The 144179-nt window shown below is 42.8% G+C and overlaps 2 protein-coding genes across 3 annotated transcripts in view; one reads left to right on the forward strand and one right to left on the reverse strand.

The window, feature by feature from the left end:
* Positions 1–14893, forward strand: part of AMN (amnion associated transmembrane protein) — a gene marked incomplete at both ends in the record, with an annotated part of 16843 nt that extends 1950 nt beyond the window's left edge. Inside the window, 11 exons of the mRNA XM_079537638.1 lie at positions 145–263; positions 372–416; positions 8113–8200; positions 9798–10033; positions 10512–10649; positions 10731–10833; positions 11491–11573; positions 11967–12153; positions 12935–13109; positions 14591–14693; positions 14783–14893. Coding sequence (XP_079393764.1) covers positions 145–263; positions 372–416; positions 8113–8200; positions 9798–10033; positions 10512–10649; positions 10731–10833; positions 11491–11573; positions 11967–12153; positions 12935–13109; positions 14591–14693; positions 14783–14893 — 1388 coding nt within the window. The remainder of the gene's footprint in view (positions 1–144; positions 264–371; positions 417–8112; positions 8201–9797; positions 10034–10511; positions 10650–10730; positions 10834–11490; positions 11574–11966; positions 12154–12934; positions 13110–14590; positions 14694–14782) is intronic.
* Positions 14894–20363: 5470 nt separating this feature from the next.
* CDC42BPB (CDC42 binding protein kinase beta) lies at positions 20364–105962 on the reverse strand (the record flags this gene model as incomplete). Of its 2 annotated transcripts, XM_079537267.1 has the most annotated exons (38): positions 20364–20495; positions 22551–22621; positions 22707–22815; positions 22947–22985; positions 23914–24031; positions 24125–24245; positions 24399–24483; positions 24594–24691; positions 27358–27954; positions 30487–30549; positions 30936–31152; positions 34081–34162; positions 35707–35846; positions 36392–36528; positions 39076–39181; positions 39551–39640; positions 40063–40152; positions 42769–42848; positions 42936–43030; positions 43551–43699; positions 45284–45389; positions 46358–46482; positions 47033–47138; positions 47314–47558; positions 47940–48050; positions 49730–49972; positions 51632–51765; positions 53764–53883; positions 53982–54148; positions 55118–55197; positions 56462–56710; positions 58307–58507; positions 59397–59490; positions 62922–63070; positions 67111–67206; positions 70642–70725; positions 81188–81279; positions 105785–105962. In XM_079537267.1, 38 exons carry the CDS (start codon positions 105960–105962, stop codon positions 20364–20366), a joined length of 5199 nt encoding a protein of 1732 aa, XP_079393393.1. The 2 variants fall into 2 exon arrangements, with proteins under 2 accessions (XP_079393393.1, XP_079393394.1); XM_079537268.1 differs by lacking the exon at positions 22947–22985 and having other exon boundaries at positions 39551–39625.
* Positions 105963–144179: the final 38217 nt, after the last annotated feature.

Here is a 144179-nt window from a genome sequence, read left to right on the forward strand (position 1 = left end):
GAGGTGGTGCTATGGTGCAACACAGGTCTGAATATTGCAAGTGTGGCTGCAAACCCCATCACTGGCTGTGATGTCCTTTGAGGTCTGGTCCATGCTGGGACATTACTCAGTACTGGCTCATGTTTGCTTCCCTGCTCCTCCTAGCTGCCACCATGGCTGCCTACAAGAAGTGGATTCCCGACACCAATTTTGAAACGGCGTCCAACTGGGATAAAGAGCGAGTCCCGTGTGCCAGAGACACGATTCACTTTGAGAAGGACAAGGTATCGGAGTGATATTTTTATTCTTTCTGATGACATCAGGCATGCAGAAGGCCCGTTACCTGCCCATGGAAAGCACGCTGAGGCTTTTTATTTTTGCTCTCCTTGCAGGTGGTCTCAGTGTTTGTCAGGTCTACCCACGCGCTGACGGACATGGTAAGCAGTGCACAGCTGGGCGTTGGTGTGGGGGAGGCTGTGGTGTGCAGCCCCTGTGAGTTCACAGTCCTCATGTGCCGTGATCCTGTCTGACCACAAAGGAGTCAGAAAATCGTTAAGGTTGGAAAAGACTTGTAAGCTCACCTATTCCAGCAGCCTGCGTACACCAGTACTGCCAAGTGAGCCCTGTCCCTAAGTGCTAGCCCTACCTCCCCTTGAACACCTCCAGCAGCAGTGAGAGCAGTCCGTGCTGGTTGGCACTGCACAGAAATCAGCCAGGAGCAAAATGATCAGTTTCAAGATTCTGTTTTCATTTTGGCAAGTAGGGAGGAAATGCCCCCTCCCCCTCCCCAAAACACTTTCTCTTGAAAGAAATTAACTTTTCCTCTGGGATGGAAGGAAAGAGCCCTGCCACACAGCTCTCTGCAGCAGCTTGCTCATGGCACAGCTGGTGTGGAGCAAGCACTAGCCCTGGGCTGAGGCTAAGTGAAGCTGGCAGAAAAGCATTTTGAAATGAAAACAAACCATTGTGGGAAATCCCAAAACGTTGCTCAAGAAAATTCCTTTCAAATGCCATTGTTTTTCTGATTTTTCTTGTGAGTTATTAACCCGGAGGCGGTGAGACAGGCACAGGGCTGTGCTGTAATGCATGTGGTGGTGGAGGCCTTGGCTGCACCATGCCAACACCCAGCAGTGTCTCATCCAGCAGGATGGGACCGCAGCAGAGTTTTCTTCTCTCAGTTTTAGACTCAGCAGAAAATCAGGTTTTGCTCTTTTATCGGCCATTAAATACAAATGAGCCCTTGAAATTTATGTGGTGTAATTTGTTCGGGCTGTCTTCCCCACTAATGGTTTTGATGCTTTAATAACGCCCTGCACCGCATTTAATCCCGCTACAAATATTTGGAGGAGTTACTTTATTTGTACGGCATTTAAAATATGAATTTTGGAAGGAAAGAATGTACTTGGGAAACGCGTGCGAATGTAATGTAATAAATGATGTGGAATTTACCCAGAGAAGAAAAGAGCAAAATATCACTCCAGTAGATTTTATTTTACTTACAGATGAATGTATAATATTTCTAAAGTACTTTCATCAGAGGACTGCAAAGTGCATAATTGCAAAGCAGCATTATTCACTACATCATTAGCCTTTCAAAAACAAGCTAAAGAGCCAAAATTAGAAAGCCCCAAGGCTGGCCATGTGCTGGGAGCAGAGGCAGAGCGGCATCACACCAAGGGTGGTACCTGTGGGTGCAGGGCTGGAGGCCTCGGCTGGGTGCTCAGGGCAGGTTTCCTGGCAATGATGGGTCAGTTCAGGGCAGCTGAATGACACCAAACTCCTCCCTGTCACCGGTCAGGCTGCCATTCTGTGCAGCTCATTCAGCAGCGCTTCTTTGCAAGCACTGCTGCTGAGCATCTGAACTGCAAGTGGTGGGGGAGTCACTGTCCCTGAAGGTGATTCCAGAATTCCAGAACTGTGGAGATGTGGCACTGAGGGACGTGGTCAGTAAGCATGGTGGGATGGGTTGGGGTCGGATTGGGTGACGTTAGAGATCTTTTCCAACCTTCATGATTTTCTGATTCTAAGATTACCCAGCTTGCAGCTCTCTGCTCTTTGGAGCATCATCATTGGCAAGGAGCTGTCCCATCAATTTTCCAGGCGTTGTTATGAATTTTTTTAATTTCACCTCCACCACCTCTCTCTCTCCCATGTGCTGCCGTACTCTGTGGTCACCAGGTGATAAGGAGACTGCCAAGATGAAGGATTTTACAAAATTGAAATCAAGCACCTGAGCTGTTCTGCCACTTGTGGAGATGGCATGAAATTGGGCAGTGGGGTCGTTAGGAAGCAAATAGGTTTGGAGGCTTTTTGCAGCAAGGCAGAGCTGCACCTGTTCATATGCTGGCCTTGCCGCGCTGGAGAATTAATCACTTAAATCAGCAGGAATACATTAAGCTTTGGAGTCGCCATGGAGATGCTATACAGCCTTTGGCCAAAAAAAAATAGGAGCTTGATGTTTGCTGTGGTATCACAGGAGGAAATTCATGGCTGGGGAAGGGGCTTGGCTTTCATTGACTTTCATGAGGACGGGGCCAAATATGCAGGGGATGCAGGGATCTGGTGCATGGTGGGCAGAGGAGTGGTAGGACGGCTCCTGTACTTTGCCGTGCACCCCACGTCCACTGTTGCCTTTTGCACAGCTGCTCAGTGGAGATGAGCCCCACAAGAACTGCAGCCTCCAGTCCTGGTGATGCCCTGCATCGCTCCCTGGGAACAGCTGTAAGGATCAGGGGCTGCAGGATCACAAAGCCCACTTCCCTCAGCTTTAGGGGAAGGCTCTTTGTTGTCCCATTTGACGCTTGTCCCTAATTCAACTACATGCTAAATCCAAATCCAGCTTAAATGTAAGTGACTTTGAAGCATAACCATCACTATTAGGCTGGATTTTCCATGGTCTTTAGCTGCCTAAAATTGCAGATAAATATTTAGTAGCTTCCAGAGAAGCCTGAAGGTAAATCCACCAAAAGAAAAAAGAAAAAGAGGTGCTCAGTGCAGTGATGCTTAACGGGCCAGCATGTCACTGGAAGCCCATGACCCAGCAAGGAACCCAGCAGCCCGTGCGCCGCTGGTGGCCGCAGGGCAGCTCTGTGTCGTGCATTGGGTTTTGCTGTCCAGCCCAGCTGCACCACATGGTGTGTCTCACACGAGTCCTGGCTCAGTGCTGGCCAGCGGTTGCCCTTGGGAGCAGGGCTGATGTCGCTTTCTATTTCTGGGGTGCAGGAGTTGGGTTTAGCCAACCATGTGGGCAGAGCAGCCTCATTTAGTGCACACGGTCCAGGGGTCAGGGCACAGTGTGAGCATCGCCTTCTGCTTGCTGCTTCTCTCCAGCTCGGGGGAAGAACACCTATGTGCTGGGCATCTCTGTGCTTTCAGCCTCCAGCACTCATTCCAGAGCCTCCGAAGTGCAGCTGCCCCAACCCTGTCCCTGCTGCCCAGACAGGAATAGGAATGTATGGGGCACCGGGGTCAGACCAGGACCTCAGTTTCCAGCATTATATTTTTAGCTGCCTAATTGTGAGAGCAGAATGTACTCGGCTTTGCTGCAGGATGCTCCCGCTTGGTTCCTGGCAGAGATTGATCTTGAAATGCCAATTGCTCTCTGGGGGCGCTGGCTCTAATGAATCGCAATGGTTTGTGCTCATCCCAGGCACCGCGCTGCCCTCCCCCTGCTTCCGAAATCGCAGGAATGCAGGTTCAGGAGCCCCAGAGAAGGAAATGTTTTCCCTTTTCCCGAAGGGAAATTCCGAAGAAACGAAGGTAAAAAATGTCATGGTAGTGCGTGTGTGGCAGCACATCGTTACAAGCCCGAACCCTGCAGGCTGTTCTCCAGCAATGCTGCCGCTGAAAGTCTGCCTGAGGACGAGGTGCGATGGAGCAGCCTTTTGCAGCCGTCCGTGCCTATAACTGCCTGAGAGCATTTGTTGCTAGCAGTAGGAGGAGCCTACAGAGCCTGAGGTGAGCAGAGCGTTGTGCTTTGGGGGGCTGGGTGCCACAGCACCACCGGGGGCTGGTGGCCAGGTGGGTTCTGGTGGCCAGGATGCTGGAGCAGCTCTGGCTCTGTGTTGCACCTCCAGCCGCTCTCCTGCACTCTCTGCCCTTGACCAAGGAGAGGAGTTGAGAAAAATGAGCGGAACTAATCCAGAGTAGATGTGTCAATAGCCCTAAGCCTCTGTTTGCAGTCTGCAGCCGTAGCTCAAGTGCCTCGTCCTGATGCACACTCCCACAGGTGCCAATGCTACATGTACCCAGTTGCTGTGGGCGCTGTGTCTTTGCACTCATTTATCAGGCAATGCGATGAAGATGCTCCCAATGTCCCCTCATCCCTCTGCCCAGCCCAGCCACATGTGTGCAGGCAGTGGGCACAGGGACTGCTTCACCAAAAAACAAGGGACTGAGTGATGAGCAGACGCAGCAGGGGAACCTGATCCTGCATTAATGAGAGCACGGCTGCACCGCTGCCACATGGCCCTGCCTTGCAGGGGGCAGGCGGGGACATGTGCAAGGACAGCAGCCAAGCCCTCATTAGCTTGCAGGGGTTGATGCCACAGTGATGATGCCCTGCTGGCACGCTGCTCTTCCGTGCCCTGCCTGCTGCTGGGGGTGAACATAGATGAGTGAGCTACTTGCTTCTAGCCAAGCAGTGATGCTGCAATGCTCCAGGCCCAGGAGTGAGGCAATAGTAAGAGAACAGCAGGATGAGGCTGGGCCCAGCAACATTGGTCTGGGAAAGAAGCTGAGGATGCAAGTGTGAGCTTCATCCAAGAAGGAGAGCAGGCAAAAAGAGCCTCTAAGGAATTAAAGCTGCCCTGCCTGCCTTCTGCCTGTCCACCTGCTATCTGCAGGCTGCAGATGCCCAGCAAAGCAGGAATTTAAGAGGTGATGCAGAAATCCACTTTCTCTAGTGCTGATGCCTTTGGTGGATGATGGCACACATCCTGTGTGAGGTGGCATAGTTCATTACTGGAGCGGAGCTGGGGTGTGCCAGAGGGTGGTTAAAAGCCACATGCTCAGGTCTTTGCTGTTTGATGAGAAGAAATACAGGTAGTTCTGCAGAGAAGAAAAGCAGAGGTAGCTTTTGCCTCATCTTCCTCTCCCTCTCTTTTGCATTTCAGCAGTTTCATTTTGCTTCTCAGCAGTTTCATTTTCACTTACAGGTTAAGGTAACAGGACAGCAGCACGATGCTGGGATTGCACGTGTTGGCTGAGAACGGGGGGGGGGGGGGGAGGGGGAGGGGGAGGCTTTCCTGTCTTTTTTTTTTTTTTTTGCTGGCTTGGATGAGAAAAATAATGACTGTATTTCAGTTGTCATTACATTTGGTAATGAAGACCAAGGAGATAAGTCATCTACCAGTGTCAGGGATGGGAAATGATTAGCAAGACTGTGAGCCTGCTGTATTAATGGCAGTGGAGTAGAGGTTGGCAGGAGCCAAGGAAAGCAGACGAAACTGCCAGCTTTTGGCTCTGTTCCTTTGGTACATGTCACTGCTCAGTTCAAGATGTACTTGGAAAGGGGCCCAGCCTATATGTAATTCCTATACAAAACTCCCAAATGCAGAAAGCTGCTGCCCAACCAGAGACTCTGTTTGTGCTCTGCAGTGATCCCAGTTGCTTAACCCTTTGCTCTTTTGAGGAGAGAGAATGTGCAAACCTTTCACAAACTAAGATGCTTTGGACAGCAGTGTGTGCACCTCAGGGGATCTTGCCCAGCTCATTTCAAACCATTGAGTGGCTCCCCACTGACTTCCATTAAGGCCACTGGTGGAGGGAAAATGGCATCAGCTGTTGGTGCTAGGGCCAGCCTCAGAAACTCCTGCTGCAAAGCAGAAGTGTGGAGTTCTCTCTTGATTTTTGTTCTCCTGCAGATGAGGCAACTCCACTGCCCATCTCACAGTGCACTGTTCAGGTGAGTCAGGCTGGGACACCACAGTCGTGTCCTCATGGGACATATGGGCAGCTCTTCCTGGGCTGGAAAACTCCCTGTAGCCCAGGGCTGTGGCCTTTGAGGTGGAGGAGTCAGTCACTACATCTTCTCCAGAGAGGTCCCACCTCCTCCCTGCTCTCTCCACATCCAAGCCAAGAGCCAGAGTAGGCTCTTACCATGCTGTCTTTCTTTGCTCTGGGCATAATGTATGCACAGAACGTTCTTGCATTGCTCCTGGGAGCAGCGAGAGTGATGCAGCTCACAAATATTTGTACGTACTTGTCTAAGTATGGCCTTTGAAGTTTTTTCCTCCTCCTTGTTGAATTGTAAAGCTCCAAAGGAATAGCTTCCTGGACAGGAAAGCTCATCGCATCCTGCATGGCCCCTTGGGGGTGTTTGAGATGCTCCAACACATAGCTGTAGCCAAAGCTCCTACTCTGCTGGGGTAGAGTAAGACCATTAGTAGAGGTAACTCTACTGGGGAAAGCAATGTCCATCAGGCAGGGCTCACCCACCTGGAGATGGTGGTGAAAGACTGGCACTGCTCCAGCCATCAGTGGCTCAGGGAGAAGAGTCCTTCCCCAGCGTGTACCACCACCTACTCCTGTGTGGGCTCAGAGGAAAACTAACCAGGGCAGGGTACATTGACTGGTAAAGGAAGCTCCTAGCATAGAGCTTGGCCAGCTACAAGCAGGCTGAGTCCTGATCCTCAAAATGTCAGTGGATGTGACGTTTTTGTTGTCAGACAAAGGGTAACGTTTATTTTCCTAGCAGGTCTTTCAGCCTCTCTCAGTGCTTCAGTGCTGGAAAAATTACCCAAGAGTAATAGAGGTTTGGAGAACATGATGGCATGGTTTCCAGTGAGGCACTGCTCATGCTATGGGCTCATCCATAGGCAAACATATCTTTCTGGCTGGTGGGGAGATGACATACCTTGGGGGTAGAAGATAGCCATACCTTAATAATCTACCTCTTCACTCCTTCCTCTTTTGCTTCCAGAGCAGAGCAACGTATGATATTGGTGAATCTGATATCACCACCAAGGTGGTCGTGTGTGGGACCAAGCACCCTTAGGCAAAACCACCTCCGGAACAGAGCTATTACAGCCACATGCAGCACTCAGTCATAAGTCTCGCTTTTTCTAACCTACATGCATATTTAAAGACCAATTATGTCAATGTAACCTCAGAATCCTATCTAACACGTTTCTATGTGAGCACAGGCCACAGTGTGTGGGCACAGCTCAGCCTGGAGGGCTGCCAGCTGCGGGCAGGGAGGTGGTGGAGTCACCATCCCTGGAGGTGCTCAAGTACTGCAGAGATGTAGCACTGAGGGACACGGTCAGTGGGCATGGTGGGGGTGGGTTAGGGTTGGGCTGGGTGGTCTTAGAAGTCTTTTCTAGCCTTAATGATTCCATGATGGTGGTACACTGCTGGAATGAGTGAGAGGAAAGCAGAGCCTTGAGCATCACTCACTCCTTGACGCATGAAAATATTGGGGGAAAACCCAATCTTTTTCTTTGGCAGTCTCTAAGCGGAAAATGAGCTGGGCTGAATAAGCTGTGTGCTATGAGTGAGTCCCTGACTCAGTCACCTGCTGCAGCCTGGCTTGGAGCAGCTGTGCCAGCTGGGTGGCTACAGATCCAGCCCTGGGGCGGTGTTTGTCCTGCACACCTCCCTCACACCAGGTGAGCATGGTGCAACCAAGCTGGCTGTGTTGTCTGAGCAATGGCAAGAGAGCCATTGTAAGCCCCCATCCCTTAGTCAGTCCTCTGCCCAGCCAGAACCACTAGAAACTATTACTCCCCAACAGCAGAGACATGTCTAAGCATAAAGGAATTAGGTTTTGCGTGGCATCCAAATGTACGAAGCTGTTTCAGAGTTGTTAGGAGCATGTGTAAGCAGGAGGAAGAGGGAACTGTGGAAAGAGCTTAAGTTGCTTTTTCCTGCTCGTTTCCCTGAACGCTTCGTGGTTTTCTGTGTTGCTATAAAATAAAGTGCAACCCTGCAGCATCCCCATCTGTAGAACATGGAGACAATACCTTTCCATTACACAGGGCACAGGGAGGGTGACTCCTAATGACTGTAAAGTGCCTTGGAGATGGTGAGTGCAATTGGCAATCTAATAATTAGCACTGTTATTTGATGACAAGCCTGGGTGGCTGGCAGCGGGGCCGCACAGTAACACTCTGCATCCCTCTCTCCCTTTAGTACCTTCCCCTGAATGGAGAATTTCTGCTGGCATCTGGCTCTGGGTTCGCAGCTTTCGATGGCAGCTGGGACCCGGGATGTGGCTCAGGTATGGTGTGCTGGGCTGACAGCCACCGTTAACTCATAAATCTGCCACCAGCACTGCTACAAAGGCCTTTGCTGTCCCACCTCGGTGCGGGGTGACTCACCCCTCTTCAATCCCTGTCTTCTCTTTGATGGCTTCCCTCACATCGCATCTTTCTTCCTCTGCTAGATCACCTGTCTTTTAAAAAAGTAATTATAGCCAGGGAGGCTTTGAAGTTGTAGCAGAGAGGTAAATATTGTTTGTATTTTACCCTGCCTGTTAAGCATGCAGCCACATCAAAGCCCTCATTTGCTTTGCCATGGTATTGCTAAAGAAAATCGGTTACAGATTACACAGCTGGGCCCCCGAGTGCTGAACCATGATGTTTTGGAGCTGCCCTTCAGCCCCACAGGTGTCTGCACACTGATGTTTGGGCGCTGGCACATCCCTCAGCCTCCTGTCAGTTTCACACTGAGATTCCCAATGAGCCAGGCAGCAGCTTTTTGTCAGTGCTGCTTATTTACCTGAAAGCTGTTTGCCGGGGAGATGTATCAGAATCATAGAATGGTGTGGGTTGGAAAGAACCTTAAACCTCACCCAGCCCCATCCCTGCCATGAGCTGGCTGCCCCCACCAGCTCAGGCTGCCCAACCCACCCAGCCTTGGGCATCTCCAGGGATGGGGCACCATCAGCTCTCTGGGCTGCAGTGCCAGGGCCTCACCATCTTCAGTGTGAAAATTTTCTTCCTTATCTAAACCCACCCCTTTTCCATTCGAAGTCATTACTTCTTGTCTAATCACTACAGTACCTGATACCTGGTGCTTGGTACCACTCCAGATTTCCTGTAGACCCCTTTAGGAACGGGAAAGCCACAGTGAAGTCTCCTTGGAGCCTCCAGCATGGACAAGTCCAGCTCTCTCAACCTGCCTCTAGAGGAGAGGTGCTCCAGCCTTCTGTTTGTGCTCACAACCTCTTCTGGACCCACTCCAGCAGCTCCATGCCCATCTTGTGCTGAGGACCCCAGGACTGGGTGCAGGACTCCAGATAGGGCTTCATGAAGGCAGAGCAGATGGGGACAATCCTTTCCCTTGCCCTACTGTTACCACCCTCTCGATGCAGCCTAGGATACCATTGCTTTCTGGGCTGCAAGCACACAAGGCTTTGACCTGGCCATGTGATGCTCTCATGGGACAACAGGCATTTCTGGGCAGCTTTCCCAAATGAATTCCTGAAAGCACAATTTTAGAATGAATGCAGGTAATCTCATGTGCTGTGTGATTTGGGAAGCTGTGGGGAAAGGAAAGCAAAAGCAGGGCACAGTGTGACCACCAGGGAAATGGCCGGTGGTAGGATGGCACTCCGGTTTGGGGGTTATCTGCTCATAATAGGGCTGAGCATGTTTCTGCTGGTCTGCAAATCAGTTATCGTAACTGATTTTACCCAGTTTAACTGTAGTTTAGGTTTTGTGGCTGTTTTCCTCCCTAACTGTAAGGTTAACCTTTAAAGAAGAGGAATAAAGAGCTCCTGGGGTCTGGGGCTGGAGTTTTGCACCAGCTTTACCCAAGCAGTGGCTGCAGGCTGGAGCCAGCTCCTGCTTCACCTCTCCTTTTGCTCCTCTCAGGTGCAGTGCTGAGCTTTGCCAATGCTGAGCAGCACTCGTGGTTCAACCCCGAGCTGTGGCAGGATGTGTCCTACAGAGTAGACCTGGAACCAGCAGGCAGCATCTTCCTCCTGGACGAGGAACGTGTCCCATGCCAGTATGACCACGTCATCTTCCAGCCTGAAACCTCCTTCAGTGTAAACCTTGACTCATCGCGGCAAGAGATCCCCGTTCAGAGCATCTCACTCATGGGCCAGGTATGGGGAGCTGGTGGGAAACCATTTTGGCACCTCCTTCTGGGTTTGGGGTTATTTCCCTACTGGCATCCTCTGTGCCACCAAGGGGCTGCCTTCCTGCCCCAGCCTGAGCATGCCCTGTGGGCTCACAGTTGTCTCCCAGCTTTGCTTCCGTATCAGTGTATAATTGATCAGAGGGATAATTATAGAACCTCTGTCAGCCTGCTGTGCTGCAGCCCAGGCAGATGACAATCCCCATCCCTCTCAGTCGGGAGAGCCGAAGATCACAGCCTCTGCAGTGGAAACAGGCGCTGCCTTCAGAAGCGGGAGATGTGGAAGACATCTCATCAGTAATCTGTTATTTCCTCTGCCGCATTGCCCAGGCTCTGCCATTTTGGGGCCAGGCGTGAGGGGACCTGATAAAACTTGATAGTCTGAGTCCTCTGGCCTGGATGCGGAGCTGGAGTCGCACGGCAGCCTCTCGCTCTTTTCTCTGCAGGAGCTGAGCAGCACTGAGGCGTGGGCTGAGTACCTGAGGAGCCCCTCTGCCGCTCTGCAGTTCCACGGCAATGCCACCCTGCAGGTGACGGGCACCCACTGTCCCCACAGCTCCGGCTGTGCCTGTGGGAACTCCCAGGTGAGGCACTTTGGGGGCAATGTCTTCCCACCTAAAGAAAGTGGGGAAAGGAGGGACTGACCCTGCCGTGCTCTTCTTTAGGATGGAGACCGCATCTGTGCATCACTGCTCAGGGCGGAGCAGTGCCCGGCACTGGTGTGCCACAGCCCTCTGCGGCCCCTCGGCCACTGCTGTGGGGTCTGTGGTGAGTGGGGCCCACTGAATTCGTGTCGTTTCTTTGAAAATAAACACATGCAGTGAGAGCAACGGGCGCTTATCCATTCATCTACCTGGCAGGTTGTTAAGGGGGATTTTTTTGTACCGAGTTACTTGGAATGTAGTACCAAATTCATTAAAAATGCACCATATGTTCCTCTGATGTGCTCTCAAAAGCAGAGCTTTTAAAAGCCATTAGGAGAATTTCATGTTTCAGCAAGTGTTTGCCGGTGCTTTTTCCAAGGAAAATGTTTGAATCACCGAATGCAGCGCAGTGACACAGGGAACACGTGTCCCCTCCTCTGTGCCTCACAGCCAAAGCCACGGCAGCGCTGCTGAGCTGCAGCCTTGAGATGTAGCTCAATGCAGAGCTTCCTGTGGAAATATGGGGGAGGGGGCTTCCTGCTGGAATATCATGGGAAACAAAAGCCCAAACCCACTGACAGAAGGGAAGCGAGAGAGGTGAGGTTTCTTCAGGCCCCATTGCCTGGAGAAAGCCCTTCTAGAGCCCAGTGTGACCCAGCAATATGGAGATACTGGGGGTTCTCAGGTGCCTTTTGGGGCAACCAGAGTCATGCTACCATCACAGTGCTCTGCTCTTTCTGGGCTCTGACTGTCTGTCTGTCTGCCTGCTTTTGAACTGCAGGAGCTATTGTCACACTGGATTTTAAGCCCGAATTTGACCTGCAGCAATACCGGGACAGAGTGGTGCAAGCTTGGCTCAGCCTGGTACGTCCCAGGGATGCAGGGTGCTCCCCAGCTCCCCACCATCTGGAGCCTTCACCTACCAGCTTTGGCTTCTCGGATGTGCTGTATTGCCCTGGGGGCTGCTGCAGCCTCCCTTGTTCCCCACAACATCCACTCTGCTCAATTTTGGTGAAAACTAGCTGCTGGCTGCTGGGCCCAAGGGGGGCTTGCTGGAAACAAGCATGGGGGGTTGGGTTCTCAGCTCTGAGTTGTCTGGAGGAGGAACACAGCAGCAGAAATGGCAGCTCTGTGGTGGGGCTGCCGTGAAGATTTATAGGTGACCCTCACAGAACATCCATCATAGCTGTCTATAGAGAGGACTCATTTCTACCTACTGCTCTCACGGGCTGTGTGTGTCTGTTGTGTTCTGGAAAGCCCAAGTATGCCGGTGTTCAGATGGCCATCTCCAAGGTGCACAGGGCTCAGACCTTCCTAGGACTCCTCCCGCGGGGCTCCATACCTGTCATCCAGATTGTGCTGGTCGATGGCGAGGCCGGGGTGCAGACAGGCACTGCTGCGGAGCAGCTGGCTGCAGACATCATGGGTGACATCGCACAGCATGGTAATGGCCTTCAGTTGCATCAAAGGAAACTCAGGTTGGATACTAGGAAAAACTTTGCAGCAAGACTGGCAATGCAGTGGCACAGCTGCCCAGGGAGGGGGGGGAGTCAGTGTCCCTGGAGGTGTTCAAGAACCATGGAAATGTGGCACTGAGGGATGTGGTCAGTGGGCACGGTGGGGTGGCTTAGGTGATCTTCGAGGTCTTTTTCAACCTTAATGATTCTCTGATTCTGCAAACTCTGCCATTCTTGGTGTCATGGCTCTGGGACCACCCAGTCCCCCCTCGCCCCCTCCCACAACCCCATCCCTGTTGTGCCACCAGTGTGGTGCTGGGAACTGTGGGCTGTAATAGTGGCACAGCTGGAGCTCCTGATTGCCTGCAAATGGCACATGCTGCGAAGAGCTTTGGTGCTCTGCCTGAGGTCCCTGTCCCTTCTGTCTGGTCTCAGATGGAACACAGACAGCTCTGTGCCTTCTTAACACACACATGCTCTGCTTTTCTAATGACTTCATTAGTGAGCTTTGCTTAGCCCAGAATTTCATAGTTTTAATTGTAGTGGTGTGAGTGGAACAGCACTGCAGGAGCAGGGGTATCAGGGTTGGCAGGGACCCCTGTGACAGCCCAGCCCTCTTGTTGCTCAGTGTCTGGCCCAAGTGAGTTCTGAATCTCTTCAAGGATGTGGACTCCACATCTCTGCATCACACGGTGGTGCATCACAGCGTGGTGTTCATGTAGCCTTATACGCTCCAGCTCTCACCTCATTCCTTCCCGCCCCCCATAGGTGAAGCTTTGGGCATTTCAGCTGGCAGTGTGGAGGTGGCCACTGGCAGCACTCTCGGCGGGCAGGTGGCAATCCATGCCTCCAGGCAGATCGCATCGGGGACTGTCCTGGGGCTGCTCTTCGCTCTGCTGGTGCTTGGAGGGCTCCTCTACCTCCACAGGAAGGGAAAGCTGAGGTATGGACCGGGCTTTTGCAGCAGCATATGGCTTATGTTGGATATTAGGAAAAATGTCTTCTCAGAGGGAGTGGCGGTGCATTGGCACAGGCTGCCCAGAGAGGTAGGGGAATCACCGTCCCTGGAGGTGTTCAGGAATTGTGGAGATGTGGCACTGAGGGGAGTGGTTTAATTGCCATTTTGGTGATGGGTTGATCGTTGGACTTGGTGATCTTAGGGGTCTTTTCTGACCTTAATGATTCTATGATTCTACATTGGTAACCCAGACCACAACTGTGCCATGCTCTGCTAGCTCCCACCGAGGGTCCAGCAAGGGTGGGTGGGAGGCCTGGAGTGGAGGGACATCCTCAGGAGATTACTTGGCACTGCATTGCGCTGCTGGGCATAGCATGCCATGGCTGCCCATGGAGATCTCCCATTCCTTGCAGCCTTCAGCCGGCAGCCTGATGGGAACAGAGAGCTGCAGCTGCCAGCTTCTAAATAGCAACGCATCAAAGCCATGCAAAGCAGTTCTGTAGACGTGAAAGGGGACTGCAGCTCAGGATGCAGCTCTTCCCCAGTGCGTTCATCCCAACTCTCTGAGTGTGGGCAGGAGGAGCTGACCCTGAGCATTTTGTAGCACCGAGGGTGTTGCTGTCACTATGGGAGAGGTGTGCTGGTACCTGCTGGGGGGCACAGGGCCTCTGCCGGCTGTGAGCAGGGATGCTTCCCCTGCCACTTGGCACGTGCTGGTGTAACACTTCCCAGCAATAAACCAGTGCCTCCATTTAATATCTAAAAAAACCCTCCCAGCCCTGTAATTGCTGCCTGATGATTTATACTACACTGACACTTTGTTGGATGCCTGCCTCTGAAACCCGCTCTGTCAGCAGTGGGAAAGGAGGCTGTGCAGCTCCCAGAGATGGACTGAGCCCGTGTCCCCAGCCGCCCTGCCCCTGCCATGTGTCCCAGGCAGCTCCAGCCTGTGGGACATTTGCTGGTCAGATTTTGGGGAGGGAGTTCCTGGGTGTGCCTCCCCCGGCAGGCAGTGCTCGGTGGGATGTTGTGAGTGGGGACCCACCGCTCAGCCCCCCCTTGGCTGCTGCTTGGGATGGGGAGCCTTAGGGTAAGAGAAACTCATAAAGCAAAGACGGTGATTAAGATGATAAAATGATAACTTGATAAAGGTAATGATAGAAAGTAATTAGTGTTTGTTGAGATTGCAGTGGGAGCAGGTGGCAATTCATTTCAGCTCAGGAAAGGAGCGCGATGGCTCAGAGGCAGAGCACAGCAGGGCTGACCAGCGCTCCCTGCAGGATGCAGCCCCGGAGCTGCGCTCACTGCTTTCTGCTCAACGTGCAAACGTCCCATTGCAAAAGCGTGAACCTTTTGTCCCCGTGCTTCCTACAGGCCTGCTAAAGTGGTGGCATTTCGGTGGGGGGCTGTATGGAGGGCAGTGGCAGGGCTGGGGTTTGAAGGGGTGATGCCACGTCTGTCCCCAGGCTGCAGGCACTGCATCTCCCCCGACTCTGGGACACAGCAAAGGACCTGAAGAGCCCCCAGCCAGAAAGTGGGAAAGGCTTTGACAACCCCATGTTCGACGTGGTGAGTAGCCCCGCTGGGGGCATGGGGGTGCCTCAGTGGGGGTTTTCTTCCCTTCCCTACCCAGTGCTTCTCTCTCCTCGCTGCTGCAGGAACTGCCAGGCGCTAGCAGTGTGGAGAAGACGCTGCAGGAGATGGCTCCCGAGGCCCGCCAGGTGTTCTATCTCAACCCCATGTATGACCCCAGCGAGACCGAGACTTGATGGCACAGCCACAGCCTTCCCAGGGACACCGTTATGTGACACCTGGTGAGGTCCAGGCCAGGGGCAAGCCGTGCCTGCCTGAATAAAAGTGTTGGTGAAGGATATCATAAACCTTCTTCCACAGGGCTCAGCCACAGCCTCCTGGTGCCCCTTCTGTTTCCATAATGTGAGTTTTGGTGGTGCTGCTCTCTGTAAAGCAGCAGTGAGGTGTGGGTCTGGCCCTGGCATTGTGGCAATGGCCAAGGGAGGGAGGGGACAGGCACTCTGCTAGCATGGGTTGGGGCAATACTGGCACAGGATGGACCTTGGTGCCACACGCCTTCAGTTGCCCACAGTGTCAGGCACCAACTCTTTACACATCAAGTCTAATGGGTGAGCCTGAAGGTACGGAAATATATGCAAATTTATGCAGATTTACACTCTGCTGAGTTTTCAGTAGGGCTCATTGGCATTTCCATAAGGAAGCAGCTATTTTAAGTGTATTGTGTTTTGTTCAAGTCTCTGAAAGACACAATCCTTCTCACAGGGCTCCAGAGGCATCATGAGGTGTACCAGAGCCCTGCTGTGGGTGCAGGCACCGGAGCAACACTGCAGCCAGCTCCGAGTGGCCTGTGGGCTGCAGGGCACAGGGCCGTCCCTGCTGCTCTGCACTCAGCACAGCCCCTAAACGCCTCTGCGCTTGGCTCTGCTGCTTGCCGGGCCCCATTCTTAAAATGCATTAGCAGCTCGAGGTCACTTACAACAGAGGCTTTAATTAAAGCCCAGATCAATTTTTGTCAGTGTGCTCGCTGGGCACGCTCTGTACTTTTCCTTCAGGAGCCGTTTGCTCGCTCATGCAGAGCGTTGCAGGGAGGAGGGCTCTGCACACAACGGAGCAACAGCATTGTGGGGAGCGGGGGACAACACACTGCCCTCCAGCAGGGTAACAGCGGGGCTTTGGGATGCACAGTCTCTGCTGAGATCTCGTGTAAACGAGGGGTTTTCATGCACAGCCATCATGACAGTCTGAGCCATGGCTCGGGCTGCCAGGGGTTTTGCTGTGCTCTCAGTGCTGAGGGTCGGGGTCCCAATGAGACAGGCTAATGCAGAGTGCATTAGTGCTAACGGCTGCGGCTCGGCAGTCTCTGCTTCCCAGGCCTTTAGCAGCAGAGGGGTTAATGGGCACCACCTGGCCGGGCTGTGCCCACACTCGGGGTGGTGTGGGGCACCCAGCAGCCGTGCAGCTCCAGCTTCAGGCATGTGGCAGTGCTCAAAACGTCACCGAGCCGACAAACAGCCCGGGCCCGTTGTGCTTTTTGTAGCAGCCGAGGGACGCGATGCGGGGCTGCTGGAGGGAAGGAGCAGGCGAAGCTGCTGCGGGGCAGCGGCCCTCACCTCTCATCAGCATTCAGAGCTCAGCGCCCACCGCGCTGCTCTTCCTCCTGGGAATACAGAGCAGCACTGCGTAAGAAGCTGGAAGCGGGCGGTGCTGCAAGAATCTGGGGGCTTTATCTATGCTAAAACGACCAATAAATCCGCATTCCCTGTGCAGTCAGGTGACAAAAAAAGTGCTGCATCTTATTGGGGAGCAGGAAAGATATTTACTGCAAGGCCGGGGAACGGCCGATTCCTGAGTTCGTGTTCCTCCTGCGGTTGGCTGCAGCACTGCAGCTGCTCATAGCGGAGCACGTCCCGCGGCGCTGCGCTGTCCTCGGCTCACCCCGCTGCCGCGGGCAGGCTGAGCTCCGCCAGGCCCCGCAGCGCCGGTACAGCTGAGGGCCCCTCGGCTCTCCGTCCCTTGGGAAAGCGCTGCTCCTGCATGGCAGCCATCTGCCCGGCCCGTCCGTGCCTTTCGGTGAAGGCGACGAGGAGCACGAGGCTGCTGGAGAGCGGAATTCAAGCCGGGGACTGTTTGTAAGAGTGTGAGCAGATGGAAGACCACAAAACCTGCTGGCCATGCTACGGATGGTCAGACCTGAGCAGGTGAATTCTTTCTGATGCCTTGTTGCTACTGAAGCTGCTTTGCACAGAGCAACCTGGAACGTGAGGTGCTCCAATAGCCCAGCAGCCACGGCTACAGCTCTTCTTTCCTAGTCTCAGCTTAGCCCTGGCACATGGTCTGGGGTCACAAGGTGACACTTGGCTCTCCTGGGGGCGCAGTTCCGTTCCCACATCCCTGTCTTCCCTTCAAGGCTCCCATTTCTCAGTGCCATATGCTACCAGTGCCAGCTCTTAACATGCTTATGCAAAGGATGCCCAAGCTAGCCTTGTGAAAAGCAATTATTATGCTGGCCGTTTAGCAGTCCCACACTGAAGTCCCTGTGATTGCACTGGTGGACAAGGTCAGGCTGGACGGGCTCTGAGCACCTGATGGAGCTGTGGGTGTCTGTTCAGTTCAGGGGGCTGGACTGGGTGGCCTCTAAGAGTCCCTTCCAACTCAAACGGTTCTACAAAGCAAGAATTTACTAACATACAACAGCAGACTGCACCCACTGAAGAAGCTGCTTGCTCTCAGCACAGCTGTGCTGCAGACAGAGGTGTTGGCAGCTTTGTTTAGCTCTGAGCAGCTAGAAGGTATTCCAAAATATGCAGCCTTTTGTGTCAAAGTTCTATGCTAGAAGTGACCAGAATTTCCTGATGAAGTTCCTGAGTAGCACGTCCATCAGTGCCTCCATCAGGGACTGAGGTAATGCCTGTGAAAGTGTCAGAGACCAAATTATCCTCACTCTGTGCTTAACTGGATTCCTTACTTGTGATATTAGACCGGCAGCCTCCAGGGAGAAGAAAGCGCAGTCAGAAGAACATTCTGCTTCCAGTCTTGAATTTTCACATATTTCCACATTTCTGAAAGTTCTCCTGAGGGCTCAGAACTCTTAAGGTAACCAGAATTAGGAGCTGTAAGGGGAGAGATCTGAAAAGTGCGGTGGTGGGGACACAGAGAGGGATTCTGCTCAGCCAGATTTGAAGGGAAGGAAAAAATAAATAATGCATTCATACTGAGCAATTCATTTACTTTTCTAGAAACGTCCTCCTGCTTAAATTATAACCGAGCCCTGGCACTGCTGAGTGCTCTGATTTAATACCCCCATAATTAAAGACCTTGTTGTCATCTGAAGTCCTCAGTGTGAGGAGAAAAATCAACTCGAGAGCGGGAGAAACATTTTGTAAAAGTCAAAGGCTGATTAGCATGAATGCTTGTCGGAAGGCTTCCGGCACACAGACCTCGATCCTCCTGTCACCCTCAGTGCTGTGTGCGGGGCACCATCCACACATCTCTCCTTGAAATGTTTGCAGTGTTTCTTCAGCACTTTTTCTGTTTTGAAAACACGTGAAGTGTTTCTTATTTTGCCTCACTCAAGATGTCCAAACAGATCCTGCAGCCTCCTCATAAGCACAGAAGAGTTTGGGTTGGAAGGGATCTCAAAGAGCATCCAGTTCCCTCAGTGCAGGGAAACGACCCAGCGGCTCAGGCTGTCCGGGGCCCCATCACCCTGCCCTTGAGCACCTCCAGGGACGAGGCACCCACAGCTCTCTGGGCAGCAGTGCCAGCGTGATGCCTTGGCCATAAGGATGCGAATCATTTGAGATGAATTAACTGTGCCCCTGCTTTGATGAAGGAGCTAAATATTTGAGTACAATCTGAGGGCACATTTCAGCGCTGTAATTCACCAAAAGGCCTCGCACTGCTCCAGTGCATCCATCTCTACGTGCAGAAACATGCACCGCTCTTGTAGTGTTCAGGTATGGAGCTTCAAGGTACTTTTCAGTTTACATAAAGCTTCCATGGACAAAGTGAAGTTACCACAAGACGACAGCACGTGTCAGTGGTGGACTGTTTCCAGATGTCAAGACAGACGACTATAAACTTTAAAACCTCCCTCTTCTGCTTTATTGACAGGTAAATTGTTCAAAAATGTTCTCACAATTCAATAATTACAAAGACTTAGACTTACATTAAAAAAGTAAAAACCAGAAAACCCCCAAAGCAGTAGTGTCCAGCTCTAACTGAGCCCCTTTATCAATAATCTGAGAAAAAGAGCAAGTACTGTCCAACACTTAACGTAACAGGATTAAATGTTGACTAGAACACTCAGTTTTAACTAAAGATAAGTGCACGTCCTATACAGTGTTTCAGAAAAGAACATTAGCCATTGGTATATCATTAGCCCATTTAAACCAAATTTTAAATAAGTGACATCCAACTGTCATAAAATTGGCACAGAAGGCACACTAGTGTGACAATGACAAACTGGATATGCCAGCCACTGAATTAATTACAAGCTTTTAATGAAACATGGTCACAAATCTTTTGATTACTAAATGTATAATACATGGAAGCATGAGATTAAATATACACGCAAAACATCACCACTGCACGTGGGCCATAGCAAAATATACAGGAGTGTGTTGTGCATTTTTCTACATGATCAATACTTGATTAATAATCATGGGGTTTTCATGCAGATGAGGATACATTTAATGAGAAAAGCAGCACCCCCAGTTACACATCCTTCACATTCCACTTTGGTAACCAATAAACCAGAATGACGTTTTAGTGTGAGAGTCCCTTAGCTCCAGCAGCCTGCAAGGGCAATGCGCCCACAGGAAGGCCTGCCAGCTAAGCATGTAGTGTGTCCTTACACCAAAAAGCCCAGGAGAAATGACTTCTCAGAAGGAGATAGGCAGGAACTACGAGTAAAATTCTCTTCACAGCAGTAATTACCAATATTTTAAAAGCCCTGACTAATGACTGGGATCGATGAGGACTAACAAGCGGGGTGTGGGTAGAAGATAACTGGTAGCAGTCCTATGTACAAGACTAAAAAGTTGGTAGAAAGATAGAAAGACTGTTACGCAGCTAGTATGTAATGGCTACATGAATTAAAAGGCCACAAGACTATAACCAACTTTTATTTGACATCCTGGAGATACTACTGATGTTGGGAACAACCGACAGCTTCCTCGCATTCTCCTTAAGATCTAGGAAACAAACCATTATGGGAAAAAGGGAGAAGTGTATTTTTTCTGAGGACGTAACTAGACTGCTTGCATTTCCTATCCAGAGGTCCAAATCGTGTCTAAAAGAATTTCCTGCTAATGAGATATTACATCATTCTATAGAAAAATAATATTCCTGATATTGTAGCAACATTATCAGTATCTCTCTATTTCTTTTTCAGTGTAAGAATAACAATATTTACTGGTGGCCTTAAATGCTCCTATGCAATAAAACTGTGTCACAGCTGTGCAGAAAGGAATCGACCGTAACCGAGCAGTGAACAATTCTGCATAAAAAGCTCAATTGCTATTTAGTAAAGAATTTTCTTCATTTCAATAGTTTGTATCTACAATCTGGATATATAATTACTCTTGTACAACACTAGAGATTCGGTGTCAGTCTTGGCACTAGCATCCGAGACAGCTTTGTCCTGCTCCTGAGTGCTCTGAGGAGCAGCAGGTAACTGAAGCCAGGCGGGTGTGAGCAGTAGTGTTACGCGTCGCAGGTCGACTGGTCCAGTCCATCTAATGTGAGCTGATTCCTATGAGGAGAGTTGGGGCTCGGGGGACCACTGGGATTGGAGCTGTTGGATGGAGTAGAGTGTTTGGTAGAGTCCGAATCAGGCTGTTAACGAGAAACATTAAAAAATTACACTTATTTAAGATCAATTTCTTGCACTCGAAAGCTGTCAAGGCACTCAAAGGAGAGCAGCACGTAGCATATATTAGATTCATTGCATAGCTAAACACTATGCAAATCCTTTTATCATCTTTAACAGGCCTTAGTGCAGCTCTTCTGATATAACCTGAAATATGGCAAAGTGTGTGGAAATTGCTATACCCCAGGTTCCTCTACTTCAGCCAATGCAAAGCCTCCTTGATAGAACACATCTATCTGTTCACTGTTACTCTGCATTCACCAGCCTGAGCTTTTAAAGCCATTTTTATAGCCAAGGAGTAGGTTTATCTGTCCATATAAACATGTACACAATTACAGTGAAATCACCTTCAATTTGGTGAGAAGGAAGGAAACGAGCACACAAACTGTTTACAAAACAGTGCCAGCAAGAAAGACAAGCATGTGCAGTGCCTGACAGAAGAGTGGAGGTTGCCAAGTACCAGGCAGGACGGAGGTCTAGAAACAGAACGCACTTACTGGAGCTGCCCTACGCCAATATCTAACAGAGACAGCCTATCCAATTATTTCCCCAGCGTTAGACTGGTTGTTGGATATCTGCCTTCACAGGCTGGTCTCACTTCAACAGGATGGCTGGCAAGTTTCCCACTATTTTGGTGAGCTACAACTGTGAGCATTGCACAAATTCACAGCTTACAAAATAGCGCACAGAAAACATTGGTACTATGGCAGCTGGTTACTTTCAAGAAAGGGAAAATACATGTTTCGTAAATGGATTGAAAGGTAACATCCTACCAGGGTGCTGTTCATCAGGCTTTGCATGGCTCAAACAACGCAAGACCCTTTGTAACAAAATGAACCGGATCACGCAGCGATAAAGCCACATGAGGAAAAGAAGTATATAAGTAGAAGGTGCTATCAGATGCTTCTTTTCCAAGTTACAACTACTGTATATTAAATTTAACATGTCCCAAGAAACTGCAAGGTCTATCAAAAAAAGAACACGTTATAAAAACCTACCACTACTCCTGCCTACAGACAGCAAGTAGAGCAAGAAGCATAATCAAATTTGAGAAGGATGCTACAGAACAACAGGCAACTGAGATGCTCTATCACCAGCACCTTTCAAAAATCAAGATAGTTTTAGAAATGCCTACAGTTAGAGAGTCCCACGTTACATGCTTCTTTTAATGGTGATAAGCATTCTCTCAGTGAGGTGACACAGGAAGTCTGAGCACGGCTGTGATCAGAACTCGAGACAAACACTGACTTGGCATCCTTCAGAGGTCTGGCTTCTGGAAAAAAGCAAGGTAGCCACCTCTCTGAATTCAGGATGTTAAATAGGGCTGCTAAAAATCGGGAGACTAAAAAGCATTAAAAATGAAAACAAATGCCTTCATCTAAGAGTTTGTCTCCCAGCAAAACTTCCTAATGCTTTTCTCACACAGGTGGCATTTCAACAAAGCTTGCAAGAAGTGACACCCATAGCAAATCAAGGGGTGACAAATAAATCTATCATATAATCTCCTTGAATTCAGGGACACCACTCTTCTGCAGACACTTTCAGACTAGTGACTAGTGGCACATAATTTTACATTTGCTAAAAACAGCTTTACACATTTTAAAATTTTATTCCTTTTCAAGTTACAAGACAAAAAGTTTTCCTTAAGGCAGCACAGAAAACTATTTAACTAAATAGCACTTCTTTGCTCTTCTATGCTAATAGCCCAGAGAACATTTCTTGGAGCTTTGAGGACATTTCATCAATTAGACAAAATTGCCTCATCTACAAAGCTTAATCCAGGACACAATATGTCTTAAAATATCACTATAAAAAGATTCTCAGGCTTGCTTCAGCACTGGTGTATGCAACATACAATCAGATTGTGTTAGTGCTAGAGAAAACATCTGCAGAAAGAAAATATATCCACAAAGAATGCAGTCTTTATGAAGTATTTTCCAAGATAGTTAATGTACTGGAAGAAGAAAACAGTCTACAGCGACAGGATGTTGTCAGTCTCCATTTAGCAACAGCATCTTTACCTCTTTGTCAAACTCCTGGTCAGGATCAGACATACTTCGGGAAGGCATGGCTCCCCCCACATCACTGCCACCTGAGATGGAAAAACAGCAGCTTTACATCTCTTGTTGAAGCCACAAACAACACCTTAGAACTGAAAAGCTTTCTCCCAGCCTTACTTGATGAGGGCCATGAAATATAGGTTTTGCTTCTCTGCTGCTGTTGCTGCCGTGAGAGGTTAGCTGTAGATGGACATGGTTTTTCATCCTGTGCAGCAGGTAAGACGCTCTGCAGTTGAAATGAAACACTTTGTTAGCCAGCAACAGAAGCTATCCGAGTAGAGGTTGTTACTCGTGAAAATTCTGCCGTGCTTTTGAAGCTAGTACAACTCGGTGTTGGTAGAAAAACTCTGAACTTACTTGACCACATCCACATATTTTCAGTAACAGACACAAACCCTGAGAAAGACAGAGAAAGAACTAAGCCCCATTGCAGCCTTTGGAACCTGTCAGCCAGCAAACCCTCTATGAAGGGGCAGTGACTGTGCCAATAGCTCTGCTTCCTTCCTCCTCCTGCTGAAAGGATGAATGCATTATCCTTACAGAAGCTAGCAAAGGACGAGAAAAATCCTGACCAGCAGCTATAAAATGGAAGGGACACAGCCTCAGAAGTGTACCTCTGCACCTTGCTCTTGGAGATTTAGCTATTACATAGCTCGCACTGCTGTATATGTTAAATGCAAACCAAAAAAGTAATGCTGCAGACTCACAGTGCTTTAGTTATCTTCCAAAGCATTCATTCCCCCCCGCCCTTTTTTTTTTCCTCTGCAGTTGTCCAAATGGCACAAGCACACCATTTGTATTTCTGACAGCACACAGCTACTCCTACCCTTGCTAAGGAAGCAGAGAAGGAACAGGAAGAGGAAGAAAGCAGAGGGGAGCCTTGCAGTGAGGAATGGTCACTCGGGAAAAGGATTTCAGTGGACACAGAGCTTGTGAAAGACATGCTCCAAGCCTGCAGGAGGTGGGATCAGATCAGAATGTCGAGAGGACGAGGGGGAAGGAAATTCATTCTGTTATTTTAAGGTGACAAACAAGAAAAAGAAAGGAGGAGAGACTGATTATTTACATAACTACTAACAAGCTCCCAGCAATGATATCTACTTCTTTCAGTGTCTCCTTCTTAAGCCAGCAAATAGTATTTCCGTGCAGAGGATTTAGAGCCACTGCACATAAATAAGGAAGGTTCACCTTTCTCAAAATGTCTAGAAGAAAAATTTGGTACTTAGATAGTATTTGAATCCTACACAGTAAATTCTCATGTTTTCTTTTTCCTGAGCAATTGCACGTGCACATACATCTCCCTCCCTTCCAAATGTATTTTTACCAGCGGGAGGTCCATGAGAACCTGCATTCCATCTCCTGGTCCCATGTGAGCCACGTGGTTGAAATTTGTTGGGTTAGAAATCATCTTTGACCTTAGCTCTGGATCTCTGAGCATTTCCCTGAAGAAAGCAGAGTGATTTTTACTATCAGCATTCCCAATCTTTGCACGTCATCATGTAGAACCAGTTACAAAAAAAGAACTTAATTCTCACCGTCTCTGCTGTATTCGCTCTTCCTCGGGAACCTTAAATACAAATCTTCTTTTGCTCCTCGTTCGAAGCATTTGCTTTTTGCTATTGTCAGATGTTTCTGGTACACTGAGGACAGCTCCAACTGTAATATCACAATGCAAATTTGTATACTTAAGAGTCATGCTGACCCGGAATTATCCAACACAAGTTTCATCTCATGCAAAGGTAACATCACTTAAAATTATTCAGGCAGCTTGGTATCATTTTCCCATTTCTCCCCTTGCTCAATACTCACCTGCAAACTTGTTCTTGAAATATATTAGTCTTGGTGGCTCACAGTTAAGGAGGTTCAGCGTGCCATCCATGTTTAATGGTCTGATCTGTTTTCAAGAGGGAGGCAGAAATCAACTGAAGCTTAGCATACACTGGGAAGGAACACCTCCCTTGGAATTAACCCAATTAAGTTCTACATTCAAAGAAAAGTACTTACCCTTCGCAGGCCAATAGTCTGGACCCATTCCATAGTGTTAACATCAAATACATCAACACCATATTCACTGTACACTGTTACGTATGAAGAATTGCAACCTGCATAGATGTAAGAACAAAGAGAAGACCCTCATGTGGCTTCAGAGGTCCGTACCTGATGTATATTTAAGCAAATTTTAGCAGTAACAAGTTCTCTACCTTACTCTACATGTAAGCTACATTTTAAAACATCAACCTTTTTCCCAGGCCCACTTTCAAACAGACATTTTTTTGCCATAACAGACTTGCTAATGACAGCTGCCAGCATCACAGAAAGATTTACCTCTGACCCTGCCAGTACTTTTAAGCTTTCAATGATGATTTCATGAAATTGCAAAATGCCATCTGAAGTTTGCAGATGCACACTAATTTGGCACTTGGTAGGAATCAAGCGACGCGCTTGAAGCTCGCTTTTCTACAGATGCAGATTACTTCATTTCGGAAGCAACAAACTACCCACACATCTGCTGCGTGCAGGGGAAAAGAGGGTCACCATCTGTGAGGTGGGTCACGAAGTCACGATGCAGTTCTATTCTGAATTTCCTTCCTTTCTTGCTAACAATTATCTAGCTTTAGATATTCACGTATGGGTTGCTTTCATCGGGTTAACACCAAAATGTCACAATGGTTAAGACTCACAATCCATTTCGTCTTTTAAACCTTTTTTAAAACATAAAGGGCACCTGCAGACAAGCTTATTTTAGGTCTAACAAAAACTAGAGATCGCTACAGCTTCATATCAACATGCTCCTACTCACATAAAGTCTGTGTCCTGATGTAAAGAACAAGTTACTAGAAATTTATCGCATTTAGTAGAGAAAAGATAGTCTGGGAGCTGCTTCAATGAGCAAAAGGAAAATAACCCAACAGGACACTCTTTACAAGAACTGAAACAGTGTTTTGGTGCTGTTTTTTGTGCTCATTCACAGAAATCCTTGGACAGCTACCATATATACGTATCCCAGAAGGAACTTACTGGTCAGCTGTTGATTTTATGGGGTTGGCTTGGATGTACAAATAAAGGGAGAGCACAGAACACCAGTCAGGAACACTGAGCTCCTGCGTGGCACAGCTTGCAGCCCAGGCAGAGCTCACCAGGTCCAGAGACCTGGCCCCACCTGCACTGGCCTTGCCCACAATGTGGCTCCCAGTGCGGAGCAGGCTCTGAGCACACTGCAGCTAACAGCCCCACGCTGCCTAAGCCCCTTCAGTTCACATCCAACACTCAACTGGCTGCCCAAAAGAATGGAGCAGACTGTGCTTGCACTGACCTTGGAGTCTCCTATAACCCATATTATCCACCAAATCCTAAAACTTCCTGTGCTACAGCAAAAGCTACCACAGGGAAAGAGCTGTTTTCACTTTGATGGTCTCCTGATAAGACAATTCATTAGGAATAAAAAAACAGCCACCATCACATCAGGTCTGGGAAGGAAGACAAGGCTGATGGAAAAGGAAGTAATCCAGTTTCCTTTGTCTACTATTCTAAAAAAATAAAACAAACTGCACGTATTAGAGAGCTATAAAATAGTTTACAGTAAGACCAGCTTCTAATAATAACAGACAGAACAATTAACTAGCACGTCTAGTCAGCTGAAATACAGAGAACTGTAAAGCTGATAAAGGAAAAGGAAACATTAGCTTTGGCTAATGGTGCTTTAAAGTAAATTTGCAACAACATTGTTTCCTTGTACCTTTTCCTCGGACTTCTGTACAGAACTAGGTCAGAGGAAAGCAAGCAAACAATCTCAGTTTGAGACAATTAAAGTTAAACAAACTGCCATTAGGGTCTTGCCTGATCAAACCAATGAGCACCGACCTGCTCTGTGTACTATTTAAACAAAAAGATATTTCTTGCCTTCAATCATCTGAAACACTTTAATTGCTATTTGAGCTCCAAATAGAAATCTGAGTTTTATCACGAACTGCCTCTGACTACTGAAAAATGTTCCATGTGTGCTTCTCTCCTAACCAGCTGATAAACCAGAGCTCCTGAAAAGGACAGAGCAGATGAAAAGATATCCTTTACCTGTTTCTATTCTTTTTGGAAATTCTTTCCTTCAAAATACAACAAAAAGGAGAAAACTGCAACCAGCTGCCACAAGCAATATTTCTACTTATTTTGTTACCCTTATGAACCTTCAGAGTAGCAGTTACATTTAGTCTCCAACTTCCTACTGTGCTCTGAACACAGGACACAGAAGATAATCCAAAGACAACCAAATTTTCAGGTTCTCTAGAGGAGCTGAGACCTATGCAGAATTTCCTGCATTGAGGACTACTCCAGAATTCTCGTACTGCCCTGCATCCAGGATTACTCTGTACAAGACATTTTCACCATCCCTGAATGGGTTTAGAAACCATTCGGATGTGGTGCTCAGGGACATGATTTAGCACAGGGTTGCTAGAGTCTGGGTAGTATGGTTAGGTTGTCTTTGGACTTGATCTTTAAGGTCTTTTCCAACCTGAGCAATTCTATGATTCTATGATTTCACTGTCAGTTATTCTGCGTCCCAGAACAAAACAAAGCATTTTTCTTGCAGCTTCCAGGATCTCAGCCCATGAGATCGCCAAGTCCAAAACTACTGTCAGGATATGCATCCTGTTAACAAAACTTAAACTGTTGGCACTGAAAGACAAACCGAAGCAAAATAGAATACATGCTGATTATTTTTAGACAAGTAAAGCAGCAACAGGGATATGGCAACAGAAAAACATATACATACTACAGGCAACAGGAGTTGCAGGCCACATTAGTTCCTGCATGCGTGACCTTCGACCTTGCGAATCGACGTATACTCCCATATGGCTGAAGCAAAGCAGGTATTCCTCATTACTGAGCTCCACAGCACAAAGGGCATCAAAAGACTGCTGTGAGAGGAACATAAGTGAGGGGTCATTAGGATTTACCAGGTTTATAGATTGTCCATCTCCCTGGATGGTCAACAGAGAGAACCCAGACTGGTAGCCAACACAGAGCTTGTCCTTGAACACTGTCATCCACTGAACAGTTCCTGGAGCCTGAATTTCACTGAATTTTTTGTGGAAAGGTTTAGTTCTATGAATTTCATAGCAAAAAACCTGCCGTTTAACAGCTACAAACAAACAAGTCGCAGAACTCTTCTTTAGCGTTCCTGTTGTAATCAATTGGCAGCCTTTAGTTTCTGCAAGCTTAATGTCAAAGCTTCCTTCTGATCCGTCCAGAGAGGCCCAGGGGAAAAGGTGAACGTGATGGTTCCGGCCACAGATGAGGATGATGATTTTCTCTTTGGGAGCAAGCTCGATCTGGTACACCTTCTTACAGTCAGCAGCACGGACGATCACTGCAAAGGAAACAAGAGCTGCCTAAGTCAAACAATAAACCTGCAAGGCCTGGAAACAAAGCAGAGCTATATACTGATGTCCAAAAATAGATCTAAACACAGACGCGTACAGATAACAAACAACACTTATTATATGTTAGATGCTCTGTTATTAATTCTCAGAACAGTGAAACAAAGCATTCCTGTAACTCTTTTTATTGAGATAAAGCTTCATGACATTGCAGGATAAGGTTGCTTAACCTTTAGGGTAAATTCAGAAAAAAAAACCCAAAAACTAATATCCGTACTACCTACTCACTGTCACACCATGTACCTTCTGAAACTGGCCCCACACTCAGGAAAAACATCAGTATTTTGAGTATACTAGTGGAGTAACACTGAATTAGCAGAACAGAAAGAGAAGAAATGTAAAGTATTTAATGCTAGGAACTGAAGATACAGAATGCTGTTAGTGTTGGCAAATGCCATATGCAAATACAAGAGCCGTACAGCCAGTGGACGTTAAATACCTATAGGGAAAGGCAAAAAATGTTGTGCACACTGGGTGAAGGGGAAGCAGGAATTAGCTTAAACTGGAGCAGGAAAGGTTTAATACACACATTAGGAAAAGCTATTTCACACTACAGACTATTTAGGTTATCTATAGAAACTGGGGAGACTTCACTGTTTGAAGATCTCAATATTGAGCTAGCAGCATCTGACAGGCTTGGGCACAACTTGTTCTGGCAAGGATCTTTCATATAAGCAGCTGCCAGTTCATTAACACTGACAATTACAATTGCCTTAAAATGACAGAGATTATTATGTATGAAAATATCATTACACACAGGAACTGGCCACAGAAAACTTATGGAAAACATATTTTAACTTAAAACCAAAACTGATGATTTGTTTTCACGCTTATACGTGGCACTGTGATGTGGTTATTGCTTCTGTAAGAAATGACCTTTAAATGAAACACATTGTGCGCAAGAAGCTACCCTGGAATCTCTGGAATTACTTGCATCTTAAGTTATGTTTATATCTAAGTACTTACAGAATGGTGACCACTGGAATTTTACTCAAAGGAATGGCATTCATTACTGTGAAAAAGAATTTCAAATATCTGATGTCTTTACATACAAAGTAGTTTCTCCTAGAATTGGGCAATGGCCTATTCTAAACAAGAGGAAGCAGTAACGGTTTGCTTTTTGCCTCAAAAACAATCCTACCAGACAGCCAAAGATGTTAAATTCCTATGCCACAAAAGTAAGGATTTAGAATATCATCTGAATTTAGAGTGCTTCATCAGTTACAAACAAACACGTTTTTCACATGGTACGTTTGGCTGCTTTCGAAATCAAAGGGAAATAAATGACTAATGTTTCCAATGGCAATTTGGAACAGGATATATAGCTGTAGATTCTTTTGCTTTTAAATTCGCACTGCTCATTAGAAATATAAATTTTATTAATTCAGTTTGACTCCAATAATTTATTTTATACTGCAGTAAGACATCATGGAGTATCAGATTTCAAGAAACTGCACTGCAAAATTAAACAGACGTGTTTTACTGGTTTAGCCCCTAACTGTCCTTGTTCTCATCTGCTAGTAAGCCTTTTGGCCTCTACGCTTTCTCTACCATACCAAGACATGTCTGCCTCACTTGTCTGCGTTTGTGACCAGGATATAAGCCTAGAGGGGAAAATGCTTCCTTTACTTCTTATCTGTGATGACAGATAATTCAGTGTTAGAGAGGTATGTCTGCTGACCAGTGACTAAGCAGCATTCACTTTACTGAGATACCAGAAAGCTGTTCTGGATGAACTTCTGGAATGGACATGGCAAGTCATGGGAAAGAACAGCTGAAGCAGTCTCACTTTTCTCAAAGCAGAGGGTAGAGTGTATCAAAAAGGGGAAGGAAAAGAGCAGGTTTGGAAGGAAGCATTAGGTCATGGGCGTAAAGAAATAATGGAAAGGCAGGCAAGTCATTTACCTTGGCCACCATCAGTCACATAATATGAGTGGCTGTCAAATTTCTACCAGCTGTAAGAAACAGAAAACTGTACACAATGGCTTTATCGGGCAAAGTCTTCTAAACACTTTTTTGTTGCTGCCTGATTTCTAATTAGAGCCAGTTTCAGTCCTCTGATAGTGCATGTTACACAAGTTTCCATGCCAAATTTCTCTCACTTAGTTCAAATTCTATTTAATAAGTGCCTGATAACTCACTGTGCATCAACTGCTGCTGTGTGTGCTCTGACTACTGAAGCGTTTGGCTGTCTACTGTGGGAACAAAGTTAAGGTGAGAATGTGTCAGAGTATGCCCAGTAAACTGTCCCTTTAATTTCAGCCAGTCAACTGAATATAATGATAATGAACAAATTAGTGTTTATATCTCACATTCATTTTTCATTCTCGTCAATTAAATGAATGCTTTTGATACTTACTGTACTTGAAGGGCTGTTGTATAACCTATATTAAAACAGCACTGAAAGTTATGGAGCTCACTGTTCTGTACATAATTACTGCATTCATTATGGCCTAACTTACCATCACGGGTCACTTCTATCACATACAGCCCTTCTTCTGAACCAATTGCTATTCTATCTCGATCTAAACCAGGAAGGGGAAAAAAAAAAAAGGCTATTAGTATATCTATATTTTATCATATCTTTAAAAGAGACTGTTTTCTTTGAACAGCTGGAAACATTTCTGGACAAAGATTTTCAACAGTAAATCAATTTTGCTTTAGTTTACGTAGCTTGTCAAAGGCATGCTGTACAATGTATATATGCTGTATTGCTCAAACAGTCTGCTCAGCAATCACTATTTACCCCAAGAGGATGGAGAAATCTGAATAACCAGTGTAAGATTAGCACTCTTCCCCATGCCTTCCTATTGAGATATTCATCTGAGGAATTCAAAGCATCAGCATTCTTATTACAGAAGCCCACCTAAAAGCTTCAGCAACTCTCACACACTTATAAAAACAAACATACCTACGATAGCAGCAGCTAAACTCGCTTTAATAAGAGGCAGTGTACTGTCATAGGCTTCTTGTGGAATATGCACGACTTGGTTTTTCAGTCTGTTTTTGTGCAGGATAGACTGCAACCCTTCTAGAATTCCAACCCACTTTCTCTTCTCATTCTCATTTTCGGTCAGGATCAGTAGAGAACAAGACTTCGAAGGCAAACCTAAGAGAGAAGCTGTCACCTTTTAAGAGACAGAGAAAATAAAATTAGTAACAGTAATAAGAATCCTTTTTGACAATATTTTATTGTTATCCATAAATGAGCTGATTACTTTGTCAATACTACTCTGACTTAGGAAGTGGCCACTTTGTCAGTATTAAATGCTTCCCAGAACTGTGAACATAAAATGCCACAACATACCTAAGTGGTAAGCAATGCAGCACATGCCTAATATGGCCACAGCACTTCGACAAAAATGCACAAGCTTCAGCGGTTTTGTTTAAAAACACTCAGTCTTGCTTAATCATTCTGAATCCTAAAATATGGGCAAGGAATCCTACATTCCTTTCCCACATGAATCAGTGCATGCAAGCAAAGGCTCCTTCCTGCTCTGAAATGGAATTTTAGATACATGCAATAATTTGTCCCAGTCTCCCCCATCGATTTCTAATAACTTACTGATAATGAAACACGCGCTTTCAGTATCAGAGGCATTTTAAACCCAATGGCATTGCTATTATTGCTGTTCTAGATTCTGATTTTGCTAATTTTTAAAATACTTGTCTGGAGAGAAGTGCAAATTGTATCTGCATTAAAGGCCTGAAAGAAAACAATCTTCTGTAAATGAAACACTGAACAAAAATGAAAAAAGCTTCAATTAACTTTCAGGGAAATCATCCTATAGGTCTCTGAGCAGAACACGTTCTGAATAACAGAACCATCCGGGAACTTTCCAGGAACTCAGTCACGGAATCATAGAACTGCAAGGTTGGAAACAACCTGCAAGATCATCTAGTTCAACCATCCTTCCGCTACCATTGCTACCACAAGCACTAAACCATATCTCACAGCTCCTCAACCAGACGCCTCTTGAACACTGCCAGGGACAGCAACTCCACCACCTCCCTGGGCAGCCATTGCAGTGCCTGACCACTCTGTAAGAGAAAAAGTTCTTCCTCATGTCTAACGTCTCAGTGTTAGTTTTGCACCCCTTACAAAGAGACTGTGGGAACTGAGAGATCATGAGAACTGTGTCTTCTGTCATAGACAGCACAACAGTCAGTATCAGCCTTTACAGCAGGCTGGCAGAATAACAACAGTTAGACAGAAAAAAAAGCAGCAAAAGGTTGAGAAAAAAAAAGAGATGGTTGGAGTTTGAGCATTTCTTTCTCAATTTCATGGGGAATCAGAGGTGGAAATATTTTGGAGTTTAGCATCATCTCGGCGTTGCTTTCTGGTAATAGAAATCCAAAAGAAATAAAAATCTCCTTCTGGTATATCATAATATCATCACGTGTTGTGTGAAATAACACACAAAAGAAAGATGTCATATTCTATACAAATGATATAAAGTAACCACCTTAACTGTTTTGTATAGGCAATTCTATAACATTATGTCAGTAACGTGCAGATTTAGGAGATAATGTTCAGGGTGAATCAAACGAAGCTACAAAAACTGCTGCTCTTGCAGGAGAGCATGTTTGCAGTGAGGGTGATGAGGCACTGGAAAAGGTTACCTAGTGTTGTTTTTTTTTGATGCCCCATCCCTGGAGACTTCCAAGGCAAGGCTGGATCAGGCCCTGGGCAGCTTGATCTAGCTATGCATGTCCTTGTTCATTGCAGGGGAGTTGGACTAGACAGTCTTTAAAGGTCCCTTCCAAATTTAAGGATTCTGATTCTATATCACTGGCTTCCAGTTATAGGGACTCCCTTTTGAAGAACTAAGAAAAAAAAAGGTGGACCAGCATCTTCTCTGGTCCCTGTCAAAAGGATATCTAAAGAGCCCCACATACCAGAGTTTTAGTTAATTCATCAAATTTCTTAAATGTAGGGGATAAGCTGATTAAACACAAGGCATTCTGTCATCCACACAAGTATTTCAATACTGGGACTACTTGACAAAAGCAGAAAGTCAAGCAAGCTAAACTGTGTAGATGCCTTTTTCTTAAATGAAGCAACCAAACCTCCTCAGTGTGGAAGACAGAAGGCAGATGTGAATAAATAAAATACAATTTAGTAAGAGGAAAAAGAAGGTAGTAGTGAACTAAAGGACGAAAATCTAAGGTAGAAACTATTTCAACAACAACAACAAAAAAAGCAGAAAAGCAAAATGAATGTAGAACTGAAGTAGCCAAGATGTTATCTAAATAAAACTCTACAGCACCAAGTCACTGGCACTGCACATGACTCGCAGCTCTTTGGCTTCCATATTCCACTGATTTGATCCAAATGACTGAGGTTCAGAGGACGCTGAAAACAGTGAGAGTTTCTGTATTGAAATGCAAAGAATTACAGATGTTGGCTATTAACATACACTTCCCTACATTTTAAAATTCCACATAATTCACAGAAAATCTAGGAAGGTTTTCTCTTATTTAAAACTAAACACAGCATTCAGGTAGAACGGCAGAGATGAATTCATAACTAAGCTAATTACTTCATCTTGTTTTCACAATTCCTACTATAGTGATGTTTGAAATTGAGGAAATAAGTTTCTAATGTACTTTTTTACTTAAGACAACATACGGTAAATCAAAATCACCAAGTAAAATCCAGCTTCAGTCTAATTTGTTACAGCATCAATTCTCAAAGCTAGAGCGCTCTAAAACCAAGAGAAAAACAGGATCCAGTAATGCCAATGGAAGAGGATACAAAAATACACTTAAGGAATTGAGTTCAAAGTAAAAAGAAGAAAAAAAAAAAGGCAACTTTATATGCAAGGAAGCACCAAAAGGAAGAGAACTTCATTCTTTTTAATTCAGTAGGAGGAATATCATATTGGTTTTATACACGTTTCAACACATTTCTACACTTTTTATACTTTTGCATTCAGGGAAAACAGAATTTGCATAGCTTAATAAACATTAAACGTGGATGAAATACTTCACTATGAAAACAGAATACCAGTGTTCAATTTGTATTATCTTTAACAGTAAGTTGATAGCCATACCCTGAATATACAAGGGATGTCTTTACGAGTTGCGTGTATTACATCTGGCGCTAGGACAGAGCTCACAGAAAAATCTTCATCTCTAGCAAAAAAAGAGAACAAGAGAATTACATACATGCACACACAACCATACTGAGCAAAATCTAACTGATATCACACTGATTTCAATAGGCTGCAATCTCTTAACACTGCACAGAGGTCACAACTGGGATCACTTGTTTGTTACGCTATGACTCCCCTTTACCTAAACAACTCACAAGCTTTAATTATGGTTCTACAGCGTTCGTACGTGTAACTAAGTACACCTGAAGTTAAGTGGGCTGGCTTTGTGTAGTTTTGCTTTTACCAGCCACGCCTATTCTACAATTAGCAGCAAGAATATTGCTCTTCCAGCCCAGCAGACACATTAGAAATGAATAATTCATACCTCAATGTGTAGCATGAGAGGGGCCTTTGGAAAAAAAGAAAAATCACATAAAAAGCTCTTGGCAACATAATTATAGTTTGTGGGATTCAAATAAGGGTTTTCAAAACAGCTAGATTTTATTCTCTATTACAGTAAAATAAACAGACATTGGAACAACTTTTGCATTTCAGGACGCTCCACCCCAGAGGGCTTGTCCACACAAGCCTTTTTAAACTGCATTTTGACCAAGTTGATCATCATAATTGCCAATTTTAGTGCAAAGATGACACTAATGCCACTAAACTCGCCTGTGCTAGAATTCACAGCTGTGCTAGTTAGCTTCTGTTAAAACATCTAAGAGTCTTTAGAAGACAGATTCAAAGAGGCAGCTACAATAAACAGATAAGGCATACTACAGTCAATATAATATCTGGCAAAGTTGCTTCAAGCAATGTACTGATGAGAATGCTGCTATTTTCAACAGATCTGCACTTCTGCTGCCAGCATGTCAGAGAACTGACACTGATGATACTCAGAGAATAAATGTGAGAGCAGAGCAGCAGTACTGATGTAATCCCACGGTACTACTGTCTGGGAAAACATATAAATCAACATGCTTGGGAATGCAAACTTAATATTCAACACTGTGTTGTAACATTATAAGTTATTATAGTTGATATTTCTGTAAATTCAAATTTTAAAACTTTTTTGTTACTCTGATGAATGCAAGTCTCAGAACTTTTGCATACAGTGTTCAGTGTCACAAATGGCTCACCATGAAAAAATGACTCCTGTGAGAAGGCAGTCAGAGGCATCAGCATGGTCAATTAGCTGGTGCTTATCTGAAGGCTGCTTCAGTCTTCCTAACTTTCCTGAAATCACTGACTGTGTGACAATCTGACTCACTGTTCAGGTGGGCACGCAGCAGAAGAACCCATCCACCAAGAACACTTGTTTTCCATTTGGGCACATGGAATTCTAGGAAGAACCATGCTAATACTCTGATACTTGTGCCTTCTCAGAAGTCACTCAAGTGACTCACTGTTTTTGAGCCACTTCTTTCAGTCTAAACTTAGCTGGCATCTATACTCAGAAAATAAAGTCTTCTTCAAAGCAGACTTTTTATGATCCAGAAGTTTCTTGCATATTTAAGTACTCTTGTTAGTGGGGAAAAAAAAACAAAAAACAGAGGATTTCTCCTCTATCATAGTGACACAAACCTGAGATCCAGGACTTGACTTGCAACAACTCCAGGCTGGGTGGATTTTCCTTCAGGCACATCATATAAGAAAAGTTTACAGTCACAGACAACTGCATAGGCTCTCTGCCACCCTTTCTTGACTCCTGTGGGCTTTGGAACCTGTGTAGAAGTAACTAATTGTTTATTAAATGTAAGCACATGCAGCAGACACAGAAAGCAGGGACATTTAGATAAACTATAATCAATGGATTACAACATAATTTACACGCTCTTTAAAATGGAGTGAAAATCCAGTAATTGAGCAAACATTTATCCTTCCTTAAGCTCTTATATTCTCTGTTACAGCATAATAAGTATATTAAGTAGCTTTAGGATAAACAGTGTGGCCTGTGTAATACGCAAATGCCAAACTGGTCAGGCAGTTTACTTTCTATATGTTTGCAGCAACTATGACAGAAATTCTTCTTTAATGGGATGCATTCGATTGTTTTTCCTTTTTTTTTTCTCTCTTAGCACCTATTAAAATTTTAGCTACTAACCTTCAGCTCTTGCAGAAAAAACAACCTTTCTTCTACATCTAAAGCAACTAATGTTAAATAAGTTATACAGATGTCACCTAAAGTCTTACTGGCTTTAGCACAATTTAGCTGCACAGTAAGTAAAATGTGCTGCTGTTCTCTTGTCCAAGAACAAACGACTATTACCTTGACATAACCTTTATAGGCAGTTCCTATTCCTCTTTGTACATCCACACCAAGAGGCCTTTTGGCTTGCTCAGGTGGAATAGGGCAGACCTGAGGAGCGCTGTCCTTGCAGGAAACATGGCATGCAAACGAACACACTAAATACAAAAGAGAAAATCCACAGTGAAACATGTGCATGAGTGAATCGTAACAGGAGATTAATGCAGTTTATCTACCCTTACAAGAAGAAAATTGATTAACTACAGTGAAATTGCCAGTCAAACATAACAAGAGTTCGCCATGCTAAAGGAGTGAGCACACTTAGATGTGCACAAGACTCTCCAAAGTGCTTTTCTTTTCTGTTTTCAACCCATGATTTCCATAAAAGGCAGGAAGTGACTTCACATCTCAATGCTGCTTATAAAAGTATTTTCCAGAAGGAAAGGGATATGGTCAGTCCTGGTACTGCTAAGCAGCAACCAACTCAACTACAGGAGAGAATGTGTATTAATAAAGGAAGAATACAAATAATTGGGTAGGAAACAAGATAAAGATAACAGGTGTTCAATTTGATGCTAGTATGCAAGAGAGTCTAAAGTTGCAAAAATCAAGTAAAACTAAAACTCCAAAAAACAGAAAGGCTAAAAGCAACAAGCATAGGCAGTAGACTTGAAGGTGTAACAAAGCAGAAACCAGGGGACAACAGCCGAAATTGAGGATGATGTGAAAAGGGCATAAATGTATTTCAGAGCTAAAGTAAGGAGCAAACATATGCTATACTGATCACTGCATTCTTTCTTACCATTCACTCCACTTCGTGCTGCGCCAGCAAGAGACAATGGTCTCCTGTCTATAGAGTACTTAATAAAGAAGCACTACATTTAAAAAGCACAGAATGCATGACATTTCACTTAAGACAGACTTCCAGAACTGCAGAGTGAATCAACACATTATGGAGAGGTACCTGACCCACAGTTTAGGGGCCAGATCTTTCCGTAGATTTAGTCTTGTTTGTCACTGTGTTCCTACCTCTAGGTACAGGAAGGAGGACAGAGACATGGCACTGTCATGCTTCTTCCTCACCATATTCTCAGATGCAGACATTTGTCAGATACTCTGTGCACATCTAGTCCTGTAATTAGGAAGGGTCAAAGGAGCCCAGGAACATATGGTAGATAGGAGCAGCATACTTCTGCTAGAACTACAGACTGGCCTACAAACCTCTACCTCACAATGCCATTGGGAACACACAGGAGAGTGGGTAGCCCAGGGCAGCCTGCTGGCTTGTGTGCAAATCATGCACACAAAGCATTGTAGGTGTTGCTCATGACCAGATAATGCATTCAGCTCATTCAGAAGGCACCATAATTGGTGGGACTGTGCAAATCAAGGTACATTAGGTGCAGTACAGGGCCAGTTCCACAGGCCTCTGAAAGTACAGCTATATTTTACTAAAGCCTCCAGCATTAGAAAAGAGAAAGAATTGGGAAAAGCAAGTGATTGGGGGTGGAACATAGCAAAAGTTTTGTTCTACTGGAGTCATCTCTATTCTTATGTCAAAGTGATTCCAGTTTTTTTCTGTAGCTATCAAGACTTGGAGCAGAAGAGGCAAACACTGTACTAATGATGCTCTGCTCACATGCAAAAAGAAGAGATGCTGATACTAAGGGGTGTGGAGGGGAGGAAAGACAGTTTAAAACTTGCAGGAAGAGATGCAAAACAAGAATTCTGAACTACCAGCAGGAGACCAAAGTGTGCCCCAGGGCAAGAGCTAGCAGAACTGTAGATGCTCTTGGGGAAGAAGAATCATTGGAAGACCTGTCAGGAAAGAAGCCCTGAAGGGCAGATGATGCCATCTGAGTGTGATGCTGGAGGTATGGAGAGGGTGTCAGAGAAAAAACTAAGCTGGGCAAAGAAATGCAATAAAACTATACTGTAGTATTTTGAAAAGATGTGTGGAACACTCACTGACTTGATATGTCTCACCGAGTTGCATGCAACACAAGAGAAGTATTTTCAAATAAAATTATCTCCAAATACTCAAACATGGAACTCAGTGGTATACATGCATTACAGAAAGCATTTTAAATAGGCTCAATTGACAGCAAGGCAGGCTATAGGCAAAAAAAAGATTAGTGCATACTCTTCCCAAAACACAGGATTTATATTAAGATTTGTTTGCTATCAGTGTCTTTTTTGCTTCACTGTACAGACAGAAAACACATCTGGCCTGCGCTCAACTCACACTATATATAACAGCACTAATGGTAGCAACAGTACAGCAGGACGAGGAGAAACGGTGTTAAGTTGAGGGAGGGAAGATTTAGGTTGGATGTCAGGGGGAAGTTCTTCACAAAGAGAGTGGTGAGGTGCTGGAATAGGCCCTGGGCAGCCTGGTCTAGTATTAAATGGTGGTGGCCCTGCATGTGGCAGGGGGAGTTGGAGATTCATGATGCTTGAAGTCCCTTCCAACCTGGGCCATTCTGTGATTCTGTGTAATGGTCTAATGTGTTCTTTGAATTTAAAAGTCTGATGCTGATACAAAAGAAAGAAAAGGAGAAGCATTCAGCGGTAGCTTCTCCTCTCTCTTTCACTCCCTTCCCAAGGAAATAATTGCTTTAAAATACATTAGTGTTTTCAGATAATTTTTGGGGGGGACAAAGGGGTCAACTTGCAGAAAAAAGCAGAAAGTCTGAGTGACTCACCATCACAGGCATAACCTTGTCGAACCAATCCCACCATAAGTGAGGTGCAATGACTGCACTGAGTAGGGCTTGTAAATGACTTGATATTGAGCTGGTGAGCTTTAGGCTGTAAAAGATACATTCAGGATAAACAAAAGAAAACAACTTTTCAACTTATTAAATGAAAGCATGCCCATTCCCCCTCCCCTTCCAATACATCAGTGTGTGCTATGAAATCTGAGCTTTTAAGTAACTGCATCTTGTAAGAGGTGCTGCAAGATAACAGTAACGTTTTTTAGTTCAAATCCTCTATTTATTCTGCCATCCCTTTTGACAAATCAAAGCCCATCAACTTGCATTTGGTAATACCTGAATAAAAACAGAGACCTAACAAAGAAACAACACATGACAAACCCAAACAGGACAAACACAGATGGCTAATTAACAAATGGTAATTCTTCCTTAGTTCAGAATATGGTTAGCACAGTCCCCCTACCTTTGGTACAGCTAGAGAAATGGACTGAATGGTGGGGGAAGGAGCAGCAGGCATCCTCTGAAGCCGAATTGGTTCCTGAATCACAAAAAACTGTAATTGAGCAAAACGAGGGTTCAAGAATTTGTTTTAAGGTTGGGGTGGCAAAGCTTATTGTTTTCTGGGTTTTTTTTCTTTTTTGAAAATTATCAAAAATTTGTCAGAAACACTGCAATTCTGATTTAGTAGAAACAGATTGTGTTCTAAAGCACTCACAGGAAAGCCTGCACACTAACAAGCAAGCAGCAGTACAGAAAACATACAAAAATGAGGTACGTCAACATACACAGAGCCAGCAAAAAAGTTTCACATTTGCAACTATTCTCAAAGCAGATGCAATTAACACTGCCATGTTACACATAAGCAACATTCAATCTTGCCTCTTCATACAAAAGTTGCAATATATACTGATAATGAACAAGACAGAGAGACTTTCCACTGCATTACTCTTCAGAGTAGAATAATGGTTCCCTTACTTCTTGTTGCTGCTCTGCAGTTACAACTGAAGTAGATGGTGAAACTTCTGATTTGGGACCCTGTGTTTCCTGCTCGCTAATGGAGCCAGTCTGCAAAAGTGACAGCAAACATGTTAGATTAGATACCACAGACACGATGAACTGTCCCTAGGCCAACAGAATGGAAGTTCAAAGTAGCTACAATGAACAGCTCACTGCAAAAATAAATGAGAAACTTTGTTCATTTCTGTATGCATACATCTAACAATTTTATACTCTTAAAAAATCCTTCCTCAAAACAAACCCTGCCACCCGATGGAAAAGCTGTAAAGCTGGAAGCACTAAGATATGCAAAACCCAGTAGTAGGCAGCATAAATACTCTAACAATCTGCTTTTCCCAGAAAGACTGTGTTGATTCTCTTGCAGGCAGGTATGGAATGATGTCTGAGAAGCTTGGCAGTAATCCATAAAACAGCTCATTTCTCATGGTAGCTTATGCTAGACTAAGATTTTTCTAGCACACAGCAGCCACCACAAGAAAAATTCTTTGAGTAATACTACACAAGGTTTTTAAAACTAAGCAGTTTTTTAGAAGATGACTTCTCATCCTATTTCCACTTTGATAATTAAAAATAATCACATTGTCTTATCACACTGTTCTACGTTTCACTAAAATTTAAAACTAGCACCCGTTAGAAGCTCTCAATTTCACACTTACATTAGCAACTACTAATTGCCAGCACAAGGGGGAAGTATGCTACAATTCCAGAGCTAAAGAAGCTGGGTGTGGAAGCAGGGTGCTGTATTACTGTTCTCTGAGGACATCATGGAAATCACGATTAACAAACATCAGATTAGACTTCACATAAATGATGTAATTAGCACTAAAGGCAATGAGTAATGAATCACTCACTTCCCAGCTAGTTTCAACAGAAAGATCACTCAAATTCAGTTAGCTCACTAAATAGATTCGGGTATTTGTTATTTTTTTTGTTTGTTATGAATTGATTCGTAGGGCTGGGCCACTGAAGATCAAATTATACCATTATGCAATATGAACAATTTAAAAATGCTAGGCGTGATTCAGCTTTAGCCATATAGACAGTCAAGTCTGTAAAAATGTATTAAAAGAAAACTAAACTAGCTCTATTTAGTGGATTAAATTATAGAGATGCTAAGGAAGCAACATCTAGTTTTAGAAGGCCATTTTTACTATGATAGGTCACAACAAAATAAGGAGACAAAACTACTAGCAAGGACTTACTTCTTCCCAAAAGGCTAGCAGAGAAGATGTAGACGAAGAAGAAACAGAATCCTTTGTTGTAACAGATATGAGGGATAAAAATGATCACTTATCACCCACAGAAAAACTTCAGATGGAAAACTAGCAGGCTAGCTAAATAAAATGTTTTATGTGGCCCAATGATATTCATTCAAACTAAACTAACCTAGAGCAGATTACATAGATGATCCTTAAATATACATGTGAAAAAAACTGTTAGTGGAAGTTACTAAGTACTGTATCAGGAATTTTAATGTAATTCATCAAAAAATGCCACTTGCATTCAATCAGTGAGTATGCATTTATTGCTGGATCTGTAGACTGGATCTTTTGTAGTTACCGCCTTGATGTTCCACATTACTATTTTAAGTGTGTTTGGTAATTTATAAAGCAACATCAAAGTTGGTAGATAAAAGCTATCCAGATTGTAGTGTATGTAAGTAATGTTTCTCTCTTCACCTCATCCACGTAGCTCATCTCGCTGCTTAAGCAGGAAAGCCAGCTTGGACATTTTCTAACCGCAAACAGCACAGACACAAAGTACACACATGCAAATATCACAGCATGTCCATGAGCTTTCTTTTTGGCACCAGTAAGAATTTGAAAAACGACAGAAAGCTTACAAATTTCACATATATTATCTCACCAGACTAATTAGGTTTTAACCTCAGCCCTTTTAACTCAGATCCATAAACATAACAGATCATTCTTTCTAGTTCCAGCTCGTAGCTTTATCCTGAACTGGCCATGTGTTTTGCAAAAACAAAAAAAAACCCTCAAATCTTCAAGGATCAGGAGTTCATGAAGCAAGGAGATGTGACTCTGTGCTGCATTTAACAGCTGCTTCCTTGGAGAATGCACAGTTTTTTCTAAGCAAAACGCCCACTTGGAGCTGCTATGTGTATGATTAGTTTTCTAAGGATCAGAGGGTGTGTCACAATGAACTTACAGTATCATCATCTGTGGGTCCTCTGATTCTCTTCCCAGTCCCTTCTACTCTGACCACCCCATGAAGATCTGGAGCCAACAACTTTATACATTTGTTTAAGCACTCTTTGAACTGTGTGAATACATGTGGTTTTTTTAAAATGTTAACTAGCATCTTCCAACTCCAAAGTATTTAATCCCTTATTTGTAACAAGCTGCGCCAGCCTTTCTAAAACAATCTGAATGTATAGTATTCAGCCAAAGGCTTGAGACTGACTTACAGAAAACAGACTGAAAACTATGTAATGTAAGCTTATGGGAGTATTTCCTAAAGGTGGCAGCTTCTCTTCAAAATGCCAATTAATCTGACGTCTGCTGGTCATTCAAATCTACGACACACTAACTTGTCCAACAAACCAGATATAAATTTGTTATATAGGGCCCAAGCGTTACTTTTAGGTAATAAAAATACAACTCAGCTATCACATCTTCATTGTTAGTTTATGTAATAACTCACTCTGAATGTCAGATCACGTGCAAGAGGAGAGGTGTTGAAATATTCAAAAATGGAATCCTGAAAGTCTGGAAGTTTGAGACCTAAAACCCAAAACAGAATAGCCTTAGCTACAATGCAATATCAAACGCTGCATTAAAACTCTGTTAAAATGCAGCAACTTCAATTACCTGGATCTGTCCTGTATTTTTCTTCCAGTTTTCTCCTTAAGCCTTCCATCTCTTCCAACAATTCTCTGTTCTTTGCTTCAGATTCCTTTAATTTACTAATGTAACAAAATAAGATCAAAATACAGTTGTAGGTATTTCCAAGTCAGGAATGCCTGCCTCAGACTTTTTTTTTGGTTGGTTTTTTTTTTTTTGGGGGGGTGGGGGGGGGAAGGGAAGAGGATAAGTATATTTTTTCTAGGCTAATTTATTTTATTTTTCCCCTAAATTAGCACCTCACTTCTTGGCTAGATAGTGAGAATTACACTTAAGACTCTTGTTACCACTGCAAATATTTGCCAAACATAATTATTATAATACTAGTTTGGTCTTTTCTTCCCAGTTAGCTTATTAAAAAAATAATTGTATTCCTGAGATATTCGCAGCAGTGTAAAGTTAACTTGAACAAAGCGTTAAGAGTTCTCAGTTGACAACACTAGAAATGCACAGTCTATAGAGTAGGATCTTCCAAGCAAAGTCCACTAATCTGGGGACAAGGGAACAATTTGAAAAAAAGCTGTTACTATTACTATTTAGAGCTGCACATTAAAACCCAAACATAACCAAAGCAGCTATTACCTTTCAAAAGATATGTTCGCATCTTTAACTTTTCGTAGCTCTTCTTGAACTAGTTGTTTGGCACGAATTTCAGCATCGAGGGCAGACTGTAATTCCAGCCTAGCTGACATATCCAACTTCTGACTGCGTCGCACTTTCCAAAGTGGATCCTGTAGCAGTAAGTTACTGAATATTAATATCAGATGTCTAAATGTATTTCCATAGTTGTTCACAGATGTAAAATAACTTTCACACTGGTTCAGAGAATGCACTTTTGATTAATTATGGACACTACTCCTGCTACACAGAAATCAGCCAATAGCCAGATTTTATTTCGTAAAAACAAAGTAACAATCATTTGCTTTTAATGGCCATACCATTAACATAATATGCTTGAAGTCAAATTGCTAGATCACTGAGCATGACAGTCAAGCAAAGAATCCACTGAAAATGGCTAGCTTTCATTGTTGAAACTATAAAAGTGTACAGAACTTGCACAGGGACATACTGGACTTTAGGAATTTAGATGAATGTATATAGTTTATGTAAGACATAATATCCTAAAATATAACATGAAGAAAATGAAGTAATTTGGGTCTTGAAATATTCTGGATACCCAGGGATTTTCATCTAAACAGTTCATATGTTCATTAAGCATTGTACACTACGCAAATCCTCACCACCACAAGCTAGTTTTCCAGGCTTTTCAAAGCATTTTTCAGTGTGGACTGCATTTTCAGTGTTCCCGAATGGATATTCTCTCTAGTCACAGATGAAAATGCAAATAACACTCATGAAAATGAGAGCCTTTTAATGTTGAGAAATAATTAACCTTAGATCAGGTTCTGCAGAAGTTACAAAACCAGCTGTGATATACAGAACAGACAGCATTCTTTATTCTGGGCCAACTGCATTTGATCCAATCTTTCTTCTTATAAAACCACTCAACGTTATGATCGTTTCTCTATAATGCAGGCAAAGGTTAGATTGTAAAAAGTCATAACCTTCTCTTAGTTTTTCCTATTCATAGGTTTAGAAGGGATGAGTAACTTTTATCTATATAAATCAGCAGCAGATTGACTCTTTCCACAGCATCTGACTGTGCAGACTAGCACTGCTAGGGGCATGGGCTTCCATGGCCAGCTGCAAGTGTTTCTCCCTTTCTGTATGTAGGTATTTAATACCTGCAGGGCAAAACAGTGCTTTTGCCTTAGAAACCATACTCCTTTGAGAGGGTTTCACCTCTTCTATTTTTGAGAAACCATGCAACTACTACTACATGGGAAAGACTACGACACAAGGTCTCACTGTCCTACAGTGCATAAAGCTACAGGCTCTCATGAGTCACTAGTTTGTAACAGTACCAACCAGTTAAAACTTGTTCAAAATACTTGTACAAGAGAAAACTTATTTTGTCACTGTAGTGGCAATTAAAATTATTCTCTTGCATCTATTGTGGTGAGGTACATTTCTGTGATCTCCTTTATGGGTTTAATCCATTGTTTCTACTCTGTAGTGTGCAACAGTTTTTAATGGCAGATGTTAGTAAGAAATACCACTGTAATTATCAAATTCTGATTGCACGATCCAAATGAATTTAACAAGCCATAAGTAAAACTAGTATGTCATTAGCAGAGCAGAGGATTTATTAGAAAAAAATTCTGATTTTGGACAGATACTGAGAATGTGGCTGAAACTAAAACTGTTGGCTTCTTAGACATCCCCAGAACATCCAGACGCTTGTATTTTCTTACCAGTGTTCGTGATCCCAGACTGGAACTTCTCAAAGATTCTAGTTCTTCTGTCATTTTGGAGGCCAATGCTTGGAGATAGCCACGAGCATCCTTTTCATCACTTACCCTATTGTGCAGTTACAAAAAGGTATCAGTGAACAGTTTCATGGATCACAGCAACAAAGGCTACACTACCAAATAATTAGTGTTTGCATCAGATTTAGGGATGTGGCAAACATGGAGAGAGCATAAAAAACTTTCCCAGCAGAGAAAATTGAATATTGCTCGTATTGCCTGCTTTAGGTTTTTCTTGTGTTTGATTCTCTTGATTGTGGCAGTTACCAGGGAAACCGAAGCTTTCCTTCTGCCATCAAGAAGAGTTCTGCAGAGATTTCTCTGTTATTTTTTTGTAACATGATCTGCACATTGCTTGCTGGATTTTTATAAGGGCTATTGTAAAGTTCTCCTATAACATTTGGAAGGGCAAGTAGAAAAACTATGAAGCCCCACACCCTGCCCCTCTCCACTCAGTAGCTGAAATGCCTTTTCAGGCCTAAGTATTAGTCAGAAACTAGACATTCATCTGATTTGTAACCACTGATCTCCAGCAGCAACACTCAATTTCAGTCAGCAGAAGAAACATATAGGTGACCAAATGTCTTGCATTCAGAAAATACTTGCATGCTAACCCAGGAAACAAGAAGGAAAGACTGATGTGTGAATTAAGTGCAAGTGTGTGTCTCATACAACTACTCAGGGTCTGTGTTAACGTGGACCTTTAAATCACGACCATCTTCCTGACAAGGCTTACCAGAATATTCTAAACTTTGTGGTTTAATAACCACTTAAGAGTTTGAAGCAAGTTGACAACCAAACCCTCTCCTCTGCACCTAATGGTATCTGACAATTTCATTTAGAAATCTTACTAGTCAGCTCTTCTGCAAAAGCAAAAGAAACAATTCATCATCACTCCAAAGCACCACGCTTTTGCTGATCCCAGACATACAAAAAAGGGCCTGGCTATACATAAAAAAGAGTGCAATCAATATTTCAAAAATCTGAAAGTGGCCATCAGGATCTCTGAACAATACATACCACTGAATAATTTCAGCAATCTGAGCTTCCCAGTGAGCAACAGACTCCTTCTTTGCTGCTAGGTCTTGGAGCTCATCATCTAGCTGCCTGTTCTGTGCTGTTAATTTGTCCACAAAGGAGCAAAGCTGAAACAAAAGGATTTCCCCTTTACATGAGTGTCATACATTTAGCAATGTGTATGTCCACACACTTACAGAATTTGAACAAACAACACAAGGAATTGTATTTCATTTATTATTTTTGCAGAACTGGATCATGATCAGATCCTGACAATAGAATACATTTCCAGTTCATACAAATCAATCCAAAGCAAAGGTGCAGCAGAGGGAAGCAAGCACAGGGGCTATGGTGAGGAAAGAGGCTTAACTGTAATCCATCAGGAAGGCAAGCTGGCATCGTAAATGCTTTGCCCTCTGTGAAGCTTTCACACAGAAATTGGAAGGTGGTGCCCTCTGAGTTGCAGGAATTGGTTCCACAAAGTGCAGTAACTGAGATGCTAAAGCTACTACTTGGCCAGATCTCTGATACTTCTATGGCCAGAACTTCATTTGTTTCACTATATATTGCCTGAACATTTACTGGTACTGTTCAGATCAATGAGAACATTATTTCAACACTGCACAGAAGCAAAATGTAATTCTTGCTTTGCTAAAAAATGTTTCCTAAAATAATTACCTTCTCATTTTCTGTTGTTAGCTTTTTGTTATCTTCCAAGAGCATAGATCTTTCACGCTCGTATTTCTCTTTCATTGATCCCACTGCTTCCTCCATTTCACTGTGCCTAAGGAGGACAAGAAACACAAACATGTACAGCAAGACTGCAGAATCTGTAGACTGGGATTTTCAGAAAAACATGAACAGAATTAAAGTGAAACACCATCCTGAGCTGCTACCTATACAATGCAGCACACATACAAAAGAAATCCCTGGTTATTAATCATGTCCCTAAAACTTACCTCTCTCGCTTCGTTTTCTCTAATTTATCCTTCAGTATCATGATCTCTTTCTGCAGTGCAAGCTGATGGCTCTCTGAATCGTGTACTTCCTTTTTCACGTTTTTTACTTCTAGAACATGTGATGCTTCTCGCCGGACCAGCTCCTCTTCATAGAATAAGATTTTCTTTTCCAGCTCAGCCTTCATCTTGGAAAGCTCCTGCTGATGTTCTAGTGTGGCTCCTGCTGCCCGCCCCCCCTGCTTCACCTGCAGAAGAGTGGAGAAGAGAACTCATCAGGAAAGGACTACAATCCTTATATTTTAGAAATATCATCTGAAAAAGAATTGTCCCATTGCAACACTTTGGAAAATTTTTGTCTAGGTCCTTAATGGCTCAAAAGCTGCCTTCAAGGGTTTAGCTCCTTAAGTGACCAACTTTGGACCATGTGGGTTTATTTAAAAAGAAAAAAGAAAAAAGAAAAAAAGAAAAAAAGAAAGGAAAATAAATCTAACAAATCCTAATCAGGCTAGGTCAGGTTTCTAGTAATGCTGTAGTTTTTATCCTGGTATCAACAGCTGAGTAAGCAATAATATTGCAATTCCTGTCATGAGTAAACATTAAAAAAAAAGAAAAAAAAAAAAAGCAACCTTCAGAGCTTCCAGTTCATTTTCCAGTTGTTTGCAGAAGACTTCACTGTGTTCACGAAGCTTACGTTCCTTTGATGCTTCTGCCATAACTTCTTCAAGTTGGGATTCCAGCTATAAAATCAGAGTAATTTAAAGTCATTTCAACACAAGATAGGGCTATCTGTATCATTCATTTCCTCTCCTCCACAGGGATGAGCTTTCCAGGGCCTTGAAAACAAAGCTCTTCCTTATCTCTATCTTACATTAAACCACTATAACAAAGCTTTCAGAGTTTCATGATAATGTTCTGCCTTCAGTGATCCAGGCATCTGTCTTTTTCAAAGCACAGCAACTACCAAATGACTTTTGGTACTGATATAAACCACATTAGATACATGCAGGGATAACTGCAAAGCTTTTATTAATGTTAAGAGAAGGAATCAGCACTAGGAATTCACTGCAGCTGTGAAAGAAGAAAGCCTCTCATATTTACAAGTCAGCTCCATGCCTCAGTATCTGCTAAGGCAGCAGATCTGAAAATCCTGACCTTTGTGCCAAGTTACTGTGAAATACTTCAAATATGAGCACTGAACATTTGTACCTTGTAATTATGGAATAAAATAGTCTTGATCATCCATTTATCTATTTCAAAAGTATATAACATTATAGTATCAGGAAGACAATTTAGTGGCATCGAAGGCAGCTATGCAACCAATGAAGAATAAAACCTGCTTGGTTTTTGGTGGTTTTTTTTTTTTTTTTGCATTCACATTCAACTAACAAAGTTGTTTTTAAAAGCATTGTAGTTAAAACTGCAGACTAAGATAATGAACTTATAGATTATGTTCTGAACAGAAGACTGATGAAGATGTTAGGAAAGAGAGGACAGAGGAATTCCTAGGAACAAAGACAGATGATCAAGTTTTTCATGTTGTTTTCAACACTTGAACTAGCTCTACAGAGGAGGGCAGAATGCACTGCCAAATACAGTGCTGTAGCCCTACATCTTTCCCAGTCAAGTACCACCCCTAATTCACAGACAGGTCTGAAATACTTCACCTCTTAATACATTTTCATAATCTGTCCTTCAACTTGCCAGGAGTTCTCTAGCACCACTTACAAAGCTCAAGTTTCTTTTCAAACTTCACTCATAGAGCACAAAATATGACAGCTTTTCAGTGATTAAAACACTGTGCTAACCATGATAACTGGGTCTTATGCATTCCTCCAGTTATCCACTTCTTATTCAAAACTGTAAATTGCCTGGGATAGTAATCAGAAAATTAGCTTGTTTAAAGATATTTACAAGTATACTCTCTACACTGACTAAGAAAATAGTAATGAAAACCACCTATTCAGTCTGTATCACTGTTCCTCCCTCCAGATAAACAGAAACATTCAACTGGAAAAAAAAAAAGTGAAGTCAAAATACTCCAGCATAAAGCACATCAAGGCATTGAGCGTTCTAAGTTTCAAGCTGACTGGAACTCAGAGTCTGCAGGAATCAAAACACAAAGAAGTAACAGGCTGGGCATGTAGCAAAAATGGTTTCCTCAAGATTAAAATCAGTCTGCGTACAAAGAATAAAGTAGACTCTGCTCATTCCCTGATACACTAGCAAAACTTCTAGAAATCAATTCAAGATCTATTTTGTGAAGTACAGTGAAGCGATATGGAAGAGTTATCAGAGCAATATCTTATAAGCAGAGTAAATCATCGTTTCTGCTCCTGATTTCTCAATGCAATCACATCAGTTATACAGGGCAAGCAGCAGCTGAAACACGTCACTGTTAGTTATTTTACTGAGCTACCTCTTTTCTGATTTTCTCTGATTTACGGATGTCCTGTCGCATAGCATCATTTTTCTGTAAGCTCATTTCCACCTCCTCCTCTTTGTCACGAAGTTGTCGGGACAGTTTCTGCTTCTGAGACCGCAACTCTCCCATCCTCTCACTGAGCTCAGAGAATTCCTGCACGGCCAGCTTTCTTTGTTGGTGGGCATCCCGCAGCTCTTTGGATTGTGTCTTTAATCTCTCTGAAGCTTCTACAAGTTGCTGGTTTTTAAAAAAAAATATATATATAAAAATTGAAGTCAGTTTATTTTTTCCAAGAAAGAAAGTGAACCAACATAAGCATGACTTGAAAACTCAAACCTCTCAGATAACTTCAAATATTATTCCTAATAGTTAATTTACACAGCTGCAGGAGCACACCAAGACAACAGCTATTCTGTTTCTAGGGTGGCATTTCCAAGAGGACTCTTGCGATTCCCAAAGTCCTTCATACAAATCGGACTGCACAAGGCCATCTCACCTCTCAGAGACTTAATTTCAGATTACCACAATGTACTTGCACAATATACTTCTTAAAGGAAGTCGTTTCAGTAAAGTTTCAGTAGACTGCCCATTCAGGAAAACAGTCAAGTAGACTGTACCAGCACTAAGAGGCTGCAGCAGATCTTGTGAAATTCTTAAGAAAATTGAGGAAGATTGATTAGAACAAACTGTAAAGCTCTAATTTAATTGAGAGTATGATAATCTAATTTAGCTTTAATTGAAAGTACAAAAGTTGTTTCCTTTACAGCAAACAGTTAACATAATTTAACAGGACTAAAATATAAACTAAACGCTCTACATAAAATCACTTGAGATTGAAAATAAATTAAAAAGTGCAGAACTAGACAACAGAGTAAATGTATACTGGCCAAGAGACATTTAAAAAATCCTGCCATTAGCAGAGGTCATGCAAAAGTATGCATTAATTTCCAAAACAGTGTGTGTGCAAACCAGTAAGAGCAGATTCGCCATCCTCCCTACTCATATGCCCCAGTGAACACATCTTAACTGTGCTTAACGGACAGAAGAGATGCTGTTAAATTCTAGTGGACAAAAAACTCAGAGGCCTTTGACCATGGATTATTTTTGGTCCATCTGAATGCCATATAAGCAATACGTGGTCTTTAAATCTAGAATAGATGATATTTTGGTATTATTGGAAGTGATATATAATAAATGCAAAGCCTTTATTTACTGTAAATATTTTAGTGACCTACCTTAACATACTTCTACATTCTAGGGAGCAAAGAGGTATAATTTGCACAACAGTAAGACAATTCAGTAATATAAAAGTCATCCTCGGCCTTAAGCAATAATTAATCCTTTGGTATTACAGAGAATAAGTGGGCTCAAGTTGGCACAGCAATTGAGCTTTATAACTCATTCAAATATACACCTCTCAGCATCTACAAAACTAATGACAAGCCACAGACCCACAAATTTAACTCCAGTGTAAACTGGAATATCTTGAGAAAATCAAATCGTTACACTAAAATCATTCCTTAGAAAATCCCCTCCTACCTCCAGCAAACCAAATCTCAGTGAGCTCTGTCATTATACACAGTTTATTAGCTTCTGTGTGACTGCATGGATATGTAACCTCCAGTTGTCTTCAAAAGACAGAAACGCATCAAACAAGTCAATATAAAAAGGTGAGAACATATCTGAAATTATTAGGATGTCAACCTACTTTAAAAAGAAAAAAAAAGTGCGCATCTTGGAAAACTAGTATATCATTAACAAGACTAACAAGCTCACTAACATCTCATTATAGTTTTACACAGCAACACTTCTAACACTGAAACTGTAATCAAACCAAAATTGGTCTGGAACTATTCTGCATGACCATTTCTAAACATATTCATTTTGGATCAATACCTTATGAAGGTCTTCTTTTTCTTGCCGTAATACTCGACACTGCTTTTCCAGTCCTTTCAACTTATGCATACAGTCTTCGTGCTCTTGTCGAAAAGTCACCGCATCTGCAAGCTGTCCTTCCAGTTTACTTACATCTGCAGAGTAATACATAATAAAGGTAATTGGTCCCAAATGTACATCAAGTAAGGAACATTACTTAAGCAAACTGGCATAACTTGGTTCAGAAAATTAACTTCTTTCCATTTTAGGCAACTTAAAAGTAACTCTGATGCACCGGCAGCTCCATGTCATTTTAACTTTCTCAACATATTAAGAACAAACAATTCCACACCTCCTAAAGACTGTTATCTCCTAAAGCAAAAAAGCCTTAGCACAGGGACGTTTTATGTTTTGAGAAATGCAGCTCCTAGCCCTTGACAACTGAAATTAACTCAAGTCGTTTGAATTCCAGTTCTGGTAATTTGTCTCCTAAATAGTTTTCTTTATATGACAAGACTTCATTTATTGGTGCTACCAGCAAGACAGGAAAGAACTATTTATTTCCTAGAGCTTATTTATTTCCATATCTACTTATCCTAGAGCAGATAAGAGCTGAAAATCTGGCAAGGCAACACCATTACGCATGAAGCAGAATGGAAACCCAACTGCCCATATTCCTACCAGGATGTTCTCTTGGCAGTTCTCTTCTTAGTCTCAAAGAAAATTAAAAAAAAATTGATCACTGTTAAACAGAAAAGATAACTGCCTTTGTATGTATTTTTGTTCAGTCTTAGAGCCGGTAAGAAATCAAACTGTAGTTCTCCATTTGGTTATAATTACTACTTCTTTTACACAAATAAGAAATTGCACACAAATAACTGTCTCACTGAAATTGTGACATCTATGGCAGAACAGGAAACTGAACCTATGCATTCAGAGATCCCAAGCACTGCCGTAGCAATTGAAGTAGCATTCCTTTTCTCATTTTAGTATGAAGCAGTGCTAAACTCTCTCCCACTCCACAGACTATACTGCCAGATTTCAATATGCAACAGCACACAATAGGCTGAAGAACTGGATAAACCTGACCCATTTGCAGAAGTAGCACCTTAATCAAATTCTTTAGACAAACATGATTTCTTGAATGCACAAGACCAGAGTTTGGAGGGTTTTTTTAAAAAAATTCTCACTTGGAGCAAAGCTGATTTCATAACAGATGTGCTTACAAAGGGGGCAGTATTGCCAAAGTGTAGAAAACATATCAGTTGTGACTGACAGTGGACTGACTGACACACAAACCAAGATAATGAATTAAGGAAGTACCAGAAATCTGGACCAAGAAAATAAATACATCTACAAAAAAGTGCTCATGAATGAAGGACAACAGTTGGAGGTCTTGGTATTAGTAACTCAGCATCTGAACTCACTCACAATATACTACAGGCCCCTATAAACCTCTTAGCCAACCCATCAGGATTCAGAACAACCATTTAGCATATGACTGATTCTAACACTAACAGAAGGTTTGTATGCATAAACTAATAGCATTGTCAAGCAACAGATTTTCAGAGATACAGATGAGTCAGTCCCTTCTTGGGACAGATGCCAGTATTTTTCTGCAATGCTTCCTAATTAATGCATCACCAGACAAAAACACAAAGGGAACAGCAGCTCAGAAATATTTAAATATACAGTATTATTATTATTATTATTATACATGTTCATCATTACCTATCCCCTCATATTACTAAAGGGCAACTGATCTTTTCTCTCTATGCTCTGTTACACATACATCCAGTAAAACTACACCAAAAATATACTCCTCAAAAAGAGAGAGAGCAGGATCTCCAGTGACGTTTATGGAAATCAACATGACCAAAAATATTTGCTTGAATCCATCCATTCAATTCATTCTACTCTAGATTCTCCATACTAGTACAGGGTATGAGGATGTAGAAGTGGAATAAAAGGTTAAGTACTTGCCTGGAAAAACTGAAATGCCTCTAACTATTCAACTAAACTTTTAAGATATTTTTTTAAGCACTTCAATAACAGTAATTGTAATTACTGCAGAACCACAATATGTATTTTGCCACTTCTATTAACATTAAGCTGCAGTACCGTAATTACTGGCAGTCATGACAAAGGCTTACCTGTTAATTTGTTCTTCAACCGTTCAATTTCTTCATTTAATTTTTTTATTTCCTTGTCACGGTTTGTATTTACTGTAACACACACTGGACCTTGGAGGCTTTGCACTGTCTGTGTAGATTCTTTAAAATCAGAAAAGGAGAAAAAGTTATTCAGTGAAATACATTTCGATTCCTCTAATAGCAAAGGCTAAGAATCCAAAAAACCATCCGCCACTCACCTTGCAGTTTTCTGTTCAAATCCTGCTTTTCTTGCTCTAATTTCCGTATCTTCTTTTCATAACCTTCTATTTGCGAAGTGTTCTTTAAGTCACGCTGTACATCCGCATCTTTGGTTACAGTGTCAGACTGCATTGCACTCTTCAAAGTGCCTCTATCAGATAAAGAGCTGAAAAAAAAAAACACATAAGTAATAATCTCTTAATATTCTCGGCAGTGACATGTTGGGATTCCAACTATGCAACTTAAACTTACAAGAACATCCAGTAAAACTGTTACCGTTGAGAGAACTGTCAGAGCAGGTATACCCTGACGCTGCTGTGTATGCTGCTGATGAATTAAGATATTTACATTCAGGAATTTAATTATGTCAATGTACGTTAACTATACAAACTGTTTCAAAATTATAACTCCCCTCAGTCAGAAGTTACTACCTAACAGCAGAGCAGAATATGCCCACAACTGAAAGAACTGAGAAACAAAACCAAAAGTTCAGTTTCAAGTGTGACAAAGATGGATTTAGTTAAAAAATAAGATATGTGCAACAGGTCCTTTCTGTGCTGTGTTGTGAGGATAACAAATCTCAGCAAAGGAAAAGAAGGGAATAACAAACAAGGTAGAATAACCTCAAACCCAGAGGCACAAGAATGTATTTGAGGGATCTCTGAAGTCAGATGAAGACTCATTTCAAATTTCACAGATGGGCAAAGTGTGCTATCTTCACCTATTTTCAGAACCACCTGAAAATGGGGTATCTGTATTAAGAGTAACACTACATTATGTCAATGTTGTCTATCAACAAGCAATGAACTAATCCTAGACTGTTTCTGGCAGACAAGCAACATGGACAAGACTTGCTTTTAGCCTCTTCACGCAGAAGAGCAAGTGTGTACTTACTTACATGTGACACATCTAGTCCCTTAAGTTTCATTCATCTAAAATAAAGGAAATTAAATACAAAAGCATCTAATCTTCGAAAACATGATCAAAATATGTTCAAGACATATTCACGCGGGATGAATGTTCATCTGTTAATACATATAATGGACTTCTTCCTGCTTGATTACAAAAATGAGATCTTTCCAGAATTAGCTGTATTTGAGAAATGACTTTAATAAACAACATATCCTTTGCTTACCTATCAGTTGTGTATGTAAACCCAACAAAGGGTAAATGCAGTCCAGAAAAACCTGTGTGAGAACTCGGTGGCACCACTTCCTGCATAAAAATAACATGCATGAAAACCCAAAAGAGAACCCATGCAGAGCTAAAGCCATTTGATTTAGTCTCAATGGTTAAAAAGAAACAGCTGGTAGAAAGATTCTTCTTAGCGCTTACCAATTCACAACTGGCAATTATGCTTCATTGTATAGCCTTCCATTGTCCTTGCATGAACCTCATTTCAGATTAGGTCATTTAATATAATGACCTGAATTTAGAAGCCTCTTTTTTTTGTGAGCTGGCGCTTGAAAAGGCAGCATTTCAGCAAGTTCAAAGCACAAGGCAACCATTAAAAGAAAACCCGAAACTTCAAGTTCCTAATTAAAGTGACCATGCATGAAAATGCATGATGTTTGCTTCAGTATGCTTGTTACTGCAAGACACGTAATCAAAAAATCAAGCCAAAAGTTCTCCATTTCTTAGATTGAAACTGATGAACAAGTGGCCATGAACAAAATGAAAGAACGCCAACACCCCCACTCCCAAAAATAATCTTCTGGTTTTTATGTAGCATCAATTTGAGTTCTCTCACCAGGGCAGCTGTGATAACAAGCTGCATGTATGTATTTTTGAAGACAGATTATATTCATATCTGATAAAGAACAAAACAAATACAAGCTCCTTGTAAAGGTAAATCAAAAGGGCAAATGTCTGTCAGCTTTTTTTTCAGCTTTGAATAAGCTTCAATTTTGAATGACCAAGTATTAGATGCCACAATGTGAAAAATAAGTCATTTCAAATGTGAAAAAATAATGTTTTCCATCTCACTGCTCATTTTGGGTTTTCAGAGATCATGAGCTTCTTTTCTAAATGATAACGGTTGACAAACTGGGTTAGTTATCATATAAATGGCAGCAGCTGAGTGGGGTTTCATTCATCTGAAATTTCACATAGCATAACTACTTGTGATCTTCATTTGAGCATTCATGCCAGTATGGCTGCAATATGAGTACTCCCCGTTGCTGTAACACTGCACCACAGCGCATATCCATGTCATATACACATAGGTGCCACTGAATTTGCTAGACTTGGAAATCTGTTTCATGGATTTTTAGATTTTAAAACAAAACATTTCATTGGCACAACACATTAACAAATTCACTACTTGCTCCTTTTACAAAACAAAAACAAAAAACCAAAACAACAACACCAAAACCCAAAAACAAGAAAGTAATTATCTCATGAAACAAGTTCTCACTGCTACCTTACAATGCAGCATGGTTGCATACTTGCAAAAGTGATATTTAAATAAAAGACTCACTGGATTTCTTAGCACATCATCATCTACATCAAAGTTTGAGGTGTCAGATGGACTGCTAACATCTGGAATATAAGGTGCTTCTAGATTTCGGATGTTATCCCAGTTAAGTCCTTCAAAAAAGGCATGAGACTTAAAATCCTCTATTCCATTCTGTCCCAGCCTACGTTCCCTACTGCAGATAAGTCGCTGAATCAGATCTTTTGCTTCTTCAGACACGTCTGTAACATGGGATGGAAACTGAAATCGTTCCTAGAAAACAATACAAATTAAGAAATTTTTAGAGGAATCCATCCCATAATTTTCAGTGATAGTTTTCAAAAAGAAAGTGCTAAATTACACCAATAAAACTGCAAAGAAATACAGAGAATTGTACTACATCCACTGAGCAGTGGCAGAGTACAATGCAACACGACCACCAATAGATCTGTTGTCTTAAAATAGATTACGAAGATCAGTAATCTCTTCTTGATTCCTTTAATACAAATCTGTTTGAAAACAGCTGCTGTTACAGTAACCCTTAAGAAAAGGCAACGTTTTCTTTGGAAGACATACAGGAATTCTGACACATTACAGTACAATAAAGATGGTGCAACATAGGCATATACTCACTGACACTCTCAGCCACAGCTCCACTGACCTGCTGAAGATGTACTCCTTGGGATTTTATTTGTTTCTGCTCTTAAAACCCCAAGATGCTAGTCAATGCTCCACAAAACATTGATATACATGAAGTTACTCCAGATAAAACTGGGCAAAGTTTTTCTGTCTTTCAGTTTACTGCTTCCACTGTACAGTAAGAAGTTTGACTTAGTAAAGGCCAGTAGTATTTTTATGGTTTTACAATACAACCTTTCAAGGTTTGAATGAGACCATTAGGGACCAAAACAGCATAATTCAAATTAAAAAATTTGAATTAAAAAAATTAAAACACACCAATTGTATGTAAATGAGACTACACTATTAAGTCTGCACAATAACAGCTTCAAACTTTCTCAAAAACAGTTTACAGCCACGCAGACAGCATTTAGCCCCAAGCTGATTACATATTTCAATCATAACACAGAAAAGATTGCCAACAATTAGTTAATTGAGGAAATTAAAGAGAGCGAGAGATTAGCACTGATCACTGCAAGGGTGACAGCTCTACAAAGAATTTAATGTCCTACCCACCACTGCTTCACTAGGAGAGCACAATACTGTAAACACCAGCACATAATCACACACTCCTACCACACCTCTGGAAGGACATTGTGAACTGGCTTATTCTTATTCCCTAATGTTCAGAATGCATCCAGAAGTTTGAACAATTCTCTACCATTCTGACTCTGGACAAAGCCCCCTGACCTCATATTCTTCATGCAGCTCAAAAGTTCATGTTTTTCTGCCACTTCTACTCTGGGCAACTCCCCCTTGACCTCATGTTCTTTGTGCAGCTCATGTCCACACCAGCCGACTTACCTCTTTCCTTTTTTTGTACTGATTATTGATGAGACAGAAAATGTGCACAGCTGCATAAATAATGCATTACTTCATTTCTCCAGCACACTCCAGAAGAAACTTTCAATGGGCCTATCTTAAGTGTTGGTTTTAAATTTTGTTTCATGAAGACTGCTTAGATTTTTCAACAAGAACATTACCATTTAGAGAAAAAAAAAATTCTGCCTTTCAGAGATGCCAACATTCCTAAAAATGAAACCAATGAAACCAATCTACATAATTAGATACAGTTCTAAATCATCATGAGAAAGCAAAGAACTACCATCACTTCAATATTTATAAGCAGTAACAGTTTCACTGTAAACATTATAGTCTTAGTAAATACAGTAAGATGAACGTATTTCTTACTTCGTGATTCATAATCTTCCCATAGGTTTCCACTAATGACTCTGCATAAAAAGGTGTTTCACCATAAAGCATTTCATACATGCAGACCCCCAGTGACCACCAGTCACATTCAGGCCCATATTTTCCCATTCCATCCTCCATAGCTTGCAGTATCTCAGGGGAGATGTAGTCAGGCGTACCCACTGCCACAGAGGACTGCACCTTAAAAGTAAGGCAAACATAATTCTGGTAAGTTTTCAGGATCTCTAAAGCAACATTCTCACTTATACTTTAGTATTCCTGACAGAGACATCAGTACACGATTTTAGAAAAGGAAGTTAACTATTAAAAAAAAAAGAAAAATCACAGCAATGAAACAAGGAATGTATTAAGTAACAAAATCTACATTTTAATTTGCACACAGTAAAACCTCCGAATAGTTATACCTGTTGTCAAAAAGCCAATAAAATGTTTTGCCTGTGTGTACACGTGCTTTTACACTTTACAGCTGCAACTGTTTGCAAGAAATTGAAATGAAACATTAATAAGCCGGCAGTTTGAGTTCTACGCCTGAGTTTCAGTTTACAATTTCATCAAAAAATAGCAAAAACAAGTTTCCAGGGCAGGTAGCATCCTATTTTTATTAGGTTTGAAATTGGCTTAATGCCCGCTTAGCATAATTGTGGATGCACTGTAGGGAGTAGGTAATTAATCTCCTTGTGTCCATGTAGTAGGAAAGCCTCAACCATCCGGGCAGAGGAGCAACTGTAATCTCTAGAAACACACTTCAAGGGTTCCTGTGGAGTTACAATAGCTCCTTCCAATTCATTTTGTTTTTAAAGTGGTAAATTCTTGACAGACGTTTTAAGACTACGGAATGCCACCAAGACCTGAGTTTGTGCCAAAACTGCTGGTCACCACATACCAGGAAATGAAGATTTCAAAAACTGTTTCTTATAAATGCGTTGAACATTTCCCTCAATTTTTAGCATGTCAAAAAGCTTACAGTAAAAGTTTTTAATAATTTAATACATTTAATAGTGTTAGGACCAGGAACTCACTTAAAAGATCCCACTACCAGTGACCCAAATTAATTCTGCTTCATACATACTGTGCCATCTTCACTCATTTTCAGACAGGACCCAAAGTCTGCCAGTCGTATATGGCCATTCATGTCCAAAAGAACATTATCAGGCTTTATGTCCCTGTATGACAAAAAGAATTGAAAATTTATACATTTAGTCTGAGCTCTGCTTGTAAAGATTACATCAGATTCCATCACAATTACAAAGAAATTTATGTTGGTTATACAGTGATGCAACCTTTTTTTATTATACTATATATGACTCTCTCTGTTTGCCAAACTTAAAACATTGCCTGTAACACTGAAACTTATGACTATATTGGACTTTCAGCTCAAAGTTGAACTCTGGTCAAATAACCAAGCAGAACAATTACAGTGAGTCAGAGAACAGACCAGATATGCAGTCTACTTCATCAACATTAGTTCAAGATTGTACGCATCGCAGTATGCTTTTGGAGGCATATGGAGAAAAAGCAAAGAAAAGGTAATCTCAGTAGGTAAGGTAACAGTTTTTGTTTGCTTGTTTGTTGTTGGTTTTTTTGTTTGATTTATAATCAACCTATAGCTTCCTACCTGAGATTTTTCACTGCTTCTCTAAACTTTGTCCAGCATTTCTGCTGGCCTGTATTCTCCACTTGCTATTACAGATCATTTTTCTATATAGTAACTGCACATCACATTAGCTTCCATGGGTGCCTAAGGACTTTTCCATCCTACATACACGCAGCTGTTACTGTAGAAATCTCTGCATTCTGGTGGCTCTGGGACCAGGACAATGCCATTTCAGCAGGATACAATAACGGTAGAAAGTCTCAAGGGTCAAAGCAGGTCATTCCTACTGATACGTGTATATAGCAGGCTGTAAATGGATTCTGCATACTGAGATTACTAAATGACATTGAACTAAGATTCCCATTTCACTGTAGCTCTTTACTTGATATTATTTTTGGTACCAGAAAGGCAGCCAAAAAAGACTTTAATAAGAGCATGTTAACTGAATTTAATCCAATCAATCACATTTTCTTTCGCCAGTTTGTACTCAAATTCACAAAAGATGGACCACAACACCCAATTTAATAATACAATCTTGATGCATACTCTCTCTCTCTCTATAATACTAATTAATTGCCTCAAAATAGCCAGCATTATTTTAAGAGCACCTAGCCAGTATGCTGGGAAGGTGCAGGGAAAAGAGAGAGAAACAAGTATAGAAAGCAGAACAAACTCAATGATGCACCAATTCTGCAGACTAAAAACTAGAACAATCAAGTCTTGCAGGCCAACTCATACCAGTCCTTCCCATTCCTTAGTCAACACTGCTCAGGATCAACTCTTAACATGCCAGCATTTCACCAACCCCTTCTGAAATATTATTCAAACTAGCAAAAAAAAAAAAACACCCAAACAAACCAATAAATCTATTTTTTTCTAGATAATAATATTCTGTATTATTATTAAATATGTGTTTTACATGCAATCTTGTTGCACAACAACACTGAATTGCTTTTCAAATAGGCAGTTCCAAATGTCACCTTGTTACACAAAAGTTGGAGCTGAGAATGTCTGCTTTTTAGGTTGCTGATTTCCATACTTTATACTTGAGAAAACTTATGAAAAACATGAAGAAAGGTTTAACAAACAACCTAATATATTAGAAATCCTGCCAAACTTAGAAATTTTTCCAGCACAGACTGAAATGGCTACTTTTTAACCAAGAGCTAATGATTTCAAATTTATTACTGACACTTCACTAATACTGCTGCTCATGAGCAGTATTAAGGCAAAATAAGAATGTTAATTTATGCCTGTCAACATAAATTAAAGGCATATTTACTTCTTAGAATGAAAAAAAATTATATATTTGCTAACCCTGAATACTAGGCTATTTCATTTTCCTTTCCCAAAAACCTCATCAGTAATTTTCCACTGTTAAATTTATTCTATACTATTACAGCTCTAAGTCCTTTCCAGATGCCCTTACAGTCCCATAAGAGTCAAGCTCAGTAAGAACACAAGACTACGGAACCTTGTACACAACTGTGCACAGTTTTTTGGTTGGTTTTTAAATAACACCATTCACAGTGCCACTGGAAGCAAGAGCCAATTTCATCCAACACATCTCTACTTTTCTGTTCTGCATGCAGCTCTTGCTTGCCTAAGGGAACACCGCTTCTGTTCAGAAAGGCTTAATGCCGCATCTCCGAGCTCCACTGTTTCCTATCTACAGCTAACAGGTCATATAAGCCTTCAAATGTCCCTTGAAATCCTCTCTAGAACAATCATTTTTCTTCCTAATCCACTGCAGTTGCCAAGCAGTAATTTCTTGGACATTCACGCATGTTTTGGTCTCAGAAAAATTTATTCCTATTGCCACAGGAGGCATTCATTCAATCCCACTCAAAGTTGTAGTTGGTCAGTTAGGCAGCCACCTTCCTTGGAAATGGTGCAGTGGTGCCTCTGGTGAGTTTCTCCAAACACATACAATTTCAAAATCTCCACATATTGTCTGTATTTACCCACAAGAGTATTACTGTCTGTATTTCACTGTAAAGTGATTGAAGTCAAAACCTACCAGCCAAGTGAGATAAAATGTTAGCCTAAAGCCCACTTCTCCTGAGCACTGACTTCAGCTACCCATCATGAACGTGCTTGCATAGCCAAAAGCAATATTCACACGACTGAAAACCGTCATTACTCTTGCAGTTTGCATTTTCTAACTTCTTGGTTACTGAAATCAAGCTCTAAGGTCATATGTAGCTTATAAGGATACAAACCACAAGGGTTTCTAGTATTACTATCATTTTGCTTTCTAATTGTTCTATCATACATAATTGCTAAATCTGAAAATGAAGTGAAGGATAGGGATTTCCACTCGATCGAGAATCTTGAAATAACAAAATATTTACCAAATGTCTCCCTTGCACCACTAGCAGCTCTTCTGAAACAGTCACTCCAAGAGGTAACCCAAAATAGAAATATACCTTCCTGGCCTATTTCCTCCTACGCAGAGTAAGGAATGTTATATTCTTAAATGTTACAATCTAAGTTACACGACTGTAGGTACTGGTCTGGAATATACCTCCTACATGCAGGCACAATTAAACAAGTTCACTCATTACCAAAACCATCCTCTTCCATCTGAGGATCAGCTCAGGTAAGCAGATTTACCATTATTATGGGCTCACAGTGAATACATTTTTGCATAACTTTTAAACATTTGCAGAGAATTCAAACTGCTTCAAACATCTATGCTGGTTTGAACAACTGGAGATAAATATTCATGAAGCAAATTGAGAATAACTTAAGCAGCATGATTAAGACTAAAAGCTTTACTGAAAGGTTAGTCATATAAATGCCACTGCTTCTAATATGAATCCATCAAGACTTGGTAACTAAAATATTATATAGCTTATGTAATTATTATTCATCATACAGTAAGCATGTGTCCACAGTAGCATCCCCGTGGTTAGCCATCTGTATTTGTAGCAATATCTTTAGAATTAATTTAATATAACCGCATACATATTTTTCCAAAGTAAGGTGACATTTTACCTATGCACATAATGCAGCTCATGTATGGAATGTATTGCAAGCACCATTTCACCAATGTAGAACCTTGCCATATCTTCAGGAAGTTTGTCTTCAAACTTACTGAGAAGTGTCAGCAAGTCACCACCAACATAGTAGTCCATCACTAGATACTGAAAAGGGAGAAATAAAGCAGTTACATACTGATACACAGCTATTAAGAAAAAGACATGAAGTTCATCAGTTAACTACTGAAACAATAATGATAAAAAATCATTCTGTCCCTTCGATCTCTACTACAGTGATGCACAGTGGGAAAAAAAAATATCTAATATAACGAAAAATTTAAGTAGGTCATCAGTGCCTAAACTGAAAATTTCCAGATGGGAAGAAAAAGAAATTAAAAATAGGAATTTGTAAGAGAACTTCAGTGCTATATTATACATGAACAGAAAATACTTGATACCTCTTGCAGAATAGAATTCTTTCAGACTAGGAAACAACAAGGATTAACATTTTAACATTTAGTTTTGCAGGTGGCTTTTTGCCCGAATTGCACGTCTATCATCAGGAGCTAAAATCTGAGGAACTATGCACTTGAATATCAGATGTTTATGTTATACAAACCATTTGCTGAAGGAAACTCTTAACAGAAGCACTAAGTAACAATCCTTGCTTCTTTCAAACATTTTTTAATTAAAATTTCACTAAAAACTTCTTTGGAAGGCATTAGTGCTCAACAGATGGATGCAGCTTAGTTTAAAACAAACATTTCATTACAAATTTTAGCCTTGGTACATTTCAATACTACTAGTGGTTCCAGAAGTGGAACTCAGTACATCACTATCATCAAGTGCTCATCTTGACACATGCCACATCACAAATGCACAACAGAGCTGGCAGGAGCTCCATGACACCATGGCTGAGATTGCTCATAAGTCAGAAATGCTGTCATGCCAGAGGAACTACAGCACTTGAAAATTTAAGAAATCAAACGTTCACTTTCTTGGACATAAATGTATTTCAGTGAAAAAGCAAATTGCCTCCAAGGCCAATCAACCATTATTTTATCTCTGGAAAGTACCAACATGGATATGGCATCATGTGAAAGTGAAGGATTCAGACTTGTTAGGAAATATCCTAGTCTCTGTTTTATAGATGGAAAAACAGCAATATACACCTAAATCCAGGGCATCACTCAAAGCATAATGACTTGAACATTTTTGTTCCATGATTCCCAGGATGGAACACTATTTCCTCACTATCTTTTGGTTTAGAAGAAGACATGAGAAGGCCTACATTTTGATATTTTTCTGCATTTCATTATAGCTTAAATAATGAAATTTGCCTATCAGATTATGTTGAAAGCAACCAGCATGTACTACACAATCCAATAAGGAGTTTTAAATGTTTGCTGGAACATGGCACGAACACAACGATTATGTTTGGGAACAAAAAGCTACAGACGGGAACCAGAAGTGTTCTAAAATGAATATTGTATCATGCTATTTTCTTTCAAAAGTAAGGTTAAGAGAATTTACAGAGCCTTCTGAGGGAGCTGAAATAGACTGCTTGTCAGCAAGACACAGTAATGCACTTCTCAGTTCCCACAGAGTTCATAAGGCAGTGAGAACTCACTTGACCCATGAAATGAGGCTCCTGGAACAGGGGAACACTTGAGACCTTTTCTACAAGAAAGTCAAATTTTATTAATCATCTTCCCCACAACGATCTTCTTGCCCAGAGGCACTTCTCTCTTCATATAGGGTTAAAATAAAGGGTATTATGACACTTAAATTTAGACATATTGCATTTCTTCTTGGGAAGTGGTTACATCAAACAGGGAGGGTGGCTGGAGATCAAAGGGGAAAAAAGATGTCAAAATACTCATAAGGAAACTTAAAGAGGCTGGCAACAGATCTTTTGTAATGAATAAGAAAGTATTTATCCCTGAATTCCTGGTAAATCACACAAAAACTCATGGATTTAAATTTAGATTATGAACTTCAGGTCACACATGCATCTCGGATGTGCACAGACTAAGCTTTACCTACCCACTATCAACTTCAGTAGAATAACCAACAGCTTAATTAATCCATCTTGACTCATACTGTCTCTGCAAAAAACTTTCTAGGAACCAGAAAAAGGCACACTAGCGTTCCTACATAATGTCATTTAAGAGCTGGCTGTTCAGAAAAAACCACCACATTTAAAAAGTAGATGAGCAGAACCAGAAAATCAAACTCTAGAACAAATACATTTTGTAGAACGTTGTGTTTCATGCTTGTATTATATCATCACATGCTCTACTGATACTAAAGAGAGGAAATAAAACCCCAACTATTTCTAGAGACTCCAACGGCATTACTGCTTTTCTGTCTTAATATATGTTATCATTATTTGTCTCATTCTGAAGTCTTACTTCATGCAGCCAGGGGAGGATGGTAAAGCCCTAGGTGTGGAAAGACACCTCTCTGGTTTTGCATATAAGAATCATGAGCTATAATGCACAAATATCAACGGGAGCAGATAAAAAGAATCAAGAGCTTTCCCTTCCAGAAGGGTTGGCAACTCAAGCTCTGGTGTCCTCATTTTCTTCTTAGATTTGTGGTCCATTACACAAGGGTAAGGATGAGTAGCAAAGCTGAAAAGTAAAGCCAAACTGAAGAGGTTCTGTAATGTGGCAGCACCCCCTTGAGATGTGGAAAAATACAGCTATAAACTTAAGATGAGCAGAGTTCTGAACAGAGATTTTTCAGCCCTGGACAAGCTAACTACTAAGACAGCACGGAAGAGAGCCTGGACCAGAGCCCACACTTCTGGATTGAAAGCTACTTCCTGATGTGTTTTGTCAACTCGCCTTTTTCTTCAAACATCATTTACAATAGAGTAACTAAAATGCACATACACTTCATCTGTTAGTACCAGACATTTACATGAGATGGATGCTGAGTAACAGACCAAATTGGAAGTTAGCATCTCAGCACATGCAGTACCAGACCTCAGGCAAGCTGGCAATCTGCTGACTTCAGCTGCCAGGCAGAGTTGTTGCTTTCTAAATTCTGGATCTTAAATTAGATGTTAGCTGTCTAAACTCTGCTGTCAAGTGAAACTTCAACATCTACATGCCTTTGGGAACTTGGGGAAATGTATTACACTGTTACAGCTTACTTGGAGCAGGTTTTCATAAAATGCTATTAGCAATACTGTACCTCTCCCTCCGTTGCCATTACTATTGCTTTCTCTTACTACAGGTAAAAAAAAAAAATTCTTAGCCCCATTTTCAGATGCTGCTTGGAAATATTACATTACAGTATCTTGAGTTATTTTTATAAAAGTCTGAAGGCTGTTTGATTCTGAGGGAACTTGAATTTATGAGCAATCTTCCTGAGGCAGTTCCACAGATAACTAGATTTTGAGGGGTGGAAAATGTGGATCTATCACAGAGTATTAATAAAATGGAAATAACACTGTAATTGAGCACCTAGAGACCTGATGTGCTTGCCGTTGTGAAAATACTTTTAAGATGATAGTCAAACTAGCATCTCTGAAAGAACGTTGAATATTATCTGACTTTTTTATGCTTAGTTCCTGAACTCATTGGAAAGTTTTCATCAATAAGCTCATTTCTTGTTTATAAGCATGACCAGCACATTCCTGATCTCTGTGATAAAGCTAAGTACAGACTGCATGTTATAGTAACTCTCAATTCTCCAGTAACCATCACAGATGACCAATCTGCTGGTTTCAAAAGCATTTCACTGAAATACTTTTTCCCGAGTCTATTTAAGATTACAATTCAATCACTGCTTTAAACTTAAATGTTAATTTTGCCATTTTTAAACAGTCTTGAATTTGAAACTTTAATATTAAAACAGTTCTTATTTTCCCTGTGTTAACATCTCCCTTAAGTTAATTAGTTGCAATGTTGTCCAGAAACAAACTTAAGCATGATACATTTATGCAAGAGTAGATCAGTTAAAAAAGTGCTTAGCTAAACCTCTGCAGACCATAGTACTACATGACTTTCTCACTCTCTTACATTTAAAGTCAATGCTTTGAAGTTTTTCTTCAAGGAGAAAACAAGAATGCCAAAATACAGCTGCAAGGCATGAGGTGGACTGATTTATTGCACCAATACACTTAAGTATACAAAAAAAAATAAAGTTCTTTCATAACATAAAGCTTTTATTTGCTGATGAATCAAACATACCAAATAGTTCTCATCTTGAAAGGCATAGTGCAATGTAGTAATCCACTGGCAATCTCCATTCACCAAGACATTTCTCTCTTCTCGGAAACAAGCTGTCTAAAGGAAGTGAAGGGAAAAAGCCATTGTCAACATCAACAAGTAGCTTCCACAGGCAGAATATATATGGATGTTTTATGGGATTATTTATAATTGCTGAACAGAGGCCTCTAATTCATTAGAATTCAGACTGCACAAGTGACATGCCAAGGAATCTCTGCAGGCTTGTAGTTAGGGATTCAGTCACACTAATTCTGACTGTGACATTAAAAAAAAGTAAAAACAAAACAGCAAAAAGAAAACCCACAAACCAGTTTGAGCCAACACTAAATCTTTTTAAAATATATTATGGAACAACATTAGGAAAATTATAATTTGTTACTGTAAGTATGGTTCTTCTGAAAAAGAACTTTGTGAAAATACAGTTTCTTTTGTATACTTTTCTTGCATTGCACTTCTAGCTATAGATCTTGCAAACATACTATAGGGAAATGAACAAAATTTACTATTAAATTTATTATTATACTATACTACCCACTATACTAATTATTATTATACTATCTTTGTCCAGTATAATACATTTCCAATTTCAAGAATCTTTACTTCACATGGCAACCTTCAGAGAAGCAAGGCCTGCATAGCAGGTTTTCTTAGTATATTTACATAAAACCACCTTTCATAACCTCTGAGAGTCCTCTGAAGAAAAAAAGAAAAATGTTTTTATTGGATCAGTATTATCAAGATGCAGATCCTTTCACTGCTCTCCATTCTGAAAGCAATTATTACAACACCCAGTAGTTCCAGATTCAGGTTTTGAGTTCGGGATAAGAATTGATTTTTTGTCACTGCCAATTGTCCAGAAGTCTTAGAAAATGTACTGTGGAAGAATATTCCTGGGAAGCTGAAGCCTCACCATATATTGATCGCATCTTATAAACTATCTCAACTGTAATTCTCCCTGTAAGGAAGCAAAAATCAATTTATAGTTCTACTGAAAAGCTCCATACTGGGGTCATATTGTCAAGTCAGTAATTATTGATGCAAAGTGATGTAAATTATAATTACATGTTAACTGAGTGATTTTCATGTTTATGAACAAGGCCAAAGTACCACTCTAAAAAAAAACTTGGCACAGGAGCAGTCCTAAGTAATGCAATCCCCAGTCCCAGCACCACAGCCCAGCAGCTCTCGGTCGTTCTGGCACTGCTGCCTGGGGTGGCTGCCAGCACACAGAGCTAGTTTATTTATTTTCAAAGACATCCGTTTGTTGATCCAGTTCACTGCGCAAGCTCAAACAGCGAGGGAATATTACCAACACTCCTAAACCAGTACGCTTCGGAACAGTTTGGGTCGTGAATTCTAAGTTCCAAACTATCCTTTTCAACTGACACCAGCACAAAACATCATAGAATGATTTCGTTTGGAAAGGACCACTGTGATCATCTAGTCCAACCATCCACCTACCATGACCGTCTGGAGATAACACCTTGAAAAAGCATGTCAGGCTACCTCATTAGCTAGTCAGGATTTGGAACTGTGAGCAGCAACACACTGAAATACAAATGCTCCACACCATCAATGCACAACAGCACGCCTATTTTTTTGCTTACAGCCCACCTAGAGATGTCAGCTGATAGTCACTAATCTTTGCTGTCCTTTAGTAGCTTCCAACCATATGTTATTTCTTGCAGCCAGTGCAGAAATTAGCACTATCTATATAACTTTGTGCTATGTTTAATGTCAGACAATGCTTCTATTACATAAACCAGTGTAAGAATGTTTCTTACACCACTCAGAGTGTATAATAAAATGCTTCAAGTCTGCTTTTCAGTGGAACTGCCCACTTAGGAGGCTATTGTATTCCTGCAGGTTTCATTTTAAAAATTAACAAGTTTTACCACATTGTGAATTTCTCATTTCCCGAATGTTTTATGAACTTGATATGCAGGTTACAAGCTCTTGCTTACCCAGGAAAGCCAAATCATGAGAACAGGAAATGACAAAGGGGCACAGCAAAGCAGACAGCTGCCTTTACAGTTCTGCATAGATAGAGAAATCAGCGGAAAGAGGACTGAGCTGGACTGATACTCGTCCCAACTATGCACTGGGAGAACTACTTGTAGCTCTTTCTTGATAGACAACCCTCTTTCAGCTCTCACTTGCCTAAGAGTGTAGGAGGATTTAGTCATGAAATATGAAGACAACAACTTCAAGATTTCTCTCCTCAGGACATCTCTAATGCTTCAGCTATTTAGCTAAATCTCTTAATTAGGTCACTTTAAAAACGACTGAACTAAGCCTGCATGGTTGTACTTACACCAGAGTTTGGGAGTTCCCAAAAAGCACCTCAGGATTTAAACAAATTCTGAGCAATGAATTCATCCCACTGAAGTCTGCATAGAAGTGGCACTGAATTTCCTCCACAAAGACACTCAACTAAAAACCAATGATGCAGCACAGCCTGGAGCAAAGTTCTCCTGACAGCTCCAAGGAGAGCGGAGCAGCAGCGACCTGTGGAGCAGAGCTGATGGACAGTGTGACTAAATCAGCCCAGTGCAATGTGAGGGGGCTTAACGAGAGGCAAGGGATTTATTCACAGGAAAAGAGGTGGAACTGACTCACTGAAAGGAAGGGAGAGACTGGGAAGGGTGGGTTGGGGAGAGGGGAGGCATCAGGATGGGGGCAGAAGAATAGGACAGGGAAGGGTCAGTAGGCTTAGTCCTCAGAAAGCCCCTCACCTTTGTCCCTTTACAGAACTTCTGCAAGTTGTGATGTATTACATATATTTCCCCATCAATTCTACTGCTCATTTAACTGCTAATTTATATAGTACTTTTGCCATGACGTTTTTCCTCTGCAGTCTAAGAGTAGGTATTCTAGGTACAGGCCACTTACAGCATAGCAGGTCCTTCCTCACCTATGAAGTACACATTCCCATTTATGTAATTTGTTGTGACAATGTACATCTCCTTTCATCAAAGATACTCGTTTTCAAATAGGCTTACCCTCTTAACACCTTTGTTTTACAATTTGAATCTGTGGTTCCCAAGTATTTAGTTACAGTTTTACCAGTTATATAAATCCTGTTATAAACTGAAGGATGCAAAGCTCCTTAATATATATGCTTTCAGAACACAAGAGAAAAAAGAACCTTTCATAATGCATTTGTATACAGCTATGAATACCATAGTAGCACCAATCTCAGCTTTCCTGTAGTCTTTAACTTGCCTTCACTGTAAACAAAAATCTGGCCAATAAATTCAGGGTAAAACTAGGGCAGACTGTCTGCTAAATGAATACACAGTAATGCTGAGAACAACAGATGCCTGGAAGGGACTGTCAGACCTGATTGCATTAAAACAGCTTAGGAAAAAAAGAAAAAAGAATTCTGCTCCTACGCTCATGAAATAATTCTTCCTAATCTGGAAGAGTATCAATGTAATTTTCCTTATGCTATTTTAAAAATTCTCCGTGTTAGAGAAACATATTACTTACCTCTGCCCTTTTGAGCATTTCCCATTTATTCAGAATTTTCATTGCATAAATGCGCTCTGTACACTTCATTTTAACAACTGCAACCTGAAATAACAAGATACCTTTGTTCAACAAAAGCTCAGCCAGAGAAATACAATATTTAAACAGCTTAACGTTCACACAGTGTTAATTAAGTTACTAAAGAATCATCAGCAATCAACTCACACAGACAAATTACAGCTTGATTCTTTGCTCCCTCCATTAATACTATCTACTTGATGCACCACATGTGGTCAGCTGTTCATGAGCAAGTGCAATGGAGACGATACAGGAAGAGTGTGAAGCTTTTCCTGTGAAGATGTGTAGTAAAGTTGTATTATTTGTCAAGAACAAGGAACACTCGTAACACCATGCCTGCAGACAACAAAGGAATGCTCAACAGGGCAGTCTTAGAAAACGAGGAAGGCTGCTGTCAATAGAATTGCACTACATTTGACTAATTTGTTCTCACATTTCTGGTTTCAGAAACTTGAAAGATATTTGCAAATTAAAATGCTTTTGTGCACTATATGCAGATACTTAAAAAGAAGTAAAAACAGTATTAATTTAGTTATTCATCATCTTGCTTGAAGCATTTCACTATGCATTCTGTGTATTAAACTTGCTTAGACTGGCCTGTTAGGAAAAGCAGTTGTTCCTATGGCTTTGCAGTGGAAGAAAAAATGCAGAATACTGAAACTTCAAGGCCTGAGAATGCAAAGACTGCATTTGGGTCATGACTTGTATTCTCCAAGAACAAATTAATTCTTCCAGTAGTAAAGGCGTCATTTCCACAAAATCCTTGTTTGGCAAAGAAAAGGAGGAATCACAAAGTAGGACAGCAGCATTTTCTCAGGGCTGTACAAGGTCTGCCTAAATATTTCTGTTGCTGTCCAATGTAAGAAGCATAAAATGTATCATCTTCCATTGCCTCTAATAGAGCTCTGAGTATCAGTGGGAAAAGTGACAGCAATCGCATCACTCTCTCCTCTTCTGTTGGTTTACAACTCTTATCTGTAAGGGATTCAGGGGATGCAGCAACTCCAAGCAGAGGCAGCCTGTAAACCAAGGCTGAAACAGTGCAGAGCAACACTGACCCTGAGGAGGGAAGGGGGAAATGCAATATCTTACTGTACAGAAACTCCAGATGAGGGATGGGGAGACTGCTCTTGCAGTAACACGAGGATGAGATGCTGGCACTCCACTCTGCAGCAGTATACCTATGCCTCCCGTCCCTCAGTAGGTGAAGCTGCTCACCAGGTCACACCTACAGCTAGTATGCACCTGCACAGAATGACGTAGTGGAAACAGACCTTAAGGAAAAAACTAGCAGAAACACATGAGAATTTAGCTCTAAATGCAGCTGGGAAAAACACAGTGCTATGAGGAATCCTTCTGTAAGGTGTGTAGCATATCCACAGCATCATGGCCTCTGCTGGTCTACAAATATATCCAATAAACACTACTCCAACAGGAGAGGATGGATGAGTAAACATGAGGAAGCCTTAACCAAGCACAGATGGAACTGTACAAACCTGCCCTTTGGTAATGGCCTAAAACGCTCTGCTTTGTTCCCAGCCTTGTCACAGCCTTCCTAGTTAAAACCTATTGTAGCAGTCTCTCCAACCACAATTAATAGAATCATTTGCCAGATGCAGCTAAAGATATGCTGTAAGTTAAACTGTGCATTACAACCTCTGGGAAACTAAGATGTTGACATATCCTCTATATATGTTAAATTCTGTTTCATACAGAACTTGATCACTTGGGAAATACCCCAATCTCCTCAAGGAGATCAGAGTAGAACACAATTAATTGCTAGAGAAGAATGAAAGCTGTGCAGCAGAAACAGTTTATAAGTTTGCGTTGCAAGCCCTGAAGTAGCAATAATCAAGTTTCATTACAACACAGTGCTTGAAGTGCTCAGCCTTCTATTAACAAACAGCACACAAAGCAGAATGCAGACATGCATCTGTTGCACTTCATTCTAAGCCCATCACTGTTCAACAGAACTGCAGGGTAGCACGAGTTTAACACTGACATGTGCTAGACCATTAAGGTGTAAGGTGAGCCCAGCATTGTGGAAGGCACAGCTGAGAAGCTGTGCAAACTTAAGAAACATGCTGTAAATAAGGTCCCTTACCAGTGTAAACCTCTTCATGATTCTATCATTCTATGCAATTGGAAGTCATGAAGATGAATAGAGAAAAACAGTTTTTCATGTTACAGAAATTGAAAAGCATCAAATGAAGTAAAAAGGTAGCAAGACGAAATAAAATATTATTTTCTTGCTACAGTTCTGGAACTCTACAACAGGTCACTGTGACACATAAGTATCCATTCAGGATATATTTAAGTATGCTCTTAATGCTTAAGAAACACCCATAGCAGTAGCCTCAGGAACTCTCAGGAACTACTGATTATGGAATGCAGGTGTGGTTAGGAAGTCCCTGAACCCTAAGCTGCTGCAGGCTGGGAAGGAGCAGTTCTGATCCACCCCTACAATTGTTTTCCCATACCTGGCCACAAGGATGGGGTGTGGGGTAATTAATCCAAATACGCTTGACTCACAAAAGCTACTTTTGATACTTGGTTAAGCTACAAAATAAAAACTACAACATGTCTAGCTTCCACATGCTCAGTTGGAATGGAGCATCGAAGTTTCTGAATACTAAGCAATAACAGAGAAATGTGATTCTGTTTTATTGAGGAAGTCTGCAAAATTGATAAGGAGAAGTTTCAGATAGGAGAGGTTCAGCCCTTCCCCCTCAGTGCGGCCCTTTCCAAGGCTGCACAGGGATCACCTGGCACCATCCCTGGGACTCTTCATGCTCTCATAATTCATGGCAACAGAAACACTGGAATAAAGCTCAAGTACATTTCCTCAGAAAACCTAATGAATCTTCCTGCCTATGCTTCAACCATCTTAAGGCATATACGTGTCATAAAAAAGTATGAGAACTGGAGCTAAAGCAGTGAGAGCCAGCGGTGGTAACTACTACGCACACACTATCAGGTTTGTATGAATTTCTGCCATTCATTTCTTCTAGTACCTTTTGCCTCAAAGCTCTGCTTCCCCTGTTATTGCAATAAAATAAAAAATGAACCAATATAGCTGAAATAACCCTTTTACACTTTGGCAAGAGCTCTATTTTTTGTTTCTCAAATGGTCTCATAAAAGCCTCTTGCTACATTCCGATCTTCAGAAGCCATCTGATATTGACATTTAGGGTGGTAATGTGTAAAGCTATCCCAGGCCAAATTCCACCTTCTCTTCTGCCTCGATGAAACCTATAGGGTAGGAATCCAAGCCAAATCAGCCTCGACAAACATGACAAAACTTCCCAGAGCTGGACTCTGACCTTTGGGTACATGACCAGCAACAGTAAGCAGTATTAAATGACAAATTCTGTTTTATGTAAATAGTAAGGATGATCCAAGAAACTGCAGAAATTATTTAAATGCAAGACTGAATTTCCAGAATACATTTAAAACAGTTAACAAAAATACATTTTACTGGGAAGCGCATGGATTATTTGGTGCTCAACTTCTTGGAAATCACACTGTTGTGTGATTGTATAAAATATAAAAAAAATAAGTTCTCATCACTAAAGGAGATGGACAGACATATAGTTGACAACCCTTATGCAAACAGCTCGCAAGGTTGTCAAGAAAAAGGCACATGTGGCACTGCAGTTGATAGGCACAATACACCAACTGGGATGGGGGAACGTTACTGCCTGTGGAAACACAAAACCACTGGAAACTTCACATACAGCCACACCTCAGAGAGATGACCAACCTGGAGCAGCCATAAGGAGGGCTATTTAGATGGTCAAGGAACTAAAGTGTTCCTCATATTAACAACAGGATAGAAAAAGCTTTGCATAGAGGAAGCAAAAAGGGGGACATGATTGCTACCTATAAATAAAATTGGAAGAAAGGACAACACTAATAAGGATGATGAAAGAGCTGCTTAGGCTAATGGGCAATAAAATTACATGGATAAAATGGTGTAAAATTGCTATGAATTAACCTTTGGCAGGAACTCGAAATGGCTGCAGACATTTGAGCAAAGATTTTAGACAAACCTTTCATCCGTGAGAAGAGAAAATGTCATTTCAGACGTAAACAATTTACCTCTAATGTCTTGTTACCAGGCCCATAATTGAATATTACAGACATTTCCCCCAACTAATGCTTCTAGATGCCACTTTTATACTCCTATTTCTGTCTCATGCTCTTGATATCCTCAGTACATGCTACTGAAAAAATGCTGTTGGAACTGCTTTATTTTCCCAACGCTCTTGGACATGAGAAGTATTTGACACATAGCTCATTAGTTAACAGTTTAAATACTGCGTTGTGGAGGAAAAACTGGTCTGGACTGTTACATTAGTTTTTTGGGGTTTTTTTTTTGTCTACCCTACATTTAAAATGAGCAACCAGAGTATCCTTGGTGATGTTCATATTCCATGGTTCACACTTCCAAAGCAAAATAATAGTTTTTAGCAGACAGCACTGATCTCTGTCTTGTGCAAGTAACAAATAATTTCTAAGTGCCAAGAAGAAAGATTCTGCAGAAGGTGGCCCTGAGCAACACCCGGGCTCATCCTCAGCAGTTGGCATGTGCATCAGTGCAGTGGCACAAGGCAGGTCTGTCTGTGTGGGCTGCCCATCCAGCTTCCAGTGGCTGGCCTGCCTCCACGCAGCCACCCAGCTGGCAAGGGCTGTAGATAGCTGCAGTCTCTTTTGAAGCAGTTTCTTAAGAAAACAGCTTCTTTGTCCATTTCTACTTCAGAAAACAACTTGTGAAGAGCACAGCGTGGTAACGCAAACCTAATCAAATATTTCTGGGGTGCTCAGTAGCAGTCACCAAGATACCTGAACAGGGGAGGCAATCTGAGTGGCAGCCTGCAGGCTCACCACATCCCTGGTTAATTTCTAGAGATGCAGACAGAAAACTGAACATGGTACCCCAAATCTGAGATTGCGGTGTGGACAAAGCCTAAAGAGCACTGCCTCACACTGCCAACAGTGACTGTCAATAGGAAGCTTAGCTTTTGCATGCTGTCTTCAGAGTCTAACCAGTTCTTAGCCACATAATAATGGGAACCACATAATTCATCAGAAACCAGTGGAACGCAGAATCAATCCTGTTCTGCCAACCACAATTTTATTTTCTTCTTGAAACACTTTTAGGTGTCTTGCTTGCAGCTAGGATGCTAAGCATGTGTAGAGGTAACAAGCATTATTACTAGATGATTGCAGGCATTACCCTAGATTATTTCTATGGTCCCTTCCAACCAAACCATTAAAAGAAAAAAAAAAAAAAAAACAAAAAAACAAAAAAGAAAAAAACTTGATCACATGGATCAAGTCTGCAAACATTTACAGGAAAAAATATTTACAATCTATCAATAGGTAAGCGATGCTTACAAGGGACACTTTAAGAATTTGCTAAGCAAATTCAACCCTTCTGCTACAACCACAGTGCTGCTCACTAAAAAAAATCCTTACTGAAAAACAAGGGAAGGAAAACAATTGTTTGGGTCCGATATTGCCAGATTTCCAGGAGGTGCCAGCCACTCCATACAATGCAAGTTCCCCAACAACATACATATTGACAGAGTTCTTCCCTCAACAGCAGCTTGCTCTTGAAATGTGTTTATCTACTGCCAAGCATCTAAATAGCCCTCCATACAAAACAAAGAGAAGTGATGTTAAAGCCTTAAAGTACATTACTAATGAGGTTAGTTGAAGCTTGCAAAGGAGCAAGTGCAAGTATCCAGGGTCACAGTTCTGATACACAGGACACTCGTCCTATCTACCCCTTAACTACATTCCAGCACTAGGAATCCAAGTTTCCTTAGCAGTAGAGGCAGCACCAAGCACACAGACAGCACATCCTAGGTTGGTCTGGGTTTCTCAGATAGGCACAATCCCACAAAGCCAAGTTTCTTAGGACATTTCCTTTCAAATAATGGCTCACACTGTTTCCAGACAAAAGGAGCAGACAACCACATGCAAATTTCAAGTTAAGGAGATATATGTATTTTTAAGTCTAAGAACTGGAGTCATTTTCCATTCTGTTCTTACAGTCTTTACACTTTCCCCTAGACAAGGTGTGTTTTCACTGGTTAACAACACACACATGACTCTGCACAGCATACTCATTCTTGTTCGCAAAGATAGGACACTGAAGTCATGAACAGAAATGAGAATTAAGATTTCAAAAAATAATTTTAGTTCTGATTTTATTTTGGAGGGTTTACCATTATTTTATTCTTTCTGGAAGTTTCCCGTCTGCATGTGAGCCCCCCCCCCAAAAAAGAGAATGAAAGTAATATGTGGGCACTCAAAAATGTTCCAGCCAGGTACATACACCTGCATACACCATACGAGATGGCTAAGAACCCTGAGTAGTTTATCCATCACACACTTAACATTTCAAATTATAATATCATTCTAGCTGTCACAGGCACAAAATCAAACTACTTCAAACTATTCTTCGTAGCTATGAAACTTCTGAAGAAAATTAATGAAGTTCTTAAGCCAGTGACTCCAGGACTCAGACCTTAAATATTCCAGTAAAGGATATTCAGACACGTAGTTTACCATGCATGCAAAGTAGCTGGCTACGTTTATGAGAAAAGGAGAACCGTGTGTTTTGGCAGGTGGCTTCAGAAGAAATCTCCAGGTCCTGAGCTAGGCTATTTTTGTCTTAGCATAATAATGAGAACTTTAAGAAATATTTTTTCTTTTGCTTTCTCAATTCTCCTTTGCTTTAAGAACTTTCACTCAGGTGGTTTTGGATTACCAGCTGTTTTCTTCTTCTCATATTGCTGGAAAAAGCGTAAAGAATCAGGCTGAGTTATGTGGGTTTGAAAAGGAAAAGGAAAGAAAAAGACACTGGCAGAGAAGTTATGCACTGGGAATTATCAACCTGCCTTTAATTAGATACTGCTCTGTATGGAGGGACACACATACACCATCTCAATCCGCTTTCTGGTCAAGATTCTGTTTTCTAGGCTGAATGTGTTGCGTGGCAACATTGATCCCAACTAATAATTACTACTATGTCTTTATTTGGGTTAAGCTATCTTTCTTCAAAGCTACTGATTTATGCAAAAGTTCTCTGGTAAGACTGAAAACCCATGGGTTCTCACAGAAGTTTTAAATAGCTAAACGGTGGATGTAGCTGCTATAGACGCTGGGGAGAATGGAACGTAGTTTTCAACCTTTTTGAAGTCTGGCTCATTTAGCTGTTCAGCTTCTTAATTTAAACTACTTATTTCGAGCAGGAATATGCTTAGTTTAATTTTGATTAAATTATTTATGCACTTCAACAAATACAATATTTTGCAACCATGTTTTGAGCAAATAGGTTTTTGTTTGTTATAAAGAACAAAACAGAAACCGTAAGAATAACCACTGTAATCCCATTAACTAATCTATAACATGGTTCCCATATGTGTATGAGCATACCATGGGAAAATTACTTTCTGGCAAGTGGGAATGAAGAGCAGTGAGCTTCAGATCAATGATTCCTGCACAACCTGAGCTGATCAAAAATTTTCAAGCTCCTACTACTATAAACCTTTTACTTAAAAGAAGAACAAGACAATGTAAAACTGAAGGATAACCAACACTTGTGAGCTCTCACAGCTCCAGAAGGATGAAATAAAGATGTTCTATCACTTCACTTCTTTGAAGTTTCATTTTCACTGAGATGACGTGGGAAGGGGTAAAATCTACCAGTTGCTTTAGTCATGTCATGCTTTTGCAAGTGAAATAATACGGAAGACATTAATCTATGCACCCCAAACACTATTAGCAAAAATTTCCACAGCGATTCTTATACACCTTTTATCCTTCTGATCCAAAGCTAAGAAAAGCCATCCTAAACCTCCTAACAAGTATAAACAGAAATCCCTGAAAAATTAACAGTCATATTTAATCCACTGCTGTACTGAGATTTCCAGATGGGGAAAACTCTACGTGGAAAAGATCATCATTTTGAAAAGCACAGAGCAAGTCCTCCCTTAAAGTTGTAACAAGGCTTTAAAGCCTAACACATTACACAAGACTTCTACTTCATCATGAAAAAGCATGTAAATTATCAACATTTGTCTGAGTACTTTGTCTGTAAGTTAAGTTCAAGGTCGCCTTCAGAAGCATTCCACAACATAGTTCCTCTCCTGCTAGATATCAGAACTTGAAAAAGCATCAGGAAATGAATCCTGGTTCTGTGTGCAATGTGAAAAGAGTTTACTGTTAAATATTCATTGATTTTAGGATTAAGAGAAATATTCTGGCAAAGGCATTCCTGATTCTGGCTCCATCTGCAAGTCGCTAATGAAAGGTTCCCTTGTCCTGAAATCATTTTTGATAGCTATAGCATTCACAAGTTTAGTTCTGAAAAGATCCAGAAACCCCTTCTAATCCCGCCAAAAGCAAACCACCAAAACACTAATCTAAAATTCTTTAGATATCAGATCTGGTCACAGTCACTACAGCAAGTAATTTGGCACAGCAGGACCAAAAAAAGCAGATCAAAGTAGCCCATGCTGAGCCTTCCATCACTACTATATGCAGTTCAAGAATTTTCCTTCAGTGTGTATCCAGTCTGATCTCCTGGACCACACATGCTTTGATGCTGCTAGAAGAGTTAAAACCAGTGACTGATTTTTATGTACTCACTGGGGTCAGAAGCACATTTTGTGAATACCTGGAACAAAGGTACTCATTTAGTCTCCTCCAGAAGAAATCCAGGTCACACATTGCAAAACCATTCTACAGTGGGTTCACTATCTTCAAAACTATGGTATGCTACTGCTTTGAATCAAAACTCGTAACAGACACATAGACAATTATTACTGCCTTGATTTTCTGGGTCCCTTAATCTGGCCATAAACCTTGTTGCTCAGACTTCTATTCTACACTTAATTTGTGCTTTCAGTCCTTCGTTGAACTTATCAACTTGTGTTTCTCATTTCTGTTCTTCTCTTCTTCTCTTCATGTGAGCTCCTGCAGAACTATTCTGCCTAAAAGCTGTGTCGAAGTAACAGATTACAGACAAAACCTAACACTTAAATGAAACAACCAATTGATTGTAATTATTTTTAAAAAACAAATATTGCAAGTCATGGAGATCAAATTCCACTAGAAAGTTAACTTTTATTTTACTCATCAAGATCTTAGTATTTATCTGGTCATTTTACTTAAAACACTCAAGTTCTTGAACAGCAATGTTTACTGTGACTACACACAAACTACAGCACTATACTGTTAGAGGATGGTAAGGATCAGAATATATTCCTGAAACACGAATTTCTGTCTCCATAGGTGTCTGTTGTAGTCCCTGAAGAGTTTAGAACATTGTTCATCTTGATATTATTTCATCTACTACCAAGTCCACACACACACACAACCCTCACTACTTTCCAAACCAAGAATGAGGAAGGTCCTGGCATTTTTCTAGCTCTGTTTGTAGTCTGCCTATGATAGCTCTACCCCACAATCAAACACTTTGTGAAAGCCTGACATATGAAGCACACCATGCTTGAAAGGAAAGCCCTGCACTGTACAACAGTCCTGCTCTCTGTGGAGACAGCAGCTGAAGATAAGCTTTAGCCAATGGCAGCAGAGGTTGCAACCAAGTGCTAAGGGGTCCGAGTGAGCCAATGATGGCTGTCACTACATTTGACTTTACTGCTGTACAACAAAAGAATCTTCTCGAAAGAAATGTAAATTTTTTACTTCCAGAAATCCTCTACATAATCATCTCTTTTGCTGACAGCTATACCTTTTGTTATGTGTACTCAAATGCAGAAAGTGTTGTTTTGAGGTTCTACAGCAGTCTCAGGTATCCTGTGCCTCCTAGAGGGAATATGCTCATGAACACTTTTGCCAGGGTCAGGCCCTCTCAGGCTTCTGTGATTGATGAGACTTTCATTAAGCATATTAAGAAGTATAACTTCAGTCCAGGGCTCTGGGCCTGGCAAGTCCTCAAAACACAAGGCGTTCCTATCATCCCAGCATGATTCAACTTGCTGTCCAAAAAACAGATCCAGCAGCCTTTGATCTTCAAAGATGACAGGGAACAGCCTCTGAGGCAGCCTAATGCGTCTTTCTGCATTACCAGATTGCTACAGAGACAGGCAGATGGGTGGAGCAGCCTTTGCATTCCTACCATAGAAGCAGCCCAGTTGTGTTAAATTACAGCAGCGCAGAAGAGTAAGTACATATGGCAAGTGGGAGAAAGGATCCCAAAGTCAGCTGTGCAGCTGCTAAATGGGACCACTGAGCTCTCACACACTGAATAGGAGCTTTGCTACAATGAATTAGCTGATCACAGGAACGGCAGAAGTAGACACCAGAAGCCCTACTTTAAAGTAAATGGCTGGCACCCACATTTGCAAATATTTTAATTTATCTGTGTGAATCTTTTGTCTTCAAATGCAGGTCAACTGCACCAAGAAATCAGAAGAACAAAGGATGAGAGTTATGTTACAAAGTATCTTACCTCACCAAATGCACCTCTTCCAATCACTTTTATAATTTCAAAGTCATCGCGATGAAGCTGCATCTCCTTTACCAATTTTGTAAATGGTTTTGCTGTTTGGAGGGAAAAAAAACAAATGGAAAACTCAGTTATTAACAGAAATTTTGTAAATTGAGCTAATCCATTAAACAGAAATTTGAAGTATTTGAAGCATACATGGTTTACTTTTTCAGCTACTAATAGAATATACAAATAGGAGGAAAAAACTGGTCTGTGCAATTAACAGTTAGAATTCTAAAAAGAAGTTAAATTCCCTAAGTAGTCAAGCTTTTGTCTTATGACAAAATCACTGTCTCAACCTTCTGTTCTAAATTAGTTCATCTACACCATTTATGCATCACCAAGAAGCACGGTGTGTGACACAACCCTACTGAAGTGCTGGTGATTACACGACTACACAGCTTTCTGGAGCTGCAGTCCACAAGAGCAGTGCATGAGATTACGTAGAACACACGTAAAATTAGATGAACTTTTCTTATTCTACGACAAGAAAAGTACAGATCCTACTACGACTCACCCCAACATATGGATGGGCATTATCAACTTCAGCCAAGTTTCCACAACCCACTCCCAGGAGATAGGATGTACTTCATGAGGCCACATGGGAGAAAAACCATCACCAAAAACTCATTACTGCTCATAAAACAAATATCTGTACTAAAGAACAGCCATGGGTTTTTTTTGTTCTAGGGAGAGAACTTAAATTTGAACAAAAGGAAGAAATCATGTCTGCAGAGAAAAGCACTACTCCTATATCCCTAGGAAGTGGATCCTTCAAGACAGCGGGATAAGCAGACCCCATTTCCTTCACCACCATTTCTATTTGAGAACTGCACAAGTCCTATGTCAGTCCTGCTGTTTCATCCCCATTTGTTAGCAGAAGTAGTATGGAACAAAATGACTTAGTTTAACCCGTGGAAATGAAAAAAACATTCTCCCTCCTAAAAGGAAGTTGCCATTGTTACAAGCTATTCATAAACTTCATGAATGTTGGTGTTTAAGTATTTAGCAAACACTGGTGCTAATAAACACAGTAACTTCAGTAGCAACTCTCTTAGAAAATACAGCACTAAACACAAATGTCTGAATGTACAGAATGGCAGAGTGGATGGTACTTCACCTCAATGGACAAATTCAGGTCTTTTCAAGGTATCTAAAGTTTCTGAAAAGTAAATAAAATTTGAAAGTAGAACCTAACATGGACAGAATCTCATCATCACAGATACCAAAATGGAGTTTATGTAACAAATGAGAGCCTAGAGGAGGCATCAAGCCAGTAATTCTCTTAAACTGATATTTGCTTTATTGGCATTTTGGAGCAGAACACTGTTTATATCAGCATGTAGCCTGCTGCTTTCAAGTATTGGATTGCACAATTCTTACTTCTTAGTAAGTTACATCAAAAAAACATTTCTAGACTGCTTTCCTGTTTTCGCCTCCGGACTGCTGCTGCTCCTCAGCTGCCTCGTATCCAAATTAGCAGTATATACACAACCAGCAAGACTGAGAGTGCACAAACTTGTTCCACAAAGTATCAGAACACCACTTGCCATTTGTCCTTGCCAGGATGATGCCAAGCAATACACCCACTAACACAGAATCAGTAAGGGGCTCCAGATTTCTTTTTCTATTTTATAAATAGGAAACTGAAAGTAAGGTCTTTTTTCCATGCACTGGAATGAATTATTACATTTTAGCGATTAGTTTTGACCCCAATATTAACAGTTGGAGTTGATGTAATACTTAATGAAAGTATTTTATCCTGGCAAACAAAAGCATTAACCGTACTGGGGGTTTTGTTGGCAGCAACTACTGAATTCTGTTATATATACTGTTGTCAGGGTAACTCTAGCTCTGAGTAACTGCATGAGCTTGTTTATTCATGATTGAAACTTTAAATTTGATTGAAATTTGGGATAGGCATTCTATGTTCAATGTATTTATATGCATCGCTGTGTTTTCACTCAAGCTGGTTTGGAATTATTATACTTGCACTTGCTTGAAAGAAGGATGTTCTCTGTAAGTACACAAAGGGGGAAAAGAAAAGTCTACTAATTTTAAGGAGCCAAGAAACGCCTGCTTTCAAGAGCGGTATACACAACAGTCACAGTCTATGTTTTGATCAATATTCATAAATTGAAGGAAATGCCAATATTCATTTCTTCACTGAAAACCAAGGTATATAGAAAAGACATCATTCTTTCCCACAAAAAAATTCTATTCCAATCGTGTTCTCTTCTTTTCCTGATAGATGGCACCACGATGCTTTGTTTGCACAGAAAGAAAACATCAATTTGAATAATTTGAAAACATAATTTGAAGCCCAGTCACAGGTAAATAGGTTTGTGATTTAGGTTTCTTGCATACATCTACATCACAGTCAATTATGGCATCCAATAGAAGATGTTTGCAGATGGATTCATTTAGAAGGACAAGGTGCTGCAGGAAGCAACAGCAAAGTGATGTGACATGGCAGTGGGGAGGCAGGTGCACTCCAGCCCCAGCCAAGGGCAGCGATGCTTTGGAGCTGTACTTTCCCTTTAGATTCTGTTAATAATTTACTCTCTGGAATCGCAAAAGGTAGCGCCTTTATGTTGTAATGGACCAAAGCCTACTTGTGGGCTCTTGGTAACTCCTGTTTCAGTGGCGGAGCAGTCCAACAGCTACAATTTGAGGACTCCATGTTTTGTTTGGCAATGCAAGGTTCCAGAAATTTGGAATCACAAAAATCACTGAGTGGAAGCTGCCAAATGTTCGGGAACATCTGATGTTTTGTTATTATTGGCAATCTTGAGCTTTAAATAAATGTGACAACTGTAAGAAACTAACACAGACAAACAGGACAATTGTGGATGAAAGGGACCTCGGGAGGTCTCCTGCTCGCATTGCTGTCATCACTGATTTTACAGCAGGTTACCTGGGGTTCTGTCTGGTCAGCTCTCAAAAACTTCCGTGGATGGAGCTTCCACCACCTCTGTGGACAACACATCTAGATACTGTGCTCCACTGCCCCAGAGTGTCAGATATCAGAACTGATCTAGGTTTTAAACCTATATAATGAGAGGATAACATTCAGGCAGACCTGCCCAGAAGGCATGTCCAAACCATCTGTCGCACAGAAACTACACTCCCATTATCTATCTACTCCCTGTACAAAAAGGTATGGTAGGAAACTGTGAGAATTGCACAATATTGATGTCAAAGAAACAACAAAATGATGCAGATAACTGTCCGTAGAGCCACACATCAGGCAGATCCAATTTCTCATTTAAAATGATGTTTTCTCTGGAGGAAGAACATGAAAGAGAAGCAAGTTCTACTATTTCCCTCAACCACCCGTAACTTACATTCTAGAAATCAAGTAACTTACTTGCCCTTTGTGCACCCTTTTCAAAGAAACAGCATTCCTGTGATATTGCTACTAAAACAGCAGGCTGACAGGTTTAACAAGTTAGTGCTTGTATACATGTCTTGAGATACCCACACCCAGGTAGCCCCAACCAGCTTATGAGGGCTGATAAATACCTCTTATAACCCACTCTCTCAAGTTTTAAAGAAGTACAATCCTCTCTCTACTTGATGGTGAAACTTTCCCTCTATTTTAGAAGTGCAAATTTTTGCTAATTCCTCCATCCTTTGTTGACTCCAGCCTTAACTTCTTCCAATTATAGATCCTTGCTTCCCTTTTCCTGTGCTGGCCTGTTTCCTCTTACCATCCACCCCTGCAAAAGCTTTTTTCCTCAGTGTGATTTCCTAAGGAAATAAAGGATCACACTTTGGCAGAGTATCCATTCCTCCTTCTTCCTAACTTCTGATCCCAGTTCAGATACTTGATTTCCCGTTTATCAAATTTCACTTAAAATGTCCAAAGATACTAAGTTACTTCCAGTTTTATGAGAACCAAGGGTGATAGAAAAGACACCACTGTGTCATTCCAATGAAAGGAAAGGCTGTAGCAGGAATACAGTTAGGCACCCCATACATCCTGAGCTGCAAAATGGACATACCTTGTCACTCATGGGCATGGAGGGAGCTATAGGTACAGTAGGGTGACGATGAAACCCCAAGTGAAAAAAGAAAGCATGCATCAGAAAAGAGAAGGCAGCGCAGTGGGAAGGGCAAAGGGTTGTGCCAGTAATGGAGGCAGGTCCCAAATCCCTGGGAAGCCAAACTTCAACGTTCTGCTGTTTACAGAGAAAGGTGACATTTTGTGCTCTATGACTCACTGCCTGTCGAGCATTTTACTTGTACCATGTCCCCCCTCCCATTTTTACAACCTGCACTACACACACACACTTCACCTATTCTGCCTGCCTCTTACTCAATGATCCAACTCTTCATCACTCAGCATTCATTACACAAGCAAATTCAGTGGTGCAAGACTTCGGTGTTTAATCCAATAATAACCAGAGAAGCACTGCCTAGTTCCCATTGCAAGGCGTTCACAGATCTTGCAGAAGAGCCTCTTGAGTAGGACGCTGCTCCATGCTGAGCCATCAAGTCTCACAGTCGGTCAGCGCTTGGTTCAATGACACATAGTTGCGCTAGCACAACACCAGCAACACCTGAACTTTCTTGAGATCGATTGCCAGTGAGAAAATTACTAGGTGGTAAGTTTATTAATAAAGTTGAGATTGTATTAAGAAACTTAAAATTGGTATGCAAATGCTTTTTAAAGAGCAAACAAGAACAAATAAATGCCAGATCTTCACTGAAGACATAACTCAGTCACAGGATTAGCTTTGTTTTACAAAAGTCTTCTGGCCTAAGTAAAGCACAGTGCCAGACCACTTGCAGTCAGATATCTCGATGGTGCTTGGACTTAGATCACATAAATCACATCAAACTCCTCAAAGATTTAAATGGACAAAAACAGTCACTATTTTTGGTATAAACCAAGACTGTACAGTCCATGGTTTCTGCACTGTGCTCCAGAAGGGGCTGTATCAATCACAGAAAAAATAATTCTGGCATTTAGGATCTGATACAAGTACCTATATGAAAGAGGTATCACCATGCTGAAGGATAATGGCAGCAGGAAACACCACGATACCGATTCTATTGGCACTGCTGCACTGATACTGATTCTATTGGCATAGCTAACTTTGCTGGCAGAGTAGTAGTGTATTTACCTTGAAACATCATCTGTGGTCACTGTTACTCATTAAGTATACTTTGTGTAGGGCAAGACCCAAAAGCAAGTACCACACAGAAGGACTCCCTGAGCAGCAATATGCTACCATTTGCCAGGACACTGATGAATGCTACCATGAGCACTCAATAGCTGGCCCACTGCCCAACTTGCCCGTTCACCTACAGTGAAAGGCACCAAAGATAACACTGGAGACAGGCAAACACTGAAGAACACACAGATCGTTCTGAGCAGTCTGAGTGGTAAAATGCACTGCCAGTACAACTGCTGCCAAAGCAATGCCACCTCTCTGAGACCTGCACAGCCCCAGAACTCTAGCAGACAAAAGAGGAAAAAAGCACTGGCTTACATGTGCAAGAACAAACATCTGACCACTATTTCCTATGTGTATCTGTAGGTCTCTCTGAAAGCAGTGCTTCCTATTTCCAAAGAAACCACAAGAGATACAAAGAGCACAATAACACTATTTGATAGTGTTTTGTAGCTGAGAATTTTCTCTATCTCACATTGCTTCTGCCACCTCTGAACTGCACCATCCCACCACCTCACTGCACTGACATCCACTCCTTGGTCTCCTTATGGAGCATCTATGAATGTCAATGGGCACCATTTTCTCCATGTGGAGGAACTCAATTCCACACCTTCAATTCCGCGTGCACAGATCAGACCTGAAGGTATTGGCATATGCTGATGAAACAGTGGATGCATATATAGCTGAGGAACCTCGCATGTGAGGTCTACCAGAGAAGGAAGCTCATTGCAGAGTGTAAAGCTTGGTATTTCCTATCTGCTTCCCAGCTGCCACTGTTGGGAGAGGGAAAGCTGCAATGCCTTTCCCCAAGGCTCAAAGCAGTCCTGCAGACTGAGCACCAACCACAGATTCCCTATCAGACTCTTCAGCTTCAGAGACTTAATGACTACTGTGCCGGAGCCCAACAATGTCTGCAGCACATGATTTTCCAAAGAGACAAACAGTAGATCTTGCCTTATGAGATTTTTATAGTATTTTCCTTCCTTTTAACTGTTGCAAAGAAATACGAATATTACTATTCCATGATTCTGCTGTTAAACAATTGTCAATATCCAACACCTTCTAAAGTTTCATCTTCAACTTTTTTCCTTACAAGGTTCAGATTCCACCCAGAAAATACACTTGCATAAAGTCATACAGAAGCTCACTGAATTACAGGTTTTCCCTGGGACTGACTCTCTGGCTTCCCAGACATTTAAGACAAGCAAAAGGGGAGCCTGCATGACCACTTTAATCCAGGAAATCCATTCTGCTGCTGAAAGATTTCCTCCTCATTCCTTCCCACCACCGCTCCACTTTTATTGTTTGGATCATCAGTAGTGCTCACGTGGCACATCAAACCAGGAAACATTTCCAGGCAAAAGCTAACTTGTCTGTCCATCCCCTCCCACCGAATCATTCACCCAACGTGACTCACTCACAGCTGCAACGCTGGAGCATCAGCCCGGGGCAGGCTGCAGGAAGAGACTGGTGAGGGACAAAATGGCCTTTTTTGGAATTCATGTGGACCTACTTCACACTGCAATCAGCATGCATCTGGCACGTGAGCATTTCAAGCCAACCTACAGCACACTAGGACAGAATCTTCCAAGATCTGTGTCAAAACACTGTAAGAAATGCATGGCAACAAACATGGAATGCTGTTTTTGCTTAATGTAGCTTTATTTGTTCTGGTACCTGAATTTTTCTGTACTCTAAATACAAGGCCAATTTTTGCAGGTGTGGGGAGAGACCATTTAAGCCATAGCAAATTGGGATTACATACTGAAGCACATCAGTAATGGAAAATTGTTTCATGCTTCAATGTGAATCACTAGTTCCAAACAGTAAAATACCCATGATTCAATCTCCTTTATTTCATAACAAAGTAGTAAATATTTTAAAAATCCATTAATTTCACTGTAGTACAAGTGATCCGAAAAGCAGAGTTAAAAACAATTTTTGTAGAATAGTTTGAGAATTATGAGTGCAAAGGAAAAAAAAAAAAAAAAAAAAAAAAGTTGCTATTTGCACTTATTTTCCAGATGGTTTCAAATGAAATATTAAGGAAATCTTGAATTTGAGCTCACCCAAATTTCAACAACATGAGAGTGATTCCAAACTGTATCAGATTCAAAACTCTCACACACCCTACTAAGAAATAAAACAATTCCAGACTGATGACCACGCTGAGCTGATATAAGCTTACTTACATTACAGAAGTGGCACTTCAACATGCAAACAAAGTTCTACCTTCCCCATCTGCATGCTATATTTCATCTTAAAAGTAAAACTATGAAGACCATAATCATTCTATTATTACTTACAGTAAATACACTTATCTTTTGCTTTCTCCAGATATATGCAAGACAGTCTGAAGTATCTGAATACTTCGTATATGCATTATGTAACAGCAAAATTTATACTTTACATTGGTTCTATATTTACCACATGCCACCTCCTTTAAAGAACTGATGTTCCTATTAATAAGCTTTTCTTGGCAAAGCACCTCCACATACATTCAGTGACAGGAGAGCAATTCACTTTTACCATGTTCCATGCCTACATATTTAGAGCGAATTTAAGTCTGTAGTTCAATTAAACTGGAGTGATCTTGGATCCCTGCAACCAAGGGACAGTTTCACAGGCCTGCTTTCTTCCTTGTGTCAGCTCTAACAAACTCTGCTGGTCACACCTCACCGATCTGATTCTGCTCACCAAAGCAGCAGAAAGCTAAGCTACTGAGCAACACAAAGCAAGCATTTCCAGGTAGTTTAGCAAATGGAATCATCAGCACTGAAGGGTCAGAAAGGCCGCTACACCACAGCGAGCAAGAAAAGGAAAAGAGCTCAGGTTTTTTTTTCAGCGGCAGTCATCCTAAATAGCACAGATCAAGATGAGATGAAGCATGGACACAACAGCCTTTGCCGCAGCCCTGCTGGTGCAGCGCTACCTGCCTTGCTGCTGCTGCATGCTAAGCTGAGCGAGGAGCCAAATCAGAGCACAATTACCTTTTTTCCCTACTTCAGTTCTCATCCAGATCAACAGAATCATTGGGAAATAAAAGACAGAGAGGAGAGTACCAGATCCAGCTAACACTGCACCTGACTTTCGTTGGTTGAGAAATGTTTATTTCTTTTTGATGGCTCAAGACTGCAACACTGCACGTAAACAGCCTGAACTGTTTTCCAATTTGAAGACTTTAGACAGCAACACCTCCTTGAAGCAAGGTGTGGTACATCCTTCTGTGCACTGCACTTTTACACGGCAGCACAGGACATTTTCTCCAACATTACTCACCCAGTTTCAGAACTTCCTTTGAGCCCCAGATCTTATTATAAGGTCAACGAAAAGTCAAATTGCTGCTGTAGGTAAAGGCGACAGACGCCCACCAAGTAATTACTGCAACCAGAGACAAGTACCTCAAGTTTCTCAGAGGCAGAGAAGAGCAAAATTACTTTTAAATCTGCACAGAATACTGAAGGAGTCTCATGCTAAAACTTGTCTCACATTATAGCAAAAGGCTTGGAGAGACTTTCTTATTATTAGAAATAATTTCTCTTCTTCAGCTCCCTGAATTATTTACAAAATAAGTTCTTCAGGAAGTGTACCATGTTCCTCATTTCACCTGTATTTTTATGAAGTGTTCGCAGCTCAGAAAAGCAAAAAATTGTCAGTTGTAAACAGCAAGGCCTGCAGAGTTTTGTTCTAGAACAGTATGCATTTCAGTTAGTCTGATGAATAGCATTGTTATTCTGAAGATTCAAATTGACACATAATATCTGCTACTAATTAAGAATAAATAACCATCTAAAAAGGCGGTGTGTGCTTGTTTTTTGTGTTTTTTTTTTTTAATACATGTTGAATAGCTCTGAAAGAAAACATTTTGGATAAGCAAAAAGTAGGAATATTAAGACACACCACACTTCACGTTCAAAATTTCAAAGCACCCTTTAAACAGTTACACATAAAAAGCCAACTTCTAGAACAGTGTTAAGAGTGAATTTTTCAAACAATTGATGGGCTTTAAGATTGCATGCATATGCAAAGAGCACAGAATTGAATCTAAAAGCAGAACACCACTGTACCTTTTCCAGAGACATTGCAAAGCCTCCAAACATTCTAAATTTAGCTATTTCTATAAAGCTGGAATGAGTTCTTTCTCCTCTACCCCTCACTCTACATTCCTGTCACCCACTGTCACCCAACTTCCTTTGTAATTCACATACAATATATTGAATAAGCTCTTTCCCATTATCCCAGCATTGCGCATGTCAAAACCCACACTTTCACTTTTGTATGGTTTAGCATTTTACCCCCATCTTTTGTTAAGATCTTTGCCTTACTATCTTTCAGAAATTCTTCAATTCTGTTTCACAATTTTGAACAGTCTCTGAACAGTTTCTCAGCCTCCATAGCACAGGTTAACAGACATCCTTCTAGACCTCTCCAAACTCCTTGGAGGCTCATATGCTCCACACTCCACCGTTCCAAACCAGACTGCCAATTACTGCACACCTCACTATGAGCAGCAGCAGTTGGGTTCTGGGTTCTCTCTTCCAGTAACATGCTTGGAGCCAGTAGGGCTTCATGGCCATAAGCTGGTATCAAAATTAAGTTAATTGTGGACCATCCCAACAAGTTTTCCATATCAGATACAGTATCTGAAGAAGTTTTGCTCTTAATCTTGTTTCTAGTTTCCTACTCTCCCTTCTCTTGAATTTCAGTAAATTCCCACATTGTCTTTGTTTAGCGAGCGCTGTATTCAAAATCCTTTTGCCCTGAAATTTATTTCCAAGCATGTAAGTAGGGGATTCCTTTTCTATCCTCACGGACAACCTATCTAGACAAGCGTACTGACTTGAAAATACAAATTCAGGTACCAGGGCATTCAGAACATGTTTGTGCTAGACAGAAACTCCAATCTTTATCTATACTACCAGCTACATTGTGTTGGTTTCCAACCTTTTCATTTACTCATACCTGAAAATAACAACCAAAGGCTTGCATGCTCCAGTGCAATAGCAGAACCCTACTGGTGTGGTTGTGCTTGCAGAACCTTCTACTTCCAAAGAAGGAAATAGTGATGTTTTACAACAAGATGTATTGACTTCCCTACTAAAATCTTCTGACAAAATGCATGGCCTCTGAGGAGACCACAAGCAGAAGATAAGGGCGTAAGCAGAAGAATAAGAAAGAATTTCAGGCAATCTTCAAAATATTTGAAGTAACTGAAAACTAGTACAGACACTAAAGTCAAATACACAGAGAAGAGCCATATGGTTAGCTTTCTACTTCTTTACACAACATTATAGCTATATCCCTTTCCTTTCCCCTCTTTTTCTATGCAGAATTTAGTATTTCCCTTCACTAACTTATCTCCAATGTCATCTAAATAAACCTTGGCCACTTTGCCCGTCCAGTGATTGTTTTAGCTCTTAGGTAATTTTTTCCATTAGTGTTGACTCACTTAAAAAACCATTCTGTCCCAAACCACAATCTTTTTGTCAAACTTTCATTCCTGATACTGTAGCTCAGTATCTAATTTTCGATGTGAGTACCACAGAGCTGATGCTATGTAATCTTTTTGCTCTGTAAACATATCTGGAATTTTCTACTGGAAAGAAGTCTGGAAGAGATGTAATATTTACAATTTTAGCTTTCCATCCCTAAGAGTCTTAGAATTTACAACAACATCTCCTTGTTTTTAAGCCTACGGGAAAAGGGATAGCAGGTCTTACTTAGTAATACATCATTCCACCTTAGGGTTAGCACTGTGAATGCAGTGAGCATGTAAATATTACCAAAAACACTTTCAATCTCTTCCTTCTTTCACAGTCTTAAAAAAACAAACAAACAAACAAATAAATAAATAAATATGAAGGCTTCAGTCCAGTTCTTACAGACAGGAACACACTCCACAAGTCTGTGGCAAGGATCTTTAAGCCAAAGACATCAAACAGCACTGTGCAGAAGAACACACTTAAAAAATTAGAATTGTTGTTACAATCTTCTGTAAAGGAACTGATGTCTTCAAGACTATTATTCCAGCAGCTGCCCTGATGTTTATACCCTAGCAGCCACGCAATTTTCACTTTATCATTATTTCTTGATTTCTTGGAGCTGAAGTCTGTTTTTCACTTCCTTTATAATTTAAATTTTAAAACAGAGTTCCTAGCACCATCATTAGAAAAGACTGCTCTGTGAAATCTTTAAAAATAATTATCAGGAGCAGCAATTTGTTGAACTATTGCATGGTATTACTTGCACAGTAATAAAAAAAAGCCAGTGTCACTTTGTACCAATTTCTACTCAGATGGCACAAGCAGTTCCTCTTGCACAGGAACAAAAACGTACCAACTTATTGTAAGAATTTTTATATTAACTGAGAAGACTGTGAAGTTGCTGTCAGAAGTTCACCTCCATCTGTTAGCTCAGCAGCATTTTAATAGAAGAAAAGTCAGGAGCATTTACAGCTGTACCACATGAAATCAAAATTGCACAAGTAGGTCTTTTCTGAGGGACTGCTCTCTAAAAAATGCATTTTCAAAGAACTAGGATGTCATTTCAGAGTCTCATCTTTCTTACATGAACCTATCAAAACCCATAAAAGTTAAGTAAGAATTTTCTAGTTATCACATACTTTTGAGTATCATCAGTTCCTTCTTCAAAATCCTGTATAACAGACATTTCAGTACATGATCTTTAAGATTTTTCTTAAAGTACACCTACTTGGTGCTTCCAGAAGTGATAAAGATGGCTGGCCTGACCACTGCTTATATTGCAATGATCCATACTTTGGACTAAGTGATGCTTCTTCTAGTTCTTTATAATTGATGCTCATTTCAATTTAAATACTTCAACAACTGATTTCTAGACAAGTGTTAAAAGACTGCGAGTCAACAACACTGATTTCCTCTTCCATGAATTGTTACACACAGCTAAATTTACTTCCTTGCCAGTGAATCATTTTGCACAAAAGAGATAACGTTCTCTGCCTAAGTCCCTCTGAAAATATAGAGGACGAGTTCTTAGGCATTATATGGGGCATGATGGGGGAGGGAGAGATGAGGGCAAGGAGATTGAAGTAAGAAGTAGGTCTTGCCCATGCTCTGCAAGAGAGATAATCCATTATCTTCCACCAGCTGTCACCCATTTCAGAGCTCCCCGCAGAGCTCTGAAGGTAAGTCACTGGAGCACATTCTCCAGTGAAGTCTTCGTATTATTTATTCAGTAGCTATCAAGCATGTACTTGAAGTAACAGCTATCATTACCAGTGGGCACAGTGATACATTACAATTAGTGATGCAACAGATGATGGCACCAATGTGTGCAAAAGCATCCACTGCTGCCTGAAAGGGGCTTCTCTAAATCAGTTAGTAAATAAGAAATAAAAATTCTGAACAATGAAGAGGAAATCAAGGACATATGAGAAGTGGGAAGACATTTCTCAGCAGTTTTACGCAGCAAGACTTGGCACAAAAAAAGAAGTTATTACCACGGGGAATGAACAGGAGCGAAGTAATGGCATCTGTAAGTGTGCAGGTACATCCCAACAGGGAAGCAAGACACCGAAACCAGAATATGCTGTGAACCACTTTTTTTTTTTTTTTTTTTTTATACAATGAAACACAAGCACAGCTGAGGGCTCAGAACCACAGCACCTGAAACAGCCATACATTACTTGGAAAAAGGTTTATTCTGAAAAATTAAGACACAACAGAAGTTTCTCAAGTACGTACATAGCCCTTGTCCCAAAAGGGTAATGGGCCAGTACATTATGTTATATCACACTGCCAGTGGATGCCTTCCTGCTAAAACTGACAGTGTACATTCTCCAATAAGGATATTTACCAGACTTCAATACATTTAGGAATCATTTTGTAAAGTCTAATTACGTTCTGAAGAGTTTAGGGAAATTTTCCTCGTCCACAGATGCTCAACTGTAGGCAAGTTACTCAAGAACACAAATTATTTGTATGGAAAGTCAAGTGCCATTTAGAGTATACTCTATCAAAACTCACAATGCACCACTAATAAAAAGAAGCAGCTCCTGTTTTCTTTTCCAATTATACATTGCTATCCTTACCACTGATTGTACTTACCATGCTATCTTCCATACGGCAATATGATTTTAACACTGAAATTGTTACTGTGAGTTCTGGTTTGCTAATGCTCTAGCACTAACAATACCAGGATGAAAAGCCATATTTCAAGTCCAACTTCACGCAAGTTTTATGAGTTTTTATCTTACAGAGGAAAACAAAAACCAGGGATAATCTCCCATTAGATCTTTACAGCTATGAGGTAGATTTATTTCACCCTGTTGTTAGCAACTGCTTGGACATACTTCTTGTCATGTCAGGCATAAGAATACTCAGGATTCTACTAGATAGAGATCCCTTTGTAATACAGCACTAATATCTAGAAGATCAACACCACCTTTATTTTCCTAAGCGGTGATTCAGCCTCACAGCCACACAGGGCTTGCAGGCTTCCCACAGCCACATGCAACAAAGCTTTAAAAATACTTCAACTACTGTCAAGACTAACAACTGAACATCAGGAAATGGTACTTGGGAAAAGGCAAAAGACATAAAGTGTAAGTTCAAAAGTTCTTAAAACCTGTTCTTGTAATTCTATTGCAGGAATGAGGAAATTCACTTTTATTAGAAGCACAACAAAACAACGCAGGAAAAAAAACCAACAACTTTAGTTTCTCATAATTCACAAGTCCAACATTTAGCTAAAATTTGGCCAATACTTACCTTCAGATTACGTGGTAAAATGCCAACGAATCAGGGTAAACATTTGAGATTACAAAAAAAAAAAAAAAAAAAAGAACAGTGAATTCACACAAGTTACTTGAACTATGTTATATACCAACAACAAAGAATGATTTATGGGCATCTATTTCAGTTTTCATTCTGAAAAGTCTGAGGAACTCTCATGTTAAAACACAGGGGAAAAAAAAACAAACAATAATCAGAATAACATTTTCACTGGAAGTGACCTCTGCAGATCACAGAGTCCAACTTCCTGAGGCAAAGTCCAAGTTTAGCCAGGTAGTGCAGTGCCTGGTCCAACTAAGGTTTAAAGATACTCTGGGATGGAGCTGTGGGAGCCCAGTATACAGGCAGCCTGCATTTCCAGAAAGATGCACCACTGACTCCTTTTTCACTTTCTCTTTACTAGGATCCCCAAATCCTTTTCTGAAGGCTCTCCAGACGGTCATTCCCCAGCTTTTACAAGTCCACAGTGTGAGATGCTGCACTTGCGTCCAACTTTGTGAGGTTCACAATGTGAAGAAAAAACAATATTGGTAAGCAAAAGTATCAAAAAAAGTATCAAAAAAAAAGTAAAGTATCAAATGTGATGTCAGATATCCTCACCCTCCACTGAGGGTGCCTGAAACATTAAATAAAACCTTTGCAATGTTTAATAGTACCTGCAAGAGCAGCAAGTTTATAACTAGAGTACCTCCAATTCTGATTCTGTCAAAATCTACCAGGGCGCTTCTACTACTGGGTTCAGTCACTCAAGAACGCACAAACTGATAATGTTCAGGATAACTACTGCAAAGTCTTTCCTAAGGACACATTCTCCTAAAAAAGCACTGAAAACATTTTAAATTAATCCCTCTCCCCCCGCCATTACATTTTTTACCTTTACAATTTATATCAGAAAAAGTCAACTTTAGGATGCACAAGGATTGCATACTCTTAGCCATGGATGCAGAGCTGACAGCCTCAAGCCTTGCAGGTACAGCACTACACCCAACCCAGTAAATCCTGCTGGCCCTCAAGAATATGCACACAGCAATAACTACAGTTCAGCTGCCTCAGTGACCAGTAAATGCTTCTAAGAGCAACACAAAGACAGTCTGTGGGCCTGAAACAGTCTCCAGTTAGGCATCCCCATGGCATGCTGTCTTTTATTATTTATCAGACAGCAAAACTACAGCTTAAAAACAGTTTAACATTGTCATTATTCCAAACTTAAATTAAGTACCCAGGAAACCCCAGTTGAACTGATAATAGAAATCTACACTTACAAGAGTAGAAGTTTAAATAGTCAAACTGAATCCCTCAGTACAGCAATACGATGGCATACAATTGAGATACTTTCCTCGCTAAATCTGGCCTAAAGAAAACTTTTTGTACTATTTCCCTGTGACACAAGAAGTGCCTTATCTGCAAGTCGTCAGGAAGTCTGTTCTGAAGGATGATGTGTTCTGGAATTCAGTAAAAATACCATGTCATCCATAAAAGGCAGAAAGACTATCTACCACAAACTCTAGTCTTCGCCCTGCACTTATAACCAAGCATCCAGGGGCTTCTTACCAGTTATTTTATTAGGATCTTTAGATCATTTACAGTCATTTGTGCATGTAAAAATGTTCTTCTCCCTTCCCTATGTAATAAGGCAACCAGGGTGAGGTCCTGAATCATAAAAACGCCATTTCCTTTTTTGAGCCCTTGACAGGGCTCCAGGGCAACAAAAGCATTTAAAAGAACCCACTGATAGCACACAGTGAAATCCCACCCCAGCCTTAAAAAGAACACACAAGTATAAAAGAGAGAAAATTCCAAGAGAAGTTACATTCCCATTGCAACTCATGGACAGTGTCCAAATGATCACATACTAGATAACAGAAACCCTATTGCCTTTTTTTTTTTTTTTTTTTTTTTTTTTAATTTTCAGTATATACATCTTCATGAAGTATATGCAACCACTGAAAAAAAAGACACATGCTACTTCTTTGAATCGAGTCCCAGAACAGACAGAAGCCAGTAGAACAAAGTCTGCAGAACACGCACACTGCATTCATCTCCTAGCACTAATAAGAGTCAAGGAGAACACAAATCATACACAAAAATTGAGGGTGGAGGATAATTGATCCTATCACATGAAGAGCTAAACTTAAAAACCAAACATGTACCTTAAAAAGCAAACCCTGGAGAGAACATATTTCAAGACATTAATAGGATCTTGGTGTCTAAAGTCACCCTCCTGCTGTTCCTACTCTGCCTTAATTACAGCAAAATAAAAGGCAGGCAGAGCATTCCAGCCCTCAGCATTGATCAGCCACGTCAAGGGCAGCAATAGAACTGGCAGCACACAGAAAAGCTGCACGAAGAAGCCAAGAAAGGATGTGGAAGATTAAGATAGGAGAAGGCGTGCTGTGATAGCAGCAGAAATAGCAGAGAGGACCGCCGTCCGTCCCCAGGGTGTGCGCTGATCTCTGGAAGAAGGGGGAAACCAAGGACAGAGGAATGCCACAAGAGTAGGGACAATGGCTTCTGATGCTCAAGAAGTATTACCTCTTCCTTCCTCAGATGAGGCCAGATTTCCCCCAACACACCCAGCACAACTCTAAAACTCATTCAAGGTTTATAACACCTTCAATCTTTTTTCTTTTTAAAGAAAAAAGTTCGCAGCTGTTTATTTCCACAGTACTCCAGCATTTAAAGCAATTGAAAACAAAAGCCATGTTTATGCATTTTCTGAGAATTTGCAGAGGTCCAAAGCTTTTCCATAAATCACAGGCAGGGAAGACGTACAGTACTTCAGCTGAGGAGCTGCTGCAAGCAGGAAGCCATACTCCTGCCACATTGCTATACTTTAACTGAGCTCCCATCTTCTATAAGAAAGGATCCAAATCCCACGAACCACACAGTCCTGAAGAAAAGCACAATATTGGCAGAATAGTTGCAGCACTCCTTTAACAAAAAAACATTGATTTCCACATAAACACTTAAAGAGTTTAAATTGGTTTCATCTTTGATATTTATCTCTGATTTTTTTTTATGAAAAGTGGAACAAAATAACCTATGATTAAGCTGAATTAAATGTTCAGACAGAATGCTTTATACACTTCTTTAAAATCCTGAAAATGAACATCTCACTAAACAGACATAGATGAACTTCAAGAAGGATTTCACAAAGCAATTACCCACTTTTTTTTTTTTTGCCAGAAAACATTCATAAACGTGAAAAGAATTTGGGATATATCTGGAGTTGATGCTGCTTCTCGTCTTTCCTCTAGTTGGCTTTTTTGGGGAAAGGCAGCTGAATATATCAAGTCCTTAATGGCACTGCACTTAGGCAAGGTAAGAGCATCACCTCAGCCTGCATTAATGCACACCTGACTAATGAATCCATGTTAAATGTTCAATGCTCAGTGAAGACATCCCTGCTGTTTTCCAAACCTCAGACTCCTTCACAGAGGTCTCAAGCTGCGCACCCAGAGGCACCAGTCACATCTGAAGCTTCAAGCCATGGTTAAGTAATAACAGATTTCAATGTTAAGACCCTGATGGCACAAATGACAGAAATTACTAACTCAGGCACACAGTCTCAGCTGGTAATGATGGATGCACATGCTTAATCTGAATGCACCCCAAGTACAGACATGATTACTGAGGTCTATGCAAAATCAGGACTTAAGAAAACAGTGTGTAGTTTCCTATTGAAAAAAGCTACATTCATTATAGGAACAAAGGTCCTCATAAGTGGAAGCTTGCATTCCAGCAATCTGCATACATTGATGAAAATACAGTGGAATATTTTAGTATTAGGAGACACTTAAAAAGAACAGAACACACCAAACCACAGCCTGAACGCACTTGAAAATTTTTTTACCTCAGAAAGCTTTTTTAAAATCAAGCCTCCCCTCCCTTCTTTTTAAATACTAGAGCTTCAGTCAGACATATTAGCAAGTGTGATATAAGCTCTTTAGTGACTACATCGAGAACAGATTGGAATTCTCATGCGTACTTTGCAAGAGCCTTAGATAATGAAGCTTAATTCTGTTTGAAGCATTATCAAAGCAAAAATCTAGTAAAAAGTTTCAATAAGCCCCTTGTCACCTTTCCCAACGATTTTGCTTGTGAGCCAGCATCCCAATCATCTGTTCAGACATGGGTAAATAAGGAGATGAGTCTATGCAGTTAATCTGCATCCTAAGCACTACATTCCATTAATGGCTCTGATACATTCGCTACTGTTTAGGTATCATAATTCTTCCTTTTTGTAACAGCCTTCCAAAAACAGCTTGCACAAAGTGTCTCAAATTATAAGGAAGGATGTAAGTTTCCTAAAGTCTGAAGAATCTGCTGTAGTTTAACATTCCCAGCTAATCTCAGCTACAGATCAAGATTTCTGAAAACCGACGTATTAATATATAACCATAAAGCAAAATCAACTTGCTAAAAAAAGCTGAGGAAAGAAGTCTCTTCAGCCTGACTCACGCAGTTAAAACCGTTTCCTTCTCGTAGGTGTAACAGATACTGACTCACCCCCTCATGTGAATTATTTGCAAAAGAAAAGGTTACTTCAACTTCACTTGACAAAAAAGTTCATTGCACCAAATCTGCTGAATAAACCAACATCCAAGAGGTTTCTCTCCACTGAGAACGCGTAAGTGGTGCCAACTACGGAAGTTTTAATGGCGTAAATAAAGAATTTCTTAGCCAAACGCTGTATCTATATATCACCTACAAAAAAAAGGAACGAAAATGACTTCTGTATTTCTACATGAAACAAGTCTGAAAAGTGTTAGATTTATGGATGCTTTTGGAACCTTACTTCTGCGTTCTACGTTCTCCTCTATCATGTGCCAGACAGCATGTGCATGTTTTCTATGGGAATACAAGTTCAGCAATGACTTCTCTATCCCTTGCTGACTTTTCATATATAAACAACTTTAAAATACAAAACAGGTAGTGGCCTTTAACAAGCAACTTATTAGCAAGCTTTTGGAAACTATCTATCCACAGGACAGAAGCAATGCCCACTTCCTTGGATGGCACAAGGGACAATCTCTGCCCAGAACAGCTGCTATTTTAATAGCACATGCTGACGAGCATCTCATCCTCCAAGCCACAGTACCTTCACACTGTCAGAACACAACTCCACATTCAATGCCAGCATTGCACAGAATATTACAGAAAGTCATTAAAAGATATTGCCCTGTTCTAAAAATACGAGATTAGAAGAGATGTGCTGTAAAGAGTCCATTATGTACTCAGTAGTGAGCTTTGAACCTCGTGCCTTCAGATCACTGGCCCTGACTACAGAGCTCTTAAAGCTAATGTTTTTGTAAGCAGTTTTTGCTACTCCACCATGACTTAATCCCAACATCAATTTCATAAAAGAACCGTTAACAGCAGAGAATGCTGGAAGCCAGGGTTCAGTGGCCCTGCTAGTGCTTGTCTGCCAGATGACGGCCAAAGGCTTCCTCACAAAGGCGACCCACGCTACAGTGCCCTGACTCTGAACACAGAAAAGCCCTCAGGGAGCAGGAAAGGCTTCCAGCTGTATCCACGCTGCAAAGCACACAAAGAAACCATGGCCACCACCGGCCTTTCCACAACCTCTGCAAGGCTGTAGCTCCTTGCCCCAAGAGCCTCACCCACCACCTCCTGCGGCTGCCTCAAGTACAAGCGACCACAACAGGCTTCAGCAATCGGTCGGAAGGACTTCAGGCAGAGACAGAAATTCAGACTTCTCATTCATCAGCTGCCTACGCTACTGAAGCAAGCTGTCTCCCAACAGGCTTATCACTCTCTGGCCAGCTTCTGCCTGCAGAGAAGGATGTCAAACAGGTCCGCAGAGGCTGGAGGCACTTCCTGGCTTTTTCTGCAGACGGGAAGGGTAGGAAAGGGGGAAGTGGTGAAGGGAAGAGAATTCAAGCTAACAAAACTCAAATCAAGAAACATGCCATTAAGTGACACTTTTTCCTGATGTTACCCAAAAAAGGCCACAAGGAACATCCTCATAAGCAGTGCTCCAAGCCTGACAGCTCTAAGGTCATCTCAAAAATACTTCAAAATAGTTTCTGTCTCATGCACCAGTACCACACACCACATCCCCGTCCTTACCTAGCTCCATTTTCTAGCATATCAGTCTCTGTGGCAGCCAGAGGATTAGGGCTACCTTGCAGCAAGCTTTGAAGAAGCCCTATATGCAGGCTGCAGAAATGTGACCCTTTCTCAGGTCCACATCCACATATGTGAATACAGCCATTCCACGCTGAGAGAACAGACTCTAAACTCTTATGAGAGGAAGGCCACTGCAAGTTTCTCTCTTCACTCATTAGAGCCTTTTATTTGAAAGCTTAACATGCCTCTCAAGCAGCTGGAAGGAGAAGAAAGTAGGTCTAGGAGCAGACTTGCAAAACTAACTCACAGACTCCTCTTTTAGCCCCCACCAAAAGCAAGATGCAAAACTTGAAGTACCAGTCCTCGCAGTGACCCAAAGCTGTGAATCATTGCACCAGCAGAACAGCAACCCTTCTGCTGAGCATTCTGCACATGATTTTTCCATCTATGGCACAGCCACCCATGTAACAGACATCCACCCAAAAGTGGCAGCTCAAGGCTGGGCTGGAGATGTTGCTGAGCATCTACACACGCATTTTTCCCCCGCCTAAGCCACAGTGAGAATAAATTGCTGTTACTACAATAGCATGCACTGCCTGCCTATTATGCCAGCCAAGCAGCCTGACAGCAGGTGCCCAGCTGGCCTACTTGTGCTAATCAGCTGCAGACTTCTTTCTTTTCCCCACAACTTCAGCCTGCCTTCAAGTTACTTCTTCTCAGGGAAAACAAACAAACAGAACAACAACAGCAATAAAGAAAAAACAAAAGCAGAACACCAGCCTAAATGGAGAGCAGACCCTACACAAACTGAGAATGCAGAAGATCAATCTAACCTATTCAGACACTAGCTTTGAGGTGTTCTCACAAAGAAATCAAGCCAGTGTGTAGTCCAGGAGGGTGAAATGCTGAACAAATCTCATGGGGATGACTGCCATCCCACCCTACACAGAGTGCCAGCAGTACAAAACAGGATCAGAAGAAACAAAGGCTGGAGTAAGAAAGCCTGTGCAGCACTAAGAACACTCTGAACACCAACAAGGCCCACTCCTGTTAGACTCTGCACCAAAAACACTCGCTGACTGGCTCAACTCCTGCCAGTATCTGCTGGAGAATGGAGCAGCTGGTTGTGCCAGCCCCTGCTGGCTGGAGCAAGGGGCAGCAAGCACTGCACAGCCCACTGACATCAGTCCTGAATAATAAAGTGACGTTAGGTGAGCATGGCTGTAGTGAAGTAACCCTGTGAGCAAGCCATCCTTGTGCTCCAGTACATTCAGTGCGGGATTAGGAAAGCTTTATATTCCTCAGTATGAGGGAACAACATGCTCCGTACAGAGGAACACACTGCACCTAAAAGCCAAACTGTAGGGCAGGTGATGCATGCAGACCGAGCCATGATGGCTCCCCACCCTGTCGTATTCTCCTTGTCATGCAGAAGGTCAGACATGCTTTTTTCAGGATAAGTCTCTCAGGAGGTCCCTCTGCAGTGCACAGACATTACTAAGCACTGGTGACCAGCATAATCCTCTCAGTAACTCCAAAGGCCGTGTACCTTCCTCCTTGCTTGCCGCATCTTTGGGTTGTCTCAGTGGGCTTGGGCACCATCAGCCAAGGCTGATCTGTGGGCCTTTCAGGACACCAGGACTGCCCAGCACCAGATAGCTCTCGTGGCAACCCTACAGTGCTACAAGGTCTGGCAGGGACAGGCAAGGAACTTGGCCTCAGAGGCCAAAAAGCCCTCTCAGCTGGGCAGTCCTGGTGACAACCTTCAGAGAGGAAAGATAAAGTGTAACTGGAATAAACAGAGCTGGCTATTGAAGTTCTTTATTATTTCTCACTCTAGGAGCAGCATATGCAGCAATGGCTTAAAATGACACTAAGCACAGATTTGGCAAACTCTTGCTGAACATGTAAGACACGGGTCTGCTGAGTTAACAAACTTGGATTTAATTCCCACTAGAAATACTGAGCATTATCTTAGTATCCATTATGTAAACAATACAGCGACAGCTAATTGAGTGAGATCTTATTCAAGAGTTCTTATAAATAAAAGTAACTGGAAGAAAACTACTTCTGAAATCTTCACTTGAAAGCTCAGCTAGTCCTTCTCCAAAGATACCTGGCATAAGAAAAAAAAAAATTATTATAATTCCAGCATAGGGAAAAAAGTATAGAATATCCAAAATGCCATTCACCATGGGAAAGCTACAACTGCCAAGGTTAAAATGGCAGATTCTGATGATGCTTCTGAAGAGATGGAATGCCCCTGGGCAAATGGCCACACCCTACACTCTTCTATGGTTACCAAATAGGAAGGAGGTTTTGAAGAAATAAGCCTGTGGCAGGACTGCAGGGAGCAGCAGCCAGGTTTATAGGACAGAAGCAATGAGATCGATCATACGGGGCTCACTAACCACTGCAGGTGATGTGTAAAGTTTCTTGGATGTCAGCTGGGAGAAACTGGCCCGAGTCTCACAGTACAACTGTAGAGGAATGCTTTGTTACACAGCTCGATTTAACCTAACCTTCAGACTCGTGCAGCTTATTTCCATTGTCAGTGATAAGTCTCCATTTTGTCAAAAGGAAATTCCTTCTGTCTCCAGCTGATAAAGAAATGTGCCGATCTTCAAAGTATATCCCAAATATTTAGCTACACTCTCATGCTGCCACAGACATATAACAGCACACAGAACACAGCGCATCAATCCAGAATATCTTCTAACACAGAAACGAACTGTAATTAAGACTGCGCATCATGACATGAGGAAGATTAGTGTGTTTGGCATGCTATTTTCCTTATTAGCTGGAGGCAGAAACAAGTTCCTTGTCAGTGGAAACATGCTGTGAGGGCATTAGGACACAGATAAAAGGTATCTTGTTGGCATTTACTTGCTTTTAACAGCTTGAAGGAAAGGGAGAAACCCAGAGTATCAGCTTTAATTGCTTTTAAGGATATTCCCGGCTGATGGAACACAAATATACAGCAGTCCAGACTTAGGTCCATCCTTTTACCAGGAAGAGCACGGATTATAAACTTCTATCTCTACTCTGCAGCACCAGATGGTAGCTCACATAGATTTCAATTATTTATTGAATAGGCACTTTGTTATACTAGGGTAATCCCACGCTGCAGTAAGAGCTACACATTGTTTTTATTGCGACCTACACTTTTCATCAAGTCAGTAACCTTTTCACATTCAGTGGATGCTGCAAATAGAACTTAAAAAAGCAATTTTACAAACAGCTGGATAATTGGTCTTTCCATCACACAGAAAAGGACAATACGGGCATCCATCAGCAAGGCACAACCACCAACAGCACTACAGAAGAAGCATCTCTCTCTTTGGCCTGTCTCAAAGGATAGAAATTAAGAGAATGATTTAAGTACCATGGCAGTCCGCTGTATCACTCCAACCAGTTCATATATGCTCACTCACTACAGCTATCAGCTGGGAAACAAGAGTATGACAACACACTGCACTTCGTAGAAGACACACAAAGCTCCCACCACGAAACAAATAATCAATGCTCCCCTGGCTGCAGCTTGCAGGGCAGATGTGATAAAGTGGTTAATTATTCAGTTGGCAATCGCATTACTGACGTCAATAGAAGAGTCCAGGAAGTGAATCCTCTTAGTTGGTTAGCGTATGACAAAGAGTGGTGGTCCCCACAGAAATTAAGGAGAACCAGCTGTCCCCACGTCTCAGCACTGCAGTGGAAGCTCCAAGGGCACACTTGCATCCATTGAAGTAAATCGCCCCTCCCCCTCCCTAAGGAAATCCTTTGTTTTGTGGGTTCGGTTTTTTTTAAGAGAGATCTTTAAAAGCCTCATTAACCGCACACACATGGCCCAGCTGATAAACAGGACAGCGTTCTGGCGAGCAGTGCTCTCCCCTCCCTCACCCCCAGTTCCTTTTCCACGGAGAAGTTAAGTCACCTTCACTGCACATTATTATTCATAACTTACTCAGCTGAATAAACCAGTCAGCCACCATGGCCGTTTTAACATAAATTCAGTTAAGCATGCACCAGGGAAGAATCTCTTCTATTTGCTTGCCTGTAGTCAACAACCTTTACAAAGCACCGAGGGACAGAAAACTTAGGATAAAAGTGCAATAGCACATATCCACGCTTCCTTTTGTCCGCTATCGGAGGGCTCTCACCATCACCCCGCTTAGTGCCACAAAACCACTGAACAAAGCTGCCACAAAGGCCGCCTGGCAGCACTCCGTCCTTTGGGGCTGTTCCTGAACGGAAGGGACACGGACGTAACCTCTCTCCCGCCGCAGCAGGGCCGGCACAGCGGCGGAGCTGGGAGCCCTCCCGCAGCCCGGCAGCGCTCGTAGGAGCGGGGCATCGCCCTACCGCTGGGGTCGGCCCGGCCCGTGGACGCTCCGCAGCCGAGCGGCTCGCAGCGGGACTCGGGGACTCCGCACCCAGAGCCGGTGTTCCCTGCTCCGGCCGCGCCGCGGGGCCAACGCCTCCCCCCGCCCTCGGCCCGCCGCCCGGCTCACCCCACTCGAGGAAGTCGGACACGTATCGGTCGCGGCGAAGCGGCGAGTCGCGGCTGCACTCGGCATAGACGCCGACCAGCAGGTCGAGCAGGGTCTCCACGCTCAGCACGCTGTCGTTGCGCTGCGGCCCGTCCAGCACCAGCTGCTCCAGCCGCTTCAGCCGCACCTTGGCCGACATGGTGCCGGGCGGCCGAACCGGCGGACGGCGGCGCGCAAGGCCCCGGGGCCGCTCAGCCGCGCCGCCTCCCACCCCTCACGGCCGCTCCGGGGCCAAGCGGCTCCTTCCACGGGCTCCGCCTCAGGCGCGGCCGGTCCATGGGCCGCGCCCGGCCTCCCGCTCCGGCCTCGCCCCGGCGGCGGGAAGGGCCGCACCCGCTCAGCTCCGCTCACGGCTCCGCTCCTCCTCCGCGCCGGGCCCGCCACGCCCAACGCGCCGCGCTCCGACGTGGGCACGGCCCGGGAAGATTGGGCCGAGCGCCGCACCGTAGCGGGGGGTGCGGGGACGGAGGGGCGCGCCCGTCTGCTCTTTGCATCCGCTTCGGCAGATTCGTCGCGGGGCCGAGAGGAGGCTGTGCGTTCGCGGCCGCACTTTCGCCTCGTGGCAACTTCTCGCCGCTGTTGTGGATTCATTAAAATTGGAAAAGACCGCTGGGATCATCGACCACTAAGATAATCTGGTCCAGCCATCAACGTGTTCCCACCGTGCCCGCTAACCACATCCCTCATTGCCATAGCTCTACGGTTCTTCAACACTCCAGGGATGGTGACTCCATCACCTCCTGGGCATGTGCCACTGCGTTGCTGCTCTTTCTGAGAATAAATGTTTCCTCGCATCCATCCAACGTTGCATGCTGGCAGCTCCTGAGGAGCTGCCCTCATGCAGTTAGGCAAGGTCGTGGAGCTCTGGGGAACATGACAGGCCACTGCTTCCCTCGAGAGATGGCAGCTCATCGCAGCATCCGCAGGGTGGCCACATACGTCCTGCCCTGTCCTCATCCCCTGTTCTGCTGCCGGCAAAAGGCCCCACCATTGGAAACGGCAGCTCTGTGCCTCTCTGGTGATAGGGAATGGCTCAGGCTGGAGGCAGGCAAAACAAGCAGAAGCCTGCACTTAGCAGCTGCTCTCCATGATCACTCGAAGAGAGCTAGGTGCAAGATGCTCAAGCTTTCTGCAGTGCCTTTTTCTATTTATTACAATTTTTTCTGAGAATTGTTCTCCCTAGAGATTGCAGCACCTTAAGGCAAGATGCTGAACAGCTCGATGGGAGTTTACTTCTATAGGAATGCAGCCAGTCAGGTCCCGATGCAAAACTGCAGTGGGAAGGATGGCTTTTCCTTACTCCTTTTCCCCTGGTGATTAGCTGGAGCATTGTGAGCTGAAAACCAGTGCACAGAGAAGGGAGGCACCTCGGTGCTGGGCTGTCAGAGCCAGGACCAGAAGCTGAAGATGGGGTTTGCGTAGTTGCTGTTGCTGGGGTCCATTGTGGTTACAAGGACCATGACAGAAGTTGTCACCATTCAGGTGACAGTATCACCTGAATGATACTGATCATTACCTTCAGGGCCAGACCCTAACTGTGCTGGGAGCTACCCTTTTCCCAGTGCTGTTACTGCACTGTATTTTTAAAACGAAGAAAAACCACAGAGGATTTTCCAAATGATTTCTGTCTCTTTGTACTTCCTTCTGCAAACATACACTTGAAAAAAATATTTCACACCGTAGACAAAAGTTTTTGTTCTTCTTCTATGTTCCTCCCTGATTACAGTTGTTTCACCTAATCTTAAACTGTTTAATATCAATGATGTATTGACTTGCAGAATCCTCAGCATTTTAACAATTCCAGTTGTTTTTTGGGTGATAATGCTTTATTAAAAAAATGTGAGTGTAACATTTTTGACTTATTACCACGTCAGAGACTGTGACTGAACTCTGCTCACTTTTGGACTGATCTTGAGCTGATCAGAGCGGAGTTGGAGTAGAGTTTTAAAGATAGAATAGTTCACCATAACAATACAAGAGCAAGTTACAATCTCCGTCTTACCCCTTTTTATCAGCTCCTGCAGATGGTGATTACCACAGCCTTCTTATAAAGGAAACTGCAGCTGGTTGGAGAAGTAGCTACTTGCTGCCTACCAGTTGCTTTAATGTTTCCAGTCTCATTGGTCTGTTCTACATTAGTGGGATTCAGGGATTTCAAGAGCTCTTTCTGACTTGCACCAATCACTGTGAAGAATCAAGTCCTGTGCTGAGAAGACGACAGATGGATGACAGATGATATTGAAGCCTTCTTTAGCAGCTATGGAGAATTCTGTGAATCAGACCTGCACATGCAAGAATATTTGATTGGTACTGAACATATTTCAGAATTAGTTGGAAGATTTCAAAAAATCTTGCAAACCATTCGGACTTTCATATGTTATAAATAATGCTGGATCTTCACAGCAATGCTTGCAGTTACAAAAAACCAACCTCGCTGAAAAGTGACATTTGGTATACTTATTAACAAATGGATATAAGCTTGAAAATGCAGCTGAAGGTATTCTACTCCTGTTGCTCATGTGCCAACTCCATGTACTAAAAATAAATGTGATCTGGCTAAAATGAATTAAATGATCCATCTCATCAGTTCCTTTTTCCTGTGGTGTATTTCAGTGGAAAAATACATCCCACTTTTCTGGTACTGTTCTAATTTTAAAAACTTGTTCTTTTTGGGAGGGACAAATGCAAGCAAAATTATTTTCATACATTTTATGGTATCACTGTAGACTTGCAGAACTGAAGGCATGATGTCCATATGGCTATTGAAAACTTACCTCAGACCTAATCAACTTAGGTCTCTTTTTTTCTTTCCCCCTTTTTTTTTTTTTTTCTTTTTGGCTGTATTCCAGGTAACTTAGTAACTACTAAAGGGAGAAATTCTCTTACAGAATTTTGATGGCTACAGGAAATAGCTGTGTCACTTGCTTTATGACTTCAGGAAAATCCACCCACAGATCGATTTGTAAGTGAGAAGAATAAAGAAATAGAGAAGGCTGTGGACAGAAATTGCCAACGTAGCTCATTAAAAATAGAGCCCTCCATGCTAAAAACAAAACCAGACAAAACAAAACAAGACAACATTGCAAACATCTACTTTGCCAAATACAGACAGACAACTCTAGAAAAAGAAAAAATATTCAAGTTGCAATCTTTATTTTCTTTTTATTTCAGTTGTTTTTACATTAATAAGGAAAGGGGAGACTCTGAAAAGCTAGAAAAGCTATCTGGAAGACCTAAATATATTCTTCTAATTAATAAAATTAGATGGTATTTCTAGAAGAGAGAGAAGCTGACTAATGTGGGGTGAGGGAAAAGTTTTCCAAGGATTCAGAATACGATAGATTAAGATAGAATTAAACTGAAATCAGAGAAAGCTCTTAATAATGAATTCAAAAAAACAGAGATATAAGAAAGAGTTAAATCTGACTGAGAGTAACGAGTGGTTTATTTCTTGTTGTCATCATAGACTTTCCTTCCTGGAATTATTTTTTAGGAAACTGTCACCTTTCCATAACTGTTTGTATTTGGCAATATTCTAAAAAATTCCTTCTTGCCAAAAGCAGCGTAAATCTACAGCTGTCATCCACACTGGGAGACAAAAATAGTCTTCTGGTGGAGGCTGTCTGATGACATTTCATCATGTGAGTCTGAGCATTGAGGTAGCAAACTGAATATTAACAACAACAGCGGTTCGGTCATCACAGGAGACTGATGCTAGCAATGGTGGGCAGTGAGTAGAAATTTTCTCAAAGGCTCTCCTTGTGTAGGATAACAGATGATAGTACTTCACCTCCCGGGGAGCTCACTCTGCTCACTGCTGATGGGCTAGTTCAGCACTGGAATTTCGGAGATCTGTGGCTCTGGGCATTCTGCTCTGGTGTTTGGCAACCCCGCACATAGCAGAGGGATTGAAACTAGATGATCATTGTGGTCCTTTTCAACCCAGGCCATTCTATGATTCTATGAAATGCTCTCTTCTTTGCACATGATGATGAGTGAATCAGGAGGAAGTTGCTCATGGAGAAGTGCCGTGAAGGGCTGAGAGCCTGTTCATTTCCAATTTTCACTAAAATGCCTTCTCATAATAATACTAATAAAGCAGAGCCATTTAGCAGGCCACTTTCTGCTAAGCATGTTCTTCCATTAAATGCACTTGTTGGCAGTGCCTTTGTTTTACTCCTGTAAGTCCCTAGAATCTAGTGGTTGTATAACATTGTATAACACAGCATTTTGAAGTGAGAGTGAGGCAAACTAAGATATGAAAAGATTTTGCACTTGCTGCATGTCTTTTTCTTAAGAAAAAAACGAAAGAAGCAAAAAGTGCTTAGATGTATTAGACTGTCTTAGGGATATGTCACATCAGACTGGTTTGCTTTTCTTGATTTAGGGAGCAAAATGCTATCATAGGCAAAGAAATCATGCTAACTCCTTGCTTCTTTCAGTGTTAGTGGAAGAGGTTCTTGAGCAGATTGTTTTCTCCTCACTAATTTTTCTTACTCACACTGTTTTCTTTCTCAGTAATTCAGGCTTTTTTAAAGTTCACCTGAAGAAAGGAACTTGCCTCCCTGCCGCTATTTCAGGACACCACCAGAGGTATTGATCAGTACGTTTCCTGATTACAGGCAGCTTAATACATGGAGCCTGAAACAGATCACATCAAATTAACTGGCTTCCCATTCAATTCACGTCTTGAGAGTAGCATTAACTGAAGTGGGCAGCTGTTTCCAACAAAATCATTAATGAGGCCACTTGTTCTTTTTTTTTTTTTTCCCTTTCAGAATTTGTCTGAAAATGATTGAAGTGTCAGGGAGCTGCCATTTTAGATGAGCTCATTGTTGTGGACATCTGGAACAGAATGTCATCATCACATTTAGGCAACACAACAGCTCAGTTTTGTTTCAGTTCTGATCTCAAGTCCACAGTAAAGTCCAAGCAAAGCAGTGATCAATGATCCAGACTGCTGAGATACATAATGTTGAAACTCTGGCAAAACAAACAAATAAGTAGCTGCACTCACACTATTTCAAAGAACATCAAAGAAGGTGGAAGCACTGGTACAGGGATGATATCAAGAAAACCCAGTACTTGTCAACAATTATGATATCTTGCAAGTAGCAGTACCATGTCCTGCTATCTGTATAGCTGCCATTTTGCCATTTAATAGCTTTGTGTTACCACAACTTCACATCTGCTGCACTCAGTCAGATCAATCTTTGTTCAAAGTGTCAAAAACATTGTTTTGCCAGAGGTGGTTTTTTGCTCCTGACTTGATGTTGTACCAAGATTATCCTATTTGGTTTTATGGACTTCTATTTATTTATGTATTTTTGCTGGATATTCTGGCACTCTGGATCAGCCAAGTACAAAGTAGCATTGTTCACCGCAGGGAACAAGATGAATTTTAGGTGATATATGAAAAAAAAAAAAAAAAAAAAAAAGATAGGAGATAGGAGATAGGTTCTTTCTTAGTTAATCTGTTGGATTATTTCCCTTGGGTTGTTGAGCGTAGCAGCATTAGTCATATTACATTTTGCATTAATACTGCATTTTATATATTTTTTTATGTCTTGAGAGAAATGACTGGAGATGAAAAAATAACTTCCCCAGTGTTCTCTCCTGAACCTTTAAAAATCTGTCACTAACTTTTAATAGGAGTGTTCCCATGGAGATAAGCACAACTGAATCTACCTACAAGGAAAAGAACTGGTCTGCTTTGAATGAAACGTTTTTGCATTTTAAGTGCCGTACTGTTACTTTAATACATACTTCCTTCTTCTATGACAAAGTGCTCTTTGATTTTCAGAAAATGCGCAATCAAAATAAAAAGCAAGTTCCATTGTATTCTCTTCCCTGATTCTCTCGACACAATGGGGAATCCATAGATAGTCATTTTGTGATAATGAGAAGTTGAAATCAGAAAATATCCCAATTTATTTTGAAGATACAGGCGGAGCTTAAAAAGCATTCAGGAAAAACACAGTTGTAATTGCCCAAAAAGCAGCAGGAGATATTGAACGGAAAACAATTCTGCTTCCTCAGAAGTGGTGATCTGGCCAACCACCTCCGGCCGCTGGTGCTTTATTGTGAATTTCCAGGGCTGCTCAGAAAGGCAGAGGTGGGGCCAAAATGGCTTCCATTTATTCACAACGTCACGAGGCAGTGGAAAAAATAGATGTGCCATCTTCAGCATCACATACCCAGAAAGGCTGCTCATGGTAATTCTCACTTTCCAGTTCAGTGGGGCCTTTTCCAAAAACAGTGATTTTTCTAACAACACGCCAAAAAAAAAAAAAAAAAAAAAAAATTTGCTTCTATTCATTTGTCCCAGCAAAGGCTTTGCTCCAGATGTAGTCTGATCCTAGCTGCACCATTACAGGTCTGGAGGCACTCAGCCCTCAACCAAGCACCAACAAATTACCATCTCACTGTCCCCGCATTTTGTCTTATCTTTTAGCTACTCTTTATAGCTGTTTCTGTACAGAACAATGTTGAAAGGATCTGTGTCCCAGTGCAACATGAAGTTCTGGAGATCAAGTCTGCAAAGATTTGTGTCTGTTGGGGTTTTGACTTGCAGACAAGACTGAACACAGTGCTGTGGTCTCTCTGTTTCGGCTGAGGCACAGCGGGGAGCAATTCCCCAGGTAGCCCCAGGGTCAGCGATCTGCTGCCCCATGTGAGATGTAAGGGCATGTGAACAGCATCTGAGGAAGCTACTGTTATTCCATCTGTTAGCTGTGATGGGGAAATGGAGATGTTTCTATGTGCACAACTCTACCACTGCCACAGGCAGAGTGCTTTGGCTGCACAGCCCAGAGGAGCGTGCACTCATGATGGCTCTTTCTAAGAGGATTAATGGCTAAATGGAGGCTTCTCCTGTTCCTGACATTAAGCAGGAGGGGGACAGATCCACAGCTACAATAAATTGTCATGGCTTCATTGGAATCGATAGCAAACTGCAGAGAATCACGATGTCAATAACTAAACTCCCCAGGGCTAATCTTCAGCTGGTAGAAATTGTCATAACTTCATTGAAATCCACTGATGTCCAGCTGACCCTGCTATTGATTTTGCTGGGAGTAGGACAAGGCCTAAATTTAATTTCGTGGTGGTCCAGGAACAGGGCACATTATTTCAAAGCATCCATCATTACTGCAATTAATTGAGGCCTGTCCTGGGCAAGGGCTGTCTCTTTCGATCGTTAAAATGCCACTTGCCAATCTGTGATTGCCCCGCGGATGTGAAAATCTGAACTGACATAATATATGTAAAGCAGAAGAGGTTTGAATATTTCAGGTTTCATTTAGGTGTGCAGCCTATGGTTGCCTCAGGTAATACCAAGGTACTACTTAATCTTGATAACACGATTAAGATGCAAATACACATGCCTAATTTAAATGCATTTTTTCCCTGAACCAGCCAGCTGGGTGTAGTTTCTAAGAGTAAATGCAAAGTACTCACAATAGGCTTTAGCTCAAGCAAAATCTCAGGGACAGCTTCCAAATGTGATCACTCATTGTCAAAATAGAAAGTCAGGGTCACCTTTCTGACAGCATTAGGAGTTCAGGTATTATGCATGGGCCTCACTGAATGTATTACAGAACCACATCTCCCATTTGCTCCCTCCCTTCAGGTATTTAATAGACACTGATGAGATCCCCCCCAAGCCTCCTCTTCTCCAGTCCCTCCTCGTAGCAGAGGTGCTCTAGCCCCTTCATCGTCTTGGTGGCCCTCTGTTGGACATTCTGCAGTATGCCCAGATCTCTCTTATACTGGGGGCCAGAACTGGGCACAGCACTACAAGTGCAGCCTCACCAGTGCTGAGCAGAGAAAGATCGCCTCCCTTCATCTAGTGCAGTCTGGGTTGCTGTTGGCCTTCTTTTCAGTAAGGGCACACCAGTCTCTCACAGGTCATGTACACCCAGCTACCTTAATATAAATCCACCTGACTTGTTACTATTGAGAAAATCTGCTTGAGAAGCAACCTCCATCAAGCAAGGTGATATGGGGCTTCCATAGGAAGCTCAAGGACAACGTTGTGTGATGGCACATGCAGAAATGCAGGACAGCAGCCCAAGTCTGGACACCTTTCCCAGGATTTTGACAATAACACCATGCAGATTCTTGTATCTGTGTGGCTTTGCAGCAGCCTCTAATCTGCACAGCCTGGTCAGGCTGGCCATGTCACCTCTGGCTTTAGCTGTCCTGTCTGCATGGGACAGGATGTGACATTTTTATGCAGTTGGCTCAGGTTAAGCCCAGATGTCTTTCAAGTTAACACCTTTTCCTGTTCTGTCTGCATCTCCTCCTGCCTACTGAATTTCCCCTTGAGAATAACTCCTTAGGCTTCAGTGGGTGCTTACTTCATTTTCACTACCTTGAAGCAGGGCTGTGGGCTTCAGTCATCACAAAGTATGAGCTGTAATTGTGTTTTAATGACCCTTTATGGTTTTGTCCATGCAGAAAGGCTTTTGTGTTCTCACGGGAATGCAGCCAAACCTCCAGAAGTTTTGCTGGCAGTCTTTTTCCTCTGTCACACCGAAGGACAGTGGCCAAATTAAGGAGCAGTCCTGTTGTCCTTTAGGCTATGGGCTTGGGGCATATGCTTAATGTCTCTGATTTGTACTCAAACACACCTTGGGAAAGTACCAACTATTATATGTGTGAGTGGCTTATGATGGAAAAAATGACTAAAAACCGGGAACATAGAATGTTTTGATTTTATGCAGGTCATGTTGCACCCAGAATGGGTTGTCACAGCCAGAGGACTATCACAGCCACATAAAAGTTAAGAGTGCTGAAAGTTTATCTTTTGAATCTGAGCAAACCCGTTGTCTTACAGCAGAAAAAAGCCAGCTAGATTATACAGTTTGAGCATGTGTCATGGTGAGCCTGGGTTATTAGCATCACTTGGTTTGGAAGATCTCAGTGAATAAATTTGCTGTTTTGGGATACAGAGTGCATGGCATCTGCATTGTCAGTAGTTGCTGCAGAAGGGAATGATAAAATAGCAGCCTATGAAGAACTGTACTGTACTGATGTATTACAGCTTTCTCAAGGTTGTTGAAAGAAATGGACAAGGGAACTGCAGTGCTAAAATAATGGAAGAAACCCAACAGATGGTAAAAGAGTTGGTGTGCTATGAATATTTACAAGGGAATGAGACCAGCTAGCTGTGCTACACTTAAAGGTCTGGCTATACAGAACAAGTGACACTAAATCACTTCCACCAGTTAGTCAGTACTGATCCAAGATAGAAAAGATTCAGGAGCAGAAGAACGAAGGGACAGTTTTCCGGAGGATCTGTGCCCTGGGTGCTGCTCACACACTGATGTTTGTTCCTCTCCTTGTCCTTACAGCACTTCTGCAGCTGCACACTCAGCTCTGCCCCACATCCAGCACTCCAGCAGTGCCCATCCTTCCTGTACCTTTGTCCTCCAGCCTTGCAGTGAGCCAAAGCATTTAGTGCTTCCTCCTAGCTGCTCACAATGCTCCTGATTCCCCTCCTGTCTCCCACTTACCTGTTTTGGGCTCCTAACGAGAGCTGAAGCATCCTGGCAAGCTGTGCTGCTTACACACAAGGGAGGGCTGGAGCCTGACTTGATCCTCTCTGCGAGGGTAAAAAAGCAGTAACTCTCTTCTTTAATAAAACATCAATTTTCACAGAACTTACCGGAAGGTGCTTTGCTATTTCTGTGCTTTGGCCAAATTTGGTAGAAGTTCAGTAGTTGCTGGTGCAGGGAAACAGCTGACACATAACCAGAAGACAGGTTGCTAAGGAACTCGGGCTGACAAAAGAAACAACCAGAACAGCAGGCATCTGAGAGCTCAGTCTGTGGCTTGTAGGAATGTTGATAACAGAAATGCCTACATGATGAAGAACCAGATGAAGGCCAGCCAGAGAAATACCACAAAGGTTTTGAAGAGCTCAAATCCAGATAGAGGCATCACAGAAATGCTAGGGAGAGCTTGAGGTTTTGACCGAGTGTTGAATGAGAGTTATGAAGGATGTTGGTATCTCTGAGACACAAACAAGATGGAAAATTTGATGTATTTGACACAAAAGTAACTGAGGATCAACCCAGTTTCTGGCAGAGGAGTATGATACAGCCAAAAGTGAGTGCAAAAAGCTGAGAGAACAAAGCAAAAGAGCCTTATTTTGTGATTTGCTGGGGATGACAGGGCACAGTAGAAACCCTAACAGTATGTGAGCATTTTCATAAGTGGTTGTGAAGGAAAGATAGCAAGTTTCCAGGAAGGAACAAAATAGGAACTTTCAGTTACACAGGATTCAATTGCAGAAAGACAGAAGAGAGAACACGTTAATGAGCTCCACAGCAGAGGTGGGCAAAGGTAAAGAGAGAATGGCTGTTTTCCAGACAGCAGAAAAGTTTTGCTGAGAAATTTCAAAAAAGTTGCAGGAGTCACTTGGGAAGTTCAGGAGCAGCAAGGCAGCAGGGCATGGACTGTTCCTGCTGAATCACTGAAAATGGGTAATGGGGATGAAATGAAAACCTTTACAAGCTATTTTTATTGGCTTGGAGGCTTGAAACAAACATGGAAAGGTTGCCAGTGACCTAAATTGCATGCCCAGTTTGGTGAAAGAAGGAAAGTGAGAGTGTGAGAATGGCAAAACCTACTCTTCAAAGACTGAAATCTAACTGTGACACCTGTGAGAGGCAGAGCCCTGGTGCCAAGACTGCACTCAGCCTGTCCTGAGCACAGGACTCGAGACAGCCTGAGACGGCTTTGCTGCCTACAGCTATGAAGCGTTCCCTCCCTGTTCCCCAATCCAGCTCTCTTTGTCCAGGCTGGGCACAGGCACACAAGTCCCACTCTCCTCCCCCACTATGGAAGCTGTATTTACGATATATATTCTTGTGCCTGTTTCTGCACGGCCTGTGAATTTCTGTCTCCTAAGCCATTGCTCAGCCTCAAACACACAAAGCCCCACCAGCCAGAACAGTCAAATTCCTGAGCAGCCTTCCCTATATGAAACATATGTTTACTGTGTCTTAAAGATCCCTTAAATGGAAGAGCAGTGCGTAAGCCTACCATAGCTCATGAGATTTAGCCTAGTTCTAAAACAGTGTTTATGGAACTACTGCTTTTGTTTCATGTTGTAATCTGAGCAAAACACACTGAGCACTGACCATATGGTGTAGATTTTGCATTCAGTACCATCAGTGATGTCTTTATTTCTCCCAGGTTTACTGCAGCTACATACAATGCTGATGAGCTCAAAAGTTTTCTGAATAGGGCTCCCGAACACTTGGCAGTATAATGCATGACAGTGCTATTTGCAGCTTGGCATTTCTCCCTGATTTATTGTTTCACATTAGTCATCAACATTAAAGCACATCTCTCCTTTATTGGCTTGGGGTCAGGGACTGATGCCCTGTTTCACTTTGAGAAGCACCCAACTCTGCAAATATTCCCACTGACATTCACGGATCTCCAGTTCGGTTTGCAAAGCAGGTGCTTATGAAGTTGTCATTTGCTTGTGCATGGAAGAGAACCACGCAAAGAAAAAAAAAAAAAAGAAATGCAGTTTGTAATTTTCACAGTTGCCTTTCAGAACAGAGCTCCCTTCCTGCTTATTAAATCTCCGACTGTTGTCTTAACCTGCAAATTTTGGTAACTAATATTTCATATTGCAACCTAGTAATTTAAAAATACAAGACATTACAGATAATTAAAGTCGTAAAATCAAATGCTTGCTGGCTTGCTCATGTCCTAGCCTCCCCTCATAAGCTGTTCTAAGCCAGCTGTCTATTCAACTCGCTTCTTTACTTCGTTCTCATAACACCGCCGGTAGTTAATTAATCTTTAACTTTTCCCTTTATGAAGTGCTTTTTAAAAATCTTGGCACAAAATATCCACTCTATTTTCTCTTACTATCATCCCACTAACAGCTTTGAAGCATTGCAGTGAATTAGTTATGCAAGACTTCCCATCATTCCACTTTGTCTGCCTCATCATTGTAAATAAGGCACCAAAGTGCTGATTGATCAAGACCTGCCCCAGCCAGATTACTGCATCCTTCACAAATAACAGTATTTTCTTTCTGATAGATGTTTGTGTTTTTTTGTTTGTTCGTTTGTTTTAATGTATTTGGTTGCATTTTGCATTTGGTCTTTTGGGAATATCGTCTCATTCTGACCGGATGGTTCAAGTATTTTTGAACTCTGCACGGTGAACATTGGCTTGCTTTTAATCGCCTGTGATGTCTCTCACCTTTTTACTGGGCTGGGTGACAAAGTAACCAGCTCTGCATTCCCAGGATATAGAACACCAACAGATTTCCAGAGCTTCTATGGCTATTGCTCTTAGCAGAGCTGCTGAAAGGATGAGGAACAGCAGCCTTCATCCTGGCAGCGTGTCATTGCTTAGACACACTTTATAGGTACTTCAACTGCTAGGACATATGGTGCAAAATATGAGCAGGGAAATCATTTCCAACTGTCACGTTCTTCAAGGCCCCAAGAGACCTCGTTCTGTGGCCTTGGCTGTGGTGAGCATATAGCTACGTTCCGTGGCATCCCTTTTCCAGTGACTTATACTCGCTTCAGCAGAAGGGAAAGAAGCAGCAGATTGACTGCCATATAGCTGCTAGGTTTCAACTTGGGAGGTTTTATTTTAAAATTGCTCTTGTCCTTTATCCCATGTCTTGCTTGTACCTGTCATGTTGATATTTACTGGTTGGGAAAACGGAAGAAATACAACCCTGGAAATACAAGTGAGAAAGCAAACATGATGGAATAATTTTTGATGAAGTTATTCCACTTTGCAATGATTCAGCAGCAGCTACCATAAAATCTTTGAATGTTTGTATTATATTTTTTGTGACAGCAAAGTAAATGCGGAGCTATTAACACTCATTAACACCACAGATTTTGTTCAGCTTGCTAATAAACCTGGCATCTTACTGCTCTAACAAAAAGTACTAAACATAGGTTGCTCTGAAAGTAATGCCTCTTATTAATTTCCATGGAAGCTACAGCAGATAAAAAGAGCACAGTAACACTATTTGGTAAAGCAAATTCTTGGCTACACAGAACTGTTTTTCAGCTCAGTCACCACCTGTGTGTTCTCACATGTGATGAACAAGAGCCTGAATGCTGTGCTCATAAAAATCTGCACCGGTGGAGGAGATGCTCTGCCCTTAGGAAGCTACCAAGCAAACACCGTGCCCTGGTGGAAAGCGTAGATGCTGCCCAGGGCTGTTGCAGCCCTGGCTCCAGGCTGCCCAGGGTGCTCCAGGGTCTCTGCACCAGTGCACAGCTCTATAGGTTGTGGCCGTGGTAATGTGTGTGATATGGAGGTGGAAAATGGGCTTTCTCTTCCTAAAGTGATGGAGCTCATTTCTTGATTAACTGAAAAAGTTCTTTCATAGGAGTTGGAGTGACAATTACAGACAATAGCAGGCAGCTGCTGTACTGTGACCGCGGCTTATTAAGCTAATCATAATTGTCTCCCTGTTACCTCGTGCTCCTCCCTGTCTGTATGGGGCACCCATCTGTTGTCTCTTGTTTGGTAATTAAGCCGGAAGTTCTTTAGGGCAGGGACTGTCTTTTCATTATATCTTGCACACGGGGGTCCCAATCAGAGCCTCTAGCTGCTACTCTAGTACAAATAAAGTGGCAATAAATAGGGGAAAATACACTACTTCTCTTTGATTTGAATACCAGTTACAACTTACAAAGCATTATAACTAATGAAACATTATTTGCTAGAGGGAAACGTGCATGGCATGTGCCTTGCTCCTATGGAGGCTGGAGGCTTGTGGTGACTGGGATTCAGCTTGTCATAGCTGAGGGGAATTTGTGACAACCCCAAGCATTCCTGCAGCCCCAGCACTAAGGACTGGAAGTACCTATTGTGTGAAGCCCTTTGAGGCTGGCAGGCTGCTGCACTTACTGAAAGCCCAGGGCTGGGGCTCCTCCTGGCCTCCACCAGGATGAAAGCTGTATGGCAGGAGCAGGGCTAGTGGCACATCAGTGCATGCCACTTCCTGGGGCTGCTTTCAGTCTCCTGGAACCCCCTCTGCAAACAAGCACTACTGTCCTGCTCCAAGGAAACAGCCATCAGAATATCCTCCCATCCGTGTAGGAGAACACTGCCAACCCACCCCAGGAGCACAGTGCTTGTTATGAATATTAATACTGAAGACTTGCTGGAAAAAATAACCCGAGTGCCCTCTAGTGACATGTACTCAGGGCTGTGCCTGAGCTCTACGGGACTCAGGGCTGCGGGGTCTGGTTTAGGGTGATGAGACTGGAGGAAGCATGAGTTGGGGTGAGCAGGCCTCTGCAAGGTGTGGGGTGGATAACAAGGGGCTGTCACCATCTGTGCGAGGCTGACGTGTGCAGGATAACCGCAGGGACAAACCCACCTCTGGTGACACACATGCAGCTGCCTACAGACAGCCACCCATCTCCTTTTCCACTGCATCCCAGCATCCTGTTTCTGAGTCTTTGGCTTTTTTCCTGACTTGAATTCATACTCTCTCATGGCACAGTATTTTCCATGGAAACCAGTTATAAAGTCACAGGCCAATGTTTCTTGCAGCACTGTCATTGCTGCCCTTTTGAATAGAGCCAGTGCTGACTGCCAGAAATCCACATTTGTCACCTCCATACCCCCATATGGAGTGTAACCAACCCAGGCAACTTTCTACTTTTTGTCAGAATTCTGGTATCTTTCTTCATTTGCAGCCACAGTGTATTCCTCAGAGAAGAATCATAGATTATTTGAGCTGGAAGGCACATTTAAAGGCCATTTATTCCAACCCCCTGCACTGAGCAGGGACACCCACAGCTCTACCAGGTGCTCAGAGCCCCGTCCAGCCTGACGTTGGCTGTCTGTAGGGATGGGACACCCACTGCCTCTCTGGGCAACCTGTGCCAGTGCCTCACCACCCTTATTACAAAAAACTTCCTCCTTATATCCAATCTAAATCTCCCCTTTTTTAGTTTAAAATCATTTTCCATTGTCCTATCACAACAGACCCTGCTAAAGAGTCTGTCCCCTTCCTTCTTACAGCCCCCTTTAGATACCAAAAAGCCACTCTCATGTTTCCCTGAGCCCCAGCTCTCAACCTGCCCTCATAGGACAAGTATTCCAGATAATTTTTGTGGCCCTCCTCTGGATGTGCTCTAACAAGTCCGTGTCTCTAATGGTTTTCCACATTTTCTTTCAAAAATAAGCCCAAATTCAGTGAGAGCTGAATGGATTATTACTTGGCTCTAGTCCACTGAAGGATCATGCTTTTTAAATGCATGACTAGTTTGTACATTTTTTCTTTTCTGTCACTGTTTTGCAAATCATTTCAGCATATTAACTTGGAACCATAAAGCAAACCCCCAGGCATTAATTCCACACAAAGCCCCTTTTTTTTCCCCAAGAACTCCACTTGCGAAGATGTACTCAATAGCTGTACTTAATTTAAAAAATAGCATCTTTGCAGCTCTGGCCCCTTTAACACTGCAGCTGCCTCATGAACATTATTTTTCAATTCCTGGCTGCCCATGAGAGATCAGGATGTCTGCAGCTGTGGGTGCTGTCCCAGGGAGGACCACGCTGCCGTCCCTCTGTGGAGGACCGCAGCAGAGCCCAGCCTTGCTGCCAGCTGCAGCCTTCCTCGTGCTGCAGAGAGGAACAGGCAATTGCTATCTCATGCCTCTGCCTATAAACCAGCTCGTAAATCACCCCAGCAGCAGCCAACAGAGGGGACAGAAGCTTGTGATGGTGGTTATCTATCATTTCCAGCCAGAGTCCTCTATCCAAAGAGCTGTACTTCCTATCTTAAATCCAAATCCAGTTGCCTTTATCCTGCCTCACCTAGCTGCTGAGAGCAAGCTAGGTGGCTCAGCAGTCATGCTGCACCAGTTGGCTCATTGTGTCTGCTGCAGATCCTGCTCTCTGCAGTAAGACATCATGACATGCTCTGTGACCACGATGGGTGCTGTGACCCTGCACTGTGTCCAGAAGGAAGGAGCCATACAAGCATGTCTGTCACATGTGATGTCTTTCTAGGATGTATCTTCCTCTCTAACAGTTACAAATGAGATGAATGAGTTGAGCAGTAAGAGTCCACATTGCTGCCCACAGCTAGTTCTGCAGCCTGACTAACTGCAAGTGCTCTCCAAAACAAGCAGCCCATGATTCCCAGCTGGGTTAGTCAGAGTTTCCAGTGCTTAGCACCTTAGCAAATGCAGCCATGGGGCTCCTGGTTTCATGCAAGCCATTGTGTGAGCAGTGGCTGCAGTGTGGGAACTGGCAGGCACCCAGCTCACAGCCACAGGCCTTTCTTCAAAGGGATCCTGAGCTTATAGATTCAGAAGACCAACTGATCACCTTTCCCAAATGTTCTGTGTTCAACCACAGTGATCTCTCCTGTTAGGTTCTCATCACATCTTCTTGCAAACAGCTCCTAGTGAGCCTGGACAAACCTGAATGAGTACCTGAGAGCTGCCTCTGATCACTTCTGTGTGATATTAAATTGAGAAGTAAATAGAAGAGTAATGAAAAGCAATCTGCCTTTGAGACAGGATCAGTGCTGTAGTGGTAAATACAAGAGTCAGTAACTTTCTGAGCTTGGGTGTCTGTGTATCTGGTAAGGAATGAGCAAACTCTGATTCCCAAATGAGTAGTGCATTCACTTGCTTAGGACCTGGAAGGTTTTGTGGACCTCTCCTCCTTCCTTCTCTCTGTTCATCTGCCTGCTGCTGCTGACCAAAGAGGCTGCTTTTGGGGTAAGCACTACATCTTCTCTCATTTCTATTATACATCAAGAGAATCTGGTCCTCTGAAACACAGTGGATCCGGCAGCAAAGGGATCAAAAGGCAGAACCCAGCACTGGCTGCTGCCGTTCGCAGATGGGGAGAGAGGCATCCAGTCACTCACAGCTGCTCCTGGGCAATAAATAATTCCTGCCAGAGACAAAGGAGGTGGGAAGAGGCAGCCAGAGAGCATGTGCTGTTTTATTTAGCAGCACATTCCCAACTCAAAGGGCACAGAATAGCCAGGCCACAAGGCAGCATTTATCCTTCCCGCGAAGGATTCTTTGGAGAACAACGTACAGGCTGACAGGACAGGGATGGCAGCAGTGTGAGTGACCGGTATCAGCCCCAGGACAAGGACTGTTCCCTGGCTAGTGGGAAACTCAAATGAGCTGCAATGGGAATCTGGCTGCTGAATACAGTGTGTCTCAGCAGTGCATCCTCTTGCCACCCAATAGTTCCATCTTGAGGGGGATCTCACCTGTTTGAATGGCATCATTCAGAAATAGCCTTCTCTTGTTTGTCAGAAACTTCAGGCATTCCTAGCACACACAATATTTGATAAATACTCTGAGCAAGTGATGTTAGTGAATCTGGCAGTGCATGCTTCCCTGTGCTGAGGTGACAGGAGCCCAGTGAAACATCGCCAGTGGGAAGGGCAAGGCACAGTAACACAAAATGCCCTCTTTACCCATACATTTTCAGTACAAGGTGATCTACGTTTCTGAACAAAGCCCATCAAGAATTCTGGATGGCTCAGTGACTGCTCTACACCAGAATGCTTCTGAGCTCCTTTTTCACGCACTGTCAGTGGGTCTTACGGAGTATCTCACAAGAAAATGAGTGGAATTGAAACAAATTGTCCTAGGGATGGCTGCAGGCTCCTGGGTGTTTAATGTGTAAAACCTAGCGAGCACCACTTCCCTTGTGAGCCTCCCTTTTGCCAGAGGATTATTTTACATGCCACTGTTACTGTTTGTGTTGCAATCAGGCTCTGTGCATGATTGCAGAGGGGCAAGCAGCAGGGGGCAAGCAGCAGTCCTGCACTCAGCAGCTTTGGTTTGGGGCACAATGGGCAGGCAGCAGAGGAAGAAAGGTGTGGGGAGGCTCGAGCATGAGGGGAAGGAAAGGATGTCACCTCCGGGGACGGTGACTGCACTGTTTCTGATAGAAGCCAGGATGCCGTTGGCTTTCTCGGCCACCTGGGCACACTGCTGCTCACGTTCAGCCGGCTGCTGACTAATATCTCTGCACGTCTTCGTCCTTTCCCGCAGCAGCCGAGAAGTTGTGCTTTTGGGGAGGCCCACGAGAGGGAGCCAGGCGTAAAGGAACGGCGGCCGCTGCCTCCGCCGCGCCCCGCGGAGCTGTGGGCCCTGGGCTCCGCTTGGGGGGCCGTAACTCCGCTCGGATCCCTGGGCACGTCTCACCCGCACCTTTTGGGTCAGCCCTCGTCTCGTCTGCAGGAAGGGTGGTGGTAGCCCAGAGGGCTGGGAGGTCGCAGGACTGGAGCGCAGTTGTGGGAGAAGGATGCTCAGCACACGGGGACGCTACACACACATGGATGCTGCACGCACAGGGATGCTGCACGCACAGAGATGCCGCACGCACAAGGATGCTGCACGCACAGGGATGCTGCACGCACAGAGATGCCGCAAGCACAGGGATGCTGCACGCACAGCAGCAGTTCTGCTGGCCAGAAGGAAAGGAACTCTGGAGGCCGCGTCAGTAACCTGACACTGAGAGACAGCTGTTTTAAAAAGTGACTACGAAGGAAAAATGCTGTCCTTATTGAAAGGCAAATTAGTAGCAGGCTCTCTCCAGTCAGCATCCAGGGAAAGCATACAGGCGCCTGTTATTAGTCCCCTGAAGCTTCCTACCACACAGTGAGAGGCACAGCCAGGGCTGGATAAATAATACATTATATTTTTGAAGTCCCAGTGGGGGGACGTGGAGGTAGTTCAAAAGTTCAATGAGTGATCAGCTCCCCTTAGGGTTCTTTATTTCTCTTGCAAAGGATGCTATCAATCTTGATAACTCACTAGCTACCAAAAATAATAATAAGTAAAAGATCATTATGTTGAAATATGTGTTGTAAAGCAGCATGGCAATTTGGAAGATTAATTCAGTCCAGAAGGGGCAATAGCTGCTGGCTGGAGATGGGCTGGACACCAATTACTGCTCTCGCTCATTACTTCCACGGACAGGGATTGAGAAAACACCTGCAGTGCATGAATAATTCTTCTTGAGTTAATATGCTTTCATTCAGCGCTGATTAACTCTACTTATACCTCATCTATGGTGATGAGAGCAATGTGATTCATTCCTTTATTTCTGTAACTCTCTGACAAACCACGTTTATTCGCCACCTCTGACCCCCTCACGTGCACACTGCCTATTCATCCTCCTCAGCTCAGGCTGCTGCTGCCATCCCAGAGCCTTCAGTAGCCATCAAGCAGCTGCTTCTCATTTTCTTTCTTTGATTTAAAAGCACCTGCTGCAAAAATGTGGGTCAAGAGAGGAAGCAGACTGGAAATTTCAGTATGGTGGTGAGGGAGAGGGGTGTACTTTGTGTGCATAACATCCACCCTCAAAGTGCTACTGAATAAATAATAATCAAATGGGATCTGTTTGCTGCTTTCAGCCCTAGGCGAGTGATGGCTGCAGAAGCATCCTGGCCGCAGCTCGACATGCAAGGCATGGCTACCTCAAGAGAAAGCATTTCCATTGGAGTCACTGATAGCTGATCTGAGTTGTGGGATGGGATTTTTCTTTTTCCTGTTATTTTCAGTGACTTCTGCTCTGAGTCAGAGCTACTTTTCCAGCAAGCTGCTGGAGACATGCTCCAGCTGCTATGCCATCTCCTGAGCCTGGCAGGGTGAGGGCAGCAAAGAGGCCTTGGCTGCACAAAATGTCCCTGCTCCCATTGGCACAGCACTGCCCAAACCCAGCACCAAAAATGTGTCTCAGGACATGAGGTGTAAAGTAGAAAAATGTGACTATTTGCAACAAGTAGAGGTTTCCTTTTATTCCTTTGCAAGTGGAGACGCAATACCCAGTGCAAATGCTGCTAGTAAAATACCTCACATTCACTACAAAACACAGGCATGTGATCAAGCCCATTCTGAAACTGGGTAAGTTTGGTTGTCATTCTGGGAATGGCTCAGGCCCTGCTGAGCTGTTGGATGCCCTGTGTTCTCCTGAAAGCCCCTTTCCAGATCTCCAAGTGTTGCACTACAGCAGGCAGCCTCTTTAAAATGGCAGAATATTGATCTGAGATCCCTGCAGATTGCAGTCAAGCATCATTGAGCAGTATGAGTTGGATGGGACTGCTAGAGGTCATCTATTCCTGCTCCCCTGAGGAGGAGGAGAAATGCCAAAATTAAACCAGGTCACCCAGGGTCTTCCCTAGCTGAGCTTTGACAATCTGCACAGCCTCTCTAGGATCCCACATCTGACTACCTTTGTCCCTCACACACGGTATTATTTGCAACTCTCCCTATGCCAACCCTGATCCAATGTTCAGGGCCTGCAGCACCTCTTGTAATCCCATAAATGCGGGCAGGACAGTCCAAGTTCCTGGGTGCAGTGAAGCCCCTCCAATACCCGCTCCCACCACTGAGCTGTGGATCCCTTCTCCCCACCTTTCCGAGGACACGTTTCTCCTTTTCATTTTCCTTTGGTCATTGTTTCAAAATATGGTGGGAATTCAGCTGTTGGCTCTGTTTATCTTCCTACACTTTCTTCCCATTCAAGCTTTCTGAACACCTTGCACCAAGCCCCTTTTGTCCAATTTCCCAGCCAGCCTGGCTCTCCTCACCCTTGCCAGGCTGCAACGCTGCTGTGTGATTCCTGCAGCTGCTCCAGGAGCGACGGAGCTGGGGAGAGGCTGAGTGCTGTCAGATACTACAGCAGCTTCCATGAAAGCAAAGGTCCCTGCTCCTCCACCTTGTGCCCTTCCCTCCATTCATCCACACTCTGTGCTGGCACCAGGCGAGTTCTGCAGCCACAGCTACGGAGCAGCAATTTGTGCCCTAAGTGCAGCTTCACACAGTGTGCTACTTGTGGGCGTTACAAATTGCGAAGCAGATTTACAGTGTTCTTTGAGTTGCAAACTGCAGTATTTCTCCATGTAGTGATTATTATTCATCTTTTCCAAGACACCGTGGGCCTGATCCTGCAATCTGCACTCCTATTAAAGTCGGTGCTGTGGGAGTACTGCTGGCGTACAGACGGCAGCAGTAAGACCCAATTAATTCTGCTGTAGGGAAGAGTAGGGCAGCAAACAACATTTTCTTTTTTTCCCTGTGAACGTGTGTATTTCCTGTCCCACAGTCACTTGCAAAGCTGTGCATCTGGGTGTGGTCTGCTGGGCTGTACTTGCAAGCCTCCAGCCTCTGCTGGGACACATCTTCCCTTGTCCTGCCTCTCTTTCTTTCTTTCATTTTGTTCAATTACCACCAGACTTCCCAATGGAAATGTCATTCAAACTGGTTCACAACCATAACAGGCTTTGCTTTGGTCCAGGTGATGTTGTCCATCCCTACCATGTTTGGTTTAGAACAGGTGAGACTGCTGTTTGCTATAGAGTTGCTAATTTCAGCTCCTCCTGAGCTATTGGCATAGTGGGAAGGGGCAGAGGCAGGCTTGTAACACCCTGATTAGGAAGGGGGGAGGTCTGGAACAGTTGTATTGGTGCTCCAGCAGCCCTGCTGGTCCCAGCAAGGAGCATACCCTCTGCAATGCCGCAGGGAGCATTCATGGGTCTGACCCCAGTCAGCCCCAGGAGCCGTCTGTGGGCCATTCAGTGGAAACCTCTGATCATTATTTAGCTTCTTCTCCTGAGGAAGTCAGCTCAGACATCTGCAAACCGGCAGCGTTGGTCCCCTGTGCTCTCCCTTCCCAGAGTTGGTGGCACTAGGGCTGTGCTTTGAGGAGCTAAGCCCTGTGACAGCTGCCATGGGAGCTCAGCCTCTGTGTCCTGGAGCTGCCCCCTGGGTTTTGTGCTATGGAGTGCTGCCTGCTGCTGTGGGTGACAGACAGGTGAGAATGTGCCTCCACCTGAGGATGGAGACCTTCCACCAGACACAACCAATGAGCAATGAAGCAGCAGCAGGCATTGCGGAGTGAGATGCTCATGGAAACGTGTTGCTAAGCAAAGGGGAGATGATGCTCTGTACCAACTACAGCTTTTTTTGGTGGTGAGATTGAGTACTTGAGAAGAGTTGTAGAAGCTGTGACAAGTAGTAAGAGAGATGTGGTCCCGAGGCCAAGGATGAGCTGCTGTCTTCCAGTCAGGAGAAGGATGTTCCTGCTTTGTGACAATGGGACAGCTTCATGTCATTAACAACTTTGGGCTCCTCAGGTACCACTGGGCTTTTGATGTGAGCTCCATCTGCTCCCAGAAGGCCAGCACCAGCCAGAAACATCTCAGAGTATGAAAAATGCCCTGTCAGAAATGTAAGTAAAAAACAAGTGGAAAAAGGTCACGATTAGTTACTTTGCTGTCATGTGCATGTATAATAAAGAGCCTTGGGAGTGAAGCCATGTTAGTTCTAATTACAACTCTTTAAATATTTATACAGCTTAATCTGTTCACCTTGCTCTTTGGTACGGCCCAACATATCTGTAGGGCTGACCTTTGTAACTCAGCCCCATTTGTATGCTCTACAGGCCTCTGGGTAACCATTAGTTTGCCCTGTTTGAAGGGGGGAAAATGCATCACACCAGAAGAGTAAACTCCAGGTAATAAGAATGTAATGTTAAATAAAACCAAGAGGATATGAGCAGTCTCCTCTGCCAAAGTTTCTGATGCTGATTCTTAACTAATGCAAAACGAAATTAGCCATCAGTTGTGCCCTGAAGAATCAGTGGAGACAACCACACTCATTTTCACATGATCTCCATCAAATTGGAAATAATATCTCCAGCAGTAACAAAGTAGTACATTAACCCCCTTCTCTCACCTCTCAATGCTTCATTACAACAGCTCTATTTAAATGTAATGGGAATTGCTGGGAGATAGATGAGGTGCTCATGGCTATGATGCAGAATTACCTGTGCAGCCAATCCCTTCCTTTATCTACATTTTTCAAATCCTTCTTCAAATACCTTCTTTTTTTTTCAACTAATCTAGGAACCCCAGGCTTATTTTCAAAGAACACAAAAAACTGAGGAGTGAAAATCTGAAATGTTACTTAGTATCGTCCACCCTTGGATACTCTCCATTCCCCATTCTGTACTTCAACCTGTAGGGATTAAATCCAAGTGGAAACTGTTGTCCATAACGAGTATGTGAAGAATTTGGCAAACTATGTGCAGTCTATATCACAAGAAATACACACAGGAGAGTTATAATCTCTGAAGAATTTGGTCACCCTCGCAATCCAAAGAACCTTTAGTGGAGCATACTTCATCCTGATCATGCTTAAGAACTTACTATGCAGGCAGAAATACACAATTGTACCTCCAGGTTCTTCCACAAAATCACATTTAAGATCATGGTATAAAAGGGTGACTTAATTAGTTTGCTTCAAAAGTGCCAGATGCCCTCATGCTGCTCACTTCTGTAGCAAATTTGCTGACTAGTCAACATAGATCTGAAAAAATCAATGAATTCACCATTCTCTGTTGTGTGAGGAGAGGTTCAGACTGGATATCAGGAAAAGTCTCTTCTCAGGAGTGGTAATGCGTTGGCACAGGCTGCCCAGGGAGGTGGGGAAGTCACTGTCTACTGATTAAGTAGCAAGGATGGTGTCCTCCACCCGAGACCTTTCATGCGTTTTCACTGCTGGACCCACAAGAAAACTCCGTGAATGGGTGATGGTTGAATTTTCAGTGAGGCTGGATGGTCTACAGGGTTCATGAAGGCTCATTTAACTGAGTTTCAGGTCAAGAGCTGCTTTCTTCAAATCTTGAATGTTTCATGGATAGGGCCATGTGGAATGTTTCATGGAGAAGACCAAATTGGAGGCCAGGCTCTGGGGTGCCTTTCTGTGGATACCTAACATCCTCAGACTCATATTGCAAACTGTGGGGTCAGAAAGATGTATCTGGAAAGCGTCTCTGGATTGAGAAGCCTTGAGTCTGTGTCTTTGGCTCTGATTTACAGAAATTCTGAAGGAAAGAATGCAAGGAAACCTTACTTTTGGTGAATCAGAACATCTGAGGTTCATCTAGCTCTGGTACTAACACTACACTTCTGGTAGGTTTCCAAACACTACCCAAGTGATACTGCTCCTTACTGGGGCTGGTCTTTTTGGATCCCCTGCATAGCTGGACTGTAATTTTACAGAAGACACAGAATCTGATATTATAGAATCTGCTGCCAGGTAGAACTGTGGTGGAATAGGCCATCTTTTCAGAACTACACCCCTGCCACTTACAAGACAAAAGATATCTCAGGTCTTGGGAGGATCTGTAGAAGTGCAAATCAGGAATGGCAACCATGAATAAGCACAGATGCAGCAGATTTGGGCAATGCCTCCAACTGCCTTAAGAGGAACTTTGCTGAACAGTGCAGAAAGAGCCTGCAACAGTAGATACTTATAAATGCACATAAATTATACAACGTAAAAATTAAATATTTGACCAACATAGGACACCTTTCTTCTCCATGCACTGGCTATCTATCTGCTTATCACCCAACTCTTTCTCTCTGCACGCACACCATACAACTTCAAAGTCATCAGAGACATACAGACTTGCTCCCTGCTGTACTCATACTGCTCAGCCCCATACGTGTGCAATAGCAATACATCCCAAGCAGAAAACTCACTAGAAAATGCTCCCAGCTCATTATTTCTGCCCCTGAGAAGTGCCTGGAAGTGCCCTCTTTCTGAGGGGAACTAGGGAGTGGGAAAGAAGGTAAATGACATTCCTGAAACGTGGGAAAAGAAGCATTTAATCAAGGTTGCTATGGAAACTAGGAATGGACAATAAGTACTCAGAGGTTTTATCATTTCCCTTAGCACTTGTAACGCACAACCTGTGTGAGGAGGAGCGTTATCACACATGGGGAGACTGAAAAATACCTGAATGGAAAAAATCATGTGCAAGAGAATCTGTGCCAGCGCCTCTAGAATACATCTCAACAGAGGGGCTGCAGAGAAAGTGGGGGAGATGGCACTTCTGGGGTGCTCCTAAAATTAGGAATGGGGCACCTTGGAAGAGGGGATTGGATGGGCAATGCAAAGGCAAACAGTTGAGACATTGGTTTTGGTACCAGCGCTGAGCAGAGAGTTCCACGCAACCTGGAACATGCATAATGTCTGAGCTCTCATTATTGCTAACCTTGCTTTGGCACCTCCCAGAGTTCCTACATATCGTTAGTGCAACCAGGGAACTCTTTCATAGCTGTTATGTTTGTGTGTTTCCTCGCTGAAGTCTTCGGTTTTGTATTCAACAAGCCATGCGTCACTTTCCCCACTCAAATTCATTTTGATGCATTTGACAGGAAAAGGTCATGTAGATCCAGCTCAACCCCTAAATGACAGATCATACCCACACACCATCAGTACATCAAAGAAGAAGACATTTCCTTGGTTACAATGCATTCATAGGCCAAAAATCACTCTTTGTCCTCAGCACACCAAATATCCACTATGCTGTGGTCATTACTATTTTGGTCATCTCACAGAGGTACTTTTCCATCTGCTTAAAATATTAAATTTCTCCTGCTCCCACCCACATTCCCACTCCAATAGTTCCTTCAGGATGTCTCTCTTGTTCTTATGGATGTGCAAAAAATTGCAGGCATTTATCACATGAAGCACATCATGATGAGAAACACCTACCCTTCTCATGAAGTACCACCTCCCTCCTCTCCATCTTCCTAAAGTACATGCCATTGATCATCTGCAACCACTCCATACAAAGCTAAAGAATTCTTCCATCTTGCTGAAACCACCAACAAAAAAATTCCTTGGCCAGGCAAACAGAGCATACACTGAATCCAGATGCCCAGAACAAGGAGAAGAACCATAAAGCTCATATCCCCTCTGGAAAAAAAACAGTCCCTCTCCATTCCAGAAAGCAGAACCAATTTCTGCAATAACAAAGCGTCACAGACTATTCAATTTCACGTAAATGTTGGTGAATATTTCATAGTGATCAGTTGACTTCTGCAAGCCCAGAGTAGGCGTGTGTGTCTATCTCATTTACAATCCTTTAAGGCCAGCACTTACTCTCACACATTTCCAGGCTGGTGACGTGACAGAGCAGAACCCACCCCATTACAAATCCCCATGACAACATTTGCTGTACTTCATCACCTAGCTCCAGCTGGTGAGCTCTCCAATCAGCAGCAAGATGCCAGAGGCAATGGTAGCGTGGTTGTTCACTTGATGGGCACTCTCATGCCTATGTTCTTGTAGCTCTGGGCTCTGCTCATACTTGTAATTTGCCTTTGTCATCAAAAGCTTTGCCACTAGCAGTGGCCATCCAGTTCTGCACTGATTTTTGAATTCTACCAGTCATCGCTGCCTGTTTGCTTCCTGAATCAAAAGTTTTATCAAATAGAACTAACTCAAGTAAACGCTCTGCCACATTTGATTCTGCAGTATCATTTCTTGAAGCTGTACCACCTCACTATCAAATGTCCAAGGAAAACCCAGATGAAAATTCTTTTACTTGCCCAACTACAAATGCATGTGCATAATCCCATCCATATTAATGAATCTCATAATCATAGCATTCAGCAGCATGTCCTCCATCTGCTGCCCAAAAGTAATTCAAAAATGGTTCCAGAAACATTAATGGATGGTAGGAAAGGATGTGAATCATGGGAGTTTGGCATTTTAATATACTTACCCCTCCAAACCAGTATTTCTGTAGTTTTGGATAGGAATCCCACGACGTACTGCCAGTAAATCTGTAGATCACAGAGAAGAGCAAAGGACCACTGGAACTCAGGACATCTCCCAGTATATTGAACAAAAAATATTCACCCAGGGATTGTCAATAGAAGCATCTTAGACTGTTACGGTAGTGATACAGGGTGAGCAGGAAGTGAAGCTTGATTGTAAGTAGAAAGAGAGAGAGGGAGAGCGAGAGGGAGAGAAAGAGAGATTGTCAAAGCTCTAAAAGTCAATACCTGTTCTTGTTGGTCTAGAGGAGTCCTCTGAAGTTTAGAGAAAGATGTGAATACTAAAGGAGAAAATACTGCAGCCTGTCATCCTAGTTAGTAGCTGGGATTGAAGATGGAATGGTTGGTTTTCACCATTGAGATTTACAAACTGCACTGTGAAAGGTTCTCCACTCGAATCTACTTTGTCACAGTGGGAAACACAGTTCAATTGGCTTTCTGAGAGTAAGGCCCCTCTCCTGTTATTTTAATATACCTATTGACTTGTGGCAAGCACTGTTTGAAGCAAAGGTCTGGAGAGGATTCATGTTCCAAATAAATGCTTGATTTTTTGCCTGATGCAATGCCAGGATGAATGGACTGTTGTTAAGTTGAACTCTTTTCTTGTTACCAAACAGGTCTTCTAGTAGCACTTGCAAAGATAAGGGGACCTGATCTCCATATTCAGGGTGAAAGTTGATCACTTGATCATGATGGAAATTATTCTCTTGTTTTCAGAGTGTCAGGTAGTTTCCATTACTACAGGCTATTGTGTTAGTTTGGAAACAACACATAAAATACCCTATTTTCTTCATCCCTAATACTGAGATCATTGTGTTCCATGAGAATATGCCCTTCTCCTCTTTTCTCTCTGTTCTTCATTTGATATATAACTTGACATTTTGGTTTTCCTGATGCTTTGCTGTGTAATCTATAGCCCCAAAGGAGTGCAAACCTCTATGGGTCATATTTGTTTGATAGTATGTCTGGCAGCTGATGATCTTCCAAGCTGCCCATGCAGGACCATGTACCTTGTTGGCACACAGATTTCTACTTTATGAATTTGAGGTCTTCTCCTTTTCCATGTTGCATCACAACAGAGATAAGCATATCCTGCAAATATATCTCTGTTCATCTGAATCTTTTTATGGATTTGCTTTGACTGTGTTTCTTCCTTTTTTGTGTTTGCTTTCTACAGCTATCCTAGGGAACACATTTTCTGGTAGGAATACTCACCAAGTGTGAAGTTAGCGTGAAAACACATTTCAAACTCACAATAACAACCACTTACATCACAAAATCATTCCAGAAAGTTACACTCATCCACTTGGATGGGATATTGGATGGGAACAGAACCATATCACACCATCAGAATATCAACATCTCCCAAAGAACTGGCCACAAATAAGATGCAGAGCACAGATTATTCCAATAAATTATTTAGCCAATAAATCTGAACAATAGGTCCGTATGTAAATATTGTGATCTCTCCTCAGATAATCTATGAAGCAAAATTATTCAGTTATGTGTCAGATGAGTTATTCAGCCAAAGACTTGGAATTGAACTGAAATTCAGAACATTTGTTCTTAAAGAAGTCCTCCTTTTTATCAATTGATCTTGTTAGCAAGTTGACTTCTGGCATAAGAAAAATTAAAAGAAAATGAAGCAGAACAGTTTCTTCCTGGAGAGCTCTGAAAATATGTAAACAACATCCGTGGTTTAGATGTAGAGAAAGTAGTCTTTGGAAGCCAGTAACTTTCTTGAATCTTTCCTTTCTTCACGTTTGTAAAGTTATGCTTAGGATGCAAACGATAGTGCTCCAAATTTCTGCAAAGATGCTCAAGGTCGTAGTTAATGTTTCTCAAAGAGACCCAAGAAATCAGTAAAATGCTTCCATTTGTTTCCTCTGCTGGGCCATGAGATCCATTTCTTCCTTCTTGCACCTCTCCTGAGTTATATCACAGCACTCCACTAAGGAAAAGATTAATACATCAATGGACTCTCTCTTTCAAAGCCATATTCAAATGCTTCTCCAAGAAAAGCAGCCTGTATCCCCCTTGAGCATCTAAATTTGCCATCTGGTAGGTTTGTGCTTTATAGTCATTTAGAGGATATTAAATCTTCTTTTGTATGCAGCAAATTAGGTGGTGGAGGGGCTCTGCATTCTATTTCAGAACAAAAAAAAAAAAAAAAAAAAAAAAAGGGGGAGAAAAAAAATAGTTCAGAAAGTCATTGTGTCCAGAGAAGAGTATTAGAGAGGCATTAAGTAGAAAGACAAAAGGCAAGCGAGCACCAGCTCCTCTGAAAGCTGTAAATCATCCTGGCTCCTGAGTGGCTGGTTAAATTCATTGTTATTTGGGTAATTATTGTCCTTGGTTAGAACTTAAGCTTCTGAACAGATTTTGAAATAAAATCATCCGACACGAGCAGCCAGGAAGACCTACTGGTGTCAAGGAGGAGTTGTGGAAAAAGTATCTTCAAACAGAGCCTTTAAACAAGCCCATAACCTTCCATCTACACTGCTAGATTTCTTATTTTTAGAAAATTAGGTCTTTTTCAAGCTGTTCTTTGTGGTCACTGAGGAACTCCCACAGGTAGCTGGTTTCCTGTGGACTGGAGGCTGCTGGAGGCTTCTCCATGTGGGATCAGGTAAACCCAAAGTGCTTGCAGATGCATGGGCACGTCAGGAATTCAGGAGACCGATGTGACATCTGATCATCTAATGCAAACGCTGTAAGGCGACTGAGTGTGCACTACTGGCTGACTGCAAAGACGTGGGCCAGCACCTTCCAAAATAGCTTTGCAATTCGGAAGGCTTAAGCAGGGCCACAAACCTTGAACAGGTTCAGATTAATTGTTGTAATGGTGCTATTTGGGATTGTTCTAAGCATTCTCGCTAGCTGTGGGGACCAACAGCCCTACAACCAGCCCAGCCCCTCAAAGCCCTCAGTTTTCCCTCTGGATTCACAGGCAGCCCGATTCCTAGCAGACTCGTGTGTCAGCAGGCCATAAAAAGCCTTTAGCCATCTTTTCTTTTCCTGGTGTTCTGGAAGAAGCTGTACTAACAATGAGCCACTGCTTGACAGCTCCGAGTCCCAAGCTGTCGGGATACAGTGTGACTTCCAACATATTGCCTCCAGCCCCCACCACCCACAGGGAATGGCCTGGCACGGGCAGCACACAGCCTGCTAGGAGGAGCCTGACAAAGAAATCCCTCACTCCGTGCGCTGAGCAAAAGGGCAGCACCCACATCGCTCAGTGCCATGAAGCCCATTCAGCTTCTTGCAGGTCAAAAGATCAGGAGAGCGTTGGTAACTTCCTGCATTTTTGCGCTGCGTCACTCGAATTCAAGGATGCTGGCTGAAAAATACCAAATCCAGAAAGGATGAAGGTTGGCTTTTTCTTTTTACCTTGAACTGCAGCTTCAGTGTGGGAAAGCTAACCTTAGAGAGCTGAAGAAAGAAAAAAGAAATACATTAAATGGCACCAATTGCTGTCACTGGACCTGGCTCTGCTCCAAGGTCTGTCAGAGCTGAGATTGATTGGGATGTATGGTATCCAGGAAACAGTCGGTACCTTCAGCTGGTTATAAAGCCATTCTAATTGTCTCGCTACCACCATGGCAACCATAGTGAGAGCCACAGCCCGCAGGAGAGCTGGGGGAGCCCATCTTATAGCCCATCCTATAGACCTCACACGGCCAGAGAGTGATCTCCATAGGTAAAACCTTGCTCCGACACCAGAAGTGGGCAGATTTAGAGAAGGAAAGGATGGCAGCGCTGTAATGCATAGTATTTTATAGCAGCAATAAGCAAAATAATATAAACAAACTTCTCCTGTTATATGGAGGTCCCCACTGCAGTATGAGGGATGCCACACAGCCATGGGCCATACTCCTTACATACCCCACTCCAAGCCATGCCACGAGCAGATTTCGCAGCACAAGGACCTTGGTACCAGGCAGGAGTTGATCCCTTTTGCTGGTGCCTGGGCTTTCCTTCCAGACATTCAGCTAATGTGATCTCAAGTATTGCAAATACTTCACCAAAAAAATGTCTTTTAAAGTAATAAAATAACTGCAAAGGAATTGGAGATTCTTCCCTTGTTTCTGCAAACCATTTTTCAGACAAATGCAATCAGAAAATGGACTGAGAACTTTCCATCAGCCCCGGGCCTGGGATGATTAATTGTTTTGGAGCCTGTATAAGATGACCTCCACATCTCACAGAGATCTCACACAGCATCTCACGACTCAGAACAGGAGGTGCTCAGGAGGGGCAGCAGTGATCCACTGGGAAGAGACAGATGGCAGAAAAAAGATCAGATTCACAGCAGTAAATGCACCAGAGGGAGGAAGGAGGTGACAGAGAGACCTGCAGCCTCCAGTGGGATGTGGGAACCCCAGTGTCCCTGAGATGCTGTTCTTCCCAAGGTGCTGCTCCTCCACACTGCCTACAATCAAAGCGTGATGTGATGGACACATAAAGCTCAGCCCAAGGCCCACAGCATTGAAGCAGCACCTGATGCAGCCCTGGATTTGCCCTCAGCAGCTGTAACGTAGCTGAGGTTGTGTTCATTATGGTGGGAGTTTTATCTGGGCTTTGTCTGCATCCCAATCCTATTACTAATTGTTGTTTGCAGTTATTAGTGTTAATTTTTTGGCATCAGCAATAAGGGAGAAGACAGTTTTAAGTAGTGAGGCTTGGTGACCAACATCAGATTAATGTCACTCAGGGCTTTATTAGGGGAAAAGAAGACCAATGTTGTCGTAAACCCGGATTTGACGTGTTTTGTTGTGGCAATTAAAGTAATTGGCCTGAGAAAGCAGCTTGTGATGATACGTAAGGCAAACAACTTAAGACAGAAAACAATTCCATATTCAGAGCCCAGATGTTAAAAGCTGTAATTTTGATTCAAAAACCATGCAGGCTGTGAGTCAACTTTCCCATCACGTCTCCCCATGATGCTCCTTTATTATGGAGAAGCACTGCTTTATCTGAAATTACTCCTGGGTAGATAGGCCAATTATCATTTTGGTCCTCTCAGTGGTCAGTTTGGCCACCACTCCTCTGTACACTTGGCTTCCAAGCCACGAACTTGAACTCTGTTGCTTGGGAAATAGCTACTTCTACATCAAGTTGAGAAACACAAAGATACAGTAGGAGAGGCCACATCTACCAAAACTTTGGGCAGCGTTTGTAACACCTGCATGGCCCACCTTGGGGCTCACACGGTGCATCACCATAAGGAGCAGGTGGGTCATGGGTTTTCATCTCAATGTGCGTAGGATGAGCCCTTCCCAAACCAGTCTTGCTCTATCTCTGAAAATGCAAAATCCTTCTCTTGGAGCCAAGAGCTGTTTTTGGGATATTTATTTAATAAAAGCATCTATTCGACAAGGGGTCTCTTGACATAATGAGTCACGTAATTAAATCCTATGTCTCTGCAGATCAACATGACCATGGGGGGAACTGAATACCCCACTGAGAGTCTCAGAGGTTGCCAACACCACTCAGATTCCACCTGTGGAGCACCAGTGGCCAAGGCAATGCTGCTTGCTTCATTTGAGCCTTTCCAACAGCTGCTGTGGGGATGTCTTGAGCTGGCAGAGGCACGGACCATATCACAAAGGATTGTGTGAGAAAAGAAAGGTCACATTCCTTCACCCACACCTTTTTTTCTGAAACCAGGCACCCTCTGCCCTGGCCTCATGTCGCCTTTTGAAAGATGCAGCACAGGAACCCTCACTCTGCTGAGGCACAGCAGGCAAAGCAACAAACCTTGGAAAAAGAGCATGAGGGAACCAGCTCATAGGAGTGAAGAAGAAGAATAGAGAGAATGGTCCATTAATGTTCATACCAACCTCAGGGCACACGGGTTCCCTAAGATCTCCCTGGGGTTGTACTCACAGTGACTTCTTCCTGAATATTTCCTGCAATTCCCAGTGTTATTGAGAGGTCAGTTGTAACATCATCCTATAAATCTACCCTTAAAGCAGTCCCATCCTCAGACAGGAGTAAATCATTGTTATGAGCCTGGGAACAAAATTGCCATAAGCAAACGGCCAACCCACTGCCTCTGCCGAGTTCATCCTCAGCACACTGAGACTTTATACACCCAAATGACATACGGTACATTTGGATTTAAACTGATAGCTGTATATTACACGTGCCTGTAAAATGAGCATGTAAAAAGTAGCGGTGGGGAACTGCTCACAGTTCTGGAGCAGCTCCAAAGGACAGCAGACACCAGGGCTGCTGCTGGGCTGAGGTCTGCATCCGTAGTCCAGGCTCTGGGAATCACTGTGCATAGAAACCAAAGGGTGAATCACCCCAACCTGGAGGCTGATCTCCTTTCTTCCTGCTTTCAGGAAGGTGGTGGAGTCACTGTTCTTGGAGGTGTTAGACAACTGTGGTGATGTGGGACTGAGGTCAGTGGGCATGGTGGGATGGGTTGGGATTGGACTAGATGACATTAGAGGTCTTTTCCAACCTGACATTATTCTCTTATATGATTCTCTGACCACACAATGCACCATACCAGAGGATTGCACATCTGCCAGCCATGTCCCCACAACTATGCGTCCCTCCTCAGAGCCACACAGCTCCTGGGCCAAGCAAAGTGGGGGAGCCAACACCTCATCTGGCTGATCCCACAGCTCCAGGCGTGCAGAGGGATGGAGGCAGATCCAGGTCCTGGCACCCCCAGCACTTGGGTCGCTTCCCAGCAGGATGTTTTCCAGGTCTTCATCCCACCATTACTCCGCAGCACCCATTCTCACTGCACTGCCCTTGTTCTCTGCCTGCCCTACAGATACAAGAGGGGCTGCAAACGTCCCCAGCCAATCCTCTGTGGAAACTGATTGCAAGAGAGAGCTCCTGCCACAGCCCTAGGGGCACCTCTGGACAGGACGGTGAGGGGGGAAAGGACACATCCCTCCCTGCAAAAAAAAAAAAAAAAAAAAAAAAAAAGACCGAAGAGAAACTTTGCCCCTCGTGCATTCAACATTTTCTCAACAGCGGATGGGGCGGGAGGACCCCCTGCTCCCTGCGCGTGGGACCGGCACCCGGCGAACCCACGCGGCTCCGCGGGAGGTGCCGGGCGGCGGGATGGGGAGAACGGGGGGGGGGGCCGTTCCCCGCCCAGCCGGCGCTGCCGGGGGAGTGGTTTCCCCACGCCGGCAGCGGGGCCGGTCCGCGGGCGGGGAGGTGCCGCGGTGCCAGCGGCCGGACGGGAGGATGCGGGCGCGCTGACGGAGCTGCCGGCTCCCCCTCTGCCGCCGTGCATGGGCGGCGGGCGGCTGCCGGCCTCGGCTCGCCTCGGCTCGCCTCGCTTCGCTGCTCCGCTCCGCGCCGGTGAGCCGGGACGGGCTCGGGGTGGGTGCGGGTGGCGGAGCGCTGCACCCCGGGGAGCTCCGGGCAGCGCTTGGTGCGGGGAGAGGGGAGCCTGCGGAGCGCCGGGGACCGCAGCGCTCGGGCTGTGCTCGGGTACGGAGCGCCGCGTCCCCGCGGAGGGAACGGCGGGGTGCAGAAAGGGCGGCTTTGCGTCGCTTTCCTTCTTCTTTTATTATTGTTGTTATTGTTATTTTTCCCGCGTGCTTATTTGTTTAGTGAAGGGTGTTAAGGGTGGCCGGCTAAAGAATGGGTTCTCCTCTAGAGCAAAACTTGTTTGGCGAGAGGAAAGGCTGTGTGAAGGAATCCCGATGAATGAGAGTGGCACGGAGGGAGTTGTTGCTCTGCGCTCGCTTCAGCTGTTCCTTTATTTCGGGGTTTTTCGAGGCAAGAAAAAGGGTACCGAAATGCATGTGTAGAACAACACAGCTTCGCTGAGCAGGAAGAAAGATCTTGCTTTATCCATCAGGTGGTGAACGCCCCACATTTGATTACTTGTATGGAAAGAAAGAGCCCCTTTCCTCCGTAAATGAGGACTATGTTGCTCTCCGAGCTAGGGGTGTGAATGTTTTCCTGCTGCCAAATGAGCGTACCACAAAAATTCGCGGTTCATCTGGGACAGAGATGTGTTTGTCGGTTTCTGAACACGGCTGCAGGCTCGGAGGGGAGTTGGGCTGGGCTGCACACAGCGTTAACCCCTCCAACCATAACAAGCAATGCGCAGAGACGTTTGCTTCCATTAGCCCTTTCTAGACCACAATGCAGCCCGATAGCAGAGAGCTCTGCTGGCTGTAGGTTCACATCGTACTGAAGAACTCAGAAGTTTGTGCTCTCGCACCCGGTCCCAAGCGCAGTTCCTCCTTAGGGGCAGCCTGGAGCTGAAGGTGAAGTGGGGAGATCTGCCCACACACCATCCGTCCCAAGGCACTGTTTTCCATCTCTTAGATTTAATGAACAGCAAATTTGGTGCCCAGAAAAGACTCCAGCACACAGCTCAGGGTTTTGGTAATTAATATTCCATTTAAAGAACACGTTTTCAAGGTCAGCATAATGATTGCAGAGAAAAAACAAGCAAACAGGGAGCGACTCAACCCCATTTCTTTGCTTTCCCGATCCAGCCTGACAATTTGTCAATCATGTGGAATTTCCTCCAACGTCTCTGCTACATTACTTTACCAGGAGAAATGAATGTGTAAATATAGTCACAATTTTCCCTCCCTCCTCACAACGATCTCTTTGTACAGAGCAACAGGCTTTTGTACAGATCAGGTGTCAGACCCACAGGTGTCACAGGCTGATATCGTTCCATTTCCAAAATGATGTCCCCATCTGTGGGGCCTTTTACCCACAGCTGCCTGGTTTGGGGTGGTCGGTCAGGGCAGCCAGGCTGCAGGGCAGATCGCATGGCCTGTCCCCAGGAGGAGCCCTGTGGGGATGTCAAGGATCCCCGTGTCATCTCATAGCTGTGCCCTTCCCTTCGCTCCTCAGACATCTGTGCTCTCTGGAAAAAGCTGTGCATGAATCACTTTCCTGCATTTTCCTTCTTCAAAGGAAGACTTTATTGCAAGCCCCAGGAAAACCACCAACTAGTAACAACTCAGGTAGAATGAAAAGGCTGACTGCAACAAACAAGTCCTCAAAACCTTAACTCGGCCCTTGTTCCAGCCTTTGTCCCTCTTTGGTTACAAGTTCTTAGGGGCCGGGATACCTCTTCTTCACACTTAGGAGAGAGCATCACCTTGCAGAGGGACACATAGCCCTACTAACGCACATATGCTTTCAATGTAAGGATTAATTCAAAGAAATAATACTGCACTTTAAAAAATAATTCATTTTTATCTAGGTTTTGTTCTTGCCTTCCGTCGTGCCCAACCCTACAGCGATAGCACACAGTGTTCTCCTGTCTTCCTTCTCAGCCTGGGGCAACTTCCCGTACTTCGGAAATTCAATAATGGTTAGAGTTTTAATTCCTAGGGAAAAATAGCTGCATTGCTGGCGTTGGGCTGCAGGGCTGCAACACCTGCGGTTGTGCTGCTAATCACCAGTAAGGGACATCACAAATCTTTTCATTGTTTTTTTTTTTTGCTTAGGAGTGTGTGTGGTTTTGTTATTGTGGTGGTGGTATAGGCTTGTTAAGATTTTTTTATGTGTTAGTTTATTTTCCCATCAGCTTTTAACACCTTTGCTGCTTTGGCTGTACTGAATTCAAACTTATCTCAATATTGCATCACATCACAATACTATTAACACCATATTCTGTTTTCCCTGAAGTTACAAGGCAGCAATTAGTTTGTCTTTTAAGTAAGTGCTATTCTATCTACCTAACCTCTTGCCCTATCCTGCTACCTAGCAGTGGCAGACCAACAGGCCAGAGCACTCTTTCACTGTGCCAGAAAGACGCTCGCATTTTGCAACCCATTTCCCAGGATGTTTCCACCCAACAATCACCTGCTCTGAGTTGATATTTTAAGACACTTTTTTTCCCACTCATCTTCTGTAGCATGAATTCTGAGCCATCCAGAAATATGTAGGTCACTTCAAAAGTAGTGGAATACTGACTGGAAGGTTCAACCTCTACTGCCATATCACCAACATCTGTTTCTGATATAGTGGGCCAACATAATAAAATAGGAGGCATTTCTTTTGGAGCAGTCCTCACACTTAAGGAATAGCAGAAGGAAGCTGATTTTCATCAGTTACAGTCCCAGAGGTACAATAAAGGGAGGGACATCAGGGACAGAAGAATCACCATATTCCAGAGAAACAGAAGCAAGTGCACGAGGGTTGGACTAGATGACCCCTAAGGATCCCTTCCAACTCAAACAATTCTATGATTCCATGACATTTCTTTAGAGACCTTTTGGTGATGCCCCATCCCTGTGGGCTGGGCTGGATGGGGCCCTGGGCTCTGATCTGGTGGGTGGCAGCCAGCTCACGGCAGGAGGTTGGAACTGGGTGGACATTAAGGTCCTTTCCAACCCAAACCATTCCATGATTCTATGATTCCTTTTAGAAATGGTTGCTCTGACTTAGAAAGAATGCTGTACTTTTTTGTAAGGTGTTAGGTTCATAAAGTTGTTTGGAAAAATTGAAGCCAATTCAAGGTTCGCTTGCATGAACAGAGCTCAGTAACACTGCTTGGCACTGGCATTTCTGATCTCCAAAGTGTGTTCTCAATGACAAAGTATTTGCACAGCAAGTACCAGAGGAGATACCCCTAAAACCATTTAACAGCTTATCTCTAATTTTAATGGGCTGTTTTCTTAATGAGGTCCTTTCACATCAATCAGCTGCTGAATCCAGTGTTAAAAAAGAAATCTAAACTTTCTCTTGGCACACACTTTATGAGGACTCTGTGGAGATTTCCATGATACTGAGGTCTACAAGCATTCGGAGGAGCTTGCTTAGTCATTCTTCCCATCTGCTCTGCTGCTTCCTCCCTCCCTCTGCTGCTCCGCACACGCTTCCTGTCTGCCTGCTCCTCTGCCCTGGCCCTGCAGCGTGGCTGGCAGCCCTGCTCCCCTCTGCTGCTGGGTCTCTTCCTGGGAGCATCTTCTGCTGTGAAGCTCAGGTAGTTGGGTGCTGAGAGAGTTGGAGAAAGGAAAAACAGAAAGGGAAAGAGGGAAAAGGAAGAAGAATGAAAAGGAAAGAAGAAAAAGGAAAAAGAAGAAGAAAAAAAAAGAAGAAAAAGAAAAAAGGAAAAGAAAGAAAAAGAAAAAAGGAAAAGGAAAAGAAGAAAAAAAAAAGGAAAGGAAAGGAAAAGAAAAAGGCACCAAAGAAGCAGTCATTACTAGCTGCATTGCAAACATCATTTGCTTAAAGCTTTGAGTCACTCCCAAACCATGCGACTAAGAAAATGTGGTCATTGTGCTCCTCATTTAGTTCTTTTTCCTTCTTTTCTGGCCATTTATCAGTGTAGCTCTTCTTGGCAAGCAGGGCCAGTGGGAACTTCAGCGACTCCAACAAACCTAAGGCTGAGGTCTGTGTGCAGTTGCACTGCTCCATAGCTGGGGATGTAGAAGGTCGCCTTGCCCTCACCAGGCTGCCAGGGGAGCTGAGGAGGTTGAGCTGGAGGGATTCACCAGCACCAAGATCTTTGCAAGCCTGTATTTTCCAGTGTTGAGTTCACAGATGAGTGTTTGAGAAATTCCCCAGGGTGATATTTACCCCAGCAGCTTTTCTGGCGCAGGAACAGTAGAACTACTGCTTAGAGCAAAGTTAGAGGAGGGAGGCAGAGAGGTCTGCAAATAGCAACCTCCCACCCCTTTTTGCTCTCCCCAACTCCGTGCTGTGTCTCATGCTGAAATGCCGGCTCCTCCACATTGAGAGTCATTTCATCTT

The sequence above is a fragment of the Tetrao urogallus genome (assembly GCF_951394365.1).
Source record: "Tetrao urogallus genome assembly, chromosome: 6".
In the NCBI taxonomy this organism is placed as follows: Eukaryota; Metazoa; Chordata; class Aves; order Galliformes; family Phasianidae; genus Tetrao; species Tetrao urogallus.